This window comes from Ricinus communis, chromosome 5 (assembly GCF_019578655.1).
Source record: "Ricinus communis isolate WT05 ecotype wild-type chromosome 5, ASM1957865v1, whole genome shotgun sequence".
In the NCBI taxonomy this organism is placed as follows: Eukaryota; Viridiplantae; Streptophyta; class Magnoliopsida; order Malpighiales; family Euphorbiaceae; genus Ricinus; species Ricinus communis.
The window spans coordinates 28,576,432-28,686,105 of NC_063260.1; the positions used below are offsets into that span (position 1 = coordinate 28,576,432).

A 109,674-nucleotide genomic window follows, 5' to 3' on the forward strand; every position below is an offset into this window, starting at 1 on the left:
AATAGCACTATAAATTAGAGAATATTATTTTTAAAAATTATTTTAGATAAATTTAGTCTATTACATCTTTTGTATATATAACTAAGTGTATAGTAACTTATGATATTATTTATTAGCTTTTACAATTAAACCACTTGACTTATTTATTATCATTAATTACTCATGACAAAAAATTAATCAATGTAAATATAATAATTAATAAATATTGTCAGACTGTCACTATACCATTGGTTCTATCTATATAAAATGATAGAGATGGCCTATTTGAAAATTTCTATATTAATAAAAGGCAAAATATATAGATAACTCCTTAAACTTTTAGTCAAATTTTGTTTAAGCCCTTGAACTTTAAGTTAGAATAATTAAGCCCTTAAACTAAATAATACAGAATATTTAAGCCCCTTTATGCAATTCCGTCACTACTACCGTTAACTATTTTGGCAAAAGATACATATAATCTTCTACCAAAGGGGAGCCGAGAGCTGTTCATGGCATAATCCTCATGCTGTAAACTCAAAGCATGGACAGATCCTCAAGTTAAGACACAAGCGGCCTCTTGCCATGGGGGTCTTTCTACTCTTTTGGATCTTTAAATTAGCTGAGTTAGCTCTTTTGGATTACACCATAAACAGATCGTAGCAACTATTAGAACATTGCCATTGGATCAAGAGAAGAGAAATGAGAAAGTTAGAAAGCCATAAGAGAGTGTAGGGAGAGTTTTAAAGAGACTTGTTTAGAGGAAAACTTGCTTGCCTCTTATTATCAAAGACTTCTCCTTATATAGAGTGGAGAGTCGGTAGAAAATGTACAAAGGTTAGTGGGTATCCCACTAAGATTAATAATACAGCACTATCAAACAAAAGTTAGTGGATATCCCACTAAGACTAATAATACGACTATCAAACAAAGTGGACATCCCAACGAGACTAATAATACAAAGACTATCAAACAAAGGTTAGTGGACATCCCACTGAGACTAATAATACACTTCACTTACATAATAAGGACAAACAATAATATAAAAGAGTGGCCGACAGTCGTATGTGGTCAGAAGACGTCATCATATGAGTCATCATCCATTGGCTGGGAGTCTTGCATGAGGGCTTCTTCCCTGGTTAAGGTAGGGTCATCCAGGAGGAGTTGGAAGATCGGAGAAATGTGAAATGTTCTATGGATTGTTCGGTTGATTGATGTCCATTGAAGGTGCGGACTAATGGTGCGGACATTAGTCATCCTTAATTCATTCCCTGTCTGCAGGCCCGTTTTAGTTCTTCCGTGATTGGTGGAGGAGCAAGATGTAAAGGACTATCAGCGTTCTCCAATAGCGATGATATTTTGAGTTGCATAGGTGTCTTCCGATAGTCGGAGATAGGGCCTATGTAATATGAAAATAGCATGGTATTCAAGCTCCGGAATTATTGTCCGAGAATAACCGGTGCCCATGAATAAGTTTAAGGAGATCTCCTGTCCATTGGTATGGAGTCTTGAACCAGTAAGGAATCTCCATGGATAAGACCCCGAGTTAGCTTCATTATTAAAGAAGTGTAAGAGATTCATAATAGGCACCTCATAGCATGATGATGATCGTAGATAGGCACCATAGAAACCATAACTCACTTTCATGCTTTGGATGTTCGGGGAGATAAGTGGTAAATCAAACACCAAGGGTAGTCTGGAAAGAAGAAGTTGGGTTGGATTGGGTGAGAAGATTTGTTGAAAAGTTGCCAAATAATGGAACATCATGTTTCCGGCAAAGTCTGTGACTTGTTTGGTTGTAAGGTTGTTGGGAAGGTCCGGTGGTGAAGGAGGTTGCAGTTGGATCCGAAGGATGAGGAGGCCATAAAGATTATGGGAAGATTTATTGTAGAGGTGAGAAGAACTATAGGCCGATTCGAGGCTTAGAAAGTCCGGATAAGAAATCCGGGATTAGGTTTCTTATCCCTTTTATATGCTCAACCTTAAAGTCATACCCTGCTGAACCATGATTTTAATCGCAATAGTTGGGGCTCGGGCAAGGTCTTCCGGTTGGATTCAAGAATCTTGGGAAGGAAGAGTTGTCCATCCGAACCGGGGAAGTCTTTGTCAATCAGGAAGAATTCAAACTTTTTATCCCGTGCCTTGCGAATTTCCTTGTAGGTTGTGTGATAATGTTTTTCCAAGAGGAAAATCGACCCGATGCATATCCACACAGTTGTTCTTTGTCGTGGAGCTTTTCAGGAGGATGGCCCCCCATGCATAGTCAGGATGCATCTGTTTGGAGAATAAGTTCTCCCTGGCCGGGATTGTAAGAGGTGGCGGATTGTGGGCCTCTTTTAATTTTGTGTTGTTTGTTCAAGCTCCCCATGGAGGGGGTTCTTTTCGAGCATCTTTGAGAGGTGGCACGTGTAACTAGACAGTGTGGAATGGCCTCTCGAACATAATTCGAGTTCAGGCTGTTGAATTTGTTTTTTGATAAATTTTCTTCGAAAATTATCAAGTTCCTTTGTCAGTGGGGACCATATGTGTCTTGGCCATTCTTGAAATGCATTCCAAGAAATTCAATTTCTCGTTGGCGATAAAGCTCTTCTTTCGGATAGCATAATGCCATATTTTTGGATGATGGCAAGGAAACTGTATAGCGATTGGTGATGGTCCTCTGCTTCCGAAAATAGAAGGATGTCGTCGATATAGATCAAAGAAGAGTAAAGGATAGGCCCAAAAATCTCAATCATTGTCTTCCCGGAATTGAGATGGGGCCGTCTTGAGCTCCAAAAGGCATATGATCCGGTATTGGGCATTAGGGATACAAAACGCAGTTTTGTATCTCACTGGATACCGAGTTGCCAAAAGCCCGCCTTTAGGTCAAATTTGGAATAATCTTGGGCCTTTTGGATGTGGACCTTGAGATTTGAGATTCGAGGGAGAGGGAATTTGTTGTCTTGAAGGAAATGGTTTAAAGGTTTGTAGTCTATGACAAGCCTCTTTTTCCTCGGATTCTTTCGGACCTTTTCTCCACATAAAAGGCTTGGCAAGCCCATTGTGAAGTAGTGGGCTCAATTAAACCTCACTGTGTCGCATTCGATCGGGCAAGGGCTAGTGGGAGACATTCCCATGTGTGGCTTTAGTAGGGTTAATGTCTTCATTAAGTTTGAAGGGAGGCTGATATAGAATTGTGGATTTTTCCACGGGAGGAAGAGGATGTTGGAAATGTGAATGGGATTACGGATGCCAGAATCAAGGAATTTTACTGTATGAAAGGAATGGAGGAATAGTATTCGTCCATGATTTGAAGTTTCGGTGTATGACCTAAACTGTCTTTTGAACTTTATACCGGTTGGAAGGATTTGGAGCTTTTGAGCTTGGTGATAAACATCAAATCCTATCGAATATCCTTGCTTGGAAGATCTGAACCAATGATGTGTGTCCACACAACGCAATCGGAAAGAACTGAATTCGATCATCTTGTGATCGAGTAGTTTTGAAGGTTTGACCATTGGCTCCCCTGACCTTAAGAACTGATCATGGGGCTTCCAATACTCTGATGGGAGAACCATTGGGTTCATCATGCTTCTTTGAGCTCCAGTGTCAAAGAAAGCTATTACTGGAACAGGCTTGGAGTATTTTGAGGACAGTATCTGTATGGGAATATATGGGACTGGAGGAGGTTTTATAGTAAATTGAAAAGTTTCAGGAGGTGGAGGAGAAACAAAGAAAGAAGATAATAGGGTTGGAGAAAGAGGATATTGTATTGCATCTTCCAGAATATCCTTCTGACTTTCTTCATGCAGACCAATCATCAGGATTGGTATTTCACTATCATCTGAATCCGAAGAAGATTCTTGTGAAGACTCTGTGGAGTCTGAGAACTCCATTTCTAACCCAAATAAGCTTTCTGGGGTAAGATCTTCTTGCTCTGAAAGTAGGGATTCTATTTCTTCTTCGAAAGAGTCTGCAAGAGATAAGGACATGCTAACTTGTTGTATCATCCTTGCTGACTTTTCTGGATTCCTGGGACAATTTTTCGCATAATGTCCCTTCCTTTTGCAGATGAAACATCTATCAGACTTGTACCCCTGGTTCCGTTTTTTACGGAAGTATTTAAATCTCTTTGGGTTCTTTTCCCTGAACTTCTTGTTGCTGCGCGTGTATTTCTGGAAATGATGTCCAGATTTCTTCTTGTGATTTGTACAGACGCAGTTGGTGGCTTTGCACTTGATCTTTAGGTGGTTTTTGTTGCAAGCCTTTTGGACAATCAAGTCCCTTTGAGACAACCTTTTGAATAATTCCCTGTTGATCACAGCTCTTAATGGAAGAGAGTGTGAATTGCCGATTTCTCCAAGTGTAATAGAGGTGGTGGTCTTTTGTAGCCCGCGAATCATATTGTTAACCTCAGGTTGTATCTCATCTGGTAGAGAGGTGATGAAGGTATACTTTAGTGTATCATCACCATCATGTCCTCCAATGACATAGTAGAGCTTGGACATAGCCGAATAATGCTTTTCCAGATCCTTCATCTTGAATGAACAGCATTTTCGATCAAAGAACTCTTGTTTCACTGGCCTTATGACAAGGTCATAACTTCCAAGGCCCGGTTATGGAGGATCGTTACTGCTGCTGATGGAGTCGGCAGAGTGACAAATTGAAGCCTAGTGTATTCAGGCTGAGACTGAAACCAATCTCTTAAGCTTCCGGTAAACCTTGTGACAAATTCGGCAAGGACTTTTTTGAGTGTGGCCCCTTCAAGGGTCATCTGAAGATCAATCCATGCCAAGAATTCAGAAAACTTATCCTTCCATTTTGATGGTGGTAAGTCATCAAAAGTGAACCAAGGTCCTGTGCTAGCTGGCTTTGGCCTTGGGTTTGGAGCTCCAGTGGGAGCAAAGAATGACTGAGCATCTTCATCTTCAGGTTCTACTACTTCTGGACTGGGATCAGTAGCAGAAGTGTTCATGAGAATTTCAGTGATGTCTGCCATCTCTGAATCCGAAGAAGATTCTGAATCATACGGACTGATGAGAGATTGCTCTGGAAATTTGTCTTTAGGGGCTAGAGGAGGAGAGGATTTCTTTTGCTGGGTTTCTGTGTTTTTTGGGTAAAGGTGAGAAAATGTGCCAAAGGGCTGATAAAGGGTTTCTTGTGGTTGTTCTGGTTGTGAAAGAAAAGGGAAAGAAGAAAAGTATGAAGGAGTAATAGCCGATGAGGTTGAAGCCGCCGATATGAATGTTGGAATTGCAGACCGGTCTTCCGGAGATCATTTTCAATTTGATCTATTTGCTTCTTCAACCGGAAATCTCCTTTGCTTTTGCATGAAAGAGGGGGTAATCGGTACCGAGGTATCCGGAGTTCTTTGTCCAGAGCTTGATACTTTCTTTGTCAAGGATGAGTATGATTGCAAGACTTCTTGTGAAAAGTATCCGACTTGTGATCCATGTTTTGAACCAAGTGCAGGGCTTGATCCAATTTGCCATCTATCTTCTTCAAGTAAGTGTTTTGGACAATAGAATTAGATGTCCGCCGATTGAGAACTTCTTCAGGGGGTGTCACGGTTCTAAGTTTCCGGAAGGTGAAATCCGTGTAGGAAGGATTTCGGATCTTTTGTTCTCTGTTTTTCCCAAGGGAGGGAAATCCTCCGGTTGTAACATGAAACATTCTTGAACCAAGGGTTGTACTGACATACTGATTGAGAGATGAAGTAGGTCCAAAAGTTTGTGGCGTTGTTATACTGGCCCAACGCTTTGTACCTCCCTGTACAAAACTGATCACCGGGTTTCCGACCTATAAACCTTTGGATCTGACTCGATCTCCATTCTGCAAGTTGCAGAAGGGGGTTTGCCATATTCAATGTTGAGTTGTGCCATAATTTCTTTGAACTCATCATAAGAAACGTCAATGACCGTTTTTCCTTCTCTGGCAAGAAACTCAATTGCCTCGTCGAACATTGGCAGTGGCTTTTTATTCTCTTTCTGGGAACCATCTGGATCTCGATCATCTGGCTTAGGATGAATCTCCGAACAAGAAGTATCCAGAGACATCCTTTTCGGATTCTTCTGTTGATGCTGAAAACAGGTTCAAAGATAATCCATGTCATCATGACATAGGCACTCCGGCTTGCACATTTCGGGGCTACATCCCGGACAAAGTGTCCTCGACTTGTAAGGCATAAATCTGGTTGCCGGATGCTTGAAAGGAGTGAATAGGGACCTTCTCCCTAGGCCGTTATCTGGTTGTATCATTGATGCTTGGAAAATTGACGGTCTTCGAGGAAGATTCCTCGATTCTTGTAAAGATCGTCTTAATGATCCCATCCTTTCTTTGTATAAAGAGGGGATCCGTGGCTTGAACTGGTTTTGATTGAGATGCCTGGAGCTTCTCATAATTTGTTACCCACTCAATAGGAATTAGTTTCCGTAGAATCTTCCTTTTCGTCGTCGAGGAGCTTGAACTATTGTAGGGTTTGACCGAATCGGCCATGATGTACAAAGCATCTGATGAGGCTTGGAAGCCTGGGATCTGCAGGTTAAGTGCATGATCCTGCAATCGATAAACGATCTGATGGTGAAGAGTCGCTGAGAGAGCATTTTCAACTTGACTAGCTCCCGTGATTTGGACTTGTACTTTTAAGGCAGTGGATAGATAAAGATCACTCAAAGAGAGGTTAAAGTTTGGAAAGAAAGTCAAAACAACACTACCAGTGTTGAGTGTTGTGACTATTGTCCCAATCACTGCATGCTCGTACTTGAGGTAACGAGTGTCCAAAAGCGACATCCGTGCTGTAACAGGCAATCCCATCCTTCCATGATAGGAAAGGACAAGTCTCACAGCTCCGAGATGGAGATGAGAATAGCCTTGCTTCCGCCATTGTTCTATGAAAGAGGTGGGGATTTCTAAAGTAACATACTGCTCTTGAGAAGTAGCAGTAAGTGAACACTGAGAAAGTGAGGAGGATTGAACATATTCTTTTATGGTGAGGGGTTTTTTGTGGATGATTTGGTTAAAGGTTTTTCTAACAAAGTTTTGTTTCTTGAATATGTTGTAAGGGTTGATGATAGGTACTAGAGTATCTTCTATCTGTACGTTATCAGGAATATGGGAGATCTCAACAAGATGATCTATCTTGTTAGATATGGTTTTCTTACAAGAGGGAGATAATTGAAGGGTAGAAGTATGAGAGGTAATCTCGGTTGACATGGTGTTTAGGTTTTCTCTTCTGCTATCACCAAGGCTCTGATACCAAAGGGGAGCCGAGAGCTGTTCATGGCATAATCCTCATGCTGTAAACTCAAAGCATGGCCGTGATACTGGTTGTATCATTGATGCTTGGAAAATTGACGGTGCTGAGGACACTTTGTCTGGGATGTAGCCCCAGAAATGTGCAAGCCAGAGTGCCTATGTCATGATGACATGGATTATGCTGAACCCTGTTTTCAGCATCAACAGAAGAATCCGAAAAGGATGTCTCTGGATACTTCTTGTTCGGAGATTCATCCTAAGCCAGATGATCGAGATCCAGATGGTTCCCAGAAAGAGAATAAAAAGCCACTGCCAATGTTCGACGAGGCAATTGAGTTTCTTGCCAGAGAAGGAAAAACGGTCATTGACGTTTCTTATGATGAGTTCAAAGAAATTATGGCACAACTCAACATTGAATATGGCAAACCCCCTTCTGCAACTTGCAGAATGGAGATCGAGTCAGATCCAAAGGTTTATAGGCTGGAAACCCGGTACCCGTCCAGTTTTGTACAGGAGGTACAAAACGTTGGGCCAGGTATAACAACGCCACGAACTTTTGGACCTACTTCATCTCTGTCAACTGTATCAGCGGTACAACCCTTGGTTCAAGAATGTTTCATGTTACAACCAGAGGATTTCCCTCCCTTGGGAAAAACAGAGAACAAAAGATCTGAAATCCTTCCTACACGGATTTCACCTTCTGGAAACTTAGAACCGCTGACACCCCCTGAAGAAGTTCTCAACTGGCAGACATCTAATTCTATTGTCCAAAACACTTACTTGAAGAAGATAGATGGCAAATTGGATCAAGCCCTGCACTTGGTTCAAAACATGGATCACAAGCTGGATACTTTTTCACAAGAAGTCTTGCAATACTCATCCCTTGACAAAGAAAGTATCAAGCTCCGGACAAAGAACTCCGGATACCTCGGTACCGATTACCCCCTCTTTCATGCAAAAGCAAAAGGAGATTTCCGGTCAAGAAGCAAATAGATCAAATTGAAAATGATCTCCGGAAGACCAGTCACGTAATTCCAACATTCATATCGGCTTCAACCTCATCTACCATTACTCCTTCATACTTTTCTTCTTTCCCTTTTCTTTCACAACCGAACAACCACAAGAAACCCTTTATCGTACCCCTTTGGCACATTTTCTCACCTTTACCCAAAAAACACAGTAAACCCAAAGAAAAGAAATCCTCTCCTCCTCTAGCCCCTAAAGACAAATTTCCAGAGCAATCTCTCATCAAATCGTATGATTCGAATCTTCTTGATTCGGAGATGGCGACATCACCGAATTCTCATGAACACTTCGCCATCGATCCCACCCGTAAGTAGTAGAACCTGAAGATGAAGATGCTCAGTCATTCTTTGCTCCCACTGGAGCTCCAAACCCAAGGCCAAAGCCAGCTAGCACAGGACCTTGGTTCACTTTTGATGACTTACCACCATCAAAATGGAAGGATAAGTTTTCTGAATTCTTGGCATGGATTGATCTTCAGATGACCCTTGAAGGGCCACACTCAAAAAAAGTCCTTGCCGAATTTGTCACAAGGTTTACCTGAAGCTTAAGAGATTGGTTTCAGTCTCACCCTGAATACACTAGGCTTCAATTTGTCACTCTGCCGACTCCATCAGCAGCAGTAACGATCCTCCATAACCAGTTCCTTGGAAGTTATGACCTTGTCATAAGACAGCAGAAACAAGAGTTCTTTGATCGAAAATGCTGTTCATTCAAGATGAAGGATCTGGAAAAGCATTATTCGGCTATGTCCAAGCTCTACTATGTCATTGGAGGACATGATGGTGATGATACACTAAAGTATACCTTCATCACCTCTCTACCGGATGAGATACAACCCGAGGTTAACAATATGATCAAGGGCTACAAAAAGACCGGGCCACCTCTATTACACTTGGAGAAATCTGGCAATTCACACTCTCTTCCATTAAGAGACTGTGATCAATGTGAATTATTCAAAAGGTTGTCTCAAAGGGACTTGATTGTCCAAAAGGCTTGCAACAAAAACCACCTAAAGATCAAGTGCAAAGCCACCAACCGCGTCTCAGCACAAATCACAAGAAGAAATCCGGACATCATTTCCGTAAATACACGCTAAAGAACAAGAAGTTCAGGAAAAGAACCCAAAGAGATTTAAATACTTCCGTAAAAAAACTGTGGGTACAAGTCCGATAGATGTTTCATCCGCAAAAGGAAGGGACATTATGCGAAAAATTGTCCCAGAATCCAAAAGTCGACAAGGATGATACAACAAGTTAGCATGTCCTTATCTCTGCAGACTCTTTCAAGAAGAAATAGAATCCCTACTTTCGCAGGCAAGAAGATCTTACCCCAGAAAGCTTATTTGGGTTAGAATGGAGTTCTCGGACTCCACAGAGTCTTCACAAGAATCTTCTTCGGATTCGGGATGATAGTGAAATACCAATCCCGATGATTGGTCCGCATGAAGAAAGTCGGAAGGATATTCGGAAGATGCAATACAATATCCTCTTTCTCCAACCCTATTATCTTCTTTCTTTGTTTCTCCTCCACCTCCGAAACTTTTCAATTTACTATAAAACCTCCTCCGTTCCATATATTCCCATGATCATCTCAAAATACTCCAAGCCTGTTCCAGAATAGCTTTCTTTGACCGGAGCTCAAAGAAGCATGATGAACCCAATGGTTCTCCCATCGAGTATTGGAAGCCCCATGATCGATTTCTTCAGGCGGCCAATGGTCAAACCTTCAAAACTACTCCGATCACGAAGATCGATTGCGTTGTGTGGACACACATCATTGGTTCAGATCTTCCAAGCAAGGATATTCTGATAGGATTTGATGTTTATCACCAAGCTCAAAAGCTCCAAATCCTTCCAACTGGTATAAAGTTCAAAAGACAGTTTAGGTCATACACTGAAACTTCAAATCATGATTTAATACTATTCCTCCATTCCTTTCATACACGGAAAAATTCCTTCGCCTTCCGTAATCCCATTCACATTTCCAACATCCTCTTCCTCTGTGGAAAAATCCACAATTCTATATCAGCCTCCCCTTCAAACTTAATGAAGACATTAACCCTACTAAAGCCACACATGGGAATGTCTCCCACAGACCTAGCCCTTGCCCGATCAGAATGCCTGACACTGTTACAGCAGGGTTTAATTGAGCCCACTACTTCACAATGGGCTTGCCAAGCCTTTTATGTGGAGAAAAGGTCTGAAAGAATCCGAGGAAAAAAGAGGCTTGTCATAGACTACAAACCTTTAAACCATTTCCTTCAAGACAACAAATTCCCTCTCCCTCGAATCTCAAATCTCAAGGTCCACATCCAAAAGGCCCAAGATTATTCCAAATTTGACCTAAAGGGCTTTTGGCAACTCTAAAGAGATACAAAACTGCGTTTTGTATCCCTAATGCCCAATACCGTTATGCCTTTTGGGCTCAAGACGGCCCCATCTCAATTCCGGAAGACAATGATTGAGATTTTGGGCCTATCCTTTACTCTTCTTTGATCTATATCGACGACATCCTTCTATTTTCGGACCATCACCAACTTCCTTGCCATCATCCAAAAATATGGCATTATGCTATCCGAAAGAAGAGCTTTATTGGCCAACGAAATTGAATTTCTTGGAATGCATTTCAAGAATGGCCGACACATATGGTCCCCACTGACAAAGGAACTTGATAATTTTCCCGGAAGAAAATTTATCAAAGAAACAAATTCAACAGCCTTGGAATCCTGAATTATGTTCGAGAGGCCATTCCACACTGTCTAGTTACACGTGCCACCTCTCAAAGATGCTCAAAGAACCCCCCTCCATGGGGAGACAACAAAAAATTAAAAGAGGCCCACAATCCGCCACCTCTTACAATCCCGTCAACAGGGAGAACTTATTCTCCAAACAGATGCATCCTGACTATGCATGGGGGGCCATCCTCCTAGAAAAGCTCCACGACAAAGAACAACTGTGGATATGCATCGGTCGGGTTTTCCTCTTCGGAAAAACATTATCACACAACCTACAAGGAAATTCAAGTACGGGATAAAAAGTTTGAATTCTTCCCGATTGGACAAAGACTTCCCCGGTTCGGATGGACAACTCTTCCTTCCCAAGATTCTTGAATCCAACCAGAAGACCTTGCCCGAGCCCCAACTATCGCGATTAAAATCATGGTTCAGCAGTATGACTTTAAGGTTGAGCATATAAAAGGGATAAGAAACCTAATCCCGGATTTCTTATCCGGGACTTTCTAAGCCCTCGGAATCAGCCCTATAGTTCTTCTCACCTCTACAATAAATCTTCCCATAATCTTTATGGCCTCCTCATCCTTCCGGATCCAACCTGCAACCTCCTTCACCACCGCATCTTCCCAACAACCTTACAACCAAACAAGTCACAGACTTTGCCGGAAATATGATGTTCCATTATTTGGCAACTTTTCAACAAATCTTCTCACTCCCAATCCAACCCAACTTCTTCTTTCCGGACTACCCTTGGTGTTTGATTTACCACTTATCTCCTGAACATCCAAAGCATGAAAGTGAGTTATGGTTTCTATGGTGCCTATCTACGATCATCATGCTATAGAGGTGCCTATTATGAATCTCTTACACTTCTTTAATAATGAAGCTAACTCGGTCTTATCCATGGAGATTCCTTACCCGGTTCAAGACTCCATACCAATGGACAGGAGATCTCCTTAAACTTATTCATGGGCACCCGGTTATTCTCGGACAATAATTCCAGAGCTTGAATACCATGCTATTTTCATATTACATAGGCCCTATCTCCGACTATCGGGAAGACACCTATGCAACTCAAAATATCCTCGCTATTGGAGAACGCTTGATAGTCCTTTACATCTTGCTCCTCCACCAATCACGGGAAGAACTAAACGGGCCTGCGCACCATTAGTCCGCACCTTCAATGGACATCAATCAACCGAACAATCCATAGAACATTTCTGTTTCTCCGATCTTCCAACTCCTCCGGATGACCCTCATGCAAGACTCCCGTACCAATGGATGATGACTCATATGATGACATCTTCGGCTTCACTCTTTTATATTATTGTTTGTCCTTATTATGTAAGTGAAGTGTATTATTAGTCTCGGTGGGATGTCCACTAACCTTTGTTTGATAGCGTCAGATTATTAGTCTCGGTGGGATGTCCACTTTGTTTGATAGTGTCATATTATTAGTCTTAGTGGGATATCCACTAACTTTTGTTCGATAGTCGTATTATTAATCTTAGTGGGATACCCACTAACCTTTGTACATTTTCTACCGACTCTCCACTCTATATAAGGAGAAGTCTTTGATAATAAGAGGCAAGCAAGTTTTCCTCTAAACAAGTCTCTTTAAAACTCTCCCTACACTCTCTTATGGCTTTCTAACTTTCTCATTTCTCTTCTCTTGATCCAATGGCAATGTTCTAATAGTTGCTACGATCTGTTTATGGTGTAATCCAAAAGAGCTAACTCAGCTAATTTAAAGATCCAAAAGAGTAGAAAGACCCCCATGGCAAGAGGTAACTTGAGGATCATCCATGCTTTGAGTTTACGTGAGGATTATGCCATGAATGTACTCCAGATCCTTCATCTTGAATGAACAGCATTTTCGATCAAAGAACTCTTGTTTCTGCTGTCTTATGACAAGGTCATAACTTCCAAGGAACTGGTTATGGAGGATCGTTACTGCTGCTGATGGAGTCGGCAGAGTGACAAATTGAAGCCTAGTGTATTCAGGCTGAGACTGAACTTAATTGGGTATTCTAGAAATAGAAAAAAACTTTCACAATTTAATTTTTTTACTAAAGAATAAAATATAAATCCAATAGATGTTATCTAGGGAGAATTCACTTTGTTAGAATAATTAAGCCTTTAAACTAAATAATACTAAGCAATTAAGCTCCTCTATGCAACTCGGTTACTTATACCGTTAACTACTTTTATTCATTATGACCTACATAAAATGATAACCAATAGCACAAAGACAACTAAATTATAAATTCTATTTTTTATATTTCTAAAAAATAATACAAAATAAAATATGATAATATAAAAATTAAATTATTTCAATAAAAAAATTAAAATCTACATTTTCATACCTAAGTTTTAGCTTAACCCTTTCATTTTTCACACTTAGGTTTTATCTTAAAATCCTTTCATTTTTTTGTTCAAATAATTATTTTAATTTTTATATTATTTTATATTTTTATTATCTTTTAGAAATATAAAAAAATATAAACTATTACTTAAGTGCCTTTATGTTATTGGTTGTCATTTAATGTGGGCCATTATCAATAAAAATAATTAATGGCAGTAGTAATAGAGTAGCATGGAAGGGTTTAATTGTTCTGTATTATTTAGTTTGAGAGTTTAATTGTTTTAACTTAAAATTTAAGAACTTAATTGAGATTTGGCCTAAATCTAGGGGCTATTTGTACCTTTTGCTAAAATAGTTATCGGTACTAGTAACGGAGTTGCATAAAGGAGTTAAGTTGTTCCATATTATTTAGTTTAAGGATTTAATTATTTCAACTTAAAATTTAAGAGCTTAATTGAGATTCGGCTAAAAGTTTAAAGGTTGTATCTTTCCTCTTATTAAAATATTCATTTTTATTGTTAAAACAACTATGCCAAATATTAAAAAATCACTTAAACACTAATTCTAGTCAGCATGAAACCCTATATGCACACTATCTTTCTCTTCCTCCCTCTCACTTTTTTCTGTTCCTCCCTTCCCTTGTTACTCTTATACTAATGATGACATCACTTTTGTTCGAAATAACCATTATAAAACACTGTGACCATTTCGTAAACCGTTTGAAAAAAATAATGCCAGTAAGTTTGCCTGATTGCCCAAGGATTTGCCGCCGTGGCTTCACTTGATTGTCACGGTTACAAATCTTTTTCATGTAGAATGCCCTAGGTAGTTAGATGTTGATGAAGCCATGTTTGGGTGGTTTTATGATGGGGTAAATTATCAAGACTTTTTGCTTCCTTATAGTAACTATAAATAGTAAGACTCGTTATTCACTTCTTACCTCTTTCAAATTTACTATTTTTAAGAGATCTTATAAGGAATCTATGTAGCGAACCTGAATTTGGTCACAATGTCACTTTAGCAATCTGGAAAAGAACTTGCAAAATAACAAGCTAGGAGAGCCTAGATGATGTGTCTGGAAAAACCCTTGGTGCTTAGATTTTTTCTTTTCTTGAGAAAGACTTTGGTGCTTAGATTAGTAAAGTATTGATGCTAGCTAGGATAAAAATGCTTAAATTATTATAATTGCATTACGTTGTCCAAGAGTATCTTGGAGTATTAGTACTTGAGATCTTGGGGTTATGTCCCTCAGAAGTCATAACAAGTGTGCCCAAAGTGCAGAATGTGGGTGCTGATTTTATTAATTAGCACCAAGATCGTTGGCAATGGTTCTGTCCTTCATAGGTGATCCACATATTGCGCGAGCTACTCTTATGGCAATATGCACTTACGGATAGCTCGTTTAAAGTGTTCCTTTTTAAGTAATTGTGCATTGAATCTAATTTTCAAATAACCTAATGATGTGTATGATATTTTAGTCCTTTTTAATGATCAAGATCCATCAACTAATGATATGTATGATATTGTTGTCCTTTCTAATGATCAAGGTCCATCAGAATTTACCTGAACTTAGCTTTGCTCCTATGATGTTATTGAACTCTTAAGATCTTTCAAAACCCTAATGAAAGACTACCTCTTATGGTTGAAGCTAGAAAACCACTGAAAATAATGAACGAAGTGACAAATCTATCATCTTATTCTGTTATCTTAATATCAGAAGACATTATATGTTGGGGTCCTATTAATTAATTTGGTCTCCATTGTAAATTTTCTTAAGGGTGAATGACTGCCTGAGGAATTTGAATTTAAGCCAAAAACTAATTAGTAGTTAAAAGTTGAGGACCGAAAATGATAGAGTTTAATCAATGCAAATAAGCTATAGCCAACCAGGCACCTAATCTCACTTGTATTAAGACTTCTAGAAATGCACCACACTTCCAAGCAAAAGTATTAGAACTTTAACATATTCTTTGAGCAGCCTCTTTCATTTTGAATATATTATAGGTCATATAAACGATCGATAACACACCAAGCCTTTTTATAGTTTTGAGATAATTTCCTTAATAGCTCATGTCACCTTTTGCTTTTAAGAAAAATAAAATGATATGCCATCATAAAGGTGAATTCAATATTTTATACCTAAACTTACTTCCATATAATAAATAGTATAACCCGTCTATCTAAAACAAGTTTCAAATTTAAGAATATGTCAAATACCATCCATAGATTCAGAAACGCTCATGAAGACATTTATGCTTCAATAAGAAATGAAGCTACGAATTGTGCAGGGGTTCACGGCAATTCCTAATGGAAACCACTTAAATCGTCCAATGAACCTAAGAACTAGATTTTGCCAATATCTTAAAACATAATAATAAAGCGAAACAGGATGGTCAATCCCTAATTGGAAAGATAGACTTCAACTTTCTTTCTTAACTTTGATATTGCCATATGCCAAAGGATAAATGCTATAACAGTTCTCGACTTCTTTAATGTTCATATTGGTTAGATTAGAATAAAGATGAATCATAATTAGGCACTTGGCAATTGGGGTTTGAAGAAGATGATCAGACCATTTCCTGTAGTTAGCAAAATACATCACCCATGATGACCATGGGCGACAGTCTCAGCAGTTGCCTTAGAACACCCGTCCTTGAACATACTGGTTTTGCCCTCTCTTAACCACAATGAATTTTTTACTGATTACGGTAAAATGCACTAGCATATGACTGATGTTATCCCAACCAACACCTTCAAATTAAGTGAATTGGAAGCACGTGCAGGCAAAGCACGAAGCCAGAACCTTCTTATTTATCTTCATCCTTAGACTATTGCTTACAATATGGAACAGATCAATTGCAAATGACTCAATCATCCACATTTGAAGCGAACAGTTGGCAGCTGCTCCTATCTAACCCGACCTAGCTCTTTTGGTTAGGACCTCTATAAACTATCATTCTCTGGATAGAGGTTTACCCACATCAAGTTCCAAAGGCAGTCTCATACAATTGCACCCAAATTTCCACGCGGAGGGTACATCCACATCAAGAAATAATGATCCAATTCCCAACTTCATTAGCCATAGGGGGAGATCAAACACTTGAACCCACGTTAAAAACTTTATGAATTTCTTAGTTCTTAGGGTTGTCCAAGGCCAGTAATTGGTTTTAGCTTTAAAAAATGAATGCTTATAAAAATTCTCACGCTTCACTTTCTAATACTCGCCACAAATCAAGTTCATGATTTCGCTCAGCTCAAGGATTGCAAAACGTGAGCTATTTTATCGAATTTGTACAATAACATATCCAAATTTGTGAGTTCCTAATTACAAATCCAATTTTGATCTTATGATGAGTAGATAAGCAATTAATTGCAGAAAGTCGAAAACGAGTACAATAATCATGACGAGAACAGAATCAGCTTGCATCACATCCTATATCATGTATAGTAATTAGAATAGCATGAAACCAAGAAATTGAGACATTTTATTCCACAACTGATCCAGAGTAAATATGCATAAACATCCATGGCATTTCTTTTGAAAAGAAAAAAAAAAGATTAACTTCAGTAATTGCAAAATTAAGAAAATCCCATGAAGAAGAAACAACAGATTTCAAGTAGACAAAAATAATGCTATATCATGGAGAGTACTGGTACCAGCAGGCCTATTTTCTTTTCTCACATACTCTTTGCCATTTGTATCGCTATACTCGACCAACCCAATTCTCCCTCTTTTCTCCCACATTTTCTCCCCAAAACTTCTATGCGCATAATACGCCTCTGCCTCAACTGAAACAGCATCGTTTTCATTTCCTTCGCTATCCAATCGTGTCACCTGAACTGGGAGCCTCTCGTAGTGGCCGATACGCACCCCTTCGAATTCGTCGAGAAGAGCGAATCCCTTGCTCGACAGGGAGTAAAGCTCGCCCTTGACACGGTGACCTCCGCTAGTGCTTGGGAGATTGATCAAGTAAGGGATGCCGTGGGGACCGATGACGAGAGGATACGTATGGTGGGTGATATAGGTGCCCAGGTAAGAAGCGTCATTGCTGCGGATTAGGTTTTGAATAAGGTTGTAGTTAGCGAAATCTTGTTTCAGGGTGCCATATGAGAATAGCAAAACGCCATTGACTTCAGTGGGTAGGGTTTGTGCATCCGCCATGGCTTGCGAGATAAAAGAGAGAACAAAACAAAAGCTTTGCGGAACTGAGTTCAGCAACAACGAGCATGAACAAACTGGATAGTGGATCAGGTTGGGTTTAGAGTTGAGAGTAATTTTGGATTCCTAAAAGGCCCAAAATAAATAATTTATTGGGATGATTTTGGCCCAAAGTTGATTAGATGTTGTGAAATAACTAAATTCAATTTCTTCCATCAGATAACTTATCATTAAGAATATGCAATTATGTCCTTGAATTTTGTTTTGTTCAGTTACATGTAATATTATATCTTTAGGAGTGAATATATATAATGTCCTTGAATCTTCGAATATATAATTATGTATATGTCTCATTAGTCATTACTTATGGAAATTATTCACCCGGACCATGCCAATTTGTCACGGAATAGTTAGTTACCTCACTATCTTTGCTTTCTAATGGATTAATTTTTAATGTTTTAATTACATTATTCTTCAGTGCAAAATTATGGTAATATCAAGCACTATAAAAATTTCGTTTCTTGTTTTAATTTTTAATTTTTTATAAGAGGAAATTACTGAAAAAAATATTATTAATTTATTATTGACCGATCACTTTGATTTAGAAAAAGTCAGAGAATTTTTTTTTCTCGATACCATTCATTTTATTGTTTTTCTAGAATACTTATATTAGATCTTTGAGAAGAGTTAAAATTATATTTTTATTAAAAATATTAAGATAACAAAATCTTAAATGGTTTACTTCTTTTTGACAAAAAATTGATTTTCTCTTTTCTGATAAGTTTTTCTTATGCTAACACGCTTTTTATGGTATATGAATTTCATTGGTGTTAGTTCAATAAAATGAGGGACATAAAAAAGTACAAAAAAAATGTAATTAAAATTCATGAGTTTAATAAAAGAAAAAACATAATAGTTTAAAGGCTTAAAGAAAATAAATATCAATTTTCATTTCACACTTAATTAAATAATATAAAAATGATCGTCACTATTTCTATTTTTATTTTCAACGGATCTTTAAACTGTCAATTGGAACTTCCAACCAACAAACACCCTTATCCTAAGCAAAAGAAAACCCTTGAAATGATCCCCACAACTCAGCACTATATTTGTGTTTTAGTATTTACATGTTTTTTTTCCCTTACATTAGTATTCTCCCAATAATTTGTAATTATTTGAATAATGTTTTTATCGACCACAGTATTAATTAAAAAAATACAAGTAAAAATAGATAATTGAGCTTAACGAATTGAATGTATTCTAATAAAGTTGAATGTGGGTCAATTAGAATTGGAAGTGGGTCGAAGCCCGATAAATGTAAATAAGCATTATAGTCAAAAAGCTTATTCGGTATCCATAATTGGTATGAATTATTGAAAATGTTATTGTAAAGTTGTAGTAATTTATTTATTTGTACTTTTAGAATTGTTCATCAAGTTGCATTGCATCCGTGTGCGTATGTCTGTCGGAAGAGTTGCACGGATCCGCAAGTCCCGAAAATGCGCTGAAGAGAAGAAGGCTGAGACATCTAATAGAAAAAAGAAAAAAGGAAAAAGGGAAATTCTAGAAAACAAAGAAGAAAGCCCCCAAAATTGGAAAACGACTCCTTCACGTGTACGGTGGGGCATTCCACCACATGAGCTGCTCCTCCAATACCACAACTCTTACTCCCGATGCTTTCTTTCATTGGACGGACTCCCTTTGATTCACCTCTCTCATTATTAAATCATGGCCCTTTTTTTAGACTTTTGCTTCTATTTTTACTCCCTCCATTCGCCATCCTTATACATATAGCTGCTAATTTTTCATGAAACAAAAAGAAATTGATGACTTCTATACACTCAAATTAAAAACTTTTAAAAATTATATTGGCAAAAAAGCTAAAAAAATAGTCTATTGTCGAGTTAGATTACATATATATTTTTTTTAATGTTATTTTTTAATTTATTTTGAAATACAGTTATATTTTTCAAAAAGACTATCTCTAAATTTAGAGTAAGCCAACCGTTTTAGGGATAAATCATTGGCTTTTTTTTTTTTGTATATATATTTACTTTGGGCTGCAGCGCAATTGGTCCTAGTGAAAGGTGGGGACCGATTGGATCGGCTTATTTTATTTTAAGACAAAGGAAAAGGAGAAATAAGATTTGGCAAAATGTGTTAGATGGATACGCTGCTGGGTTAAAAGGTGGCCACTCACTCACTCAGTACCTTCTCTTCTGCCTGTACATTGCACCCGACAATTATCCCATTCACAGCATTCATACATCTCATCCTTCAAACTTTGGGTCATGTGAGTGATTTCTCGAGACAAATGTACTCCGGAAGCAAGAGATATATTTACCAGGTCATGTCTGGACGTAGACTTTGAAGAATATATTCTTATAGGCAACTACACTAAATTGAAGGACACTATTATTGCTATATCCACGTTGTATATATTATGAATATGTCCTTGAAGCTCATATATATGTATGCCATGACTCATCTAATTAGTAATATAAAGACTTTTTTTTTTTTTTTGTTCTTGATGCTTCAAAAGATAAAAATGGAAATGCATAATATAATATATTGTAGGTTTACTTATTTTTATATATCTTTTTTTGTGATTTCAATACTCTATGCATTTCACTATTAGCAAGGTACACTTGAATCTATGTTTCCCTAGTATATTGTACAAGGCCTAATAAAGAAAAATGGAAATTAAATCTTTGTGTTTCGTTGCGATTTTAGTTGATTTTAAAATTAATAATTAATCTATAATTTCAGCTATTAAAACTTTCAGTTAAAATAAAAATGATGTATGGTAGACTCTACTGCCATATCATGTCAAACTAACCCACGTGAGTTAGTGTTTTTTCATCAGAGATCCTATGTTTTACTTTTGAAAGGGGTCTTTGATGAATAAACAAGCCTCAAAAGATTGATAGTCACATTTAGGCTAGCTTGAGGAAGGAGGTTTAAGCTTTACTCAAATCATATCACTGGCTGACCCTTAAAGCTCGAGACGCTAACAGCACATATAACTCCTGTTGCGCCCCCCATCTGTGGTTTTCATTTGAACCACGTCACTCTATACTTATAAAGGAAGTCCATGTCGGTGTGCCATGTTCCTTCTAGGTTATAAAAGTCTTCAGTTAACTAAGTGTTCTAAGTCTAGGGTTTTACATGAATGATCGACTTTTAGTTCTTAAATCAGGGATTAAGAGACAGCCCTTTAAAAAAATTAAGCCTTTAATTTTGGGCTGCCCTTTTGACCAACTCCAAATGAGTTTGTATGTGAATAGATTTTGTTTGTGGATTATATGTGTAGTGTTAGAATATGAAGCAGAAGATGCTGGGTTTTCCTAATACTTGACTAATTCACAGTCAGCATTGTGCTGAAGTCAAAGCTACTTTAGCAATATAAATACTAAAATCCTCTTACGTATTGATGATATTAGCATTTGCGTCCCTTTCCCTTTTCTTAAATGAAGACATTCAAATTTGTCAGCAATTTTAAAGTGGAATTCCTGATAAATTTTAATACTCAACAGAAAATGACATATTGGTGAGCATATCATGAGAGTGAGACTCAATTTTGCTGGTAAGTTTATAAAATTTTTTTAATTTACTTTGATCTAATAATTAGGCGAAATTCAGCATTCTAATCGTGATTTTATAGCTGATAGCCTAGAGATCAGAAATTGAAAATAATTTCGTAAAACTCTGAAGAAAGAAAAAAAGCACATGGTCATCTACTATAAACATTTGTATTTTCTTATAGTTTTATTTTCCTGCTACGATATGATTTTATTTTCCATAAAATAATTTGTATATAATTTTTTTATGCTATATTAAGATTAATTCGCTATATATTTTTTTAAAGGAAATTTTTTAATTAGACTTAATATATACATCTCAATTAATACGAGAATAACACATATGTATGTATATTTATATTTTGATATTGGATGATTAATACATAATCTATTATTTAAAATTAATAAATATATATGTGTTAATCATATATTGATTTGTATATCAAGTTTAGAAAAAAAAAATTCATTTTTTAAATGATCATTGCATAATCTTAGGTTAAGGTATTATCTATTTGATATTAAATGAATCAAAATAAATCATAATGTTTTCATTATTATTGGTTTGCATGATTTGTTTTATGATGATGTTATTTTATTTTAAATCAGTTTTTTTTAGCTTCTTGTAAGATTTTCTGGTGCCTTGCTAGTTTTGAGAAAAAGAAAAAGAAACATGAAATATAGTTTAGGAAAAGAAAAAGTGAAAAAGCAGAACTAAATCTTCAACCCCGCAAGCAGAGGGAGAGGAGGATGCCTCGAGAGCGGAGGAGATACGGTCTAGTACTTGATATTTTGATTTCAATTTAAGGAAAACCTAGAACGATTTTCAATTAGCTTCCATCCTTTTCTACAGCCGTACGATCTAACACTTTATTCTCCAAGTGCTAGATTTTTCTGGAAGCTTTCTGATCTCCCAATTAATGATCATAAAATATTGCACATATCATTAAATTATCATACAGATTGTTTGATAATTACATTAATCCTGCAACACTAACAAAATCAAAACGCTTACCCACTAGCATCTAATCTGGCCCTGCTTACAAAGAATTAATGTCCCCTCCCTTGTCTGTTCGTTGTGCAGGAATAACAAGAAACGAGCGGAACATATGATATTAGCAGTCGCACTAAAGTGATAATCTATCTAAATGATAAAGGAAGCAATTTTGAAGTGTTGCGGGGCCTTTGGAAACACTGCAATAGTGTGAAATTGTGAATTATAATTTATTGATTTAATCCTTAATGTGAACTGTAGTCTGTAAGTATCTTGTTTTACAGGAATACATGTGCTCAGATTCCACAGCTTCGCACAGAAAATTGATTCATTTTTTGTTAACTCTATGACTCGGGATTTTTATTTATTTTTTAATGTTTTTTGCTTTATTTATTTATTTATTTATTTCCCAAATCCACTTGCAGATTCTCATTACAGCTATATGGTAATATATAATCTTTGAGTCATGATGGCAGAAAGGCAATGGCAGAATCGTATAATTATCTTGTGATGAAAATACAATTAATGACAAATTCGATTTTAAAATTTTCTTTTAAAATCTATTTATTTTATTTAAAAAACCAGACAGGCAATTAGCATGAGGATTTGACCCTTAATATTTTATTTAATGTGACCTTGCTTTCACGTAGCAATTTGAATTGAAAATATTAACTTTTTAAAGTAGGAATCTCAAATTTCAAAATAACACGTCAATATGCGTTATTTAGATTTTTTTATTAATTCATCTTCAAACTTAAAATTAATTTATTTTAAATGATCATATAAATATATATGTGGTTCCCTTATAAAATATATTTTACAAATATAATCTCGATATAGAAATTGTACTAAAAAAAAAAAAGAATTAACATTCATATGTGAAATGAGAGTATCCTACCATTTTAGAGATTTTATATATTTATCCAAAATAATACAGAAGTAATATATGATAAAATGTAAATGTTAGGAGAGACTGGAGATTACAGGTCATCACAATCTTCATCTTCCATTTTCTGAAAAATTCTGTGAAGCCTCAAGTAAAGGCATCAACCTGGGAGGGACCCCACAGAATTATTGCGGTAATATTAGCGGCCAAGATGAAATAAGTATGTGTGATCGCCTGTAACCCTTTCTGAAGTCTGAACTACCAAAAAGCAAGCAAATCCTCTGTTTGACGTTGTTAGTTTCACCAGAATCCCACAAGTTAAGAAGACAATAATTGCTGTCTGGTCCTACTATTGTCATTGTCTTAATGAAAAATACCTCTTATTATGTTGTTTATGAAACTTACAAAATCATGTAAATATTTGCTCAACATTACAATTATGAGTATGTGGAGGGAAGCTGGTCACTTAATTAATGTATAATCCACTAATAATCCTTGCAATTACAATTCTAATGCTTTCCTTATCATTGTTAAAAACGTAAGCTTTTATTTTGAATTGGCATACTATTTTCTTTTTCTATGTATGCCCCTTCATAAATTTTAATTCAATAAAATGTCTGCATGTGACTTGAGAATTAAACAGCCACTTCTAAGTTACTTTCAATTCACTCTTTAAAGCACTTATAATAATATTGACCCTGTGGCATTGTCCCATTCCCAATTGCTAGCATTAAATTATTTAATAAAAATAATAAAAAAAATATACAAAGAAACTTAGTCTTAGGTCATGAATGAGAAAATCAGATACAATTTAATGTCTAATAACCTATAAATTTCTCATTTTTACACTTTTTAATAATTTGATCTAATTTTTTCAGATTTATCTTAGAAAGACTTAGATTGTGCCTTTTTTAACTAAAATATAATTCGGCCATCAAGAGATTTAAGAGACAATGATTTATACTGATATATAATTTTACTCAAAAATAAAAAAGAAACAGAAAAATGAGTCAGTAAAACATTGTCAACTTATTAATATGTCCAAAACACTTCCCCATTCGATTTTTTAGAGTTTATTCTTGATAATGATTAGTTTTTTAAATTTTTCTTCATCCAATTGCTCAACAAATATAATTCCTTTAGGCTTCTATTTTTCCGTCACCACAACCTAATTCTTAACTTGTTCTGATTTCTTATTTTCAATATAATCTGGAATCACCTCATCAACCCATTAAACTGTGTTAACCACAAGCATTCTCTCATAAAGAGGCGTTACAGAAAGACCTTTATTTTATTAACGATGATTTCAGCATCGTTAACAATACCAACAATCATTCGCCGCCTAATGCATGACGGAGAGCATTGTAGTGATCGTAATGCATCATATCAAAACAGTGGTCGACCATATAGATGTGTGTCTTTTTTTTCTTCTTCTTTTTAGTTTAATTCGCGGCTCGTGATATTTAATTCACCGTCTTTCAGATATAATTCTAAAAGTGAAATTCTGATTGCTATTGCTACCATTTTTATTTTGCCTGATTGGAATTAGCATATGAGACCCAATTAGCGAGTGAGACTTTCTTTTTTAAAGGATAAGACGGAGAAGTTGTTTCTAATTCTAAGCTAATGCTTCTGTAACATTTGTATATGATTATTCATCTTCATTCTTTCTTTTATAATCAGATTTATGGATTACGAAAAGAGTTGCATTATGCGGTGAGTTTTAGGCATAGTGATGAGTCAACAACGTTTTGCTCAATCATTTTGTTGTTTTACATGCCAGCATAAACTATCCTCTCCTAAAACTCTTGGTGGGTGGATTGTATTTTAGTTAAGAAAAGTAAAATTTGAGTTTTTATAAGATAAATTTTAAAAAATAAAATAAAAATGTTAAAAAGTGTAAAATTAAAAAATTTATAATTAATTAAGTTTACAATTTAAGGAGAAAAAGTAAAATATAAGAATGTCTATAAGAGGGTTAGTGCTAACTGCTAGATTCATATGGACAAACACCTAACTTCCCTACTCACTCAACTACAACTCTATTCTTATAAGTCTAAACCAAAACAAAGTATGAACCTGTTATTAAAGTAAAGCTTAATTGTTGAAGGTACTCTGCTACCCTCCATTATTTAAAAGATAAATAAAGTTACACATGTTAAACTAGTTACCTTTAAACCACATCTCTAGTGGGTCCAAAGTTTTGCTAGTATCCATCATGAATTATGAGGCAGTTAACACTGGAAGATTCTAACACTAAATTTCCATTGTACCCTCCCACAGACAATTATCACATAACATAGCCAACTCTGGGCAATTGGCATATCACCAATTTCTAATTTCATTCCAATTTCCAAATAAACATAACACATCAAATAAGAGACATTCATAGTATTTGGTATGTTTTCAAGCATTCTAGTTTCAAGAAAGAGAATTAAAAAAGAACTATTGTTGTATGATTTATGGGGTTAATTAAACTAAATTAAATTAAATTAATATATACAATTAAGATTCAACCTCTATACAAAGGCGACCTTTCTTGCACCATTACTCCTCTTGAAATAGATTGCCTGAAAGCTTTGATCGGACTCGGAAAATACCAGCCCTTTCCTTTTGAAGATGATTTTACGTCCACAGCCACTGACCTTGATTTCCTCATCATCACCTTCCTCCTCTGCTCTTCACTATTATCATTGTGATCATTATTATCTCCTTGCTCCACGACAGCAGCAGCAACGTTTAACCCCACATCTCTCTTGCTTCTGCTACCGCTTTTAAACCGCGACCAAAACGATGCCGTCTTCGGACTGTCTTTACGTGGAGAATGATCATGGTCAACTGATGGCTTTGATCGAAAAAACGGAACTGCAACTGATCTAGACCGTCGGAACGCAGGCTCGCTGTCGATCAGATTAGACACGCGAGCGACAGTTCCGATTCTAGAGAAAGAGGCAGAAGATGAATTGGAGGAAGACGTTGTGGTGGCGTAGCACCCACATGGGCGTACGCTAGCGCAGTCTGGGCAGAGAGATGAGAGCCGTTCACGGAGACAGACATGACAGATTCCTGTACGACGGCGTCTTGACGGGTGTTTTGGACATTTCCAGACCTCCTCCTCATCGATGTAAAGTGCCATTTTTATTAGTAAGTACTCTTTGTTCTCTCTCTAAGATTATCCTCGTGTTTCTCTCTCTAAAAAAGAAAGAAAAAAAAAAGGGACAGTTGCCTTTTCTCTTTCTCTCTCTTTCTGTTGGTGGTGGCTGTGTGAGAGGTTTATAAGAAAAGGGCAGGCAGACAAATGAACCGTGGTCAGTCATCTTAACCATGGTTTGTTTGTAAACATTCTCAATTGGTAAACCTTGGATGATCCAAACGACGCGTTTTTGCATTTTGATTGGTTGCAATTAATTGCCTTAATAACGTCTGTGATCTGCGGGAGCTGCTATAGCAAATCAAAAAGACTGCCCATATGTTCGAGACAAATTTACGAAGGTGCCCATTCTGGGCGTATTATTATACTGTGTACTCGGGTATAGTGTATAGAAGGGGACTGGTCATGGATCATCAGCCGGGTGGGTACTGAAGGGAAATGGTTTTGATTGAATGTGTCAAGTGCCGGGTGGTTTTGCTAGGATTTTGGAGTAATAGATAAATTTTGGTATCGATTGTTGACCAAATATTGTTGAGATCGAATAGTCAAACAAATCCCATCCGAATAAGTTCACACGCGAATATTGTATTTGAATTGGCATTATTTTGAATTTTTCATCCCATGGAACCAGGAAATAAGAAGTCATCCCATTTTATATGATATGCAAGCCTCCTTTAGTTAAGATGCAGACAACAATTACAAATTAAAGATGTGTAAGCTTAATTTATTTTTATTACCATAATAAATTTATGTAAAGTGCTGATTGCTGAAATTATATTTTTGAAATTCACGTATTATGATTGATATCTCCAAATTAAGTTCTTCACTAAGAGTAAATAAATAAAATATTTTCAAATTAATTAATACATATGGTTTGCGAATGTATTTTTTATTAATAAAAAAATAAAATAAAGGACACTAACATTTACTATTGGCGTAATGCATAAAGTGGGGACCTATTCGTACAGCAAGAAAGACTCTGTTGTGTCTGACCAAAAAAGACAGAGAGACTCTGTTGTGGCTTACGGCCACATAACATTTCCTTTTTTTTTTTTTTTTTCTAATTCCTGAAAATATTTGGACACAATTATCCTTCTCTCTCTCTAAACTGATTAATTCATTACTGAAAATGGAGTAAAATACATCAGCGTTACCCTCTCTATTTAATACGATTAGACTAAGATCTCCTAAATCTTTTTATTTGACAGAATTGCCTTTTATTGTCCCAGTCAAATTATTTGATTTATCCATTTTCTATCTCATCTTCCTAAACTGTTTTCTTTTCTAATTAAGAAATTTAACAACTTTAGATTAATGAACTATTTTAAATTAATTATTACATGATAATGAAAATAATAAATTACAAACACTTTTGCTCGTCCTTCATATGTCATAAGGATGCGTTTGTTTTCCTATAACATATAAAAATATGTCTGGTGAAATATAATTGAACGTAGTGTAATTAAATATGTAATATAATAAAGAATACTATGTATTGTACTATAATTATTACAATTGACTATCATTATGATTAATGTATTTAATGAATTAAAATATGATTAAATATTAAAGTATTAATTTATTAAGTTTACAAAGAATGAAAACTGTAAGAGACATTTAAACAAAAATAAGAAATAATTAAATGAAATTAGTCTAATGAAATATGTTATTTTACTAATGTAGCATTTATCGAAAATTCTATGTCTTTTATAAGAATTAGTTTAGTTATGATAAATCTTGTGGATTTTATAATTTTTAATTTTAAATATATTTTTACTTCAGCTAAATATATAAACTTTAAAATTTGACATCAATTTTATAAAATTATTCATTTCAACTACACACATTAAATAAAATGATATATAAATAATTAGTATTTTTCTTATAAATACTCTCTCTCAATAATTAATAATTACAAAAGAAATTCCAATCATAATTTATTAATTATTGAATGAAAGGGCTGACTGTATTTCTTTGCTGTATTTGGTTACAAAAGAAAACTTGTGTAATATAATATAACTATAATATTTACTTCTAATAATGGTACTAAGATTATTTATTTTCATCCCATTGATTGACCGGAACTTGGTTCATGTACATTACATAATCATTATTATTATTTTGATTATAAAATTAAATTTATAAATACAATTAAATCAATTATTTAATATTTAATATTGATTTATAATAATTTTAAAAGTAATAGCAGACTAATTTTTTTAATTTTTATTTTTATTTTATATTAATAAATTATTTATATATTAATATTATATTTAAATTAGTACTATCAATAGATTATTTTTAAAATATTTATTTATTAACTATAATATTATATTAAATCTATCAATTATACTATTTTTTTAAAATTAAAAATTATTGTATAATTAAAAACTAATTTTTAGTGAATGTATATTTAAAAATATTATCTTTTATAATTAGAATCATTATCTAATTAGAAAACTAATTTGTTAGGTAATATAATATTAAAATAAAATTAATATATTATATTTTAGAATAATCATTATCTAGTTAAAAAACTAATTTATTAGTAATATATTATTTCTTTGGATTAAAATGAGTGTTTAATTAAGAATATAACTTATTAATCAATAGATTAATATAAAAATTATAAAATTACACATAAACTTAAATTCTATATATAAAAAATAATACACATGTCTAAATAAAAAGCTTACATGTCAAAAAATTAAGCACACCTATTAAAAATATTTTAAATTTTAAAAATTAATATATATATATATATATTTAGACATGTATATATATATATATATATATATATATATATATATATATATGGATTGACATCTAGTAGTGATCCGCTAAATATTGATGGTTAAGAAATTATATAATAGATTGGATTTCCTAGAATCTAGCAAAAAATAACAATTCATCCTTGAAGATTTCCTATCAAATGTAATTTATATTCAATAATATTATAAGTTCATGGTTTGAACTAATAAAGTGTATATATAACGCCGGCCCAGAAATTAAATAAGTCCTAACATAAATTCATTTTCATGCTCTAATATCATACAGAGATTCACAAGTCCAAAATGCTAAAAATAAGCGCAATTGTAAATTAATCATCAATAGATTAATTTTAATTTAGGTATAAATACTAGGATCAATTAAATCCAAATTAACACTAATAGCTTTTAGGAACCCAATTGGAACAAGTAGACAAAATCCAAGATGGAAGAAGATTCAAGAAAGAAAAAAGAAAGCCCAGTCCAAAATTCCCAACTTAACCTCCAAGAAATAAGAAAGTTGCTGGATGTGCAACTTATGTACTACATTAGATACAATAATTGTAACTAACAAAGAGCTCAAACTAATCAACATTCACAGGTAAAGCAGAACAGTTTGACTTAATAATATAACAATGATAAGCAGTAGTAATAATATTAATAAAACATATTTGAAATAACAACTAATAATACTAAACAAACAAATATATATATAAAACTGTAACTTTGTATTTGTATTCATGCTTGAGCACTTTTTTCAAATTTGTGTTTTCTGCTTACTGACAACTTTAAAATAATAATAAAAATATTAAATAATATGATCAAAACATAGCCTACCGGTCAATAATTGACTCCATCTAATTCATAAGAAGGTACAGACCTGTTGGAATAAACAGGAGGTGCATGATGCTCCCTCCCATACAGGAACAGAATTTGCAAGTTGATATTTATTGATAAACGGGCGTGTGAATACTGACAGGCAGAGCATGCATATGTAATTAAATGAAATGAAAAACAGGGTTAGAGTTAGGTTGGATGCATGGCAGAGCACTACCATCCACTTCGAACATCTTGGCTTTATTGTTTAAATTAGATAGGGAATATGAGGAGGATGTTAACCCCATGATTGATGAAGTGGAGAAATATCACAGCAGCTCCATACATACACGTACATGCCCACAATATACAGACAAAGCTAAAAAGGAAATGGTGTTTCATGCAACTTTCTTCTTTCTATTTTTGTCATTTGTTTTGATAGCTTACCTGGACTGCTCTGATTCAAAAATTTAAAAGGATATTGATGGATCTGTCTAGAGATTTAGGGTGAATGCCCGTAAGGTTATCTTGCCAATCACAAGAAGAAAAGGTCAGGCAGCCAATGGACTATTTATCCAAATTGGTTCTCCCACGATCAAGTTAGATGCCAGAAAAGGATGAAGCAGAGTAACAGCAAAGTGAACAACAAAACGTGTCTTGTGCATGTGAATATTTTGAACTCGACAATTCTATTACAAACTGCCTAGCAAGTAAGGAAGCGTGGCTAGCCTCGATTCTCATGACACTCAAGAAATTTTATGTTATTCTTAGGGCCTTTCTAACCTACCTAGAGTTTAAGCGGCCTTTATTGATAATTCGGGCATTACATTTCAGGTATTCCCAATCCATAATTCTGATCTACAGTGTTTGGTCAAACATGGACAGTTTAACCTAGCCGATCATCCTATCCTATCAGATATCTTTCAACCAAAATTGATCAGGTAGACATCAAAATCCTTACAGCCTTCTAACTACCACGTAAGTAAACAATCTTCTGTGTTGGTTAATTTAATGCATTCTCCTGGAAAACCAAATGACATTACATACAGTGGTAAAAAAGAAAGCTATACATAAAAAATATGCGTTGCCATTAGTTTATAATTCATAAGGTTTGGACTCCAGCAGAAACCATATTGACTGTGAGCCTCTGAATCAAAATCAATGTAAAGCATACAATATTTGCAAACCAGAATAATTAAGGTTGCAGTAGTTCTCATGCAGCTCTTTCCTTCGGCTATTCCAGCTCAATTATTAGGTCAGGGCTTGATCACTGGGCCATTCCATTTCTTGGCCCGATAATGCTTTACTGGTCTCTTGGCTCATTTAAACCCAATAAGCCATTCTTCGGCTTGACAAGGTTATCCTTTTAGAATTTTGTCATTATTAACATATGAAATAGTAAATTTATTATGTTATCCAACGTTGAGTTTTAAATTGTTACTTTCATCCGTAAAAAAAAAAAAAAAAAATTATTTGTTGTTTCATGTAAGTAAGAGTTGTGGAGAGCGTCAAAGCATCTATGAAATTATGTCCGCACTGAAAGTTGGTAAATGAAATATAGTGAGTGCCAATAATATGCACTAAAGATTGTTTTATTTCTTTTGTTGCATCTGCATTTTCCTTATATGAAGTGTTAGAAAAATTAAGACCAAGACATCATTTTTATTTAATAAAAATTGTTTAAACTTGTATTTTAAATTGTGGAATTATCACAAGTCCGTACATGACACATGCAAAATGAATGGTTATATATATATTTTTTATAAACACTAAAAAATATTAATAAAATAGTAAAAGGAAAAAAAAAAAAAGGGAATTCCCATAAGAAGTGAGATATTGAATTTTATGTTTATTCCAAATTGATTCTTCCAAGTGTTGGGTCAAAATTTTGATATGTGCTTAAGCTATTCTGTTGGAATGTAAGTATAAAATTAACCTTCTATGGATTATTATTTTGTTTTATGCTAATAATAATTGCAAACTTTTAATAATATTGAAAACTCTATTTAAGTTGAGAAACCTCTCTTATTAACTTTATTATTAATCGTCATTATCTTTTTTTATAAGAAACCATCATTATCTTTTACAAAATTGCTAAAAAGTCTATTATATATAAAATAATAATAATAATCAGATAAACCATAAGTAATTCATAAATAAATTGAATATTAATTAGAGCAAAGACAACTAGTAAAAGAAAAGAGAAATAAAGCGGATGAGATGACGAAGAAGGGTTTACGATGGAATGGGCCGTCCATAAAAGCCTTTCCATTAATGGGACCCATAATACAAAACCCTCCCGAAGCTGCGGGTAATGTGTCCCACAATGACTCGACAAAAACGTCGTCGGGTATAGCGGAGTCAACACGCGGCTCGAACTACACGCGTCGCAAACGAAAAACGGCTTAATTAATGAGAATGGGTGTGAAAATGAAACCTTTACACACGCAAAATCCAAATGTGCAGCTAACTCGTTCGTCGCTCCTGGCGCCGCCCTTGGCTTTCTTCACAGTTTACTTTTGACTCTCTAGTCGCTAGTCAATTACAACCGCAGTGGGATAATGCTTCTGTGGTTTTTGCTATAATCTTTCCTTTTTTTACACCTAAACATCCCAAACTGGTCAACCAATATATCTACATACTTTTAACTTTGTATTTTCATTATATTGCAATGACTAGTCAGATGCAATTAAAATAATTCTTTTTAAATATAATATTCGATAAATAAAAATTAATAATTATGTATTAATATAAAAATAAAAATTAAATACTAAAAATATATAAATTAATAAATATTAATTGTGTTGATGAAACAGTATAATGTAAATGTTCCGTCCGGTGGCACTAAATTATATATTAAATATTATATTTAATTTCTTTTTCACCGTTCTTACAGAGAAGAAATTCAATATTTCATAATAGAGTACTATGAAACTCTTATGAAAAAATATATAAATTTTTTATAACAAAGACCATAAAACTCTTAAAATAAATATTTATATTTATTTATAAAATTAATTAATAATAAAAGAAAGATTATCATTTATTTAAAAGTGATCGGTAGTGAATAAAAAAATAAAATTTTGATGAGAAATAATAAAATAAAAAAGAAAGAAAAGAGGGGTCTAGAATCTTCTTAGACAAAATTAAGATAAGTTGATGAGTAATTTTATAGAATGACTACATGCATGTAGTATATAGAATACCACGAAAGCTGAATCTCCTTAGAGCTATATATATATATGCCACATTCACCGTACTATAGAAACAGTATTAATCCTTTTATCGACGCATTTGTAGAGATTTATAAGTGAAATTTTGTTGGAGTGGTCCTGGAAAAGAGATCAAATGTAGATATCCATGATCACCACTCACAAATTACTCCGCCAAACTATTGTCCATATTAATTCTATCAAATAAAATCTTAATTTAAGAAAATAAACGTTGATTAACCAAACAGGACATAAGACATTAATTAGAGTTCTTCCATTTTAATCTTAATAAAATAAACTTCCTAATAAGATTAGCTCAATTACTATACTTAAACATAACCCATTAAATTTAGTGATTACTCAATAATAGTGGGCATTTAATAGGCACTGTTCCACTAGAATGCTAATTTTATAAACCAAAACTACAGTCAATAAGCTGACATAATTCTCTTTAATTAAAATCCAACTTTCTCTTTTTGGATCGCAAATTCAAAAAGAATTAATTTAATAAAAGCCATTTTTGGGCTAACAAGCTTACATTAGATGCAGAGGGACATTTTTAACATCATTGGTGACTTGATCAACTCTGCCATAGACTCCTCCATAGTTGTTTTGATAGCTTTTTAAAGTCTTAATTATTTTCTTTCTTTTTTTCTTTCTCTTCGTGGCATTTTCCCATGCACAAGTTTTTCTTTTAGCAAAGAAAGCTCTTTTTTTAACTAAAGTCAAATTAGAAAATTAAAATACTATATATATGGTGACTCAACTCTAAGCTATGTGGGTTTTGACCTTTTAGCAAGTAATCCTTGACAAATTATAAAAAAAAAAAAAACAAAGGAACTTTAATACTCATATACATCCATTAGAGTTATTTATAGATTGCCTTCTTCCCTATCTTATCCATTTAGTTGATTCATGGACAATAAAAGCTAAATAACATAGTATTCTTTCTAATTTCAATAAAAAAATGATATATAAATTCAAGATTTCTGTTCTCCTCTTTTTCTTTTTCTTTCCGAAAGTCTGTGCCAACCGTTCATACTCTCCCTTAATTAATTTCATTAATAACTTAGTGAAATTTCAATAATATTTAGAATTAGCGAAATTGACTAGTATATTTCATTGATTTAATAATTTTAAGAATTAATGAATCGACTAATATATTTCATTTGAGCTCGCGGAGATTACAATAATTATCTTACCTTTTATGACTGGAGAGATAATTAGGTATTATTCATGTAATAAATATTTTTAAAATTATAATAAAGTAATGAATTTTAAATAATTTGTTTAATTAGTAAATAGATTTATTGTAATTGTATTTATTAAGAAAAATATATAATCAGATTAATTTATTAAATAAATAGTAAATTACTAAATTGAAATGTTAGATGAAATAGACCAATAAAAAGATAATTCTCTAAAAAATATGTTATAAGAGGACTATTCCTAGCATTCCTCTTAGGGTGCATATGGATCAAAATTAAAAAAATGAGTTATAACAGTAATGGCTAAAGGTGTAACTATCAAGTCATTGACCTTATTATCTAAGAAATGAGGAGTAATAATCAATGCGTTAATAGTTAAATTTAAGTATTATATTATATAATATATATTTTTAAAATAATATCAAATTATTTGTTAATAATAAAATCAAAGTTTAATTTTATTTTTAACCTTCTTTAGTCAAGAGAGAGGAGATTGATAAAACTACATTGTAAAGAGGCTATTAACCGTTAACCCCTTAATAAAAATGAAAAGAATTAAATATTAACTTTTTTTTACCCTTAATAGTTAACCTTCATTAATTAACTTCTAATGGCCAAATATGTCCTAAAAGTATTTAAAATCTTAGTGATATTATTTTAACAATTATAATTAGGAAAGGAGGAGATAGGTGTCGAAAATATGAAAGTACTTACCAGATGGTTTAATGGTCTTCTTAAGAGGCAAATAATAATAATAATAATAAATCAATGATCTGGGCAATGAATAAATTGCAAATTACCAAACACTCCAAGGGAATAATAATAATAATAATAATAATAATAAAGCTATGAGCATCAGAGACGCAGCCTTGATTTAGTGAACCATGTGATTAATATTTGTAACAACCAATTGAAGTTATGGTCTTCCGTCAAGTCATTAGTAAAGTTGAAAATGTTTTCTTATTATAAGTAATGATGATGAGTGTCTGGAGGAGTTGCCATGAATGTTGCCCATTATATGGATTCCAACAAGTGCTCTTCTTAATTAAACATGATTTCCACATGTTTCTAGGATATATAGAAATTTTTAAGTCCTCTTTATTTTAAGAAAAATATTATTTGTATTATAAAACATTTAAATATAAAAATGTGAAAATTATTAATTCCAATAATTACTTTTATTTTTTATTTATTGCTATCAATATTAAATTTTTTTTTTATTCTTTTCTAACTTTATCAATAGAAAATCAACCAAATGATTCAGAACTTATAGTGTGTATGTTAATATTAAAATATAGATCTAGAAAAAATTATTTACATTAAATATAAGGAATAAAAATTCAATTCAAGGCTTATAACACATGGCACACCAAAGCATTCATTTCCCCTCTACAATGCCCTAATTTTCCTCCAAAAAAGAATACATATCTATTAAATGGGAACAAAAATAAACGGGCATGCATGAATTGGTGAGTTTGATCGATAATCATTCATGTGTAAACACACTATCGAGGCTCCCATCATAGTCGTCCTCATTTCCCTTTGAGAGAACACCCCTCCCTTCTCCGGTTTAGGTTTAAGGGTGCAAGCAATCACTTAACTGTGTGGCAGTCGATACGTGTGTTTAGGGTCTTCATGGGCTTGGATTCTTCATGCACTGGCATTACCATTGTCATCGAGGTTAAGCTCTCTGAGATATCTGCGACTGTCCATTGGTTTCGCTCTTTCATAGGTTCATCAAGGGAATGGAACACAACTCTCAGTTTGTGTACATCTAGGACACATACTATACGCCTTGCCTTGTAGTGTTCACCCAACATTAAGCATATGCTAGCCAACATCGTTTGGCCACGTTCTCACGTCGATAAACAATCTGTGACATCTTGCTCCTTTCATGTTGGACTTACATTTCCTTTGCCATTCCTTGCAGTCTGGAGCTGCACTTTGTATTGCTTGGACATCAGTGTTGAAACCATTCCACATGGTCAGGTTTTAAGCTTTGCAAAAATGGCAACCATTTTAAGAAGGGATGGAGGCTCCTTAGAAGAAGTCTTTTTTTTTTTTGCTTTTAGAAGGATCACGTCATGGATAAGGGTATTTGTTATTCTTAAACAAAATTAAACATAATACTTAATTTCTCGCAATTAGATATGCATCTTATGTAATATATTGTACATATAAAACACAATTACAGAGGAACAATGCACCATGGGCAACAATGACGCAATAAGATTAAGACAAAGAGTAAGGGTAAGAGTGCCCACACCTAAACAAGTTTATACAAAATAGATAATTTAAAAAAGAAAAAGAAAAAGAAAAACATGACATGACATGAAATCCCTAATGTCTATCCACAATAAATAATTTAAGCACCATATCTATTACATAGGCATGAATAAAATATAGACATGCTCGAAATCACGACTATTAACATTAAATATCTAAAATAAATAATAATATTAATAGTCAATAATGAGTGGCATAAATAAAATAGAAAAATTACGATAAGACCAAAGAGAGAAGTGGGACATGCAAATGCAATGAAAATGAAAGGGAAATTAAAAGGAAAGAAGGAGGTGGGTTCCTTGCACCCAACGCATCTTTTTGTGCAAATATATATCATAAGTTTGGGTTCGGTTTTTTAGGTTCGGAGTTCGTGTAGACTTTTCGAAGATAAGAACGAACCCTCTCTCTCTCTATCTCTCTCATTCTCTCTACTATTTCTCCATTTTGCTTAGCCCCAGCCGCCTCCCCTCCTCTATATCCACCCAACTTTTTTCTTTCTCTCTCCACAATTATATTTATACACCTTTGCTCCTTCTCTCACTAAAAACCTTGGACGCACACATTTGACTCGGCAAAACACAACCGGGTACTCTGTTTTTTCTTCTCAAAACCATTCAAGCTGGCGATCGACAATCAGGAAACTACTTTCAAACCAAGGAACAGGAGAATCATGGTATCACAATGCCTTGTTTTGATTGTTTTTTTTCTTCTTTTTCATTTTTGGGAGATGGGTTTTGCTTCAAACTCTCTATTTCGCACAATGGATTTTTAGTTACGCAATGTCTTTAATTTCATCGATTGTTATGTAATTTCTTTCTCTGCTTTTTTTTTTTTTTCATAGTTGACTCTGTTGGTTTTTGTAGGGTGCTGGAGGACCTGTTGATGAGGATAATAGGTGGCCGCCATGGTTGAAGCCTCTTCTAAAGGAGAGCTTTTTTGTTCAATGCAAGTTACATGCTGATTCCCATAAGAGTGAATGCAATATGTATTGCTTAGACTGCATGAATGGTGCTCTCTGCTCCCTTTGCCTTGCCTGTCATAAGGACCATCAAGCTATTCAGGTATGGTATTATTTGTCGTTTCTAATGAATTCAATCATTTCTTCGTTTCCAAATCAAACCCATTTTGGCATCCGACTTTTATCCCTCTTTATCGAATGATATTTTTCTTTCACTCTTTTCCTCTTTTATGGGTTTTTCAATCCTTATATGGCATTCAAACTCATGTATTCAGTATTCTACTTTCTAGATTTCATTCCCTTTCATAGACATGCTTTTTGAGCTCTGGAGTGAAAATGAGGTTTTTATTGTTTAAATAATGGGGAACAGCAAAGGTCAATTTGAGTGTTGATTATACTTTATCAGAATCAGAGGATTTTCCTTTACCTAATTTTCTCATCCTACAGACGGACCATTTCGCCATTATATTGATATGAGGAAAAAAAAAAAAAAACTTACTCTGAATTGAATTGGGTTTTCTCTGTTCACTTATTTTCCATTTTGATGGGTTTGCATTTTCTTCATTTTTGGCAATTTAAAAGAAGTCATGAAATTGGCATGGACTAACACTGTCAAACTCTTGTTCTGATACTGTGAATGACAGATAAGGAGATCTTCATACCATGATGTGATAAGGGTATCTGAAATACAGAAGGTGCTGGACATATCTGGTGTTCAGACCTACGTGATCAATAGTGCTAGAGTTGTTTTCTTGAATGAAAGGCCTCAGCCTAGGCCTGGTAAAGGTGTCACCAACACATGCGAGGTGTGTGAGCGCAGCCTCCTTGATTCCTTCCGGTTCTGCTCCCTTGGCTGCAAGGTAATAACAGCTATCACATTGCTCCTATCAATTGACCGTCTTATTTCTTAATTCCTTTTTTTCTGCTGACAAGAGATCATGGAAATTTAGATTTAGATTCTCTTTTCTTGTTGTGCAAGATTATAGAAAGTTCAATTTTTTTTTTTTTTTGTGTGTGTGTGTTATTCATATGTGTGGTTAAAGTAAGTTTTGACTTTTATTAGTAGGTACAATACAATGGGTGTTGAAAATTCTGTCGATTTTGCTACTATTTTCTTGTTCACCAAACATACTTTGAATTGAATCTCTGGAATTAACTATAGGTTTGGTTAGACAATTGACTCTGGTTGGTTGTGCATTTATTGTGGGGTTATTCATTATTTCTGGGATATTTTTAAATGACATACATTTCATTGGTGGTTATACTTTGCAAATTTTGGCTTTGACTGCACATTCTTGAGAGTTATCCTTAGTGATCATTACTATTATGAATGGCAGATTGTGGGGACATCTAAGAATTTTCAGAGGAAGAAGAAGCAACAGACAGCAATGATGTCAGACTCGGAGGACTCTTACAGTTACAGCAGCAGCAGCCACGGTCAGTACAAGAACCACAACGATGATGACCACAAAGTGCAAAGTTTTTCTCCCTCTACACCTCTTCCAACTTCAGTTAGCTACCGATCTGCCAAGCGAAGAAAGGGCATACCCCACCGTGCTCCTATGGGAGGACTAATCATAGAATTTTATTGATCAGCACTAGTAATTTTGTGAAATTGATGCAGAATCGCCACCACCAAAAATACATTGTAGTTTTATATCCCAATGGCCCCTTTCTTTTTCAAGTCTTTACTAACCCGATGCTGGAGCCTCCTTTGACTAGAGAAGGGCCAGTATGGGAGGTTCAGTTCTCTCTCTAATGTTTGTGTATATAGAAGAAGAAGCAGCAGCAGCAGCAACAAATAGAAGTGGCAAAGTTGGGAGTAAAAGGAAATAATAAGAAGCCCTCTTAATGTAAAAGGAAAAATAGGGTGTTTTTTCTTTTTTTTTAATCTTAAGAATGGACTATAAACTAAGTTTTGGGATACTTGGGGGGCCTTAGGAACACGCAAATGTAAATATTATGCTGGTTGGTCAATGGAATCAAAACTGTACTGCTGTGATATAGGGATGAATGATGTTTATAAAGGATGGACATAAGAGGTTTTTGTTGTTAAGTGTTTGTGTGTAATTCAGTTTCCTGTTTTAACAAATAATTATCGTTTGGAAGAAGATATTGACTGGTGGCTGTAACTATTCAGTCTAACCGAGTCCCCTCGTCATACGTGGGGTTTGTATTCAAAACTTGGGCGGCTGCCTTTTGTACGTGTCAGGCCTGCATTGGTTGTGGGAAAAACCTGTGGTGTCCTGATTCTTGGAATCATAAGGTCGGTGAGCCGCCCCCTCTGATATTACAGGTCAAGTTCTTCACCCTCATCGATGCACCTTAACCCACTTCACTCTGAAAAACCTACTATGGATTTTATATGCATTTACCATGTATTGTGAATTCTGTTCCATCTCACCAATAAAAATTTTCTTTACGAATTACAAATTATTTATGACTAAGATTACACTGAAAATAAATAAAATTATCATGTTTTTCTAAAGAGTTTATCACCTTTTTTTCTGACACTTAGTACCTAGATATCAGGGTCCAAATCGGACCTTCTTGAAATCAAACATATGCTTCTTATATTCTATATGAGTTATGAATTTTTAGTTGTTTATTTGGTAAGAAAATATATTTAATAAATTTAATTATAAAAAAGTTAAGTTTATAAATATTATAAAATTTATTTTATTTATTTTAATATTATAATAAAATATTATATTTAATATATAAAAATAATAAATGATTATTTTTTATTCAAAAAATATACAGTTAATATAAAATAAAATAATAATAAAAATTTATTTCAAATTATGGCCTCTTCACTACCTCTTACACTAGAACTGCAACCAACACTGAGTTGAATTAGAGTTCCAATTACAAAACTGGAACCAGTACAAAAGCCCCAAATGTGTATTTAACCATCGAATTTGCAAGAAACATTTTCTTTCTTCTCAAAGCCAAAAAGAAGGTTGTTGTTTCTGTTTGGTTGAGTGAATATTTTATAAATTAGTTGTTTTTAGTATTTTATTGTATTAAAATACTGTTGTTTATAAAATGAATATTATTAGATGACTTCTTTGTTTTTTTGTACATATGCATGAATTCTTTTTATTAATATAAGAGAATATTATGAAACAAATCAATTTTATTTTCTTAGAAAAAAGTTTTATCTTACTAAAGAGAATCGCATGGATAAATATGAATTTATTCTCTTTAAAATAATTCAATTTAACTATATATTTTTCATCAACTTCTTTTTTTCTGAGCTTTATCAATTCATTTTTTTAAATAAATCATATTTATAAAATCACTATAATTTTATCATAAATTTATCTACGTTAACAACTATAAATATCTTTTTGTCAAAACAAAAAATAATAACTTTTTTTCTAGACTTATTTTAATTAAAAGACCCAATAAGTGAAAATAAAAAAATATATAACACAAAACAAACATAATCTTTCTATCGAGTTTATCTCACTCTTTTTCCGAATCTCTTAAATTTTGATATATTGGATTTCATGTTTAATATTTGATATACATTTAATTAGTTAGATTATTATGTATTTAAAATTCAAAAGATTTTGTACTAATCATCTCCGAAATTCTGATTGAAATGGGTAGAAAATGATGAGATTACATCATGGAGGATTGAATAATGTTGTGAGTGTGTGTGTTTAATGTTGTTAATTTTATAATTATTTTATAATTAATATTAATATAATTTATGCATTTAAAAGCTGTTCAATGCCTTAAATGTCATGTGACAATATAATATATTAGAGTTTGTTATATAATATCCAATAGGCTACACGAGCCGTAACTTGTTTTTTGTTGGAATTATTTTTAGAAGTTTATTTTATATTTTGTTAATACAATTAATTAAAATAAATCATGTTTAAATTCAATAATTATATTTATAACTGTGTCTTGAAATAACCCGTTTATACAGCCCACCACCTCCTGCTGCCCTTCCCTACGCTAATCTTGACTCTATGTGCGTTTAATTTTAAATGCAAATTCAGGGTTAATGGGTAGGACTCTTGCCTTGGCCCTTCTTTTGTGCACCAATCAGAGTTTTTCTATTTTTATTTATATATATGTTTCTTTCTTGACGTGTCAATCAGTGTTTACAAATAATAGAGAATCTGAAATGAATGAATCCAAATACATTATTTTATATTTGCTATAAATATAATAATTTATTTTATATAAAAAAAAATTGAAATTGAAGATTACATTTTGTTTGGAATAAATATTTTTATATTTACATTAGATTTCAAGCGTTGTAAAATAATATATATTATTTTTTCTCTTCAAGATATTTTATAATTTTTTTTATTTATTTTCTTTTTATTAGTATGTCCACTTTCATATATTAATTTATATCCGAATAGATTAAAGTCGATAAAGTTTATTGATAATTAAAATATCTAATTTATTAAATAGATAATATCTTTGATTAATAAGTGGAATAATTAAAATGAGATATATTAATTTGATTAGGTTGGACTTAATGAATAAAAAAAGAGTTAAATTCATTTAATAAGAAGAAAGAATATACACATAATTAGTTAAATGTTTCACGTGGTGAAAAGTCCTCTGACTCTTTATGACTGTGAGACACGTGATTTCTCCTTTTTTTCTAAAAAACATCTGAACTGTTTTTACTGTTTCCCTTTCTAAAAAGAAAAAACTGTTTTTACTGTTTCTGTGTATTTAACCTGTGAAATTTACCGACCACATCTTTTGGCTTTGACTTAGAAGAGAAAAAAAGAAGCAAAACACGTATTCCCTCTCTAGAAAATGCTGAACCGACACGTCAGACTAAATTGGACGGACCAGTAATGGCGGTCCATTTTCGATTACTTTAATTTTCCAAACAAAAACGGGGTGATTCGGCCAACGTGTCGGTCAAGCTTGCCATTAATATTTTAGACCGTCCAAGCGCATTGCTTTCCACGCAGGCCTACTCAACTCAGACTAGGTGGGACATTCCGACACTATATGTTAAATAAACAAGTAAGAAACAACGAAAAAAGAAAAAAGGAAAACATCTATTACGCCTCGAAACCCATTTTTTTGTTTGTCTGTGCAGTGCCACGTCGGCATTTTAATAGCTCAGGTCATTATTTTTGTCTTATATTCTAACCGCATGAATTATTATATTTATCCTTCTCATTTTGATAATCTATTCCTAATTTATGCATAAACAATTTTTACATCAACACTATTTCTTGAAAATGCTTTTAGTAAAATTCTAACTTTATTAAATACCCAATCCGTTAATATATTTAAATAATATTTATATTAACTGATGGATTAAATTATCGAATGAAAAATAAATATACTAGAATTAAATAAAAAATTAATTATTAAAATAGAATAAAGATATTATTTTTTTGTTGCAAGAACTAATTACAATATATTTATAAATGAAAATATGTCAAACCATCTTTTCCAATATTTATAAATATCAATTCGACTCTGATGGAAAATTTAACTCCGGATCAGATGGAAGATGCGGCTGGTTTCAAAACATAGATATCATAGTAGTTTGGGTTTAAGTAGCAATTTGCCCCTGAACTTGTAAGTCAAATCGAATTAACACCAAATTGAAAATTGATAATTTAGACAATTCAACCTTTATTCCAACCTTAGCAATGCGCGAGTAAGACACGCGCCTATTAATTAAAAAAATCAAATAAACAATTTTATTAATAATAAGAATACTAAAATAAAATCAATAGTTTTTCTAATTCTCTTCTTCTTTTTGCGTCTCTTCTTTTACAAAAAATTCTTCAAAAACTCGAACTGCAAATAAAAAAAAAAGACACAATATAAAAGAAACTCATGTCTTAAAACATTAGAGAAATCGATGAACACTTTTGTCTCCAAGAGGAAGCCATCACGCAGAAGTTCTCGTCTCACCAACGCTCAGAAGCGTAGCCGTCGCCATCTCGTAGAAGTGTCGCCGTCGCCATCTTGCAGGAACACGGCAGTTGTCACCTTGCCATACCCAACACACTATACCTATCGCCTCGCCATACATATTAATCAGTGAACTCCCAACATATGCGTTAGAGTCTAATCCCTGTTTAATTGCCTCTGCATGAACTAGTAGCAAGCCAAAGTCCAGATCAATTAAACTTGCAATTGCACTGAATACACTTCCTAACGTGCATTTTGTAGATTTTCTGTCAGCCTTCCTCATGTTACGAAACAACACAATAGACTTTGCCTCATGACCTCTCTGATCATGCCCTGAAATCATAACATTCCATGCTATAACATTAGGGTTAGGCATCTGGAAGAATAAACGCAATGCATCATCAAGCCTTCCTAGACCAACATATGCATTTATGACAGTCACAAATGATACCTGGTTTGGTTCACGGCCAACCTTCTTCATCTGTTCAAACACTTCCAATGCCTCCTCAAGCAAACTAGCTTTAACATAACCTGCAATCAAAGAAGTCCAAGAAACAATATCCAAACTCACTCCACAATCAAAGACCCTTCTGCAATCACTCATCCTATTATTCTTAGCATACATATCAGTAAGAGCACCCACACAAAAAAAGAACTAAACTAAAAAACCCAACTTAACGACATTAAAATGAACTAGTATACCAAATTCAACACTCTCAAATCTTGCACAACCTAATAGAACAATAGCAAAAGTGAACTCATTAGGCTACGTTCCATGACTTCACAATGACCCGTAACACTTAAGAACCGTATCAAGAAATTCAGACTTAGAATACATAGATAAGATCGAGTTCCAGGCCATAATATCTCTATTTCTAAGCTTATCAAACACTTTCTCTGCAAAATCAACATCTCCACCCTTGGCATAAAGATCAAGAATTTCATTCTCTAAAGATATTTTTTACCAAAACCCAAGTTTAAGGCTTTGAGAATGAATAATTTTACAGGTTGTTACAAATCTATATAGTCCATGAGGCATTTCGTCAAACATGCAGCGCGTTCTGATTTTCTGGCATTTTTTGAGACACGACCGCAAGATATAAATGTAAGTGTGGAATTCAAGGGTTTGAGGAAGGTGAGTTGCGTCGAATGAGAAAGTTGAAAGGGTGAATTGGTGATGGCAAAAATGCGGGCTGGAGGCAGAAGAGACTTTGAAGAAAAATCTGAGACGCATTGACTATGATGTATGGTCCTAACGTAAAACATCCACAGGTCAGTTGGTATATTGATGACCGCCGATGAATAATTTTTCCCGACAACAGAGAACACAGCGCTCAACGGTGTACACCACCCGAGTCGAGTTCATCCACTGTCAGGTCTCCATCCAAAAATTTGCCATCGGTCAGAAGCGTCGCCGTCATGCAGGAACAAAACAGTCGTCGCCTGGCCATACCCCATAACACACTATACCCATCGTCTCGCCATACCCATGAATTCCTTTAGTCTATCACAACTTTTTTTAAAAAAAATTCATTCTATCAAGACTTTTCATTAAAAACACTCTTCGTTAAATTGCATAAAAGAAAGGAGTTTTCATTAAAGAATGAAAACGAAAATGAAAAAGAACGATTCTATAATTTTATATTTTTCTAAATACAGTTCACTTGTCCATTGACGCAAGTGAGATGCACTTGCTTAAAATTGGAGTAAACTAACCATTTTATGAAATATGCAGAGTAATTAGACCACAATTTTCAATTTGGAGTTAATTGGACCTCACTTACAAGTGGAGAGGCCAAATTGCTACTTAAACCTGACAGTTTGGGTAGAAAAGTAGAGAAGAGTGTATATTTATGCGAGTGTGAAGTCGCTTTTGGGAAATGCCAAAAGTTTTAAAAAGAAATAATGAAAAGCAAGTAGAGTCGTGTTTGGACAGCAATATAACAGTATCTAGTAAGCATGGAAGGAAAAACAGCAAGTTATGGACACACGAGTTGGAAGTGTTATTCTCCGAAAGTAGACCTGCTTTGGATTTTTATTTCAAAAGTCCAAACTTTCCATCATTTGGATGTGTTGTTCCAAAACAAAATTGTAAAGCAAAAAGAAAGGGATATCATTTGGGTTTTCTTTTGTTTTTTCAATAATAATTATTTGAGTTTAGGGATAAGATTTAGTTAACTACAATAGCTAGGCATATAGAGCTTTCAATACGCAATGACCCACTTGAATTATGATGCTCATTCAAAGGCATTTTAACAAATACATTTCCATGCTAAAAAATAATTCATGTCCAGTTTTCTTTATCAAAATAAATTATTTCTTTAATTTGATACCATTAAATTCTACAAGTTTCTTTTTAACTAATGTATTATTATTAGATATCATTTTGATGTAAAAACAAAAACAAAACTAACAAAATCTTTGGGAGACTCGTTGGGTTTCCAACACATTGTGATGTTATCTTAACAAAAAATCCAAACCCCCTTAAAAAGGACTTTAAATAAAAATAAAAATATCTAGACCCTTAAAAAGCACCGGTCGTGACTTTATATAAAAACATATGATAGTGGATGTGGAAATTCTGTGTCATGCACTTACCATTAAAAAAAATTGGTCGGTTCAATTCATGCGCAAGTGTGGATTCATGGCCACAGATATATAATTACTTATATTGACCCAATGTTTTTGGCAGCAGTTAGGCTTAAGCCCATGCCATATGTCAACTTGTTATTTCCATCACTAATCGTCTTAAATGCAGAATTGATTTGGAACTTTTGCTATGATACTTCGAGGGTTGCGTTCCCACATTTCAATTGGCTCAAATAAGTTCATTTGTTATAGCAAATTTTTGATTTCATATAATTCTTTTTATCCTTTTCATTCTAAAATATATGAAACTTTAAAAGTATAAGAATGTAAAATATAATTACTTATATATAGGTATTATCTTTTTCTAAGAGATAAAAGAAGGGAAATATTTCAAGAAAATAAAACCATCATACAGCAAACTATACAACAAGAAGAGATGGTCAATTCTTAAATATGTAGTGTATAACACATTGTCCCATGGACAAAATTTTCTCAATTTGCTGCTGGAGAGTCGGATTCGTCAAGGCAGCAGTGTCGGGAGATGGCCTTTAGAAAAAATAATTAAAAAATTTATTTTTCTATTATTTTTTAAATTGAATTTACAGTATTTTTTAATTTTTCTGGTTTTTACTGTATTAAAATATTAATTATAATTTGAGTTATTTTTGAATTTTTTGTATTGTTTTAGATAAAATAAATCAGAAAATAATTAAAAAATAAATTAAAAAACAGTATTTTTAAGGAAAATGTATATAATAAAAATAATATATTCTTTTTATTGTTTTTAAGAGTATTTCGAAAAGTTTATCCTAGTCTTTAATCGCTTGCCCCATTTTTCTTCAAGGCCAAGTAGGCCTACCACTAGGGCCTTAAAAACACCTCTTTTTAAAGGGTCCTTAAAAGGGGCTCTAGAAGGGTCCTCACAATTAAATTCTTAAGATATTTTTAAGAGGCCCAAACTCGGTCCACTCTGTTTCTCCTTCCCTAATCATGTAGTCCAGACCCTTGTACATACCCAAATAATTTGAAACCCTAAGGATTCCTTTAGTTCTTGAATAGAAACATAAGATAATAACAGAAATAAAAAATCGGTAATTTTTATTGTTCATATTTGGTTCGAAATATAATTTCTCAATCAATACTATTGTGTTTTTAATTTTCTCTCTTAGAAAGTGGACATTTTCATTTTCATAAAGTCAAACTAAATTAATTATAAATGAACAAATACATATAAAAATAATAGTTTGTGATTTGCTTTTATATTATTTTTGTATTTTAGTGTATATAGTAGTAATAAGTTAAATATTTATAATTTATTGACGATAATTACATTATTATTAATATTAATACTAACTAGAAGAAATTACTATTTAACACTCAACAAAATGATATATAGAAAATAAGTATTTCCCTCCAATAGAAAAAGGAAAATCCTCTCTAAGCAATATTATTCCTTAATTCATTTACAGTTTATGCTTTCCACTTCTGATATTCTCACCAAATAGAAAAGGAATTTTTTTTTAAATATTCTTTTATGGTGAGATTTAAATTGGCACCCATTTTTAAAGTACTTCAACCTTATGCCATCAAGCTAAGTGTTTTCCGTATAAATTATATATATATATATCAGTATATTTATATATAAATGTGTGCAATAGTGAAGGGGAGACAGTTAAATTGCTAATTGAAGAATTCAAGTTCAATTTCTTGTTTCAATTCCTATTTTTTTCTTTAAAAAAGAAAAGGTAAACTTCTCATGTGAGCAATTATCATCATTATGGCAAAATCCTTTGAAATTGACTAATTAGGACAAGAAATACAGTAATTAATCTCTAATTGATGGAGCAATTCGGCCCGTGTTACTTTTATGCGCTTTGACTTTAACAACTGAGCATTCAGCAATGAATACGGGGCTTCAAAATAAAATGCAGATTACTTAGGTTACAAAACATAACAATTAAAAATTGGTAATTAAGATTATTGTTAAGAGATGGAGTCTTGAGTTCAAACTTTCACCTTTGCATTAGGTGAGATTTTATTTTTTTATGACGAGTATAAAGAGATAATTATCTCTGTCGTTGTGTAGCTCACTTTCTTATGAATAAAAAGAATTACTAAATAAATTAGCATTAGTTCAATTAAATATAACTTTTATGATACAAATTAATTGAAGAACATAAATTACTTTATGAATGTTGATGTATTTACTAATTATTTTCCTTGAATTTGAGATTATATTTCATTTCAATGTATTAACATTATTCTTTGCCGGAAACTTTGATTTGGGATCCCCTAACAGATTGCCGTTGAGCTGTCTTTATGTGAAAAATAAAACATTATTAGATCATCACAATTGCCAAAGACCAAAGTGAATTGGAGTTGTCTTTATGGAAAAAAGTTTTTGTTTAACATTAAGTATCTTTCAACTTATGAGAAGAGAAAAAAAAGAAAAACTACACAAATGAAAAATTGTAATTGTAAGAAGCTAATGATACCACAGAGGTTGTGGTACTTTACAAGTCTTGCTTCCAACTGACACTAATCTCCCTTGACCTCTTGCACTAGTCAATTCAATGCTCAAGTCATCACAATATGGCTTCATCATCACGTCCCAACCCCAATATCCATGCTTATAATAAGCACCCACACTCATTTCCATACCCATATTCACCTTTTTATTCTGCTCTATATCCGTTGTCAAATTCATGGCATATGGGCTTAACATGAACAGCCTCCCCCATTCACAGCCTAGAGAATGGCCATGAATCTTAAATGCTTTTTCTTGCTTAGTACCTATGTGAAGCGTTTCATTCATGAACCCGCATGAGATAGGGATACCGTCGTATATGAGAAAAGAATTGAATGGTGGAATCGTTACATGCAAATGGGGTTTATGATTAACAAACACCAGCTCTGCGTTCCAAGAAACCACCAATCTTTTGGAGGCACTTACGTAAAAATGTCCAAAAGTTATGGAATTTGCCCTGAGGGTAAGAGTGCCAGCTCCGGGTCCAAATTGCAGAGTCTCATAAGTCGCTATGCTTAGAAAAATTGTAGCGAATACAACCACCACCAAGTAAATAACAAGTTTTAGAATACTGCACCATCTAGAGCTGCTGGACATGGTTGTGATAGAAAGGAGAATAGGGTTTCTATAAGGATTCTGGGATAATAATAACAAAAGTATATATATATTACAAAAGAATTGTAAGAGTTTCTATTGCATGAATTCTTAGGCTCCGGTAAGAGTTTTTATTTGATGTGATTGACAATATAAAACTACGAGGTTATAATACTTAAATCATTCTTCTTCTTTGAAGGATTATCATAGTAATGTTTTTTTTTAACAGAATTTTTTCCCTTATTATATATTATCTGTCATGATGTTTCACTGTCCTAAAATCCAAGGCATTGCTTCCTTTTAGGGCATTTTCTCAATGACAATCAAAACTACCTCCTTTTAAGTGTTCGTTTTCATGAATTGTTAATTTCCATTTGACAATGGAAATTAGCTGAGAATATTTGTAATAGAATAAGATTTTACCGTAATTAACTTGTCTGAAATATGCAAGGACTAACTAAATTAACCGTTTCAGGAAGTCGATATGCCTTGCAGAAAATGTTGGGCACTTGTCGTACGGATTATTAGACATAGTTTCACATGTTATATCTAAATAAAGGAAAAAAAGAGAAACAGCCAATAGTGCTGAATTTGTTATATATTCATGATTCAAGATTTAACTCACAAATGACAGGCATTTAAACAACTTATTGCAACATTCTAAAAATGTGTTTATTTTTACCAACTGGATGTAAAAAGATTTGCTGTCGGCTCTGCAAAATGACTCATTGTATGGGACTGCTAATTTCTATTTTCTAATATAAGAACTCTAGTTGAAACATTCGATGGCTTCAAGCTTATGCCATGCTTGTTATTCATTTATTATCTCTTCATTTGATATATTTAAAATGTCTAATTACTAATTAAATTCTGATTCTTTTTATATTCTTAATAAATTTATTAAATTTTTCAATACTTACAGTTCTTTTTGTTTCAAATATACTAACAAACCAAGAAAATCCAGTGATTTTGCTCATGTCGATAGTTTGTTCCAATTTGGACTTTTAAGATAGGCATTTTAGCGAAACATATTTGTAATGCATTTTCAGGTTAGTTTTATTTAACACAAAGAATAATTCATCAATAATTAATTGGTGTCTTAGCCAAATAATAAAGTCAGGTGTTGGACATGAAACTTTACTAACCTGATAAGAAAAACTGACCACAATTTCAAATGAGACCACATTGTATTAGTTCAATAATTAATTTTGGATTTTGGCTCCAATATATTTTACGGTTAATTATTGAAGTTTCCCTTTGTTTTTTTCTTTTTCTTTTTTTAAGAGCAAGTATAAAATTGTACTTTAAGAAAAACTTGGGATTAAAGGTCAAATTAGCTGTTAGTTCTTTTGCAAGAGGTCAAATCACCCTATTTTCTAATTTTTTTTACTCTTATTTATTTTTTATTATAATAATATTATATAATAAAACAATATCTACTGTAGTAAAACAAATTTTTAATTATTTTCTAAAAGTTTAGTCAGTGTAAATTTTAGTATTAGAAAATTTAATTTTTTGATTTGATTTAGTTTAATTTCAAACTAGAAATATATTTTATGTGGTATTCATTTATTCGTAAATGAATGGAATTTTTTTTTTATGGGATTTAAGTCGACAATACTGAATGTTATAAATATGCCTCGTGAAAAGTTTAAGGGGCAAATCAGCTTTTATTTCAAAAACTAAAGTATGCAAGTGGATCTTTAAGTTTGAGAGATGACCGTATTACCCCTCAAATATCCAATACCTCATCTCGAGTTCGTTTAATCTCAAATGTTTAGTTACCACAGGAATGGCGGCAATGGAAGCTGCAGTTTCTCTCTTCCTGCCTCATCCTTCTTCCTCCTCTAAATCCCTCTTATCTCCCACTTTTATAAACCTTTTTAAACATAAATGTCGTTCCAATTCTATCCCTCTCCTTTCCCACAATTTCTCTCTCAGTAACATTCACCTAACAGCTAGAAAGCTTTCCTTCGAAAGATTCTCCACTGCACAAGAAATAATGATACCAGAGGAAACCCAAGAAACAACCCAGAAGAGAAAGCTTTACGTGTTCAATTTGCCTTGGTCTCTTTCTGTTGTTGATATCAAAAACCTCTTTGGACAATGTGGGACTGTAACGGATGTGGAGGTTTCTCTTTTCTTTCCAAGTTTCTTAGACATCTATGATTTCTCCTTTTATACTTGTGTTTATAAATGTTATTTATGATGTGGGTTTTTGTTCTTGTGTGATGAAATGTAGATTATAAAGCAAAAGAACGGGAGGAGCAGGGGATTTGCATTTGTGACTTTGGCTTCTGGAGAGGAAGCTCAGGCTGCTATTGATAAATTAGACTCTCATGTATGCTATTTCGCTTCTCTTCCTCTTTCTTTTATTTATTTATTTATGGTAACATGCAAGTTGCTAATTGTAGCTTTTAAGGGGACTGATGCTAGAAAATTGGTATTTGTCTAAATATGTTTTCCTCTCTCTCATTTGGTTTAGGTTCCTTGGAATTCAGTATTGTTAGTTAAATTTTCTACCTATTCAATTGACATTTTCTCATGTTGTTTGAATGTTACTGGCAAGCTGTTCGTTTACTCCATAATTATGTGTTGCAGGAAGTGTCAGGAAGGATTATTAGGGTGGAATTTGCAAAGCGATTGAAGCCTCCATCGCCACCATCACCTACAGGCACTTCCACAAGGGAGACACGGCATAAAATTTATGTGTCTAATCTTGCTTGGAAAGTGAGATCAACTCATTTGAGAGAATTTTTCTCCACTAATTTTAGCCCAGTTTCAAGTAGAGTTGTCTTTGATAGTCCTACAGGAAGATCTTCTGGCTATGGGTTTGTCTCTTTTGCCACAAGAGAGGAAGCAGAGGCTGCGATTTCTGCTTTGGATGGGAAGGTAAGGAAAATAAAAATCAAATTAGCACTTATTCCTATGCATTTGCTTAAAAAAGTCCTTAGATTCTTTCACTGGTTGGATATGTTATGATGACTTCATGTAATTGTAGCTTTAGATTTTAAACACTAGTTTATGCTTTGTGGTTATTTTGAAAGTTATCTTATTAACGGATCTGCATAGTTTGATTTTGTCACAATCACAAAGGAGAAAAGGAAACATCAAACATCACTACAGTTGCCCATTGTTCATCTAATTTTAAATTTTGCCTCTTTCACTTCTGAATTTCAAAGCTAGGACAAGAGTGTTTGCTTGCTGACAGCCCCATAGATGATCTATTGTCAGTTTGTATGCTACTACCTAATACTTGTGGAGTATGCTACTTTATTTTCTTTTTGTTTTTTTCATTGCTGTGCCTCTGTCTTTTCGTTTAAAATTTTTGAGTATGAAGGGGAAAAGCATTATCTAACTTTCATCATTTTTAAGCTTGCAATGCCACCTGGAAAATCTAGTGACATCTTAGTTGGCTTCCATTCGCAGTTTTAGTTCGCAGCCATTAACTGAATTAGCATATTGAATGTCCCAATACAATTGCCATATATTTTCAAGGGCAGAAACAGATAGCAATGCTGGTGGCCATTTTCATGCCATTACTGATATGATAGTATCTTTTCAGGATTTGGCTGCATTTCTGGCTCTTGTTCAAGTTTTCCACCTTCAGCGACATATATCTCTTGTTCTTATCATCCTTCAATCTTAATTTCTGAAAACTCTTTACTCCTGTTAAATGAAATCGTTGCTTGATTTAAATTAAGTCCTATTAAACAAGGAAAGATTTTGAAATAGAAAGACACGAGACTTAAGTCCTATTACAAACTCTATCTGGTAGTGATAAAGTTGGATCTTCTAACACCATTTGGTTTTGTGCTACTAAGTTGATTGATATTACAGATTATGAATCACAGATTTACTGTCTCTGCTTGATGTATTCATGCTCATTAATTGAATGTCTCAGTTTGTGCCCACTCATATTGTTGCAACTTCTTACAAAATGAGAAATGCTGCATATAGCCTGATGCAACTGTGTGGCCAAAACCATGTTGTCATATTGTTTCTTGTTTTTCAGGTTCTGCAAATTGTATCTAAAATTTAAAAAGCAAAAGTATTTTATTTCTAATCTAAAGCATAAATGCTGTGGATTTTTTTTCTTCTCATTTCATAATCACATTCTTTTGTTTCTTTAACTAGTTATACATGCGTTTTAGATCGGGAACATATGTACTGTGAACCTTCCATTATTTTCCCTGTAGGAATTGATGGGTAGACCACTTCGCCTCAAATTTAGCGATAGAAAGACTGATGAATCTGAAAGCGAAAATCAAGAGGAAGAAAATGTTGAGGACCAATCCGAACAGTAATATAAGTATCTTGTTCATGATTTGCAGATTGACAATACAAATATAGCAGCAGCAGAAGTTTTAAATTAATCCCCGGCATAGATGTGAAGGAAGGTGTTTCTCTTGCGACTTTTAATTTTGCATTCTCATCTTTCTCTAAGTACTGTGAGATCATTGGACTAAAAAGTTAATTCTTGTTCCTCTTGTTTTATGTAACTTGCACATACTCTGTCCATATAAATATGCCTACTTCTACTGTGTAAATGTGGATGTTTGTTAGAATCTTGTTTTTTGTAAACTTCAATAGTTTAGTTGAAGCTCCTTTCACTATCATGTGCTAAAATATATATCTTTTGAAGTTGTTCTGGAAGAATGTAGAGTTAGTTGCGCAGATGGGGGTAACACTGTTCGGTCCTCTCATTCATTCTCTATTTCTTCCTGGTACGTTGCTCTTGTGCAACAATGCCTCTTTTATTATCTGGGATTTTTTTTGCGTCTCTACTAATTTATTTTTCAGCAACTTTCTGGTGCATTTATTTTTCAACCTGACAGTCCCATAATATATATTGCACTTGAGCTTTGATCTAGGGTGGCAATAATTTGCACAGTTTGCATGGGGAATTCAAAGCTTTATGCTTCCCTTTGGTACAAAAAAGGAAAAGTTATTACTAATTTTATTCTCAGGAAAATAACACCAGAGTTGCCCTCTCTTGAGACTGGCTAGACTTTGATAGTCTGCATCATTTGTGCATTTCAATAATATTTAGAAGCTGGTGAGCTCGAATTTTAAGTTTAGTTAAGTCATTTTATTTAAAAAGAAATTTAGGATTTGAATGAAACAAAAGGTATAATTACATTTTTAGTGTCTGAATTTGTCAAGAAATGGCAATCGAGTGGTTAAATTTTTAAAACTAACAATTGAGTGTGGTAACCTGTAAAAGAATAATAAAGTGATACTTTTAATAGATGATTTTTAAGTTTCTCTTAAACTTTTACAGATATAGATGATAAAACAAAAATTTATTGAATACGTCAAAAACTAAAATAGATTCATTAGTAATATAGCCTTAGGGTAAGTTTTACCTTATATAACTCTCTTTCTCTAAAATCTATTAATCCTCAAATTAGTAGTATTAATCTTTAATCTCTAATTTATGAATCTTAATATTTATTTTACTATAAAACTTTAATGATTTGGTAAAAATATGTTTGTATATAATAAATAAGTTTATCATTTTATTATTCTTACAACATATTTTTACTGCATATTTCTTATTTTTTTATCTCATTTAATATTAAAAAAATATCGATATTCATAATGTGTGACTGACTAAAAATAATATTTTATTATTTTTTTATAAATTGTCACGCTTAATTGTTGGGTCTTTTTTATAAAAAAGACAAGCATCATTTTGGAACCTTGATACATCGCTAATACTCAGGCTGGGTCAGTGGGTCAATTTGTTTCCTTGAAAACTTGTCTTTAAAATCAGGCTCAACCTTCTGCATAGTACAATATTATATTAGCATATTTGGATTAATAAATTATACCCCCTAGTGTTCTTCCTTTTACCCTTGGATTTATCCCCACAGTACATAATCATAACAATTATTATAAGTTTGAATTTCATTCTCATTCCTAAGGTAAATACTGTATTTCAAGACGAGTGACTAGTCTACTGGTTAGGGAGGTACAAACCCATCTTGGCTGATGTTTAGCATATGCATATAGTTTGGAGTCCTTTTTTCTAGGTCTATACATTAAAGAGAAAAAGGGGTCTGACATTTCAATGTTTTCTCTAATTACATTTGTAGAGATTACTTTTATTTTTTTTTTAATTTTTCTTTCTTGTTGACGAGTGGTCATACACACATATATATATATATATATATATAAAGGTGAGCGTGAAGCTTTATCGAAAACTATAAAATCTATGAGATGATTTTGTATAATATGATAGACTAATGTATGATTGTGTGAAGTGGGTACGTACATACCTTTAAAAGATCATTCTGACATTTTATGCGCCTTTAACTTCATTGCTTTTGTTTTGACGAGAGCATGCATATGATTGGCCAATATCCTTTATTCTTGGGTAATCAACTGTCCTCTACGAAATAAATGAAGCCACATTTAACCTAATTGAAGCGATAAAAATGCTAGACTCTTAGTTCAAGAAATCTTTTTCTGCACTAGACGTGTTATTACATACGTTTATATATATAATTAGATTTAGAATGCACCCTTGTATTTTATTTCAGCTCCATCCATGCATGCATGAAAATTATATTAGATGTTATTCCAAATGTCTATGCTCAAGATAGATTTTGGAAACATCTAAGTTAGTCAATGAATGTTTATAGTACATATATATGCTTGGTAATATATTAAGAGTGAAGGGGCAGCTTTTGGCTACAATTTACAAAATTGTGTTGGAGACTGAAGCTACACTCGAGCTGATACCTTTCCTGTTGATGATGGGCATCATGGCTTAAGCTTTACCTGAGTTATATAATTGTGATCAATATGATGTACACATAGGATTATTAATATTATCATAGGGCACTAACTAAAGGTATAGAATGGGTGGAGCTTTGAAGAAGGAAACACTACTTAAAAAGCTAAAATGAAAAGAATAGAAAAAGAAGACAAAAGGCAGCAAGTAAAACTAAAGAGTGGCCGTCTGGCAAGAGAGAGCGATGTTGAATCTTGGTTCTCTCACATGACCTGTTAAAGCATTGTTAACAATGACTGAACCTATGCTAATTCCATGGCAATGGCCTTTTTAAATTTTTGACTTTCCTTTACCTATCTACTAAATTGTTGTTTTCTTCTTAAATTTTATTAAAATACTGCTGATCATTTTTTTTTTCTTTAAAGGAGTATTCTTTGCTTCCAACTCATACTTCCAAGCATCTCTAATTTGTGCCTTTAGTTACAAAAATAAAATTAAATTTATGGTGATTTTATCTTTTAGAGAGTGAATTTTATGTTTATAATAGCTATTATTCAGTATAATCCTGTCATGTGGTAATAGAATCAAATTAACTATAAAAAATTATTTTCTATTGTATAATAGATTTGACTTGGTTTGTTTATATAAAAATTATTATATGGCTAATTAGATAATAGTTTCAATGGGGCTTGCTCAATTAAATTCTAATAGGTGTTTCCACTTTATGCTAAGCTGAGTTGCATAAAAAAAGTTGTGGGCTCTCAAGTAGACTTTGATTTTGGGAGAACTTATTCTCATCTCTAGTGGAATCTACAGACTATTTAACTTAGACCCACATCACATAGCAGTACTTTTTATATTATATGAATCCACAATAGGCAATGGGGCATTACAATCCAAGGTGTTGAATCATTATGTCCCACTCTCCAACATATATTCTTTTACCTTTTCTTTATTTTACCCATTCTCCCATATTAAATTAACTAAATAAACCCCTGCCTGTGACAAGAATAATTCCAGATTGCTTAGACCATTTCAGCAATGTGCAAAAGAGAAAATTATTCAAAGAAGATAAAAAATTTGGGAAGAAAAAAAAAAAACCACTTACTTTTGTCTGCAACATTCTTAATTTGATTCCTTCCAGTTCTTGTTGTGGGAGACCTGCTGGGATTTCCATCTTCAAAAGCAAGGAAAAACAGGAGACATCAGAACCTAGACCCTAATCGAATTGAAAATGGATTTGCGACATAACTTTTTCTTATTGATATAACTTGGATTATGAAGTGATAAGAAAACAATTGAGCCGAAAATAAAATGGAAGAGTATTTGAATGGATTTGAATAAATTTGGATACATCACTTAAATCAAGTTAATGAACTTACTTGACATATTATAATTTCTTAAAAATAGTTTTATATCTATTGAATTTGAAGCCACCCTATCCTTCATCAAAGTTGCACCACAAGAGGTAAAAGTTCTTTGATTAGTTTCGGCCTAAATGAAAGAAAAGAAATCTTTAATGGGACTGAAGAGATTGACTTGGTTCAAAATGTTAAAAAGCTAACATGTCGTATCAATAAATATGGACTCATGTTTCATGTCCACCTAACTTCACTAACTAGTAAATATTTTCTGATGAGAAATTATGGTTAGAATTTATTTACCTCTTTGTTTTATCTGAAGAATGCATTTATTTGCTTACTTTGTTGGGCATAATGTATTTGTATATGTATCTGAGAATAAGATTTAGCCTACTTAAAAAAGGAACTCCTAACCGTAATTGGGTTGGAGAATAATGAAGGCATTGATTGCTTTATGAACACAACCAACATCACACACTCCCCTTAGTCAACAAACCTTAATCTCTGAAAGAGAAAAAAACGAGGAAACAAATTAAACAAGAAAAAGAAAAGAGCAGAGAAGAGGGGTAGAAAAAGAAAAGAAGGAAAAGAAAGAATTCCCATCAGACACTCTCTGCTTTCCATGCAAGCCCCTTTTTCTTGCTTTTTCCCCACCTCCTTCTTGTCTTAGACCTTCAAGGATTTTCACCACAGAAGTTCTATGTACTTGCTGCTTCAGCTTCTCTGTTTGTGTAGAGCATCTTCATTGATGTTGCATTTTGTCTCTAATCACCGTCAAGAACAATTCCAAATGTGAGGTAATCTCTAGCCTCTTTTTCTTTGTATTTTATATCAAATGCTTACATCAAATATAATATTTCTGCCTTGGTTTTCAGTTAATCAGTTGAAGGTTCAATTACAAAATATCAAACATGACTTTTTCTTTTTCTTATTGATTTGTTTGCTGTTACTGAAAACTCTATCTCTAGCATAATTGCAGGAAGAAGAAAATTTCATGCTAAAGCTATAGAAAAGTCCTACAGTCAATAAGGTTAAGTCATCATGGCATCACTAGGCACCCCAAAAACTTGGATTCCTTATGTGAATGGTAAAGACTGTTCTAAAGGGTTTTGTAGCTTGTACTGCCCACAGTGGTGCTACATCATCTTCCCTCCTCCTCCGCCTCCTCCTCCTTATGATGAATTCCCAGATGATAATTCAGGCCCGACTTTCTCCCCTCTTGTCATTGCAATTATTGGTATTCTGGTTAGTGCTTTTCTTCTAGTAAGTTACTATACCATAATTTCGAAGTACTGTGGAAACAATAATAATGATTCAGCAAGAAGAAGAGAAAACCAAGATCAAATTGAAGAACTGGAGGACAATCACAACCCATCTCTCCATGAACCTTGGCATGTTACCACCACTGGCTTAGATGAAGCTTTAATCAAATCAATTACAATGTGCAAGTACAGGAAAGGAGATGGCTTGATTGAAGGTACAGATTGCTCTGTTTGTCTAAGTGAGTTTCAAGAAGATGAAAGCATAAGGCTTTTGCCTAAGTGTAGCCATGCTTTCCATGTCTCTTGCATTGACACTTGGCTTAAATCTCACTCGAATTGCCCTCTGTGTCGAGCTAACATCATTTTCATCAGCGCTTCACTTCCTCCATTACCTCCTCCTCCACCTCCGCTCATGGAAAGTCTACTTCCTGGTGATGAACCCATTCGAGGAAGTAACAGGGCAAATGCAAATGTGGCAGTTGCACAAGACATAGAAAGGGAAAGGGTCGTCTCATCAGAAGATGAAACAGTGCAAAATCATGGAGCTCCAAAGGCACCACTGCGTGTTTTTAGCGATTTGGGAAGCTTGGAAGAGAGAGATGCCATAATTGAGATTAGAGATGAAAGGTATCATCGTCAACACATCAGGAGATCATTTTCACTGGATCATCCATGTCAAAGCCGTGCTTCGGTTGCTGATATCTTGAGAATAAATCAGGATGAAGATGTCATTCTAAATCCTGAAAATTGCTTATCAGGAGATGCTGGATCATCGAAACATTCAGTGGAAGTCAGCAAGTCTAATAGCCATAGAAGAAAAAGAGTTTTGCTCGGTGTACTAAGTCCTGTTACAATGAAGAGATCATTTTCAAGTGGAAGATTTTTCCTCACTAAGCATGGAAGGGTACGTGACTTCATTAGCCCCGTCTGAGAAACAAAATTGAATTTTCTTTCTTGAAAAAATTATTTGGTCGGCACAATTATGAGAAAACAAAAATTTAAGGGAGAATTTAGTTTTAGAAAAAGCTAAATCTCGTACTGTACTATTGTGATTATTACACCAATCATTTTCCATATTAGATCTAAAATGGATGAGGAGGCCTATGTGGGATTAAATCTTGTGATTTGCTTGCTTAACTTTTACCACTTAACATAAAATGAGTAATCAAACTTTTGTTAATTTCACCTTTGCAACTTATCTCTAGTTTTCTTTTGAATAGCAAGATACTTTCTCGGAAATTCCTTGTCAGTGGAGGTAATTGAAAACATATCAACTTTTGAAGCTCTTCAGGGAACTTTATCATCCTGAACTTCACTAATTTAGTCCTAAGCCTGTAAGGCTCTATCATCAACAGCATCAGGATAAACCCATTGGCCAATCCTCAACTTTGGCATCGAGTGGGTATCAGAATCCCTAAAGTTCATACCTAAAAACATCAGTCACTGAACAACTATTGACCTAGGGATCAAACCAACACCCTCAATCCTTCCCATACTCAATTAATTTCTTTATATCAGTTTGGACATTAACCAGATGCTTCCAGCTCCAAGAAGCTTTAAAGGGCTTTGTAAAACCCCAATAACTCAATTTCTTGAGCTTGTACGGAATGGCCTAGACAAATACATAATATGGCTTCACTAGTAATCAGGGAAAACACCTGCTTGGAAATAGAAGTCTTGTTCCAGACATGGACTTTCCTGACGCTCAAATCTTCAGATTGTTTGGACTTGCGCACTGTATTCCAAGCAATCATACCATAGCCTCTCTCCAGAGATCTTCACAAGTTATTTGAAGTGTCTTCTAATTCTAGAAGTATGCACTTCCGTAATGCACTTGGGAAATGCATTACAACAGGCCATTGGTCTGGTAAGATTATTAAAGTTCTTAAACAGTTAACTCTGGGCTCAGAATACCCAATTGCAGCAAGTCCTTGAGTCCAACAGACCCTAGGGCCTTATCCCCCACATAGAGGCTTTAATATCCAGAGCACTGACAGTAACATCCTATGAAAATTATAATGTTGACCTCTAAAAATTGTTTATTTAGCCGACTTAAACTCAAAATCAAGGAATAAAATAAATTACAAGCTTTAGGAACCCAGAAATAGCAACAATAGCTACAAAAACTCCAAACCAGATTTTTGCAAAAATCAGAATTTAAAAAAGAATAGCAGAAATAAAAAAGCTAGAATCGTAATGAAATGCACAACGAATTCAAGAGTACTGACTTATACATCTCTCAATGGTATTTTCATTGACATCAGTAAATCAATATTTTCCAAAGCTGCAAAACCAGAAAAACAAACAAGTTATTAACCATGTCCAAGCTAATTACTGAGCAAATATAAGAAAAATTCTTTTACTAAATTTCAGAATGCACAAGTTAAAAAAAGAAAAATTGAAAAAAATGCTGATGTAAACTGTGCTAGTCTCATATTTTAAAGTCCACTTTATGAGCTAAAGTTATACATGTCAACCTATTTATGATCACCCAAAACATGCAAATCCACATATATTTAAGAGACTGGAAATTGATCATTAAATTAAACATGTAATCACCCAAAACAGCTAATTGGATATGACAATCCACAAGCATGATAGATAAGCAAATCAATCCCTAGTATATATATATAGTGTTTCATTCACACGATGTTCTTTAACTGTTTAAGGGAGGGCTCAATTGGGCAGATGTATATGCCCTGTTTTTCTTGATTTCTTTTTCTGGTTCTCTTATAAATCCTGTATTTGGTTAATTTTCTCTATGCTTTTATCTTCTTATTTATTTCTCAATAATATATACTCTGTAGGTTTTCTTTTTCCTAAAACCAAAATTTAATATTGAGATTTTATACTTATTAAATACATGAATTTTTCTTGATCACATGCAAGCAAGAAAATAAACAATTATAATCAACGATAATGATTTTTCCCTTTTCATTAAATATATAAAATTCTACTGTTTTTCTTTTCCAGTGTTGCTTTTTTCTCCAGCCATTTTATAATATTTCTTCCAAAATTAAAAAAAAAAGAAGAAATAACGTGATTAATTTACTTATATAAAACCCACGATTATTAATTATTAGCATTATTAGTATAAAAGAAAAGAAAATTAATTTTAATAAAAACATAGAAGATGACTCAACACTACACTGTACATATGTACTTTCCTAGTTGCTTTCAGTCTGCAAACAAGAATGTTTTATTTATTTGTTTTTTTTTTTAAATTTCAAAACTTTTGTTATAGAAAAACCAAAGGGTTTTATGCTTTCTTGAGTGAAATTGTGTATCATTGTACGTGACTATAAGTACGTACTATTAGTGAAGAAAATTGTACAATTTGATTTGCTTGGCGATGGCAATTCATCTTTGTAGATTGGGTGCTATGTGTTTAGACCATACGACCAGATTAGCAAATAGATTTCAACTTCAAATTATAGATATTTTTCTAGTAGAAGTCCTTATTTCCTACAAGGATAAAGGACTTGGTGCATAAACTAGACCAACCTGCTACTTTACTTAGGGGTCTCCAGTCCCGCATTAGCCTAACTTCATCCAATCAGTGCTACAGCTTTCATTTTATCTAGAACCATTTTACACAGCTTTATATATATGTCATATTTTACAATGCAAAAGCCTTTTAGCAGGCCAGTTTCAATGCCCGTGATAATACCCATGAAAAAATGAGAACCTATGCAATTTCTTTTCTTTTCTTTCTTCTGATGAAAAAAAAGAGGGAAGAATTCATGCAAATCCCAAGAATCAGGTTAAACTGAAAAAGAAGAGAGACTTTTCTTGTCTACGTACTTCACATTTCCACTCTTCAAACAGCTCACTTGCAGAAACTAAATCCTTCTTAGCAAGGCTACTCTTTCCAGTAGCCTATCAGAAATCCTTTTCATTTAACCATTTCTTGTTAGGTCAAATAGAAATTAATATTTGAGAATTCGGTTAAACAAAAAGTACAGAGAAAATTTTTGTCCACATACTTTACATAGCTCATTTTTGGGTTGGAAAATCCTTACATTTCTTTTTAACAACCCCCCCTTCTTTTGTTCCTGAGATTTTCTTTAACAGCCTTATAAGGTACAACTTGTGTCCAGCAGGATCCAAACACAACAAACATCACTGCAGCTGCAGAAAAGGAACATCAGAAACTACATTACAACAGACAAGAAAGATTGGTGCCATTCTGGCGATATTTTTTTCTCAAACCAGAAGGCATTTTGGTAGGCTAAGTACTTTATCAACATAAGGCAGCTTCTTCCTCAATTATTCTAAGCATGTGGTGGACTGCTCCTGCTATGTCATCTGCAGAAGTGAGTTGGCATTCTTCTTCTAGCTGCATTAAGACTCTACAACTTCAATAACCCCCCAAAAAAATGTCCAAAATTTAAGTTCAAATTTAATGAAGTTTAAGTGTTATGACCAAAGGATATTTGGAAATCTTTTCCCTGCCTGCACAGTCCATGGCAGATCATCACACACAAATGGATAGAGTCATCAGTCACCCATTTGTACAGTGGACCCACCACTAATCATGTATAATGGTCCATGGTGGACCACACAGGCAAGAAATTTCTTATTCAAACATAGAAAACACAACAAAAAGATAAACTTAAAAAGCAACCTCTCCTCCCATATATACTTTTTTATATATTAACATATTACAATTATCGACTTATGCATTATGTGCACGACATAATTATACATGATATTTATAGCCACTAAATTTATGCATATGTAATGAGTGATAATATTAACTTGTTAGAGATCTCTTCAAGCTTAAACTTTTGGACCATCACGTACAAGCTTAACTTTTTTATACTGACAACAAAATCTCTCTACAAAAGCATAATCATATTGATAGAGACAACACCTTGTGACATATAGAACTTGTAGAGATGATATCTGATTAATGTTCATGTCCAAAACTTACTTACCTTAGCACTGATTGTACACAGAACCAAAGGGTCCATAGTCGTGACATTGATGTGAAGAATGGTAAGGTAAAGTGTTTGAAATCCAGAAACTAACTTGGGAAGCTTTCTAGGGCTTCTTCTTGAGAGAATTCGAAGATTTGCATGTGTTTCGATTAATGTCACCTCAATATCAGCAATTGCTGCTATGGTCTTGGATGTATATTTGTTAGGCATTTGAGACCAAGTGTATTGAGGATATATAAAAAATTGAGCAAAGGGAGGTGGTAGGAATTTAGAGGCTGTGCATGTGTCTTCATTTGGTTCTCTCTGTCCATGAAGTAATTGCATCTTTTGAACTTCAAGTGATTGCAAGAGATGCTCTAGTTCCTTCACAAATTCTATAGCACCACCGACTATAGATGCCTGGTCACCCTATAATAATAATTTGACAAAGTTGTTAACACTTTATAACAACAAATAATATAAATGTTCGCTCAAATTTATATTTAATTTTTTTTAGGTCACAAAATTTTATTTTAATTATCCAATTTTAGTTTTATTTTATTTAATTTTTTTGTTACAAAAAGAATTGACACATTATAAAAAAAGCTAGTAAAAAAATTAATTAAAAAAATATAATCTATTAATTGTTGATTAATAAAGTAACTAAATTCTAATTAAAATTTTATAACTAAAAGGAAATTAAATATAAAAATTATCCCTACCTTACATTGTAAGTGCATGAACATACAAATACATGCAACATTATAAGTATAATATTGGAGACAATAATCTACATGATTGAAAACTTCAATTTTGCATAAGTTATAGCAATATTTCAGCTAAAGTTGGACTGCTTCTGCATTTTGGTGCATCACAGTCTCTTACACCCGCCATCGACCACCTCGAAAAGCTGAGGACACCCATTTACACAATCTCGTACCCAATTCTTTCCAAACACGAGATCTCTAAGACTACACTGAAATTTCATGTCCTATACAAAATTATTAGGCAGCTAGACTCAATCTTTTCAGGAATAAAATTTTCCTATTCCGGAATATGTCAAATTAGATCAAAAGAAATGTATCTGCTGGCTGTGCCTCTACTAGTTTGCAGACTAAATTTTCCAATAAGTACTGTAAATCATATAAAATTGGAATAACTTCTGTCTCACTATTGTAAAAGTAGCCAAAATTGCAGGGTGTGGTTGTATTTTATTATAGATACTGTTATTACTATTTCATTAAAGGTTTAGCAATGTAATAATAATAAGATAATGAAAGAATCGAACAAACCCTTTGCACGTAAGATTCAGGCATGAGAGATCTCAAAACGGCAAGATGTTCATTCATTTGTTTACGCCGGTTTCTCTCAACAGCAATATGTGTCATCCTTTGTGTCTCAGCTTCTTCTTTGTTCTGGCATACCCTTGGCTTTCTTCTTCTTTTCTTCCTTCCTTGCACAGCTAAGTTCTGCCTCCATTCGGCGGCAGCTTCCGGTTCCTTTAGGCGCCTTTGTCGGGTCATTAACGAGCAGCTTCTCATAGCAGTACCATGGTTTTGAGGTTTCAGAGTAGTCTCCAATAAAAGACTAGTTGTCTGTAAAGAGTCATGGCTACTACTATATGGGGTTGCGGATATGGTGTCATAGACAATAAAATTCAAGAACTCACTCGAAGATACTGTTTCTAGTGTCATTTTTTCCTTCTTAAAACTGTTACCTAAGCTAACTTGAACTCTCCTCTAAATTCAACTGAAACAACCTTTAACAAGTTGCAATCCAGTGACTGCCACCGCTATATAGCAAAACCCAATTGCCTCAACTCTTATTTGTTTGTTTGTGTAAGAGTAAGAAAGTTAGAAAGGTAATATAGTGAAAGAATAAGATACGGTGCACGTGAGAGGGGCAGAAAAGGTGTTCCGCTTTTCTGCTTACAAAAAGTGAGGGAAAAAATAAAATAAAATAAGAGTGTTCCTCTCTCTCTCTCTCTCTCTCTCTGATATCTTTGTTTGGGTTTACTTCCCGATTTCGTAGATGCTGTCAACGGTGGCACAGTTTCCGCAGTGGAGAGGCAGAAATATGCATACAAACAACACAAGCAGCTGTATAAAAGCTACTCCTCACATTCAAATCTGTGTTGGGTCTTGCAGCAAATGACTGGCTCACGTACCTAGATTCTCATGTTCATTATTTAGATACAAAGGGAAGGTTTTTCTTACATGTGCTTGACAATCCATGTCTCACCATGCATGTCAATGTTTGTCTCTTCTGTTGATGCTGATTGTAGTTGTTATCTGAGCCGTTCATCTTGCGACTTCCTAATCCTATGGTCTATTAGGGATGCTTGGATATAGTTGTGAGTTTGCCATGCCTGTTAAAATGCCTATGTCAAAGGCTAAAGGTACTAGTTTTTCAGCACTTTCACCATCTGACAGACACAGGTACGTGAAGGTTTTCGAAATGTCAATTGTCAGTTGCATTGGCGACAATGAAGTTTTACAATTTGATGTTCCAACATTTAAAGGAAATAATTTTGGATTTGCTTAAAATTGATCACTGGGTTATATTCATTTGTACTAACACATTACTGGTTTCCAAAGAACCAATTTCCAACTTGAAATACCTGCCAATCCAAAATCCCAAGAATGGTAAAAGATCCTTGAATAGATTTAATAATAGCAGCAATTGAATGGCTCGTCATTCACATTTTATTCCCAAGTCGTCATCAGATTTAAAGAAGTGTCATCAGCCATTATAATTGGGTCATTTCTGGTAGTTCCAGGGGCACTCAGGATTATGCGCTTTGCTATTGCTCATGAGAGACATTATAACCGGCATGAATATTGATTACCTGAAATCACAGTTCATGCTTGAGCTACGAGGAAATTCATCTTTGCTACGTTGTCATGATAAAGACAGATTTCAAATTCAATTTCAGTAGAAGCTCAACAGCTGTCCTTCAAATCTTTATATCTAATAAGGCTTTGTAGTACCATAATTACCACAACCATATAATGCCAGTACGAAAATGCCCTCTAAATTGTTTTTCCTTTTGGGACTTAAAAATCCATGGGATGAGACCAGCTGTTGCTAATATAGAGTTGCTGCACCGCAAAGTTTCCAAAGAACTGTTTCATGGACCAGCTGTTGCTATATATATATATATATATATCGCTCTATCTGCAGTGTAAGGATACAAGTCAGGAGCACAGAGAGAAAAATGTGCAGACATTGATTTTAACAAATAAAAGGTTAATGGTAAAATCTTGAGGTAAAACATGGAGACTCTCTGGTTGGGAACTGAATTTTATCACACGTAAATTGACATGTAGGCATCCGTTAGCCTTCCTACATACTCCACATGTAATAATTCTCAATTTTGTCGTATATTGTTGACAGATGTACAGATGCATATACAAATATAAATCCATGAAGAGATAATGCCTATCTGAATAAGGGAGATTACAAACACTGGGGAAATGTTACCTTATCTGGTGACGAGGACGGATGTTGGGTGGTCGATCTTGGACAATGGTCCAACTTGTCAGACTGTCCAGAGAACTCATGTGACTATTAGCTTCCTTTGGAAAGTAGTACTTCCACTTCATAGTCATCATCTAAATGCAAACTTCAGCTCCTTTTTCAATCTCTTTCCCCACATTGGCTATATGTATTTGGTTACTCTCATCCTGCATTATTCATTTTAACAATAGCAAAAGCAAAGGATCTACAAATTTCAGTCAAAAAAGTTGGTGTAGCTAATGTTCATCAAATCAAAGCGTGTAATGTAGTTTGCCTATCTGCCGCTTTATCATGTCGAGCATATCGGCATAACGAATGATAAATTTCGGGTGTACGGATGTGACTGATACCTTGTTCATGATCCTGATAGGACCCATAATATTATTGAGGCAGTGGTTAAATTACTATAGCAGATAATTGAAGGCAAAACTAAAAGTTGCATGTGCATATAGAAACCAGGCATTTAGATAATAATAGAAGAGCCTAGTTTTTAAATGCTTTAAAGCTAATCACATGATGAGAAAATCCAGCTTTGCCCCGCAGCCCGCAACAAACCATTCTGATTATCATAGAAAACTTCTGCAACAATTTTAATACAGAAAGCAAAGCCACTACCAAAATTTTAGCCTAATAAGTAGAACAGAAGCATAGGCAAGTAAGACAAATATACATTTTTACCAGCCCTCTAAGCACATTTACCTGCAAAAAGACACAAAAGTACCAATGTGAGCTCATATTTGGATTGTCAGGGGGATTGGAGGGCCAAGCAATGAGTGATTGAATAATGAAAGCAAGTTACAGAGCCAGAGTCAGTTAATAATTTATCACCAGATAAAATGTTCCTAGTAAATTCCGGTTACTGGCTTCTTTGAGCACTGATTTTTACTTCCCAGCAGCGAAATCAGAGGGCATTAGTATGGAAAGAACCTCAACACGAACAGTTTCAGTTGACTATGCTTCATATACAGTTTGAAAACTTCTGGGGGAACTAAAAACTTTTAGCTAATAGTAAATTGAATTTGATCTTGAGCAAAGACCATTAATAGTAAATTGAATTTGATCTTGAGCAAAGACCATCTTAAATATCATCTAATGCATGTCCATTTTTGGATTTAATAAAGTTACTTTGACTGTGAGAAATTGGATTCTACATCATTTGGTTTCAAACCCAACTTCTGCAGAACAGTTGCCACCTTCGTTTTCTCCCTTTTGTCGTTGCACAGATTTTTAAAGAAAAAAAGGAAAAGAAGAAGAAGCTATTGTGACCTCCCAAAACCAGCTCTTAGGAAAAGTATTCACCCTGTGGATTATTGGAGCTGAAAAAAAACTCAAATTGAGACTTAAGACTTCAGGAAACTGCACAGATTAGACATAAGCAGCATTTTACCTGTAAGAATCCTTGACTTTGTAATTCAACATTATGATTGATGGAAATATAAATCCGCACTACAACTATCAAGCACAAGCCGACCGCCGATACACCTTTTCCGGTCGCCAATTACCAGAACATTGTAAAATCTCACCAAAAATCTACATAAACATCTTTCAACAAAGATTTTGCCATCACCCAAGCTCGTGCCTTAGGGTCTATTCAACAACCCAAAGTTCTCACCTAGAAAATAATTGTATTAACCTCAAAAGGCCAAAACTAAATATGCGTTAAAGATTACAACCTTATATAGAGAATTTAAATATATAAAAGTAAATATCCTAAACAACCAATATATAATTTTACTAGGATTTGGACTTGGATTACACTTGCGGGTGGGACATGAACTGCATTACTAAGATACTGTGGTGACAGATTCAAAGGTTTATCAAAGTCATACTGACAAATCTATGTCCTGAAATACTTTTCTTGCACTCCAGTTGGATATTCAAGATTTTCAATTAATTAATTCGATAGACTAATACTATTGGTGTCTGCTGCTGAACTTGTACTAATACCAAGGTTATCAAATTTTCCGTCCTTTGGCTAGGAACTATATATACGATGATTGGGACCTTTATCGAATATTAGAAACAAAGTATACACATATTGAACTGGATTGGCAATTCTCCTCTTATCCTTGCTTAAGAAAGTTACGTGGGTAAAATATCCTGTCTTTAGTATATGTATTAATTTAGTGTCAAACCTTTGATTATTTTCTTTTTAATTGCAACACTTCAAGTTTTGTTTTAAGTTGAGATACCCATTAGGTATCCAGCCAATTTTCAATGACATGGTAACCAGAGCTCCACATGGGCGTGCCATGCAATTGCCATATCATTATTAAGTAATTAAACTTTTCATAGTCAGATTTGGGCCCATCTTATTGTAAAATGTGTTAAAAATGGTAAACTCAAATATTTATTATTGTCATTTCTTAGTTGTTAAAGAATATTTGAAAAGTCTATAATCATATTAAAGGTCTAAGTATATAAAATGTTAAATTATTAAGTGTCATGAATATGAATAATTAAGTTTGTAAATAAAGAATTATATAGGTGCTATTGTAAATAGCTTCTAATATTAGTAATTTGGTAAAAATGTAAGAGATAGAATGATATTTTGTATGCTTTAATTATAAAATACATATATATTTATAATATATCTCGCTCTTTTTAAAAATTTATTTTTATGCTGTGTTCATCTTTTTCTCCACTCCAACAACAGAAGTGATTCAACAAAATCTCTAATTTTTTAATCCTAAGTCCTTTTCGTTTACAGCCACTCTCTCGTACGCTTGCTCGTTACTTTCTCTCTATCTCTCCCACTGTCCGCTTTAGATAGTGATTTAATTTCTTCTTCTTCTGTTGCAATCGTTAATGATACTAAACTAATCAATTATTCTGATCATCATTGTAGTAGCTAGCGGCTACTTCAAATCATTCAGACCCAAATTCAACATATGAGAGAAGAAAAAAGGTTGATGCCACTTTTATCCATGAAAGTGAATGCAAGTCAACTCAAAAAGCATCCCACGTAAAGAGGCAAAAAAGAAAGAAGATAGCAGCAGAATCTGCGTGGATTTTACCATAAAGTGGCCCCAAATATGTGTAGGCAATGTTAGAAAATTGGGAGAGGGAGGGAGGCTGGAAAAAATGGGGTTGGGGTTAGAAAATTGGGAGAGTAACAAGATTAGGGATTTTACCATAAAGTGGCCTCAAATATGTCTAGGCAATGTTTGTTTATTTCATAATGATGTGGCAAGTGCGTAACTCACACATTTGAAGCTTTGGTTGCTATGTCATTAACACATACTAAATGGATATCTGGGTCTGAAACATAAATTAAAATGTTATTATCAAAAAGAAAAAAATTAAAAATTTAATACTAAATTGATATATATATATATATATATATATATATATATATATATATTAAAAAATTAGTACCAACGGAACAGTTTATTAAAATGAGTGTACCAGCTAGTGTACTTTGGCACTTGAAAACTTAAGAGGATATCCTTGGTACCTAAATAGTTTATTAGCCATACGATAAACACCCGTTCAATCTGAGGATTATAAAGGAAAAAGGACATACTGCAAATTAAAAAGATTCTAGTTAATTCATAGCCAAGATTTACATCCGTATAATCAAAAGCCATAACTTTCATTCATGGGTTTCGAGAAATATGGCCTGACATATTTATGGTGTCTTGTTATGGCTATGGATTTCTTGAAAGCTTGATATTCAAAGCGCAAAACTTGATGATAAATCAAAACTAAACCTTGCCCCAATATCAATTTCTTGAAAGCAAGTGAATTAGTATCTTAATCACGGTATAAAGCCTGTTGATTGTAAGTGGAACTCTGTGAGGACTATCAAGGAACGAGAAATTATCTTCTCAACTTAAAAACCAAGACTTCTCACTACTCATAAACCACATAAGCACCCATTAATTTATTTATTATAGTATTATGTTTCAGCAGTTAAGAAATTTCTCAGCCTCCCAGTCTCTTACCCACCTCAATTTCTGGAAAAGAAACAAGCAAAGAAAGAAAGATAAGCACAAACCCTTATAAAAGGAGTGTTACCGTCGATGTTAAGAGGTAATATTGGTTTTTAGATTTTTTTTTCCGACCAATTTAGATGACGTTTAAATGACTAGGATATAGAGATGTACTCCAGACCATGAACTTCATGCTCGATAAAATTTTACTTCATTTTGAGCAAAAAGATAACCACAAAATATTATATATGTAAGTGAAGATCTAAGTTGATGTTTCTACAGTTTATACATGTAAACTATAGTAAGAACTTTATAGAGAACATGCACTAAAAGTCTAGAATGGTAAAGTTGAGCTAGTCCAAAACTTGCATTGCATGCATCTAATAAATTCAAACGTAAATAGAAAATAACTTTATATAGTTTTTGGTTAAAATTTAGACAATACATGTAACTTATTTGCGAATATAAAATTTATACGTTTTAAATAAAGTGAAGTTAATTTAATATTCTATACAATTAAATTTGTGTGGAATTAATTATAGGTACACTATACTCTAATAAAATAGGTAAAATTTTTAAATTAATTTTATATTGATAAGTCAAGACATTCTATAACATCAAAATATCTTAGTTTGATATCTACATTAGTAAGTCAAGACATTCCATATCATCAAAAAATTTCTTTCAACTTTATTAATTTTATTTTATTTTATTTTTTATGTCTTTTTAAAAAAAAAATGAAATAAATTCTTTTATAAATTTCGATCACGATGAGCATTGATTCGAAAAAAGATGAAGCCAAGCTTTGTAGCAGGGTTCAGGACATGTAGATTTTGGGACAAATTAACCTCGAAAAGTATAGTTAGGGGTCAAATTGACCCTTTACCATTTCCTAGAGTTATATACTTATATTACTAACTACATGTTAGTATAATGTATATTATATTGTCGACTTTTTTAATAAAAAATAAAAAAAAAAGCTCAGTTTTTTAATGAATTTTTAGAAGTAAAATAAATAGGATTAAAAGAAATTGCAAAAAAAAAAAAAAAAAGAGGAATTTGCGGAGCTAAAGCTGCTAATAATCAAACAAAGGTCCTCAATCTTCTCATGAGGACCCGCTCAATAGACCCATATTTTACCATGGATAAAAACAATCTTCCACCTCATCTTCCTTAATTAAACAAAAACTTTATCTACTCACATATGCATTCAAGTACCTAACTTCTTATTAACTTTTCTTCTTCTTAATATATACTAAGAAACAAATTAAAGAAAATGAAAAAAGTCTAGTGACCATTTTCACTTTGTATCTTCATTTCTTCTTCATCATTTCCCCTCATCCATGCAAACACCTAAGGCCGGAAGAAGCCCAATCTCCGGCCACCAAATTTGGCAACCCACTTTTTGTTAAATGTCGCCAGATCCTCCCTTACCTCCACAGCATACAACTCTTTCTTCTCCTCCCATAACTATAGTTCTAACTGTTATTCTTCTTGTTTTCTTCTTTATAGGGTTTTTCTCGATATACTTTTGTAGATGTTTCATGGATGGTATTGTTAGTAGTTGGCATCTCCGACGTACCCCTTCAGGAAATGCTATTAATGCAACTAATTCTCCTGCAAATAGTGGCCTAGATCCTTCACTGATACAGCTTTTTCCTACGTTTGGTTATTCGAGTGTCAGAGAGTTCCGACGAGAGCAGTATGGCTTTGAATGTGCAATTTGCTTGGGAGAGTTTAAGGATGATGATATTCTTCGCCTTTTAACAGTTTGCTATCATGTGTTTCACGAAGAATGTATTGACCTTTGGCTTACATCTCAAAAAACATGTCCAGTTTGTCGGAGTGATCTTGACTTGCCCAGAGAAACATTGGAAAAGAATCCACTGCTTAACCCTAACAATGATACGAATGGTACTAGTCAAAGTATTGGGTCCTTAGAACATGCTATATGTATTAACGTTAGAGAAGATGATAATGAGATAGAAAGTAGAGGAGGAAATAGTGAAGGAACTACTCGTCATCATGGAGAAAAGCAAAATCAAGGCCATGAAAATATTGAAAGGTTTTCGAGGTCGCACTCAACAGGACACTCCATAGTTGTGACTAGAGAAGAGAATGATAGATATACTTTGAGATTACTTGAGCATGTGAAGGTGAAATTTACACGAGGACATAATACAGCACAAAGTTGCATTACATTCGGGGAATTCTCAAGCCCCCAAACGATGGCTCTAGAGAGGAAGTAGGGTGCTCCAATGGAGACATCAACAAAGTATTTTTTTTTTTCTTTTGTTCCTTTTCTACTGTATTTTTTTAATGCATCTTTTATTGATTATATTTGGAGAATTATAGACGTCAAAAAGTCACAGAAGATTTGTATAGGTTATGGGTTTATGCTGTCTTCTTCTTCTTTGTTTTAATTAATTTGTAGGTGTGCTTTAACATGTATATAAACTTATATTGCTTTGTATTAAAATTCTCTATATTCGACTTGTTCACCAATATGTATGGGAGCTTTTCTTATCAAATTTCATTTAACTAGAGTCTATTCGGGATAAATTGTATACATAGTTATTAAATTTTATATTTAATCTTATTTTGGTTATAAATTTTTAATTTTTTTTTATTGATCAATTTTAATTTTAAAATTAAATTAATTATTCGCCAATGGGGAATTAACACACCGCATTTCTGTTTTTTTTTTTAATTATTTTTTCATTGACTATTTTCTATGTCCAGTATTTCAACACGCTTGTAAATACACATTCTCCTTACCAGGTTAAATGTATATATGATGTGTCAAAATTATAATTTAGCATACAGTTAATTAATCAGAGTAAAGAATGCATTGGGCATGTACTTGATGATTCGGTAATGCTCATACTATCTAGATTATAATTATTTGCACCTTTTGTTTAGCCAACAGGCTAAACACACACTTTACTTAGTATTTTTTTAAACTTCTTTATCATAAATAGAGAAAGAATAACTCAATATTACTTACCTTGATATATATTTTTATTTTAAGGTTAAATCACCAATTTTCTAATATTTTAAATGCATATAAATGGGTTGGTATACAAATCTGCTCACTTCTGGAAAAGAAAAGTGGGATTGACTTTTGCTTGAACCAAATGCATCAACTTGTATTTTTCATACATTTTAACATTTTCTTGAAATTGTAACTTGATGTGTTTAATTACTTAATTTGTTTAGTTAGAAGCATCTGAAAAAATACAAAAATATAAAAAATAAAATGGGATTTCAGATCTTTTGTTCTCTGTTTTTTCCAAGGGAGGGAAATCCTCTGGTTGTAACATGAAACATTCTTGAACCAAGGGTTGTACCGCTGATACAGTTGACAGAGATGAAGTAGGTCCAAAAGTTCGTGGCGTTGTTATACCTGGCCCAACGTTTTGTACCTCCTGTACTAAACTGGACGGGTACCGGATTTCCAGCCTATAAACCTTTGGATCTGACTGAATCTCCGTTCTGCAAGCTGCAGAAGGGGGTTTGCCATATTCAATGTTGAGTTGTGCCATAATTTTCTTGAACTCATCATAAGAAACGTCAATGACTATTAAAGCATGGACAGATCCTCAAGTTAAGACACAAGCGGCCTCTTGCCATAGGGGTCTTTCTACTCTTTTGGATCTTTAAATTAGCTGAGTTAGCTCTTTTGGATTACACCAGAAACAGATCGTAGCAACTATTAGAACATTGCCATTGGATCAAGAGAAGAGAAAGGAGAAAGTTACAAAGCCATAAGAGAGTATAGAAGAGAGGGAAGTTTTCTTAGAGAAACTTGCTTGAATTTTATTACCAAAGACTTCTCCTTATATAGAGTGGAGAGTCGTTAGAAACATACAAAAGTTAGTGGATATCCCACTAATACTATCAAACAAAAGTTAGTGGATATTCCACTAAGACTAAAAATACACCACAACTATAGCGTGGATTTCCCACTAATACTAACAAACAAAAGTTAGTGGATATTTCACTAAGGCTAATAATACACCACGACTATAGCGACCTATGGCGGCCCACCACTATCAATAATACACTCCACTTACTGAGTGGATAATAATTCATAATAAAGACAAACACAATAATATAGAAGAGTGGTAAGCCGGTTGCATGTGATCGGGAAGACGTCATCATATGAGTCATCATCCATTGGCTGGGAGTCTTGCATGAGAGCTTCTTGCTGTGCTCTGGTTAAGGTAGGGTCATCCAGTGGAGTTGGAAGATCAGGAGAACAGAAATGTTCAATATATTGTCCAGTTGATTGATGTCCATTGAAAGTGCAGACTAATGGTGTAGAGACATTAGCTGTCCTTAATTCATTCCTGTATTGCAGGGCCCGCTTTAGTTCTTCTGTGATTGCTGGAGGAGCAAGATGTAAAGGTCTATCAAGTGTTCTCCAATAGTGACAGATATTTTGAGTTGCATATGTGTCTTCTGATAGTCGGAGATAAGGCCTGTGCAATATGAAAATGGCATGGTATTTTGAAGCTCTGGAATTGTTGTCTGAGAATAACTGGTTCTCATGAATAAGTTTAAGGAGATCTCCTGTCCAATGATATGGAGTTTTAAACCAGGTAAGGAATCTCCATGGATATGACCCCGAGTTTGCTTCATTGTTGAAGAAGTGTAAGAGATTCATAATGGGCACTTCTATAGCATGATGACAGATTGTAGATAGGCACCATAGAAACCATAACTCACTTTCATGTTTTGGATGTTCAGGGGATAAGTGGTAAATCAAACACCAAGGGTAGTCTGGAAAGAAGAAGTTGGGTTGTATTGGGAGTGAGAAGATTTGTTGAAAAGTTGCCAAATAATGGAACATCATGTTCCGGGCAAAGTCTGTGACTTGTTTGGTTGTAAGGTTGTTGGGAAGATCTGGTGGTGAAGGATGTTGCAGGTTGGATATGGAAGATGGAGAAGCCATAAAGATTATGGGAAGATTTATTGTAGAGGTGAGAAGAACTATAGGCTGATTCTGAGGCTTGGAAAGTCTGGATAAGAAATCCGGGATTAGGTTTCTTATCCTTTTTATATGCTCAACCTTAAAGTCATACCTGCTGAACCATGACTTTAATCGCAATAGTTGGGGCTCAGGCAAGGTCTTCTGGTTGGATTCAAGAATCTTTGGGAAGGAAGAGTTGTCCATCCGAACCGGAAGTCTTTGTCCAATCGGGAAGAATTCAAACTTTTTTATCCCGTACTTGACCGCCAAAATTTCCTTGTAGGTCGTGTGATAATATTTTTCTGAAGAGAAAAACTGACCCGATGCATATCCACACAATTGTTCCTTGTCGTGGAGCTTTTCTGGGAGGATGGCCCCCCATGCATAGTCAGGATGCATCTGTTTGGAGAATAAGTTCTCCCGACGGGATTGTAAGAGGTGGCGGATTGTGAGCCTCTTTTAATTTTGACAAATTTGTTGTTTGTTCCGCTCCCCATGGAAGAGGATTCTTCTTGAGCATCTTTGAGAGGTGGCACATGTAACTAGACAGGTGTGGAATGGCCTCTCGAACATAATTCAGGATTCCAAGGCTGTTGAATTTGTTTCTTTGATAAATTCTCTTAGGAAAATTATCAAGTTCCTTTGTCGGGGTGGGGACCATATGTGTCGGCCATTCTTGAAATGCATTCAGAAATTCAATTTCTCGTTGGCCAATAAAGCTCTTCTTTTCGGACGACATAATGCCATATTTTTGGATGATGGCGAGGCGGTATGTGATTGGTGATGGTCCTCTAGCATTTCCGAGAATAGAAGGATGTCGTCGATGTAGATCAAAGAAGAGTAAAGGATAGGCCCAAAAAGCTCAATCATTGTCTTCTGGAATTGAGATGGGGCCGTCTTGAGCCCAAAAGGCATAACAGTCCACTGGTATTGGGCATTAGGGATACAAAATGCAGTTTTGTATCTCTCTGTGGGCTGGATACCGAGTTGCCAAAAGCTCACTTTTAGGTCAAATTTGGAATAGTACTGGGCCTTTTGGATATGGACCTTGAGATTTGAGATTCGAGGGAGAGGGAATTTGTTGTCTTGAAGGAAATGGTTTAAGGGTTTGTAGTCTATGACAAGCCTCTTCTTTCCTCGGATTCTTTCAGACCTTTTTTCCACATAAAAGGCTTGGCAAGCCCATTGTGAAGTAGTGGGCTCAATTAGACCTTGTTGTAACAGTGTCAGGCATTCTGATCGGGCAAGGGCTAGGTCTGTGGGAGACATTCCCATGTGTGTGGCTTTAGTAGGGTTAATGTCTTCATTAAGTTTGAAGGGGAGGCTGATATAGAATTGTGGATTTTTCCACAGAGGAAGAGGATGTTGGAAATGTGAATGAGATTCAGGCGAAGGAATTTTTCCCGTGTATGGAAGGAATGGAGGAATAGTATCCGATTCTGAAAATGATTTGAAGTTTCGATGTATGGGTAAAGCTGTCTCTTGAACTTTATACCGGTTGGAAGGATTTGGAGCTTTTGAGCTTGGTGATAAACATCAAATCCTATCAGGATATCCTTGTTTGAAAGATCTGAACCAATGATGTGCGTCCATACAATGCAATCGGGGAAAGAACCGAATTCGATCTTCCCATCTTTGTGATCGGAGTGGTTTTGAAGGTTTGACCATTGGCATACGAAGAGCTGATCATGGGGCTTCCAATACTCTGATGGGAGAACCATTGGGTTCATCATGCTTCTTTGTGCTCCCGTGTCAAAGAAAGCTATTACTGGTACAAGCTTGGAGTATTTTGAAGATAGTATCTGTATAGGGATATATGGAACTGGATGAGGTTTTGTAGTAAATTGAAAAGTTTTAGGAGGTGGAGAAGAAACAAAGAAAGAAGATAATAGGGTTGGAGAGAGACGATATTGTATTACATCTTCCAGAATATTCTCCTGACTTTCTTCATGCAGACCAATCATCAAGATTGGTATTTCACTATCATCTGAGTCTGAAGAAGATTCTTGTGAGGACTCTGTGGAGTCTGAGAATTCCATTTCTAACCCAAATAAGCTTTATGGGGTAAGATCTTCTTGCTCTGAAAGTAGAGATTCTATTTCTTCTTCAAAAGAGTCTGCAAGAGATAAAGACATGCTGACTTGTTGAATCATCTTTGCTGACTTTTCTGGATTCCGAGGACAATTTTTTGCATAGTGTCCCTTCCTTTTGCAGATGAAACATCTGTCAGACTTGTACCCCTGATTCCATTTTTTATGGAAGTATTTAAATTTCTTTGGGTTCTTTTCCCTGAACTTCTTGTTGCTGCGCGTGTATTTCTGGAAATGATGTACAGATTTCTTCTTATGATTTGTACAGACGCAGTTGGCGGCTTTGCACTTAATCTTGAGGTGGTTTTTGTTGCAAGCCTTTTAAACTATGAAGTCCCTTTGAGACAACCTTTTGAATAACTCTTGTTGATCACACAGTCTCTTAATGGAAGAGAGTGTGAATTGCCAGATTTCTCCAAGTGTAATAGAGGTGACTGGTCTCTTTGTAGCCGCAATCATGTTGTTAACCTCATGTTGTATTTCATCTGGCAGAGAGGTGATGAAGGTATACTTTAGCGTATCGTCACCATCATGTCCTCCAATGACATAGTAGAGCTTGGACATAGCCGAATAGTGCTTTTCCAGATCCTTCATTTTGAATGAACAGCATTTTCGATCAAAGAACTCTTGTTTCTGCTGTCTTATGACAAGGTCATAACTTCCAAGGAACTAGTTATGGAGGATTGTTACTGCTGCTGATGGAGTTGGCAGAGTGACAAATTGAAGTCTAGTGTATTCGGTGAGGCCGAAACCAATCTCTTAAGCCTTAGGTAAACCTTGTGACAAATTCAGTAAAGACTTTTTTGAGTGTGGCCCTTGAAGGGTCATCCGAAGATCAATCCATGCCAAGAATTGGAAGCTTGTCCTTCCATTTGATGGTGGTAGGTCATCGAAAAGTGAACCAAGGTCCTGTGCCAGCTGGTTTTGACCTTGGGTTTGGAGCTCCAGTGGGAGCAAAGAACGACTGAGCATCCTCATCTTCAGGTTCCACTATTTACGGGTGGGATCGATGGCGAAGTGTTCATGAGAATCTCAGTGATGTCCGCCATCTCGAATTATCCGAAGAGGATTCCGAATCATCTGACCGATGAGAGATTGCTCTGAAAATTTGTCTTTAGAGGCTAGAGGATGAGAGGTTTTCTTTTGCTGGGTTTCTGAGTGTTTTGGGTAAAGGTGAGAGAATGCATCAAAGGGTTGATAAAGGACTTTTTGTGGTTGTTCTGGTTGTGAAAGAAAAGGGAAAGAAGAAAAGTATGAAGGAGCAATAGCCGAAGAGGTTGAAGCTGCTGATATGAAAGTTGGAATCGCATTGTTGGTTTTCCGGAGATCATTTTCAATTTGATCTATCGCCTTCGGCCGGAAATCTCCTTTTGCTTTTGCAGAAAAGAGGGGGTGATCGGCTGAGGTATCCGGAGTTCTTCGTCCAAAGCTTGATACTTTGCTGTCAGGGATGAGTACAGTTGTAGGACTTCTTGTGAAAAAGTATCTAGCTTGTGATCTATGTTTTGAACCAAGTGTAGTGCTTGATCCAATTTTCCATCTATCTTCTTCAAATAAGTGTTTTGGACAATAGAATTAGATGTTTGCCAGTTGAGTACTTCTTCAGGGGGTGTCAGCGGCTCTAAGTTTCCAGAGGGTAAAATCCGTGTAGGAAGGATTTCAGATCTTTTGTTCTCTGTTTTTTCCAAGGGAGGGAAATCCTCTGGTTGTAACATGAAACATTCTTGAACCAAGGGTTGTACCGCTGATACAGTTGACAGAGATGAAGTAGGTCCAAAAGTTCATGGCGTTGTTATACCTGGCCCAACGTTTTGTACCTCCTGTACTAAACTGGACGGGTACCGGGTTTCCAGCCTATAAACCTTTGGATCTGACTGAATCTCCGTTCTGCAAGCTGCAGAAGGGGGTTTGCCATATTCAATGTTGAGTTGTGCCATAATTTCTTTGAACTCATCATAAGAAACGTCAATGACCTTTTTCCTTCTTTGGCAAGAAACTCAATTGCCTCGTGAACATTGGCGTTGGCTTTTTATTCTTTCTCCGGGAACCATCCGGATCCCGATCATCCGGCTTAGGATGAATCTACGAACAAGAAGTATCCAGAGACATCTTCTTTGGATTCTTCGTTGATCTTGGTTCGTATAATCCATATCATCATGACATAGGCATTCGGCTTGCACATTTCGGGGCTACATCCCGGACAAAGTGTCCTCTGACTTGTGCGGCATAGATCCGGTTGCCGGATGCTTGAAAGGAGTGAATAGGGATCTTCTCCCTAGGCCGTGATACAGGTTGTATCATTGATGCTTGAAAAATTGATGGTGCTGAGGAAGATTCCTCAGTTCTTGTAAAGATCGTCTTAACAGTCCCATCCTTTTGCTGAATAAAGAGGGGATCTGTGGCTTGTCTTGGTTTTGATTGAGATGCACGGAGCTTCTCATAATTTGTTACCCACTCAATAGGAATTAGTTTTTGTAGATCTTCCCTTTCAAGCTGTCGAGGAGCTTGAACTATTGTAGGGGTTTGACCAGAATCAGCCATGATGTACAAAGCATCTGATGAGGCTTGAAAGCCTGGGATCTGTAAGTTAAGTGCATGATCCTGCAATCGATAAACGATCTGATGGTGAAGAGTCGCTGAGAGAGCATTTTCAATTTGACTAGCTCCCGTGATTTGGACTTGTACTTTCAAGGCGTTGGATAGATAAGGATCACTCGGAGAGAGGTTAAAGTTTGGGAAGAAAGTCAAAGCAACACTACCAGTGTTGAGTGTTGTGACTATTGTCCCAATCACTTTGCATGCTCGTACTTGAGATAACGGGTGTCCAGTGACATACGTCTTTATGTGAGCAATCCCATCCTTCCATGATAGGAAAGGACAAGTCTCATGACTCGAGATGGAGATGAGAATAGCCTTATTTCCCGCCATTGTTCTATGAAAGAGGTGGGAATTTCTAAAGTAACATCGCTCTTGAGAAGTAGCGGTGAAGTGAACAACGAGAAAGTGAGGAAGATTGAACATATTCTTTTTATGGTGAGGGGTTTTTGTGGATAATTTGGTTAAAGGTTTTTCCCGACAAAGTTCACATTTCTTGAATATGTTGTAAGGGTTGATGATAGGTACCAAAGTATCTTCTATCTGTACGTTATCAGGGATATGGGAGATCTCAACAAGATGGTTTATCTTGTTAGATATGGTTTTCTTACAAGAGGGAGATAATTGAAGAGTAGAAGTATGCGAGGTAATTTCTGTAGACATGATGTTTAGGGTTTCTCTTCTTATCACCAAGGCTCGATACCAATTGAAGGCATTCATGGCATAATCCTCATGCTGTAAACTCAAAGCATGGACAGATCCTCAAGTTAAGACACAAGCGGCCTCTTGCCATAGGGGTCTTTCTACTCTTTTGGATCTTTAAATTAGCTGAACAACATGATTGCGGCTACAAAGAGACCAGTCACCTCTATTACACTTGGAGAATTATACCTTGCTGTAACAGTGTCAGGCATTCTGATCGGGCAAGGGCTAGGTCTATGGAAGTGACTTGTTTGGTTGTAAGGTTGTTGGGAAGATCTGGTGGTGAAGGATGTACAAAGCATCTGATGAGGCTTGAAAGCCTGGGATCTGCAAGTTAAGTTAAAAAGCCACTGCCAATGTTCGATGAGGCAATTGAGTTTCTTGCCAAAATAAGGAATCTCCATGGATATGACCCCGAGTTTGCTTCATTGTTGAAGAAGTGTAAGAGATTAATAATGGGCACAGGTTAAATTAAATGTAAGAGCCCAGAGTGTACACTCAGTTTAACCCAAGCCGGCTAGACCGCTAAATAAACCGTTTGTGTTGGCGGGAAAGAAGACAGTAACAAAAGAAAATGAGCTCATCAGCGACAGACGCAGAGGCACCGGACCTGGTCTGCCAGCTCGACAATGTCCAAGGCATGGTTGATGCCCTGTCCGCCGTCCGGTGGAAACGCCACCAGGTCTCGGTTTCTTTTTCTTTTATTTAAAAGCTCAAGATTTATGATTGTTAGAGCTGTATGTAGGGTTTTAATCATACAGACATTTGTCTTTCATTTTATATCATTCTTACAATCAGGACGCAGTAGTGGAATTATCAGAGCACGGTGTCGTTTTAATAGTTGAGGAGACCGGTTGTCTTCAAGCCAAAGTTTATCTGCAGAAAGAGGTATACCGAAAAATCTAACCATAAATAAGAACTCTTTTTAACTTTTTGGTTTTCTAATTTGCAAGTGTTTGTAGCTTTTTAGCCGATATGAATATAATGGTGAAGGGCGACCCAGGTTCGGAGTGAGCTTGGGGCTATTTGTTGATTGCTTGAACACATTTTCTGTTCCTGGGCATCAATCCGCAATTGAAATTCAATATCCTGGACCAGATTTGCAGCTTCTTATCAAGTATGGTGATATCGTTCCTCTAGTTGTTCTTGGGTTTTAGTCATATGGGACTTGAAGGAAATAAAACATGCACTTAGGTGTTACAGGAATTACTGATTTTATTTTATTTTTCTGAATTGGAGATTTAGCCATGAAAAGTTAATTACTTAGATCTAAAAAAATCTGTTATTTTTCTTTTCGTTATGCATGTGGAGTAACTGAGTTTTCTGAAGAAATAAGATGCAATTTGAATGAGGTATATCAAATACCGAAACATATATGTCTAACGACAGTGCAGAATAGTTAGGTAATCGAGAAGTGAAATGTAAAAAATGGAACTCTCGAAATGAAACCTTTCTTGATAGAACCTATGGTATTCCTTTTATGCGTCTATCTCTTTTCCACAGAAGATAAATGTCATTTATGAAATCTGTTGACTCAAGTAAAAGGGTTATCATTTAGAATTTGAATTCTCTAAAGTGCAAGAGATTTGGCATGTCTTCCTGAGATATTTACTCAGAAGACGCCCATTTATGGAACAGTAACAATATCTTTGCAATCTAATGAATTCCTATATTTGATTTTATGGACCATGAATCTTGCTACAAACCATATCATACATCAATTTTTCAGGTCTGTTGATTCAATCGATGCCTGTATATATGCTGAAATCAGGACAAGAATTCCAGATACAATCTCATGGGACTACAACTTTGAACCTGCAGGAAGTACACCACTAAGTTTTACAGTTAAAGTAAATAACTGGACCCTCCTTTTATCCTTGAGTCTCTCAATTTAGCAATATGCACATTTTGCTCGCACAGTGCTATCTGTTTATTTAGCCTCTCCTGCGGAGTGTGCCCTCATATAAGACATGTCTACAAATGCGTTTTTGATGCATGCTTCTCTTTCAAGAGCTTACTGGCTCTTGCGTCTCAATATGATTGTCTGGAGTACATGCATAATATTATCTTATTCTGGAAAAATCTTCATTAACTGTCATGCAAAAGTTTATTAAGAATTTAGAGTACATGTTTATCCAAGAAAATAGTTCGATGGTGAGACTGGCTTTCTGCTGTTCGTCCAAGTAGTTTCGACCTATTGTTTCTTTTTTTCTTTTTTATTTAACCTGATCTTTTCTTGGGGTTTGGGAATTTCTTCTGTTTCTGTTTTCAAAATGAATCAGTACTTTTGCCAATTGCCTTATGGACTATTCTGTTCTACCTGTCTTACATTTGAATGTAGTTTCCTTAGCTAGTGAGAAATGAATGTTCAATCTAGTGGAGCTTTAAGCTTCAAGGGAGGCTGTATCTGTATATGAACGTCAAACTTGCAAATTGCCATGAGTTCTTGACCAGTCCTACATTCTTGAAATAAGATCAAAGAATTCTTTAGCTCCGTTGACTGCGAATGTGATTGTAAATCTTGAACCAACTGTGATGGTAGTATATTTATGTTGTCTGCTTGTACTGAGATTTTTTTGCATTATATATGCACTGTGCTACATGGAGGATTATTGTTGTTTCAATTATGTATCTTCTTTGTACAAGTCTGACATCCTAATTCTTGAAACGCAGTCTGCAGCACTAAAGGAAGCTTTTGATGATCTTGAATGGCCAGGTTCCAGCATCCAGATTACTCTAACACCAGTACCCCCATCCATAACTTTCAGAGGCGAAGGCCATGGAGACTTGCAGGTGCGCTTAATATACAATGAAGTGCCTGTTGCAAAAGTCGAATATTTCCACAAGCCTAAGCCTCTGTTTCTTGCAGATAGACTTCATGTATTATGTGAATACTGATCTCTTAATTGCATTTCAATGTGATTACCCAGTTTCATACAGGTATCCTTCAGCTATTTTTATTTGTTACATTGAAGGCACCATTGTCAACCACTAAATTTTTCTGGTTTTATTTTTTGTGGACAGATACAAATACAAGTTCCTTCGAGCTACTACTTCTAACATACCCAGCAGTGTTATTAAAGACAACAGAGGAAGCAAGTTGACGATTGGGAGAGGTGGAATGTTGAAAGTTCAGCATCTGGTATCAGTTGGAAGACCTTTTTCACATGCACAAATTGATTCTGTCGGCTATCAGCAACCTAGTCGAATTGCTTTTATTGAGTTCTTTGTGAGGTCTGAGGAAGATGAAAGCACCATAAATGACTAATCAGAATTTTCTTCCAGATTCCCTTCTATTCTAATCTTATAGATTTTAAATGGTGTACCTAAGCTGACAAAGGTATCACTTCATATAATTAGTCTTTTACTGCAACGATATTAGCCCCATTGAAACTTGGGGGTGAAAAAGCGGGTTTGAGTAAAAACTGAATTTGTTTTGCCTCTGGTTTTAGTTTTGCGACTATGAAACCAAGGTTATAAGAACAGCAGCCAAATAGATGCTTCTTCTAGACCTTGTTTATTCCCCCAATCATCTTAATTTGCTTAAAGATTTTTAGTAATTGACTCGATACTTGAATCTATTTCCTTCAGTGCTAGATTGGCAAGATCCATGATGATGAAAAAATAAATAAAGAAGGAACACATCATTTGCTTCAGCTTGAACTGGAACAATCTTCCCTTCCCATGACTTGATATTGATTAACAATATCATACACAAGCTAGATTACAGTACTGAAATTTGAAATGAGTTTCAGATGAAAGATCATTAATTAAAAGTAGTCCCTGCAGAATAAACCATGAAACCCTTGGGGTTCTAAAATCTTTTTCATAAATACAGTATTGAAAGAAAACAAAAACTAACACCAAAATTGCAGCTTGTATGTGTTTATACGCATGTGAAGTGATCAAGCAGCATCACCCTCGGACTTTGGGCATCCTGCTGCATACCTGATTAAAATCAGAAAACAATTGATAAGAGTATTGTTTATGAGAGGACTGGAGATGTACGCATTCTTTTTTGTTAAGCCAATTAGCATTTCTCAATCCCTTGCAGTAATGATCCACGTTCATGTCTTTCAGACCAATAGCCATTCAAGAAAATGACTACGTGATAAAAAAAAAAAAAAAAAAAGCAATATGAATACCTGCTGCCTTCCTAAGCTTGATTTCCCTAGGACTGTAATGGGTTAGCCTGGACAGAACTTCAATTGAAGGAATCTCAATAGGACTGGCGTTGAAACAAAGGCTAGTTCAGGTCACTAGCTTTTAAGCGGATACCAAGATTCCCAAGAAAATAAATCGCAGGGCAAGCATGTCCGTTATAGAGGGAAATATATCCAAGGTGACTAAATCCACAAAAAAAGTAATTGGCTTTATTTCAAGAAAATGACTAGGCAATTCCTATCCTGCAACAAAAAGTACTTTGTAAGAAAATACACCAGTGACGATTACTGAAAAGCACTACCACAAAGAAAGGAAAGAAGATTTGCTTGTGGCCTTATTTAGATGGGATTTTGAGAATAACCTCAATTAAAAAGCAGAATGGGAGCAGGTACAAAGGATGTGGTCCTAGTGCATCGCTTGAGCCTGAGAGGTCCATGGTGCTGCATTGTGCTCCCAGGGGATGGCCCTATTTGAGTTTGGTTATAAATCGGACCCTGGCAATAGCTTTTAGGTCCCTGGGTCAATTTTGATATAAGAGAACAATTATTAGTCAATCTAACTAGACCTTGTTGAATGTGATGAGATTTTTCATTGCAGCACTAATATAAAAAAAATATAATATTATTATCATGTGTATATTTACCTATCACATGCATAATGTGTAATGCCAATGCATTATTTTCTTATACAATCATTAGTTGTCAGTTGGGTGCTCATGCTTGTCTCATTTTCCAGGCGATAGCTAGGTGGATTTACCTGTGCCCATGCCTGTACAATCTTGTTTATTTTAGTATGCTACAGAATGATCATTCGTCTTGGTTTGGACTTGTATAAACCAATTATGCATACTTATAAAACTGTAAAATCTCTACAATAAAATGCTTACTGTTCTCTAGTTTTATGGGTGTGAATTGAGTTTCACCTTTATATGCAATGGCAAAGCTAGAATTTTAATTGATGGGAGAGCCGCAAATCAAGCTTCATCCTCGCATAGGAAAACGATATGAAGTAGATGACTTGCATATGATTTAAAACCACTTCTCTTTTTGGTGGCGAAACTAAAAAGGCCCAATGATTCAAAACAATCAAAACCCTAATGAAATTCACTACTTAGTCATATCCTTTTGATCTTGTAAATTTTAGCATGATTCAGTAATCAGTTGCAAATTTATCCGAGCAGCGTATAAGATAAGATTCGCAGGACATGTGTTACACATACATAGATAATGAGGTGGATGAAAATTTATGTTTCATTATTACTTAAGCTACCGAGCTCCCAATTTTTAAGAGGTAATAATCTTAAGCTAAACAAACCAAGAGAAAAAAGTAACTCTTCTTTAAGCCAAACTAACCCCAAGAAAAGAAAAAAGAAATTAATGTTTCTTTTCTACTTCTCTTTGTTCCTCTCCCATTCCTTTTACAAGCATTGTTACTCTTCATCTACCTCTCTCTCTCTCCCTATTTATGTCTTCTTCACAGAAATCACTAATAATAGCACCACATAGAATTTGCAGGAAAGGGAAGGAGACAAAAAGAGAATTTGATTTACACCCTTATTATGTTTGGTGCTAAGAAAATGTTGCATTTGGGAGGCCCATTGGTACCTGGGGCTGAACTCTCTAACTGATCAGCTCTGCGAATTAGTGTTTTCTTTCAAAGACAACAAACTTGGTTTTTATGAACCCGATCTGGCTTTAACATGTCTCCTTTCTGAATTCATGGCCTCATGCTCATCATCACAACAAAAACAACCACAACTAGCTTCAATTCTAGGTCTCAAATCGGTATATCCAGCAACCATTACTGCTATTTCCTACCCTATCATCTAATGTTATGTGATTCTAGGTCAAGCCAATTTAGTCGAAGTTGTTCTTTTCTTTTTTCTTTTTTCTGATCAAAGAAAAGGTGAATGGGTCTAGTAATGTAATAATAACGTTTTCTTCCATGTAGGCATATACGCCTCCGCAAGCACATGCCCTCTGGACTCATGTTGTTTAGATAAAAATGCAACTAATTGATGCAATTAGGCTAAAATTGACAATCAATAGGATAGGATTAAATGAAATTCACAGTATGGCTTCATTTTTTTTTCTTTTTTCATCCTCTTCTTCAACCAGGACATCACGTAGAAAATTGGTATCAGTAAGGTGTTGAACCCCTAAAATGAAATAACTGGTGTAACAAAGTCCCCCAGTATTATCAAGTCCTTTAATAATTGATAATTACAAATATTAAATAATTAGAGAAAAAAAGCATCATAGAAAAATAGTAATGCAAACTGACCTTGATTTCCATGCTTCTCACTTCATCCAAGCTCATCCTCTGCCAAGCAAATTAACCAGAAGCCTTTTCTTGATTAGGTTTAAGATAAGGCAAGACAATTCCAAAGACTAGAAAAGCATGATGTTCTCTTGTCAACAAATTCCATAATATGGAAAGAAAGAATGTCTTTGCTTAGCTTGCATAGGAACATCCTGTGCCGAAAATAACATGTATTAATTTATGACTTTGCATTGCTCTATCCTAAAATAATGAGGAAACGATGGTAAAGGGGAAAAAGCAACAATAACAACTTTGAAATTTGAATTAAAATCAATCTGGAATTAAGCAATGAAGCCGAGAGAATATAACAAAACTTGCTAAGAATCTGCTGTCTCATATTCTGACAAATTGAACAATTCTTGAAACCATTATCTAGCAGGGTACAATTGGGAAATTGTTCAACAGACACAGAGTAGCTCAACTTGTGCCTAGATATCAATCAATTAAAGCATACCTCAAGACTTTACAATCAATCAGATGCAGTTCAGACAACAATAAAATGGAGAAACAGCAACAGCATTCTTGGATTTTTCTATTTGAGTAATCTTGAGTTTTCTCTTTGTTTTTTTTACTCCATCAATGTTATGGACTCCTTTGTGGGTCATTCTTATCAAAGACGTGGCAAGTAGTTAGAATTAGATGCCTTAGATTTGTTTTGTTATTTTTTTTTATCATTATCTCTTAAAGTTAGGAGTGTCCTTGATTTACAGGCACCTAAATTATAGGTTTCTATGTTAATAAAAGACTAGCCTTATTTAAAGGACTCTGAAATTGAATAAAAGGCTAAGCCAAATTTTAATCACAATTATTGAGATTGGAGCTCTCTCTAACAAGGTCCAAGGTAAAATAAATCACCATAGCTTGAGGAAAGAATCACAGTAAAGGAAAGAAGCAGCCTTTAGAATCAGATTTCTCAGTAAATCGTGCAGTGACAAGATCCTTGGCTAAGAGAGGTAACAAATTGGTATCAGAGCCTAACACAATGGGCGACTCTCCGACAAAAGAAGATCTGCGATTGTTATTACAGGAAGGCCAAGTTGCAAAGGAAGCACGTGCAGTAGAGATTGAATAGCGATTGGGTAGTCAGCTGCAGGAGTTATCATCACAATATAAGGAGCTATTGTACGGGTTTAATCGTGGCATGCAAACTGCGGCAGATGGAACAGCAAGCTGCACCCCACGAGCGCAGAATTCTTCAAGAATTCACGCGGGGAACCAGCAGCAGAGTTCGGCGCCACAACCAGGTTATGAAGTTGTTCCCCGCTGCACCAAGTTGGACTTCCCAACTTTTTGATGGCTCTAAAGATCCTTTAATCTGGTTATATATCCATGCGAGAAGTTTTTTGTCAACCAACATACGCAGGAAGGGGATAGGGTGGAATTGGCTGCTTGCCACATGCTCGGTGAAGCACAGTTATGGTACCATTAGTTGGAATTGGAGCAACCCACAATCAGCTGGATCGATTACTGTTCTTTGCATTTTGGACCAGAAGAAACCCATTAGGGGAACTAATAAACTTGAAACAAATCGGGTCGGTAGAAGATTATCAAAAGCAATTTCAAGAGAAATTGGTAGGCAAACAAATTCATTCGAGTTGATCAACATGTGAGTCTATTTACTGCAGGTCTTGCGGATTCAATTCGACTAGATGTGGAGCTTCATGTCCCACCTGATTTGGCTCACACAATGAATTTAGCAAGAGCATTTAAGTCCAAGCTTTGTGTTCTAAAGGAAGCGTAGGTAAAGAAAGGACTATGCCCAAGCAGTAAAACCATCCATTCAAGGCACTCCCCAAAAGTACTACCACTGCTGGAGGATTGAAGGAAGCCAAGACTGTAGACACACCATTCATCAAAAAATTATCAAGGGTAGAGATGGCTGAACGAAGATTGAAAGGCCTCTGTTACAACTGTAATGAGGCTTACAGGGCTGGTCACCAATGTAAAAAGCTTTTCTGGCTTCAATTGGCAGATTCTGATGAAATGGAATCAACAACAGTGGTAGATGGTGAACTGGGGATTTCATTAAACACAATCACGGGTAAAAAAGGGGCGCGTACTATGCAAGTGAAGGTTGTTATATGCAATCAGTCTTTATGGGTTTGGTGGATTCAAGAAGTACTCATAATTTCATCAGTTTAACAGTTGCCAAAAGACTCGAAATCAATGTTCAGCCTAAAACAGATGCAAGTGTATTAATAGCTAATGGAGAGAATGTCCACATTGAAGGAATATGTAATGGAGTAACTTTTTGAATTTCCTCTGGCTGGTTTTGACCTGGTATTAGGAGTCAAATGGTTGTAAACTCTTGGCCCCCATCCTTTGGGATTTTGCCTTATTGACTATAGAGTTCACATCACTTAGGAAGAAACTTGTATTACAAGACTGCAGCCCTACTGTAACACAGCTCCACCTGCTTAACGAACTCCATTTACATAGGGAGGGATTACAATAGCTCCTAACGGAATTTGCTGATTTGTTCCAAGACCCATTCAACCTACCTCTTCTCTGACATTGTGACCATCGAATTTGTTTGCAGCCAGGGTCAGGACCGGTGATAGTCAAACCTTATCGACATCCTCACTTGCAAAAGGATGATATCGAAAAACAATGCGACGAGATGCTTCAACAAGGGATCATTAGACCTAGTAAATCTCCCTTCTCTTCTCCGGTTCTGCTGGTACGAAAGCAAGATGGGACATGGTGGTTTTGCATAGACTACCATGAGCTAAATGCCATAACAGTCAAGGATAAATTCCCGATTCGGATGGTAGACGAGTTACTTGATGAATTGCATGGCTCCAAGTACTTCACTAAATTGGATCTAAAATCTAGATACCATCAAGTAAGTTTGCATGCATCAGATGTTGAGAAGACAGCCTTTCGAACACATGAAGGGCATTTTGAATTCTTGGTTATGCCTTTCGGATTGAACAATGCTCCGTCACACATTTCAAGCACTTATGAACGAGGTATTTTATGCTCATTTGTGCAGATTTATATTGGTTTTCTTTGACGATATTCTAATTTACAGCAAAGCATGGGAAAACCATTTGATACACTTGCGCATTACTTTTGAATTGTTGTGTGCTTACGATCTACAATTGAAGAAGTCTAAATGTGCCTTTAGGGAGACCAAAGTGGCATACCTTGGCCATCTTATTTCTGGTACAGGGATAACAGTGGATCCAACAAAAATTCAAGCCATCATAGAATGGCCAAAACCTCAATCTATAACTACTTTGCGAGGTTTCTTGGGGCTGGCAGGTTACTACCGCAAATTCATTAAAGCAAATGAAGAGTTAGCGGCACCACTGATCAATATTTTAAGAAGAAATTCCTTTTATTGGAATGAGGCATCTGAGCTCTCTTTTAATCCATTGAAATAGGCACTAGCTGCTGCTCCAGTTTTGCAATTGCTGGATTTTGAGCAATTGTTCATAGTTGAATGTGATGCATCCGGAGGGGGTATAGGGACTATTCTCCAACAAAACAACCACCGGATTGCATTTTTCAGTCGCCAATTGGTTGCATTACACCACAAACTTGCAGCATATGAGCGAGAACTGATTTGGTTGGCAAAGGCGGTGCAACACTGGAGGCCATATTTACAGGGGCACACTTTTTGGACAAGAGCTGATCACTACAGCTTGAAATTTTTATTAGACCAGCGAATCACAACTTCTCTCCAGCAACATTGGATAAGCAAGCTTTTGGGGTTTGTTTTTGTAATGGAATACTAGGCTAGCTATTTAAACTGGGCTTCCAATGCTTTATCCAGGCGCTACAGAGAGGAAAAGGCGGCCAATGCAATCAGTCACCCTCGTTTTTTGCTTCTTGATGTTATCCGTAAGGAAGTCACTAATGATCCTTCCTTGCAATCAGTCACCCTCTTTTTTGCTTCTTGATGCTTTCCGTGAGGAAGGCACTAATGATCCTTCGTTGCAAGAGTTATATCTGCAGGTTACAAAGGGAGAAAAAGATTCTAATTGGGCAATACATGAACGACTGATTCTTTAAAAATCACATCTACTTGATGCCTTCTTCCCTATTGATTGCTTCAATTTTGTCTAGTTATCATGACAGTACACATGAGGGTATCCAAAAGGCTCTACATCACAGTAAAGGAGATTTCCACTGGAAAGAGATGAAAGCAACTATTGCTGAGTATGTGTCCTCCTGCCCAATTTGCCAACGCTAGAAATCTAAACACTTGAGTCCAGCCAGGTTACTCTAGTCCTTGACTCTTCCTACTCAAATATGGGCAAACATTGCAATGGATTTTATCGATAGGTTGCCAAGGTTTAGGGAAAAACAGTTCCTTTTGTTGTGATGGACAAATTTTCCAAATACGCACATTTTATACCTATGGCTCACCTGTATGTTGCCACTAGAGTTGCCAACATTATTTTGGAGCACATTGTCCGTTTCCATGGAATTCCTGAGACAATTACTTGTGATCGCGATATGATTTTCACCAGCAATTTCTAGAGGGAAAGCTTGCCTTCTCTTCAGAGTACCATCTACAAACGGACAGTCAGACCGAGGTGGTGAACAGTACAATTGAAATGTATCTTTGCTGCTTCGTAGGGGAAAATCCCAAGAGCTGGGTTGATTGGCTTCCGTGGGTTGAATATTGCCACAATACATCATTTCATACTGCCCTACAAAGGTCCTCTAGAGTTGTGCATGGACGTGATCCACCACGTCTCCTTTCCTATGTATCAGGGTCCTCTAGAGTTGAGGAGATGGACCAAGCCTTGCTTACTCGTGATCAAGCTTTGGCTGCTATAAGGACTAAATTACAGAAAGCACAACATCATATGAAGGAGTTCTATGACAAAGGGCATTGTGATGTGCAATATGTTGCAGGGGATTTAGTTTGGCTCCACCTCCAACCATACTGACAAAAATCTGTCTCTATTGAACCTCGCCATAAGTTGTCCCCAAGATTCTATGGCCCATTTCCCATTGTGCAGCATATCGAACCTATTGCCTGTAAGCTTCAATTACCAGCCGAGTCTAAACTTCATAACGTCTTCCATGTTTCACTTCTCATGCCTTATAAAGGGACACCACCAGCCTCACTTCCACCTCTGCCACATATGGAAAATGGTTGTGTTATTCCAACTCCCGCTTCAGTAACTCGAGCTAGACTTAATCAAGGTACTTAGGAATTTCTAGTACATTGGGCTAGTATTGATGCTGCTGATGCCACCTAGGAGAGCCGGGTGAAGTTCCAAGATGCTTATTCAGACTTTGAGCTTGAGGACAAGGTTTTTTCTTCAGAAGGAGGGTGATGTTATGGACTCCTTTGTGGCTCATTCTTATCAAAGACGTGGCAAGAGTTAGAATTAGATGGCCTAGATTTGTTTTGTTATTTTTATTTTATCGTTATCTCTTAGTTAGGAGTATCCTTGATTTACAGGCACCTAAATTATAGTTCCTATGTTAATAAGAAAACTAGTCCTACTTAAAAGGACTCTGAAATTGAATAAAAGGCTAAGCCAAATTTTAATCACAATTATTGAGATTGGAGCTCTCTCTAACGAGGTCTAAGTTGTCAAACTCCCTTTAATGAGTTTGAAATAATTCATCATAGGTCGAGAAAAGAATCACATTAAAGGGAAGAAGCAGCCCTTAGAATCAGATTTCTCGGTAAATTGTCCAGTGACAAGATCCTTGGCTAAGACAGGTAACAATCAACCACTCAAAACTACTTACAAGAAGCAATTATGTAAAAATTTAAAGGCATCCAGTAATATTCTAATCGAACAGAGACTAACCACTCAAAAACCCTTACTGAAGAAGTAAATAAAAATTAAGGAAGAAAATAAGAGTATTTGGCAGTGTTGATTAGTGGCTTTTGAAATAAGCATCTTCTAGGTTGCTTACACTAAAAGCAAAAACAAATTGTCACTATTAGGATATTGAAAAGAAAATCACAAAATTTAACGGATCGTCCAATATTGTCAATATTGAAATATAAAAAAGAAAACATGAATTAACGCTTTTAAGATAATATCAACAACAATACACCTTCAAGCAATTCAATGGTTGACATGAGATCTGAAAGTAAAATTAGCAAAGAGTATTTAAATATCTACGTTCCATTTATTTAAGATTATAGCCATGTTGAGGTTTGCAAAGCATACACAAGTAAAGAGAACTTAACCAGACAAGGAATGGTGCACAATACAATCCAAGCTGGAAGAAACTTCACTGAGTAAGAATAATAGACAGTACATTGCTAATGAGCTTATATATATGCACATGCGCCTGTGCATATAAGTATTGTGTTAATTTGCCATTAAGAAGTAAAATATAATTCAAAGAAGCAATTAAGCTTCTAATGGTCTAAAAATGTTATAAAACCTTAAGGTGCTATTGCTGCTTCTCTCCTAACATCATATAATCTCCATAAGAAATTCCCTTCCGCATCTACCTCTTAAGATCCTCTCAATCTAACCTTCTATCTCTAATTATTAGCTGAATCTAAATTAACGATCAGAAACCTTACTCTCCAATGCCTATTAGTGAGAGATTCCAATTACTTTCCATGCATATATCAACTGTCACATGCAAATGAGCTATTTAGAATTGCCCACTCCTCTCATGCATCTCTCTGACTCATCCCTTTCTTCTTGCTATCACCCACACACAACACTACCTACCTCTCCCCCATTCCAATGTCAAAAGAATCCCCACTACAGCTACCACTGTCTTTTCTCTATCACATTTGAAGTAAGAAACTTGACACGGCTATTAATTTTTTATCATAATGAACAATGCAGATTTTGGAATCATTTTAAGTCCCATAGTTGCTTAAAAGGTCAGCAGCCAATAGCTTTTCTAGATTCTATGAAGAAACTCAGCAATAACAAATGAAACGACTTAAAAGAAAAGAGGATAAAACATACACGTTCTTTCAGCAGAAAAATAGTGTCAGGTAAAAATAAATATACATGTAACTCACATCTTACAGTAAAAGTTTGGAACTTCAATAACTACAGCATATTGATTACTATGGCCACAAGGAAATATGATTACATACTTCCGTAGAATACATTCTTTTCCCTGAAACATAGAATACAATTTGGATCTAAACAAAATTTGAAAAATTGAATGGCATTATCCAGATATGATTAAGTTGTTAATCAAAGCAGGCAAATAATGTGTTGGAGACAGGCCCATTCAGGATGTATTAAAATTGTTTGAAAACAAGCCTATAAATTACTATTAAACATGTCTTATACACAGCATCTAGCTTTGCTGTCAAGAAAGAATGGCATGATAGATGACAGCATGCATTACTAATCAGAATGGATAAATACATTTTACTGTCTTATAGAAAAGAATGGATAAAGCAGAAGAAGAGAAGGAGAAGAAGAAGAAAAGAGCCTTTAAAGCTTTTGAACACACTGTAAAGTAAATGCTAAAGGGAAATTATAAATTATTAAACAAGAATAAGAAGAAGAGTAATTTACCATTATCACATCCTTTCCCCTTTCGCCGGTTCTTCTCTAACCACACCAAGGTGCAACCCTAGTGTAGCATAGGCAGTATAATTAGGAAAAACGCCATTCTCCTTCATTTCATTAAACATTTCACGGACTCTATCGCTATACCCAAGACTCTGGTACCCAAAAATGAGAGCAGTATATGTCAATCCATCAGGTGTCACATTGTCTCTTTTCATTTTATTAAACAAGAAGTCAGCCTTATCCATGCGCTTTATCTTGAAATAGCCATCAATTAGACAGGTATAAGTAACAACATTGGGTGACTTGCCCCATTGCGACATTTCTTCATACAATGCCCAAGCACTTTTCATATCTCCAACTTTACAAAATCCAGCTATAATACATGTGAAAATAATTTCATCTGGAACCAGCCCCTTTTTTATCATCTCCTTAAACAGATAGTATGCTTCTTGCATTTTGCTTCTATTGGAGAACATGTTGATGAGCATTGTATACGTGACTATGCTTGGTGGAATCCCAACTTTTAGCATCTTTGCATACAACAGCAAGGCCTTTGTTGGATTTGACTGTTTAGCATATCCATCAATTAGAGTATTATAATGAATAGCACAAGGAAAAACATTGTTCTTAAGCATTACGGGAAGAACTTCCCATGCTTTTTCTGTTTTTTGTTCCTTACACAGCCATTTAATGACTATATTATATGTGTAGGAATTGGGAACAATGCCTAAGTCTTGCACTTCATTTATGAGTTTCAAAGCTTCCCAGAAGTGTCCTTCTCTGTTAAATTCATCTGCCATAATATTGCAAGTGAAAATATTTAGCTGTACACCAACTTTTAGCATTATAGTGAAAACTTCCAAAGCTTTATCTAAGCGCTGTCTTTTGCAGAACCCATGAATCAGCCTGTTAAAAGTAAAACTGTTAGGAACTGAACCATTCATTCTCATCTCATGCACAAGTTTACAGGCAGATCCCATATCTCTTTGCAAGACAAACCCATTGATTAAGGTGTTGTAAGAAATCACATCATGTTTGTATCCTTCAGCACCAAGATTATGGAACATACTTAGAGAAATCTCTGTCAGTCCACTCTTACAAAGACCGTCAAAGAGTGAACTATAGGTAACTAGGGATGGTTTTACATTACTCTGAACCATTTCTTCTATCAAATCAAGAGCTTTTTCAACTTGCCCTTTCTTGCAAAGCCCATCAATCAGAATGCTATAGCTATAAGCAGTTGGAGATATTCCATGGCTCCTCATATCTTCCAAAAGTTCAAAAGCTTCATGCAGTTCACCATTTCGGCAGAACTCATGAATCACTGCATTATAACAATAACTGTTGAGAGGCTGATTTCTGATTCTCAAATCCCGGATAAGCCTCAAAGCAAACTCAACGCAACCTGCTCTACAAAGACCATGAATATATGCACCATATGTCACAACTGTTGGGCTCTCCCCATTCATTTCCATTTCCTCCAAAACCTCAGTTGCTTTCACAATATCTATGTTTTTCCCAAAACTCCCTTTACAATAATAGTTCATCATAATTGTGTAAGTGAAAACATTAGGTGATGGCCCGGAATCCTTCAACTCCTCAAACAAACTTCTAATGAACTCTGTTTGATTAGCTTCCGCAAAACAATTGAGCAAGAAATTGCATGACAAAATGTTCAGCTCAAGCCCAAATCTTCTTGCCTGCACAAACACATCTGCTGCATCCACTAGCATATTATTTTCTGCAAATACTTTTATAAGTACATTGGCAACAATAATTGATCCTCCCATATGCGCATCCTGTGGCGAATCCAACAAAGTTGAGAACAATTCTGAAACATCCAAATTAACTTCCTTATAATAAGAAATGATATCTCTAAGAAATATTTGCACCTCCATCTGCAAGCCTGCTGATGCAAGCACATGAATAATGATTTTAAAGGCATAAATTGAATGAGAGAACCCATGGAAGCTAACTGCTTTAAAGAAGTTTGTGTGTGTTGCAAGTTTCCAATTCAAGGTCTTAAACACTGTTACAACAAATGGAAACAATCCACGCTTTCTTGGGCAACTATTAGGTTTCCTTGCTTTCTCAAATCTGTTGCTGTCAGTCACAGGAATATAATCATACACTTGATCTTCCAACAACAATGCAGAGACACCCGAATAATGTGCTTCAAGACGGTACCTTTCACGTGAAATAATTACGCTTCTAAGTAAAGATGATTTCAGTAAGTAAATTGTTGAAGATAAGCAAAACCTATTAATACCACGATTGCGCTTTTGCAAGTTTACAATTAAAAATTGCATAATCCCAATGGTGATGCCACCAATGAAGTTTCTCTAAGCCCAATGCTTGTTTATCTTAGACAATGAATATTCTGATAAGCTACACCTGATTAGAAACAAGGAAAAAGAATCTTTAAAAAATCCTTCCATGTAATAAATAAAAAATGTTTTTAAAAAAATGCAACTCTTACATGCATACGAATAAAAAAAAAGGTAATGGATATCAAATACCACGAAAAATTATCCAAACCTTGAGATAGTCTGCATTTCGCATAGAAATATGACCCGCTTGCTATCTAAAGTTTACAGCAACTGTCGAAAATTCAAATTGACAAGCAAAAACCTTTGAGATAAAAACAGCTATTCTCAGTCACAAGATTTTACTAGCTTAGTACCTATAAGTTCATATCAAAATCAAAGCAAAGCAAACACCAGAGTAACCAATTGGGAAAGAAAGCACCTCTAAGACTTGAATGCTAAAAAATAATGGCAATAATAGATTAATTGAACAAGAAAGGTTGTTCTTTTTAATAACTAAAGAAAACAGAACTTAGCTTAAGGGAACCAAATTAACTTGAAGAAACAAATTTAAAAAAGAAGTACCTATTTTTCCAGATTAGTTAATGGAACCACTTAGTCTACAATTATAGAGAAGGCGAAACAACAGCTTGAGCCAAAGGCAGAGAGAGGGCGGCTGTGACCTTCTTTTCTCTTCTGGGTTTTAGCTAAACCCGTGTTTTAAGCCACAACTTCTCATTTCTTACAATTGAAACATCAAGTTCAATTTTGTACAGTTAAGTCCTTCGACTTTCAATTATTTTAAATTCAGGTGTTTTCCAACTGCCAAAGTGATATATGAATCTTATATTTTTTGCCATCCAAGTATCTGAACTGTGCAATTCTCTTCTAAATTAAGAACTTTATATTTTCTTTTGGATAATGTTTATTTTAATCTCTCACTTTCACCTAAAAACTTTTAATATGCGTTAATATATATTACAAATTGCATATTATTCTTTTTTTTTCTCAATTTTATTTATAGTTATCTTATGATTGTTCATTTATAATATATTTGTTAAAAAATAAAATTAAACAAAAAAATTCCTCTCATACTTTTTTTCTATCTTTAAAAATTTAGCATTCTTTTTCAACTTTTCTAGAAAATAAATTGAAAATTTTTCACAAGAATTAAAAATGAAAATGAGAAAGATCATCTTCACATGTAAACATTGTCTATCTCAGTATCTTAAATATTGTTATTTTAAATTTAAAATTCCTATTCGGAATCTTTATATATCTCAAAACTCAATTAATAAAAAGCAAAAAGATTAGGGGCTAGATCAATAAAATGCGAGAAACTGAAAGGCCAACCAATAAAAATATAAAAGTTGGAAGGGCTTAAAGATAAATTATTGTTTCTAAAATAATATTTATTTTTAATAAAATAGAACAAAATCATAAGACTTTATATAATGCACCCACACACCTAATCACTATTGGGGAAATACAGAGTTAAAGCTCTCGTTATCTTTCCAGATGAAGGGATGATTTGGCCCCTGGACTTGTACCGAGTGGTTATATAAATTTTAATTTTTTTAATAAAAGAATAAAAAAGTTTCATTTTACACGTTAATTAGATTTCCAGAAAAAGGGTTAATTTGATCCTGAATTTGTATCGAGCCGTTAAATAAATAAATTTTAATTTTTTAACAAATAGATCAGAAACTTTCTAACACCCTTCTGATCTATAATGTCACCAACCATCACTATCAACTATATTCAGCCTAACCATCCACTATACCATAACCATCATTGTAGCTCTCACCAAGTGTCATCTCATGATTAGCCCCAAGATGAGAAGTCTGCAACCATTCGACCCATTGATATAAAACTTCCTGCCCTGGTAGTTCCATCCATATAATATAAAGTTCCAGCATGGAACAGAGATTGGAAGTCCTAATGGAATCCAACCACTGAACATTAAATGGTAAAATATATGTAGCCATCATGTAACTCTTTATCTGCAATCTGCAGAGTGGATCAAATAACCATGCTGTTTACCAAGTCTTTGACTTTCCTCTTCAAATAGGGTGGTTAGCATCTATCCAGGCGTGTGCTGCTTGCAACCCTTGGGCCCAAAATGCTGAGCACTGCGCCTCACGATCTTTTTGCACAAGTAACAATAGTGATTTTGGCATGCCCAGCAAAAGATGTGATTGTTATTCCCAACCTGTATAGGCATCCAAAGAATGGTAGATTGTGAATTAAAGATTTACCGAGGCACATATAAAAAGGTTACAGGCTTATAGAAAGATCATATACATTTCCCAGTATTTACGTGACTGGGTGGCGATAGATAATCTGTTGGCTGCTATTGCTACTCCATACAATGGCTGAGATGACCATAACCTCGATCATTATACATACATAGAATTTAGTTCTCCAGCATCTTAATCCAACCAGAGTCTCACTAACCTTTGCATTATCTTGACCACAATTAGGGCACCTGTGAGCATGCTCAGAAAACAGCTCAGCTTGAACCTGAGCCACAATCTGGCGGGCATTCATCTGCCTCTCCCACTGTTCAATTGCTTCTCGTGGGAATAGTTCACATGCATCCCTTCAAAACAACAGAAGCTTATTTAAGTAAAGCTGACCAATACCACAATTTAGTTTTATTAAAAAGCTGGTAAATGTACAATCATGTAATAAATGAACAAAACATTGATCTTGAACTTATCCAATGCAAATACAACCACCAAAAAAAATCCAACGGATTCACTTACCTAAAATGATCATATCCATCAATGGCTTTGTTGCAGCGGTAGCAAAAGTACCGCCCACAATTATTACAGACCATCTTGTTGCAACCTTCAGTTCTTGAGATTGCCATCTTACAAGATGGGCATTGCTTAGCATCACGATGTATTTCCTTGAGACTAAGAAGTTCATTGATCATCTCGCGCTCCCTAAGCTTTTGCTTGTCTTTGAGCTGAGACGAATTCTGGCGCTCCTGTAGACAAACTCAATTGACATTAGAAGATATTAACACCATCTATAATCCAGGAAAGAACATGATGAAGTATGTTGCTGAAGTACTAGTAAAAAGCTGGAAGTAACAAGGAGAACCAGAAACTTCTGAACTTTTGCGAAGTTCTTAATTCTCTCCTTCAAAGCGACCAATCATCTTGAAACAGACACAATGCGGTCGTGACAGCCGTTACATGAGATACAATGATCTATTGTTGTGGAGCACAAATCTCTCTGCCAAAATGCCAGATAACACATAGGTTACCTATTTTTCCACTGCAATAATGGGTCTTACACATTTAAACCCTATCTGCACCATTTTGTAAAATGTAATACTTTGATGTTTAAAGGTGTTAATTTAATGCTTGAAAAGGTGGTCGGTTTATGGTAAAGGGGTTTGCTTCTAATTATACTTGCTGAAAAAGAGGACTCTTTCACCTCAAGAAAGAAAACGGAAAAAATGGGACTGTTTCACTCTGTTTCTGAGCTTCAAGGTACCACTTTTGAACTAAAGAGCAAGTTTAGTTGAGATACATGTTTTGGTTGATCAAGGTGTCTCATTTACACACACAACCGCATTCCTTTGAAATTTGAAATAGGTCAAAGCAAAAACATAAAATATCTAAAAGGAAAAAGACCAACAAAAACAAACAAAAAAAATCACCCCTTCTCAGGCAGTTATATAGGGACCTATATAACTTCTTATGAAATGATAGAATTGTAAATTTGACAAAATTGATGAATATTTTATCATTACCCAAAAATAAACATAGTAAACCTTAAAAAGTCAACTACAATATCCTCAATCTTCTCTAGTGGCCTTAGAAGACTTCCCCAACTCCATAACTTTGCAAAGCCCATGGAAAATCAAGCATATTGTGCATAGATTCATAGATTCCACAAGATCTTAGAGAGAGAACCTTGTCCATATTTGTCATCATTTGCATATTGTGCATTTCGTTAGGTTCTTACTAATTAACATTCCAACACCTTCTGAGTTTGATTCTTACGATATAGTTACTAATTAAAATTTCTTGATCGAATAATTTGCATTTCCCAGAAGAATGACATAGCGAACAGTGGAAGAATAACATGCTAGAAATAAGCAAATAAAATTTACTTCTAAGATTCTTCAAAATAAATACTAAAAGAATTTTACCTCTAAGACACGGAGCCTTAATTCTGGTGTTAAACATACTTCGCCTACATGGAGTCGCTCCCTGCAAAGTGTACAAAAGCTAAAGAAGCATTTGGAGCACTGTGCATGCTGGTCTTCGTCTTCAATGCAGGGTGTTTCACATCGTGGGCAATAGGCAACATCAGACATGGAATCTAGTGTTTTCTGTAACATTAAAGACTCCCAACGTTCATATTCTTCATCACCAAGCAACTGTTTCAATAAACCAGGAGGTACCATACCCCCACATTTCGCATCTGGACATTGAAGCTTATTCACAGTGCCTTCTGTAACATGTATGCCGCAATAAGTCTTCATGCATGTGCAACAAAAAAAGTGCTGGCAAGGTAGCCTGATAAAGTCGCTGCCTGTTAAGAGAAATAAACAGAAAGGTGAAAATATTTTATGGGAAGAAAAGTAATATAATAATAATGATACCTCTGAAATATCCAAAAGTAATATAATAATAATGATACCTCTGAAATATCCGTTCACATTATTTATAAAATACAAATAATTATTCCAGAGAAAATAGCAATGTCGATAAACAAATTTAGTCAGACATGGACTGAAATGACAAATGACCAATATTTTCTTGCCCCGAAAATGTAAAGAAAAAGCTCAGAAGGTAGTGAGTGGTGGGTTCCCAATCATTTGATGATTTTTTACAAAAGATAAGTTGGCTTAATAGATATCTACTTAAAAATGACAGAAACTTCAAGCAAGATTCTGTCTGAAACGAATATGGGTGAGAATGTTCAAAGGAACATCATGTTCAACTAACAAGATCTGCCATGCTTCTTCTGAAGTCTTTACCCACTGTAATTCTTTTATCCACGTACTTTAAAAAAAATAAAGTAATAAAGCTAGGTTGAAAACTGATGTTTAAGATTTTTGAAAAGAGAATTACCGCTTTCTGGAACTATGAAAATTCATATGAAAAATTTCCATATAAAATTTTCAGCTTTAAGGCAGTCAGTCTATCAGGTAAGAAGTCCACAATTACCATATAACAATGGTACATCACAGCTAGATTTTGTAATTACTATAGATGATTATTATAGTGTCCATAATAATTTTGTATCTTTTATATTTGAATAAAACAAGAATAAGGTTGCCTTCTCTTCCTCTAAGCTCTATTCTTCCTTTCTACCTTCTATGAGCAAATTCAAAACCTCATAATGCCCTGACTCAAAGTTTCACTTCCAAACCCTAATACTGCAAAAACTGAAATCCTTTTCCATCATTTTTCTGTTTCAAGGCAAATCATAATATTTGGAATTGCCTAACCTGCAGAATAATAAAATTTCCCAAATATGATGATTAAAGACCCGCCTGCTTGATTAGAAACTTGGCCCTCTCTTGCAACCTCAATACCAACAGGCATACTGATATATAATAAGACATCCAGATATCAATCAATTACAGGTACAAACACTACAACTGAAGATCAGATAACGTACAAAAGTTTTTGAGTTAAACAGCAGACTCCCCAAGTCTTACAACAATAACAGGGTCTCGTAATCTTAGGATGGTTAATATCTTCTCAGAAAAACAGAACTGTTTAATATCTCCTGACATGACCTTATCATCAATTCCACCTCAACATTGCTGTAACCACCACCCTTCCCAGCAATGGGAGGGAGAAAATAAGAAATTGAAAAACAATAAATTGGACTCACGGTAAGATATTTTTAAAATTCACATCCTTAAAAGAAGCTAAGAGTTGAAGGTAGATGAGCCATACCAGCAGAGTGAATAATTTAAACTGAAGTTGAGAAACTGAACTAAAATTTTTTAAAAGGAAAGTTTGATGTTTACCAGTGTATTCACTGTAACAGATGAGGCATTCATGCAAGTTAAGGCGAAAGTTCTCATGGCACTTCTCATCATTATAACTCCTCAATGAAGGAATATCAACTTCAGGGGAGACACTTCCTGAAACTGCACGCATGTCTTCAGAATGTACATAAGGACCAAGTGTTATCTCTTGATCAGCCCCAAGATGAGAAAGAGAAGAAGTCTGCAGCCATTCCACCCACTGATATATAATTTCCTGGCCTGGTTTTTCCATCCATATTGTGTCCAGCATAGAACAGATTGGAAATTTTAATGGAATCCAACCACTGAACTGAAATGGTAAAAAAAGGTGGTAGGTGACTCGGGTATGATTTAGGTAATAAGAAAGTTAGAACAATTGGTGGAAGATACTGAATTCTGAATGAATATGAGTAGTCACTTTCACTTTTCATCTTAAGGTCCTGTAATGAATTAAGCTTTGCAGTAACAGAAAGTTCACCAGTAGCTTCAATATGGATGAGAATCTGCAAAATAAAACACAGGTATTAGACAACTCGCTTCTTTGCTGAGAAAAGAATTCAAAATAATAGGCTCTCGCAGTAACCTGAAAAGATCTTAGGCCTCCTTTCTTGTTAAGAATGAAGACATTCTCTCCATAAATGGACTCCATCACAAGCAACTGTATAAATTTTAAATATAAGAAGAGGCAGGACAAAAGCAACAAAGAAAAAAAGGGTTCCGAGATATCAAAATAACCATATAGACCTCACTCTGTAAACCATTTTCTGAAGCTTGTTTTTTATCCCACTCATCCATTATAACAAAATCTTTTGATCCATGTAAAAAGGAAAAATATGGGAAATAGTCCGAACTCCAAGGTTTTTGCTAACATTTAGCATATTAAGTTCAATTTGTTATATAAGTAGAACCAAATATTTTGATCCAACTGAGGTTTTGTGAGCAAACCCTTAAGTTGAATAGGGTACAAATGTATTAAGACATATAGACTAATATCTAAACCATCACAACTAACTAGATTTTCATAAGAACTACAGCAAAGAAGAGTATCTAATCACTTTATGGTACAATTACAGGCAACTTAAAAAGACTGGATGTTCACCGAGGGTGAGCAAATAATACGACAGGGAAAGAGGCATATCAAACAGGTTACTAATTCAATTAGCATCACAAGATATCCTTTGCCCTGCACACAAATGTTCGAGACAAGTAGGTGCATACGTACAGAAGGAGAGAGAGACAAAACCATCTTAGAACCATTATTATGTCGGCAAACAAATTTTGTGATTAATCATTCTTCACATTGACAATAATACCTTGTCGAACATTCAATGCCAACTGCCAATGATTGGGGATCTAGCTTTCAGGGAGAGCAAATAGCAAATAAGGTGCTATATCAAATGTTGAATAAAGTCTAGGACTGAAGTTAGAGATTGAAGCCTGCCGTAACTAACATTCGGCGAGGTGAACACAAGGAGGGGAATCCAATATACTTAGTTATCATATTTAGTTTTGGTATTTGGCAATGGCTAGGTTGACATCTTAAAATTCAAGAGCGATATATCCTAATTTTATTTTTTCAGTACTTTCGCTTAGTGACTTTATTTAATAAAGTATCATTTTTTAAAGAAAAAAAATTCTAAACTTTATATTGTTGATATATGTATTCATTTCCAAGTTCCAAGGTCTTAACATGGTCAGACAAAGCTTCAAATAAAACGGATATCAAGTATCAGTGAAAAACTCCACAAGGAAATCAAAGTAATTTTCCTATTCCTGGAGTTTCCAAACAATATATAGGCTTTGTAGAAGTCAGCAAATATTGTTTCACTAAAGTCTTACTAAACTCAAATTAAACTCATATATAGTTCTTATGCACTTCAAAGTCCCACATATCAATAGCACAGAGTGATTATAGAATAGAGGTTTCAAATAACACATCAAATTGAAAATGCAAAACAAACCAACACATAAAGTTCATATGAATTACCTCATCCGCTTGCAGCTGATCATTATTCCTGAGCTGCTCCTCAGACAACTCTGGCTCGTCGACACCTAACCGCAGCTTCTCCAACAAACACTCAACATCGTCTACTCCATCCTTCGTTTCATATCCTTCTTTGCCGTATTTACTTTTACTTTTATTTAATCCCACATCGTTGTTTTCCTTATTTTCAAGCTCCCTATTCGAAGAGCCAACTTCAGCAATCAAACTTGGTCCAGATTTTGGAGAACCCAATTCAAAATTCTCTACAAAATCATGTTTTGATGAATGGCTAGGCCCGTTACGCGAAACCCACTTGGGGTTTTGGTAAGTATCATGAGATTTTTGTTGCTGACATGAAATTGAGGTGATAGAAGAAGATTCAATATTGGATTCTTGCTGTTCTTGTTCTTGAGGTTGATGATGCGGTTTGTTGTCGTCAGCTTTGACGGCCCAACTTTCATAAAGATGGTGATGTTGGGTTTTGCCGCCACCGCCGCCTCGTCCTTTAGTCCTTCTCATAGCGGGTTTACATACGAAGTTTAGTCTGTTGTTTCTGGAGGTTGAAGATGGTGCGAGCGTTTCGAATTATCACCGTTATCGATTTTTTTATTACTGTAATCTTAAATTCGCAATGAAGGAACTTTTATTTACAACAGAAAAATTATCTGTGGTACATTCTTGGACAGGGCGGGCTCTAATAACCACTCATGAATTAACTCAGAATTTAGAGACGACCAGCTGTTCAATCCGTTAGTTTTAGTTTTGGTTTCCATCACTTCGTATATCTTTGGACCAAACTAATAAAGAGCCTATAACTTAATAAAAGACGTTGGATCCAGGTTGAATTTGACCACTGAAACTTTTCCAGCAGCTAAATAAATACTCTTGATTTTTTTTGGGCCATCTCAGCACAAGACTCATTATTTTTAATTCATTTAGATCTTTTTCTTCTTTTTCAAATGAGGAGCGCAAAGTTGCAAACTCAATGAAGTGCATGAATTGCATACTAATTCAATAATCAAGATTATTGCTTAATTCAACCATCCTTACTCTAAATAATTTTCCCCTCTCTAATCAAATAATCACTGAAAAAACTCACCACCGCTCACGGCATTCCACAACTCTATCATCTCCATTGCCTCCATCATAAGCAAAATATCATAAGTATACTGTATGAAGAATTGAGCAATCAAATGAGCTTATAGACTGGAGAAGACAAAAAGAGTTACAGAGAAGCTTTTTAAGCGGTAGGAAGAGTACATGATTCTCAAAAATTCTTCCAGGAATTAGAATTACAAAAAATAAAAATAAAGCAAAGAAAGACTGTAACTATATGAATTACAAAAGAGAGAAAGAAAAGAAGGTTACTGGCTTAAAAGCGTTGTTGGTGTAAGCATGCAAGTCTTGCCAACAATACAGTCATCACCCCGTCAAATTCATAAAAACCTAACATCCACCGTGAAACCCACATTGAATTAAGCATTATTCCTTTCTTGATTTTGATTTGAAAAGACAAAAAGAAGTAAAACAGAGGAAGAAGTTGGCTTGAGGCTGCAGGATTCATCAGTGAATGGGTCAGACAGCGTCGGTAGTAGAATTAGTATTCTCTCATTTCCTCATTTGAATTTTTTTTGGTTCAATTTAGTATAGAATGATCTATAAAAAGAGAGTGAGAGAAACAATGAGAATAATAAAAAAAAAAGTATATCTTGATTTTTAAGTTTATATTTTAATATTTAAAAATAATAAATATAAATTTATTATTTATCAATTTATTTTATAAATATACATTAAATCTTGATAAAAAAATTTAAAATTTATATGTTTTATTTTATTAATTATAGAATAATAATTTCATAAAAAATTTAATTAATAGAATAATTATAAATCACACCTACCATTTAAAAATATATAAGTCGAATAAAAATAATAAATTTTATACTAAAAGTAGTTCAAAAAGGTTATTAAAGCATTATACATCTCCCATCATTAAAAACATAAATAATTTATAAGGATAAAGATTTGATTAACCAAACGAGTAATTTTGATCATTTTGCTATTAATCAAACTCAAATTCAAATTTATTAGTTAGATTCTATATTATCTAATTCATTAAATCTTATTTAATGGCCAAATTAAATCTCATTTTAAATACATCATAAAAAAATTTTAATTTAACTTAATTGTTTTATGATGGATACGATAAAAGTAATATATGTAATTTGTTTTGATATAATTAATTAGTATAACATGTAAAAAGTTTAAGCATATATATTGAAAAATTAAATGAATATAATTTTTGAAAAACTATTTATTGAGATGAAAAGAAATGCAAACATAAGTTAACAAAATATCTTAACTTTAATAAGAAGGTGGTTATACTATTAAATTATTACAGACACACGTGTACAAAAATTGATAAAAAGTCTAAAAAATAGATTATTATATTAAATCATTTTACATAAGATAATTTATTTTATATTTGATTTTTAATGTAGCATAACTTTTTTGAAATATATCTATAATTATTATTATATGAAAAAAAATTTGAACCGAAAAATAATTTATAAATTATTATGATATGTGATTTATTTTAATTTAAGATTTACACAAATATAGTGTGACTATAAAAAGAAATAGTTTTTGTGCTATGGATTAGTTCATGAACCATAACAGTTGAGTGTTCATTTTAAAATGAGATAATTACTATTAAGCTATTGTGTTTTAGTCTAATATATGAGTTCTATCTTTATCATTTATTATTATATTAAAATTTATTCTATTTTTATAAAATATATTATTACTATTCTTTCAAAATCGATAGAATTAAATAATTAAATTAATAAATATTTTTATAACTTTGTTCTTGAATTCTTTACTAAGAATCAAATTTGTCTTAGGAAGAGTAGTTTTGTAACAATTCCTATAATGTTTAGAATAAATAAATAATTAATATTTTTTACTTTAATTTTTAGTATAGTTTAATTATAAAAATCTAAACATGTCAAAAATACTCATGTTTAAAGTAATAAGATTAAATTATAATAATTACTACATAAGATAAATATTTATAGTTGAATATATTTTTTTATTATTATTATGCTAGACACTATAGTTATATTATATTAAGAGTTTATTATAATTTAATAAATAGATTAATTTTATATGAATTTAATATTGTATATAATCAAACTATAATTTTTTTAATTTTTAATTTTTAATTTTAATTATATTAACTTTGAAAAAGGGATATATTTAACTTTTAAGTACATTAGTTTTGAAAAAAAAGAAGAAATAGTAATTAATTTTATAAATTGACAGTCGGAAAATAATAGAATTGATTGACTAAAAATAAGAATTTAATTTTCTTATTAAAACTTTAATGAATCAAAAACCATATAATAGAAGAAGTAAAATTTGATTGGACAACACTACAATATAATAATTTTGTATTGTATAGTTATTGGTGCATTAATTTTCATGATGGAGGTGACAAGTTTGGAAATTTTTCACTAGAATAATAGTAGCTAAGTAGTCCTTTCTCCCACTTTCTAAGGTGTGTATCAAGTTATGATGGAAACCGACCAGTTTGGACAAATCTATCATTAGTTTCCAATTTCTTTTTTTCCCTTAATTTTCTCTACTGTTCATTTTAGGGCACATTTGAGAATCTTAAAAGGCATCTCACTTATGACCAATTTAATCTGTTTAAAGAAATTATATATGTAAAAGTAATTTATTTCAGCCGTCTATTTCTATTTATATATTAATTTCAAAACATGTCTCACTAAAAAGAAAAATCAATGGCCAAAAAAAGTAATGTCAATTGCCTTCTCCATAATGGAAATTGGACAGGCCATTAATTTAATTTATTAAAACATCACATTAGTTGTGTTCCTTGCTTAAACTAAACACATACCCAACAATAAACATGATTCTAGTTTCTAGAAGTTGACCGTTAAGTCATAATTAATCAGTCCATTTATCTTAATGCTTTCTTACGCAATGGTACTTCGATTATTGCTTATAGTAATTAATCACCTACTAATCCATTTATTACCAAAAACCTTGAGGTTTACTGAATTCCTTTTATATATTTATAATTGCTACATTATTTTTTGTTCAACTTTGAAGGTGTATTTTCTGCAACTCTTCAACCTGCATAATAGGTTTTACTTTACCATAATGTACATTCAAACGCCTAATACAAATTTTCATTTATTTAATTATTTTAGTACTTTCATTTTTAATTTAGTGTTTTTATAATAATTCTATTTTACGATTTTTAAAATACTTTTAATTTCACATTTAAGAAACAT

General features: G+C 34.3%; 10 protein-coding genes across 20 annotated transcripts; 5 read left to right on the forward strand and 5 right to left on the reverse strand.

Annotated features, from left to right (window-relative positions):
• Positions 1-16,793: 16,793 nt before the first annotated feature.
• LOC8289093 (putative gamma-glutamylcyclotransferase At3g02910) lies at positions 16,794-17,591 on the reverse strand. Its single transcript, XM_002527628.3, has one exon. The coding sequence runs from the start codon at positions 17,491-17,493 to the stop codon at positions 16,945-16,947; it is 549 nt and encodes a 182-aa protein (XP_002527674.1). The 5' UTR covers positions 17,494-17,591; the 3' UTR covers positions 16,794-16,944.
• A 7,644-nt stretch (positions 17,592-25,235) lies between these two features.
• LOC8289092 lies at positions 25,236-26,216 on the reverse strand. Its single transcript, XM_002527627.4, has one exon. The coding sequence runs from the start codon at positions 26,082-26,084 to the stop codon at positions 25,461-25,463; it is 624 nt and encodes a 207-aa protein (XP_002527673.1). The 5' UTR covers positions 26,085-26,216; the 3' UTR covers positions 25,236-25,460.
• Positions 26,217-36,739: 10,523 nt separating this feature from the next.
• On the forward strand, positions 36,740-39,403 carry LOC8289090 (protein RGF1 INDUCIBLE TRANSCRIPTION FACTOR 1). Its single transcript, XM_002527625.4, has 4 exons — positions 36,740-37,062; positions 37,253-37,450; positions 37,992-38,207; positions 38,685-39,403. Exons 1-4 carry the CDS (start codon positions 37,060-37,062, stop codon positions 38,937-38,939), a joined length of 672 nt encoding a protein of 223 aa, XP_002527671.2. The 5' UTR covers positions 36,740-37,059; the 3' UTR covers positions 38,940-39,403.
• Positions 39,404-50,740: 11,337 nt separating this feature from the next.
• LOC8289087 (28 kDa ribonucleoprotein, chloroplastic) lies at positions 50,741-53,532 on the forward strand. The gene is made up of 4 exons (XM_002527622.4): positions 50,741-51,113; positions 51,225-51,323; positions 51,584-51,874; positions 53,182-53,532. The coding sequence occupies exons 1-4, from the start codon at positions 50,775-50,777 to the stop codon at positions 53,287-53,289; spliced, it is 837 nt and encodes a 278-aa protein (XP_002527668.2). The 5' UTR covers positions 50,741-50,774; the 3' UTR covers positions 53,290-53,532.
• Positions 53,533-57,414: 3,882 nt separating this feature from the next.
• LOC8289086 (E3 ubiquitin-protein ligase Os04g0590900) lies at positions 57,415-59,505 on the forward strand. 4 transcript variants are annotated; one of them, XM_025158875.2, is made up of 2 exons: positions 57,415-57,882; positions 58,054-59,505. In XM_025158875.2, exon 2 carries the CDS (start codon positions 58,127-58,129, stop codon positions 59,276-59,278), a length of 1,152 nt encoding a protein of 383 aa, XP_025014643.2. In that variant the 5' UTR covers positions 57,415-57,882; positions 58,054-58,126; the 3' UTR covers positions 59,279-59,505. The 4 variants fall into 4 exon arrangements, with proteins under 4 accessions (XP_025014643.2, XP_025014644.2, XP_015579939.2 ...); XM_025158876.2 differs by having other exon boundaries at positions 57,415-57,877; XM_015724453.3 differs by having other exon boundaries at positions 57,415-57,877; positions 58,065-59,505.
• A 2,894-nt stretch (positions 59,506-62,399) lies between these two features.
• LOC8289085 (transcription factor bHLH71-like) lies at positions 62,400-65,689 on the reverse strand. 3 transcript variants are annotated; one of them, XM_048374167.1, is made up of 4 exons: positions 64,562-65,689; positions 63,288-63,698; positions 62,587-62,686; positions 62,400-62,478 (listed from the first exon to the last, which is right to left on the reverse strand). In XM_048374167.1, the coding sequence occupies exons 1-3, from the start codon at positions 64,961-64,963 to the stop codon at positions 62,591-62,593; spliced, it is 909 nt and encodes a 302-aa protein (XP_048230124.1). In that variant the 5' UTR covers positions 64,964-65,689; the 3' UTR covers positions 62,400-62,478; positions 62,587-62,590. The 3 variants fall into 3 exon arrangements, with proteins under 3 accessions (XP_048230124.1, XP_015579934.2, XP_048230125.1); XM_015724448.3 differs by having other exon boundaries at positions 62,400-62,686; XM_048374168.1 differs by lacking the exon at positions 62,587-62,686 and having other exon boundaries at positions 64,562-65,686.
• Positions 65,690-71,326: 5,637 nt separating this feature from the next.
• On the forward strand, positions 71,327-73,209 carry LOC8289084 (RING-H2 finger protein ATL29). The gene has a single exon (XM_015724454.2). The coding sequence runs from the start codon at positions 72,136-72,138 to the stop codon at positions 72,970-72,972; it is 837 nt and encodes a 278-aa protein (XP_015579940.1). The 5' UTR covers positions 71,327-72,135; the 3' UTR covers positions 72,973-73,209.
• Positions 73,210-81,582: 8,373 nt separating this feature from the next.
• On the forward strand, positions 81,583-84,596 carry LOC8289083 (cell cycle checkpoint protein RAD1). The gene is made up of 7 exons (XM_002527618.4): positions 81,583-81,767; positions 81,884-81,973; positions 82,048-82,202; positions 82,815-82,935; positions 83,759-83,878; positions 83,955-84,025; positions 84,110-84,596. Exons 1-7 carry the CDS (start codon positions 81,660-81,662, stop codon positions 84,351-84,353), a joined length of 909 nt encoding a protein of 302 aa, XP_002527664.2. The 5' UTR covers positions 81,583-81,659; the 3' UTR covers positions 84,354-84,596.
• A 136-nt stretch (positions 84,597-84,732) lies between these two features.
• Positions 84,733-98,122, reverse strand: LOC8289080 (pentatricopeptide repeat-containing protein At3g22470, mitochondrial). 6 transcript variants are annotated; one of them, XM_025158869.2, is made up of 7 exons: positions 97,947-98,118; positions 97,594-97,655; positions 95,059-97,449; positions 87,533-87,723; positions 85,611-85,764; positions 85,231-85,491; positions 84,733-85,033 (listed from the first exon to the last, which is right to left on the reverse strand). In XM_025158869.2, exon 3 carries the CDS (start codon positions 97,362-97,364, stop codon positions 95,064-95,066), a length of 2,301 nt encoding a protein of 766 aa, XP_025014637.2. In that variant the 5' UTR covers positions 97,365-97,449; positions 97,594-97,655; positions 97,947-98,118; the 3' UTR covers positions 84,733-85,033; positions 85,231-85,491; positions 85,611-85,764; positions 87,533-87,723; positions 95,059-95,063. The 6 variants fall into 6 exon arrangements, with proteins under 6 accessions (XP_025014637.2, XP_048230122.1, XP_048230121.1 ...); XM_048374165.1 differs by having other exon boundaries at positions 97,594-97,686; XM_048374164.1 differs by having other exon boundaries at positions 97,594-98,118.
• Positions 98,123-98,981: 859 nt separating this feature from the next.
• LOC8289079 (E3 ubiquitin-protein ligase RNF14) lies at positions 98,982-106,981 on the reverse strand. The gene is given in 8 exon segments (XM_048374547.1): positions 98,982-99,573; positions 99,819-99,963; positions 100,130-100,356; positions 101,533-101,918; positions 103,372-103,640; positions 103,642-103,874; positions 103,955-104,029; positions 105,359-106,981. Coding segments are annotated over 8 exon segments (1,980 nt in total). The 5' UTR covers positions 105,875-106,981; the 3' UTR covers positions 98,982-99,444.
• Positions 106,982-109,674: the final 2,693 nt, after the last annotated feature.

What these genes read in the sequence shown, in the direction of transcription:
- LOC8289083 (XM_002527618.4), top strand. Translation starts at nt 81,660, where the DNA reads ATGAGCTCATCAGCGACAGACGCAGAGGCACCGGACCTGGTCTGCCAG. An exon ending in TCCGGTGGAAACGCCACCAG is followed by an intron (nt 81,768 to 81,883) that starts GTCTCGGTTTCT and finishes TCTTACAATCAG; the next exon opens with GACGCAGTAGTGGAATTATC. An exon ending in AAGGCCATGGAGACTTGCAG is followed by an intron (nt 83,879 to 83,954) that starts GTGCGCTTAATA and finishes TGTTTCTTGCAG; the next exon opens with ATAGACTTCATGTATTATGT.
- LOC8289093 (XM_002527628.3), bottom strand. Translation starts at nt 17,493, where the DNA reads ATGGCGGATGCACAAACCCTACCCACTGAAGTCAATGGCGTTTTGCTA.
- LOC8289084 (XM_015724454.2), top strand. Translation starts at nt 72,136, where the DNA reads ATGTCGCCAGATCCTCCCTTACCTCCACAGCATACAACTCTTTCTTCT.
- LOC8289092 (XM_002527627.4), bottom strand. Translation starts at nt 26,084, where the DNA reads ATGGCACTTTACATCGATGAGGAGGAGGTCTGGAAATGTCCAAAACAC.
- LOC8289086 (XM_025158875.2), top strand. Translation starts at nt 58,127, where the DNA reads ATGGCATCACTAGGCACCCCAAAAACTTGGATTCCTTATGTGAATGGT.
- LOC8289085 (XM_048374167.1), bottom strand. Translation starts at nt 64,963, where the DNA reads ATGACACTAGAAACAGTATCTTCGAGTGAGTTCTTGAATTTTATTGTC. An exon ending in CTGAATCTTACGTGCAAAGG is followed by an intron (nt 63,699 to 64,561) that starts GTTTGTTCGATT and finishes TTATTATTATAG; the next exon opens with GGTGACCAGGCATCTATAGT. An exon ending in TGTGTACAATCAGTGCTAAG is followed by an intron (nt 62,687 to 63,287) that starts GTAAGTAAGTTT and finishes GTCTTAATGCAG; the next exon opens with CTAGAAGAAGAATGCCAACT.
- LOC8289090 (XM_002527625.4), top strand. An exon ending in AGGACCATCAAGCTATTCAG is followed by an intron (nt 37,451 to 37,991) that starts GTATGGTATTAT and finishes TGTGAATGACAG; the next exon opens with ATAAGGAGATCTTCATACCA. An exon ending in TCTGCTCCCTTGGCTGCAAG is followed by an intron (nt 38,208 to 38,684) that starts GTAATAACAGCT and finishes TATGAATGGCAG; the next exon opens with ATTGTGGGGACATCTAAGAA.
- LOC8289087 (XM_002527622.4), top strand. Translation starts at nt 50,775, where the DNA reads ATGGCGGCAATGGAAGCTGCAGTTTCTCTCTTCCTGCCTCATCCTTCT. An exon ending in TTGATAAATTAGACTCTCAT is followed by an intron (nt 51,324 to 51,583) that starts GTATGCTATTTC and finishes TATGTGTTGCAG; the next exon opens with GAAGTGTCAGGAAGGATTAT. An exon ending in TTTCTGCTTTGGATGGGAAG is followed by an intron (nt 51,875 to 53,181) that starts GTAAGGAAAATA and finishes TTTTCCCTGTAG; the next exon opens with GAATTGATGGGTAGACCACT.
- LOC8289080 (XM_048374166.1), bottom strand. Translation starts at nt 97,364, where the DNA reads ATGCAATTTTTAATTGTAAACTTGCAAAAGCGCAATCGTGGTATTAAT.